This window comes from Lepidochelys olivacea, assembly GCF_965140295.1.
Source record: "Lepidochelys olivacea isolate rLepOli2 genome assembly, chromosome: 12".
In the NCBI taxonomy this organism is placed as follows: Eukaryota; Metazoa; Chordata; order Testudines; family Cheloniidae; genus Lepidochelys; species Lepidochelys olivacea.
Genome location: NC_140422.1, coordinates 11,217,988 through 11,323,023, shown reverse-complemented (window position 1 = coordinate 11,323,023; position 105,036 = coordinate 11,217,988). Strand labels below are relative to the sequence as shown.

Below are 105,036 nucleotides of genomic sequence, written 5' to 3'. Positions count from 1 at the left end.
TTTCAGGGGGTCCACCAAGAAGGTACGGCATCAGACTTGCTGGGGCCCAGCGCAGGAAGCCGAAGCCCAACTGCTTGGGGCTGAAGCCGAAGCCTGAGCAACTTAGCTTTGCAGGGCTGCCTCTGGTGTGGGGCTCCGGGCAGTTTCCCTGCTTGCTACCCCCCTAACACTGGACCTGGCTTTTATACGTGGAAAAACAATTGTCACACAGACGGGCCGTGGAATTTTTATAGCATGTTGGCGGGAGTGGGGGAGCTCAGAAAGAAAAAGTTTGAGAACCCCTGATCTAATAGACTCTGGTATTTGTTGCAATAAAATTAGGGTTGTGATTAAAGAGCATTTGTTGACGCGAACAGCCGAAGAAATGAATGGCTTTGTACCGTGTTTTTGTTTAAGAGGGGATGAATACAAAAAGTCTTTCTTATTATAGTTGCTTTAGACCAATTGTAGTATACCTGTATCCCTGCATTTAAAAAACATATGATGAAAAAGCAATTTCTAGTTATAAGAACCAATCTCCAGGGAATTGATCTCTACCTGTGTAATTTTCTGCTTCTAGGAACACTGATCTATTCATATGAGAATGGTTTGGAAATCAGATGTCTGTCTGTTTACTTCAGGGCAATGGGTGCATGCAGCTTCCCAGATTAGCCTCTCACTTCCTGTGTAGAAGTCAAGTCTATTAATTAGGCTGCTTCCCATTAAAACAAAAACAAAACAGGTTGACCCTGGATCACCATTTGTTACCCTGCAATAGTCTCAAATACAATTTTGAATCTTTGTGACCAGTTAACATGCGCTGATAAAGTCAACATGTTGGATAACTAATACTGTTCAAGGAACAACCTAGCCTAATTTTACATACATTGTTCAGTGTCTGAAGACTCCATATTTTCAAAATAAGCCATATGCACAATGAATCTAAGAAAGATCTTATGGAGCATGGCTAATGTCTTCATGAAACAAAGTGAAAGTAAGGTTATGTTGCAGATGAAGTTAAAGCAGATGGGGAGACAAAGAATATATCAGGGCACATATTCAGAGATACTCAATGACGGGCTGGCATAAATAAATGTTAGTTTGAGCCATCAGAATGAAGCCTATCCTTCTGAAAAACTTCCTAAAACATTCTGAAGAATTAAAATGGAGATACAGACTGAAATTCACATATATATGGCACAGTACAGACTTGGTTACAAGTGCTGGTAGGCAAACCACAAAAGACATGGAGGACTGGTGTGGTTTGGTTCAGATAATCACCCGTGAATAGATCTAGGCATTCAGTTGGATCTAAATTTAGTCCAAACTACACATCTGATTTGTATAACCCAAAGTTAAATAGAGCATTAAAATTGAATTAGTGCAGCAGTTGGATATGGAACACTTAGTTATATTGCAAAACTCTTTGCTAACACACTCTTCGTATGCACAAAGTTGTAAAATGCAATGGTTGAGAGATTTCTGAAACACAACTCAAAAGGAAGTTTATATGCAAATCTCTATCCTTCAGCTTTCAAACTCCGTTGACGTTTTCTGTGCCTGTGTAACTGAAAGGGGCAGGAAGCTGAATAGTGAGCAAATGAGGGAGTTAGATTTTCAAACATTGATGCCTTAACCACCCTGACTTTGGCCAGTCAAATCACATGTCGTGTGACTGCCCATTTTAAATGCTCAGCTACAGAATTTGACCAGCATGTACAGGTGCCCATTTCAATACTGGGTCTACAGTCAAAAATGAAATAAAGTAAAAGGTTCCATGCACCATTGATTCTTTCTTATTGTAACTTTCCAGGATATCAACTTCAGTGACAAGCTGTAACTTGAGGATGCACTGTTATTATTTTCATCCCTATCACCTACTTAACCAGAGTATCTAGGAGAAATCTCCACATACAGAAAAATCTTATGAATTCTGAGGAGGAATTTGGGTCTTCCAGTGGGTTCTCCAAAAGCTAAGCTTTCATTATAATTTTTTTTTAAAAAAGACTTTCTGATTTCAAAGACAATGTTGACTAATTGTGTCTCCTTAATGAGACAGAATAAAACAATTGTAGTATAAGAAATTATTTCTCTCAGATACCACAGTGATGAGCGTGGTATAAACCTCTTTAAAATAGAATATCTCAATTAACCATAAAGTCCAACTGTGGTCACTTAAATACCATCATTGCTAATCACTTCACAACTCCATTGACTTAAATGGAGTTATTCCTGATTTACACCAGTGTAAAAGCTAGATAAGGCCCTGTGGGTTTAAATCCCTCCACAAGCACATTAAGGGCATGTCTTCAGTACATGCTAACTGTGCATCATCTTCACCCAGGTTATTTCTCTCACATTATGATAGCTCAGGTTAGCGCAGCCCTACTATGAAATAACACTTGATCCCCTGTGTCCACACTGGTGTGCTGCACTTACTCGTGTGAGACACTGAGACTTGGGGTTGGGGGCACATCCCATGGTTCTTTGTGCTGCAGTAAGATGAGCTGCTCTATAAATTCTTTCCCAGTGAAGTGTGGGAAAACTTGTCTACCTAAACTTGTCTGCCTTTTCTGGGCTCACGGAAGGCAGTGGAGGACCAATGGCATTCAAGTGGAACTTGCCTGTGTCCACAGTCCGGAATAGTTGAATTAGCAGCCAGCGGGTTGTGCTCACTCGAGCGTTAGCCTGTACCCCCTCTTGGGTCAGGCAACTCAAGTCAAAAGCATCACCACACTTGAGTTAAGAATTTCTGTATGTTGACAGGACTCAAGTGAGGAGCAACACTCAAGTTACAACCTGAGTCAACTCCACAGTAAAGACAAGCCCTAAATCTTTTGTTATGAGCGTGGGACTGGGCTGTCACTCAAAAGCTGAGAAGCTGAGTCTGAACTACCCCTTTTCCACAGTTACTGCCTGTGATGGGGCAGAGTGGCCCCGCACTGGTACTGCAGGGGTTAACCCTTCCTTCTTGACAGGCGAAGCCCCGCCCCGGAAGCCCTGCTGGGCATGCTCCAACTGGAGACTAGGTATAAAAGCCTGCAAAGCTGCTTGGTCTGGGCTGACCATTGGAGGAGGAGGTGGCACACCACCAGCTCCTGAGGAGGGACAGCCAACGCTCCAGGATCCAGGGGCCAGCCAAGCCGGGATACGCCCGGCATCCCAGACAGAGGTCTCGAAAAGAGGGGACAGACCGGAGGACCCCGCCTCCCCTGGAGTGGAGAACATGACGTTGAGGGTAGGAAGTGACCCAGGGGAACTTTAGAGACAAGCAGCGTTAAAGCTGCACTGATGCTTGGCATGTTGTGGGCGGAGCCCCACCGAGCTAAGCACGAGGGGGAACCCCGCCACAAGGTGAGCCCTGGGACGGGACCTGGTGGAGAGGATGGGCCCAGGTCCCCCTACTACTCTGGCCGTTGGGCCACCCTGCCCTGATACTTGGGGCGTGACACATGGACTGTGACCATTAGGGCCTGCTACCCCAACCAAGGTAGCTGCTTTCAACTACCTGAGAGGTGGTTCCAGAGAGGATGGTTCTAGACTATTTTCAATGGTAGAAGAGGACAGGACAAGGAGTAATGGTCTTAAGTTGCAGTGGGGGAGGTTTAGGTTGGATATTAGGAAAAACTTTTTCACTAGGAGGGTGGTGAAACACTGGAATGCTTTGCCTAGGGAGGTGGTGGAATCTCCTTCCTTAGACGTTTTTAAGGTTAGGCTTGACAAAGCCCTGGCTGGGATGATTTAATTGGGGATTGGTCCTGCTTTTGAGCAGCGGGTTGGACTAAATGACCTCCTGAGGTCCCTTCCAACCCTGATATTCTATGATTCTATGTTCTTTACATCAGTAGCAAATCCATCCTCTGGGCCCATTTTGGACAAATGACTTTTCCGCATGGGCTTGCTTTTAACAGTACAAAAAACAACAACAACAAAACAGGAGCCTAAGCTTTCCTCTGTTTTAGGAAGAGATTCACGCTAACAAATGACCATGCACTGGGCTCTGTGGGATCTCTGAGGCAAAATATATACATTTACATATAACTGCCTACATATACAAAGGGGAAATATTCTGTTCATTATTGGCTACACAGAAAGCTCATAAGATATAGCCATGAAAATCTTTTAAGTTTAAAGGTAGGGATATCTGTTGAGAACTAGAGGGGCGGGACCCAGAAACCCACAAGAGAAGGATAATGCAGTCAGAAAGACAGACCTGGAGGTGAGTCCAAAGCTGTCCGCTTAGTTTCCTGCATACCAGAGTCTGTCAAAGAGCTGCATGCTGCTATTTGAAACATTACTACCTTCTGAAATTGCAATCCAAAAAGGAAGGGAAAGTAAAAGAACAGCAAAAATGGCATCCTAGATTAAACTGATAGCTTTGATATTTACAGTTGTACACACAATTACTATGATTTCATGCACAACCAGCCAGGTAACTTGGCCTTTTACACACACAATCAGTGCAGTTAAATGTGCATCTGTGATGGTTACACATAATTTTGCACACAGAGTGTATGCAAATCTAAGCTTTTTTGTGTAAAAATTCTGAAAATGCTTTTATATTTTAATGTATAAGACAGCTTTGCATAACAATATATTCTAAATATAATTGTTCAGAAATTAAACAATTTTTTTTAAAATAGCGTAGGTGTTATTAAGTACACGTACAACATTTTAAAACAGTGATTATGTCGATACATACAAATAGCTCATTGCTAACTAACAAAGTTCAATATCAACTTCAAGACATCTGCTCCAAAACCTCACTCAACACCCGCTGCCTCAAAAACAGATGGGCCACGCTCTGAGCAAGGATAAACAGCATAGTGACAAAAACCTACACTCACGTTTCCCCAGTAGTTGTTAGCAGTAGCGGAGCCATGGTGGGAGAATTTCAGAACCTCAGTGAAGAGGCAGCCTATGGGACTCACTCATGATGCCCACACCCCGAATACAGGCCTCCACATTCTTGCAGTGCCGCGATGATGAAAAGCACTCATCAATAGACACTACCTTGGCAACTTGCTTGGCTAGCTGCCTGCCAAAGGGTGAGCATTCCCCATCTATTGAGGGTGCTGATTTAATCTATGCCCAGTTCTTCTGGTTGCTTTCTCAACTCTTTAAACTTAACCTCCCACTTCAAGTAGGCCACACCCAGACTCAGTCTCTATTAGAGGATGGACAAGCTGCTCACCTGCACTTGCAAGGTCAACAAAGATTGGAAGATAAAGCTGTGTGTCTTCCACATGCAGTACTGAAGACACCACAGCCTGCATTTTCCTGTCGCTCCTAAAGATCCCATGGAAACAGAGGGTGGCAGAACAGAAACCTTTGGAACCTTCAGCTGCCTGTAACTGCCCAGCGCTACCCTTTGGCACTTCCGAAGGAAAGGAACAGAGCCACTCCAAAGCGACTCTAACTCGCTTTCCGATGAAGAGTTTGTCAATCTTGCCAAAATAAACTCAGTATTAAAAGGATAATAGTTTAAATTTGCATTAGCCTGAAGTTTGTCAAACTGATCCCAGGGGTTATCCAGAGGTGGGTTCCTTCTCTATGTGACAGGAATTCAGAATATTATGGTAGTGGGATTGTCTTTAGGTTTTCATCCACTCCTTTGATCTTGGGTTGCTGTGGAGCTTCATAGCCATGTCCTGCCTTCCATATGCCATCACAGCTGTAGTCCTGATGCCAAGAGGGCTGGCATTTTCTGAATCTATAACACAGTTGAACTATTTGCAGTAAGATGCTATACAAAAATGAAAATCCTGCACCCTCCCTCGTACAAGACTTCAAATCTCCACCAGCCTAAGAATTAAGAAACTCAAGGTTAAATCTAAGCTTAGGCCTCCCACCCAGTGTGACGTCAGCCAGCCAATCAAGCCATGGAGACATTATTAAATACTCTGTGGTTGCCCCATGAAAGATCATGCTGACTACTGCCTTTCTCTTCTTTGTCCACCTTTTCAGCTCCTTTATTCCCATTTGTGCTGAACTTTGGTGCACTGGAGTATAATGCCTAAGCAGGGCGAATGACTGTTGTAGTAAGTAAACCAAGTTGAGGCCATTTATTTAAATGCAAGTTTTGCATGTGATAGGAAAAAGCCAGACCATTTTTCTCTCAATAGTCAGTGCACTAGCTGCTGCACTTCAGTCCATCTTCTCTACAGAGTTGGAGAGAAAGTTCATTATATATTCCCCTCCTAGGATTTTGGTCCATTCTTTCCCCACTAATATATGTACCCTTTTCTGAGGCCTCTGCCAACTCTCTTGTTTGGCAGTGCCAGAGATGAAATGGGAGGACATCTTGGTACTTTGTTTCACACACACACACACCCGCCATCTGACTTTCTTTCAGCAGCTTGGGAAGTCCATGTGCCAAATGCAAGGGGTTTGTGTTACTCCTATTCAACAGCCTAAACAATATGCTGAGAAAAGGGGTAGCCAGAGAACCAACGGACAACATGATGAAGTTACCTGTGCCTGTCTCACATCAAGGTGACAACATTAGAAGAAGGCAGCCTTCTGTTTCCTCAACAGCCTCCCACCATAGGGCAGGCAAAAGCTGCAAGTCCTCACCCTCAGCATACTTGTACGGTACTTATTCTGTCCTCCCTTAGCTGTTCTCATTTAAATGTTGTCTCTCCCTTCTGTCCCACTGAAGCATTTGATTGATTGAGAAGCCAGAGGTCATCTTCCCTTCCTTACATACTTCTAGATGGGTAACCATCACCGACCAGATCAAGCTCCCTCTGCTGGACACTCACCAGGCTGATGGGTTCAGATCCAAACACTGGAACCTGTATGCTTCTACCCTCCGGATCCGAGCAGTGTCCAAGCACTTGTTCTGGCCTCTCAGGCTCACAGCTAGGGTGCAGACACCCTGTCTAATATCCATTCTTGCTCGGCCTTCAGGTTTGCTCTCTGTCCCTGTAACAAATGCTTTCTCTAGCTAGTTCAGGTCTGGTAGCTCAGAGTACATATCTTTTTAATGGAAGCTTCTACGGGGGGGTCCCTGGTATACATCTCCCTCTTATTCGTTTTTTAGGATATCCATTGCTCATCAATAGGGGAATGTGTTTGATTTATGTTGGTCCTGATCTGCATATCTGTCGTTTGCATGGATTGGGACCGACATGTATTGGAACACGTTCCCCTGTACTTGCATCTGCCAGCTCTGTTCAAGGCTTATTACCTACAGAAGATGTTCTCCATGCTGATTAAGGAGATGGCAGGTGAAGGAAAGCCCAGTACAAAGGACTTTTGGAAATCCTGCAACATTTTGAATGGCGTGGAAAACAATGATGCATCGTGGGAAGAGGTCACTTCTCAATGTATGAATGGTGTTTGGTGCCGTGCATGGCTGGATGCTGTCCACAGCTTCGTGGGATTTGATGCCATTCCTGTTCTCGAGCAAGAAATTGTCAAGTTGGTGAAAGATGTCAGCTTTGAGGAGGTGGAGGAGGAGATGTACAGGAGTTGTTGGAGTCTCACCCTGACCAACTGACAAATGATGGAACTGATTGAGCTTGACCAACAACGGATATCTGAAGAAAGCAAGGACGATGATGATTATGACATAGGGCAGGAAGCTAGGAGTCTGAAAACAAAGAATCTCTCCTATTTCTTTGGATCGCTGGATGAGATGACGGAAATCATACAGAGTGGTGATCCTTTTTGTGAATGGTCTGCCAAAGTCTCCAGGCCTCTCATAGAATATCAGGATTGGAAGGGACCTCAAGAGGTCATCTAGTCCAACCCCCTGCTCAAAGCAGGACCAATCCCCAATTTTTGCCCCAAATCCCTAAATGGCCCCCTCAAGGATTGAACTCACAACCCTGCGTTTAGCAGGCCAGTGCTCAAACCACTGAGCTATCCCTCTCAATGATGCAGTGGCTTGTTACAGGGAGCTCTCTTATTCAAAGATTCATGCAGGAGCGCAGACATCAATAAAATCCTTTTTAAAGACTTCTGCAACCAAAAAGCCAGCCACGGAAAAGCCAGCCCAAGAAAACCCAGCTGCCACCCCTACCTAAGTGTAGTGTAATTGACACTGCTTTTTACTGTATTACTGTACTGTATTGACTATATTAAAATGTTCTATGTGTTTGAATGATGTTAGGAGGGTTCTACATTATTTTATTCAATCTTTTATGTGTACAATGTGTACTGTATAATCTGTCATTGTAAAAAGATACACTGTTTAGGCAAAAAGAGCATTGTCATAGGCGAGTGTCGTGAAGATGTGAACACATCCGCCCCCTTATTCCATTATTTCTTATGGGGAAAAATTTCCCAGTATTCGTCATTTCGGTATCCATCGCCCTTTACAAGAATGCAACCCTAGTGTGTACAGGGGATCCCCTATAACACCACTTCTTCTAAGCTTATAATACCTCTTATTTGTTCTCCTTTTCTACTGTGGAATTTCCACTGCTCTAACCCCATGATCAGCAGACAGCTTGGGATAACCAGTTTCTTTCAGCTTGGCCAGTCTCTTTAGCGTATTCATTTTTTTTTACCAGGGCAAAGACATTAGATGTTAATGACTTCTTTGATTGTCCTATAAGCTGCTTCTAGACAGTGTGCATAAATGTGAAGTGGCATGCTGTCTGTGTATGCAGGGCATGCATTGCATGACCGACTGGCTGTGCATTGTCTAACTGGCAGCCTGCGGGCCACATCCAGCCCGTGGGATGATTCCATCTTTCCCTCATGGAGGACAGCATTTTGTAGAATGTGGCGTCCTCCGCATTGCATGACCTCATACTCAAGGTATGTGCAACATCACTCTGCCTGGAGGATGCCATTTTAGGCCAAGTGAGTTGTTGCATACCTTACTAAAACTGTCGTGGAACAGCACTCCACTGGATAGGGCACATGCTCCCTGTCAGCAAATGGCTGATTCCATACACCCTAAGGATTAGAGTTATACATGGAGTTCATAAAAATCAATCAGAATTCATAAGTCTGACGTCGACATATATGGGGCTCAATCCTACCCTACCCTAATAGCTGAAGAATGGTGGCTAAAGCACTGACCAGACTCAGGGGCTCTGGGGTCAAGCCCCTGCTCAGCCCCAGACTTTCTGCATGACCTGGGACAAGTCACTTAGTTCCATATCTTGAGTAAAATTCTGTGGTTTGTTACGCAGCAAGTCAGACGAGATGTTCATAATGGTTCCTTCTGGCCTTAAAAATCTATTAATCTATAAGAAAGCACATGTTTCCACTTAGCCTGTGAATTCCATGACGGCACAGTAGCTGATTTTTAGGCATGTAGTAATAGGGCTTGCAATACTGTTTTGTACAGATGAAAGACGATGATGCGGTGGCTCTGTAGTGTTGGGAAGTATACACTGCCATATGGGAACCTATACTGCAAACTCCACCTTACGTAATTGTTTAGGGATCTGATTCTGAGAGGTACTGATCACCCACAAGTTTCTTTGAAGTCAATAGAAGTTGCACGTGCTCAGACTCTTACAGTAAACTTGTGTTTTATACTGTTGATTTGTTCAGTTTAGGCACCAGGTAATTTGAGGTCTACTTACCGATGGAAGCTTCCATCACCAGGACATTACGGTGTGTGGCTACAGAAGCTGAATAATGACGTTGTCCTGGTTCTCTGAGGAAAAAATTATTCACAAAACTGTTTGTATATTAAACATTGCTACACCTTCCAGCCAGTGGCATCATTTGCTATGGGACAAGGGGGGGAAGTTGCCCCCTCAAAATAAACTTTTGATAGGTCTATGTGCTCCATTATGTCTTCCACTTTCTGCCCCACCCAGACGTTGGTCGCAGTCGTTAGGAAAGCAATCATTGTCTAGTTTATCTCCTCCATGATACTGTTCAGGACAGAGAAAGTTCTATATGCTGATACAATTTTCCCACCCCAAATTTCTCTCAAATGATGCCTCTGCTTCCACAATGTACACCTCATTGCATACCATTTTGAGAGTGAAACTGGTCTAATTTCACCCTGGCGTATGTTCAACTCCTTTCAAATGAATGGATTTTTTCTGGCTTATGCTCACAGTAAGTTTGGCTCCTTGACTCTTGTTCAGTTATTTTAACCCTCTGATAGCAAAGGTAGAAGAGAGAATCTGACTGACAGCCATTCTCCTGTCTCTGCCATGCCCTATCTGTAGCTGTGGTTTGCAACTAGGATGAAAGGAAGAGATAGCAGAGACTCCACACGGTCCTAGTGCTGTATTTTTAACATCTGTGCATTATTGGCAGGGAATACGTTGCTGGACTCAGGCTAGGATATGAGTTTGTGCTAAGCAGGATGTTTCCCAAATGTCACTATCTGACTAAATGACATGGAAGGACTGTGTGATGTATAGTGTAATGGGCCATGCTGTTTAGACAAGAAGCAAGGGGATATGGACCCTGGAAATCATTGTTATTGGCTGACTTTGACTTGAGTTGTGACCAAAAAGAAAAACAAATCTATGCTTCCTGGACATGCAATACTTGAAAGTTTCAAAGGCATCTAAAGAAGTTTGGTGCATCGTTTCATTGATATTCAATGAGGTAGGTGCCTAACTCCCTTAGGCTCTTTTGAAAGCATTTGCCTCAGTTTACATCTGAAGTCTTTCTACTAGATGTTTTCACTCAGGCAATTCAGAAGAATCAAACTCATTTAAGGTTATATTTTATATGATTTGAAATTTCATGCCTTATATCATTTGCATTGGTGAGGACCTTTTCTGAGCATAGTTTTGGAAGTAATTTATTCCATCCCTCTGTGAATAACTGTAATAGCAAATTTATGCAAAGAAAAATGGAGGCAATGTTTGTAAGAGTGCTGACTTGGTTATTTACAGTTAGTACCTGTAATATGTAATTACTAGAACTAGTGTGAAAATTACAAATGAAAAATGAGGAGAAAGCTTTTGGAAAATGGTTGTGATTTTGGTGCTAACTAAGCTTCCTACCAGCAAAAGCTCGGGTTCCAAATAAATGCACAAAACGCATGTGCAATTGTCCACACATATACATGCCTAACTTGCATGCACAGCTTCTATGGTTGTAAGCACAAAGTGGGTAACTGTGGGTCTGAGCGAAAGCATTTCCACTGAATTTAATGGAAAGCTTTGGATTAAGCTATTTTCATGAGCAATTCCAAAATAGCCATGCACAGCCAGAGTAACTGTATGCATCTTGGAAGTGCAGCTGTGCACTCACCTCATTTGAAAATCTGTCTACTATCCTGTTTTCAGTGTAACCCAAGTTCTAGATCATTTATGTCCTCTTTAAAAAAAAATTTCACTCTTGCTGTGTACCTTCCTTTCCCACTCTTTGCACTATGAATAATGCCCTTAAATCTGTCTTTAATTTTTAGGTGTTATACATCTTACTCATATGAGGATGATTTGGTGTCTAGGCAAGATCAGTACCAATGAAACAAGTCCTCTGATCTTTATATTTATCATATAATCAATTATATTTAAGCATAATTCTGGCCTGGTTTTTATTTGAATTATTTTGAAACCATCACAGATGGTTCAATTTATTTATTCAATTTATTTGAATTATTGAAAACCATCACAGATCTTTATAACATTAGTCCAGTATCTTTGAAAGTAAGGAAATCCTAAAGCTAAATGAAATCCATTCACACAAGGGGGACCTATATCTAATCTGTCTTAAGTATTAGTTTTTACTTAACTGGTGTCATACATGTCTTTGAATGAATTTATAATATATCAAGTTATACCTGGCATTTGCAGATATCATTTTGGTTTCACTGCACTTAGCCACTGAGGTTTATTCAGATACTTGTACCTCCAGATTTATTTCCTGTCTACTCACAGTTGGACACTGGGAGTAAAAAATTTCCATGAAGAGTGTAGTGAGGGGAGGACTTAACCTTTCACCCCTAAATCATCTGTTCAAATCCCCACGAGAAAATCAAAAGCTCTTTGTCAGCACCAAAGTCAATTTATTTTAAAGTATGGGTAGATTTAATATTTTGTGGGTGAATTTTGTGCTTATGAAAGAAAAAGGCTACTAACATTGGCTAGAGCCAATTTTAATACAGACAAGTGCTGTGCAAGCTTCCCCACATGGCTCTGCTCATGCCATTCTCTCCTGACCGAAAGCCCCTTGCTGTTCCAGTCCCAGTCTCCCATGAGCAGAGACTGCTAATGGTACCAAACAGGCACATATTGTTCTTTTCAGAAGACTCTTTACTTTTAATGAGGTAAATGGTTAGATTGGGAAAGGGCTTGGCCTAACCTTTATACCAGCTTGATAAGCCAAATAAGCACTATTAAGGTAATTATTACTATTTACCATTTGAATTACATTAGTAACCAGGGGCTCCCAACCAAGGTCAGAACCCTATTGCTCTCAGTACCGGCAATATAGCTAGTGAAAGACAGTCCCTACCCTGAATAGTTTACAATCTAAATAGACAAGACAAGACAAACAGAAGGTGAGAGAACTAAAATTCCACACTTTAAAACAGGAGAACTGAGGCCTGGAAAGGCTAAGAAATGTGTCTTAGGTCACATGGAAAGTCTGTGGAAGAGACAGGACTTGAGCAGGACATCGGGATTCAAGGCAATATTTGCAAAGGTATTTGGGCACCTAAAGATGCAGATAGGTGCCTAAAAACCTTTGCAAAGCAGCACTTGCCCCCTAAGTATTTACACTGTTACATGTCATTAGAAATTCAAAAGCAAGGCTACTTTACATCATTTTCTTTTATATTTTTGATCTGTAGGGCATGGTGCTGCAAATCACAGTGAGGATGGACTCTCATTATGCAATCTGTAACATTAACAAACACATGCCATTTTACAGAGAATTTGGTCGCAAACCTACATTTCAGAAAAATGTCCAAGGGTTTAAGAAGCCCCAGTAAAGCTAAAACAAAAATACTAAATCTATAGAGCTTTCCAGTGAAGTTAGAAAGTCTTTGAAGACGTGGTAGGTTCAGAGCCGCACATTCCCTATTTAGGGCCTGATTCTGTAACCATTGCTCACAGCAGCAGTCCCCCTGACTTCTGTGGGTCTACCTGTCGAAGTGTATACTACTCAAGGGCCAGATTCTGCATCCCTTGTACTATGGATTTGAAGAGTTGTGCATGCTCGTCAGTGGACGGTGATGGCACCAGGGGGGCGTTAGCTGCTCTGACCCTTTGTGGCACACAGATTCTAGCAGCATTGCCAGTGTCTGTACCAGTAAATCAGCTCCAACATTAAAGCGGTGCAAGTATTTAATCATAACCCTTTTATTTGGTGACTCCCCATAAGGCACATACCACTGCCCCTATAGACCAAGCTGATGTGAAAGACACTCACCTAAGAAAAGGAGTACTTGTGGCACCTTAGAGACTAACCAATTTATTAGAGCATAAGCTTATGCTCTAATAAATTGGTTAGTCTCTAAGGTGCCACAAGTACTCCTTTTCTTTTTGCGAATACAGACTAACACGGCTGTTACTCTGAAACTCACCTAAGACATTCTTATCAGATTATCTTCAGTACAATAAATGCAATTGATTTTTCCACTGTGTTAGCAATTCCTCACGTTAAATTATTGAAGCCCACACTCACCAACACATCCAGAAAGCTATTAAATATGGATTGCTTTAATACTAGGAGATCTTTTTTCTCATGTAAAATAAGCATTGTGGTGAATTTTAACCTACGGGAAGCCTTACAGCATGCCAAGGTTAATACAGCAAACTTCACCAAAGCACTTCACTAGCTTTTGCTAGAGGTTGATGCAAGCAGCAGACTAGCCACGTAGCCCAAGACGGTGCAGATAGACTCTTGCTCAGAGATCACTGCAGTCTTTTCTGGCCAATTTAACGCATCTCTGGGGGCCTGTCTACGGCAGGACTTTTCCCACCACCGATTCAGTGCCAGTACAGGTCCATTGGTGGTATCACGGCAGAAGTGCTGGTATAGGCAGGGCCGGGCATTTTTACTATCCTGCCGTATTAACTGTGTACAGTATGAAGGTTCAATCATCCTCATCTACATTAGCGCTCCTTCCAAGACAGGATTAGGGTCCTATAGGCCGATGGCCCCAGATCCTGGAATTTGATGATTACACCATAATTGCTGTTTTCATTTTTAGAAAAATTACAGTCTCTGGCCCCAACGGTTGCAAAGAAAACCTTCAGAATGTGGACCAAGCATAACCAGTGCAGCATCTGAGTCTGCAGAGAGCCCGAAACAATAGTTCTTAGAGGTGTAAACTGCGGTATGCATCTCAATGAAGTGATAACTCTAAGACCCACTGCTCTGGGGCCCTGCCAATGCCATCCCAACAGAGGATTCAATGTGGGGCAAGAACAGATGAGTAGAGAGGGCCCAGCCCTCCCACTGTGATGGATACATCCTGGCAGCTGGGGTAAGCACAGGCGGGCTCGCCCAGCTGCTACACCTGCTTCTCTGAAGAGGGTGGGGGACATCGATTGCCACCTCTGCTGCTCTCATGAGGAGCGAACCTTGTCATTCCTAAACTGGAGAGAAGGGGACTCATGCTTTTACCCCTGACTCTCTGCCAGGGCAAAGGAGTGGGCCCCTCTGCCCTCACCACTCCAAGTGGAGGCAGGATCATACTGGGACCTGTGTCATGGTGTGCCTAGGGTCCCAGATTACCTTAGTAAGTTATCTGCACCCACAAAAAGGTTTTATGTACTTGTCTATTTTCAGCAATATATATTGGCATGACATATGATTCTGCAGCCTTAAACCTGGATTCGATTTTTATTTTTTTAAAAAAGCATCACTTAGCTTTTGGTCTGTGGAAGTCTTCAAGATCAGCAAAGTCGTTCCCTTCCCCCAAAATGAGGCTTTTGTGGATTTTGCAGCACTGTAGGGCTTGCGTGGTGTGGAAGTTGAAAGTATTTCTTATTCAACAATTCTGATCTATGGAAAGCATACCTCAGTAGCTTAGCTGTACAAAAACTAACCACCCCAAACTGGATCTTTGCCTCTGAAAAATAAGACTATCATAATAACAAATATTGCTAAAATGCAGTGCGTTGGAAGGGCACCCTATGGCAGCTGGGCCTGCCAAAGCCCTCGTACTAGCCCTTCAGAAAGAGGACTTCAGATTCAAGGGTTGTCATATTCAGGCATCTAAATACTACGTTCATATAAAGAAATGGGTCAGCATAAGTTAGACACGAGGACAAATTCCTTCTGACCATTTTGAACCTTATATGTAAATAGCAAGAATTCACCTCTTTTCAGACTATTGCATTCCTTCTCGTTAGCATCTTTATCTCAGCTGGCAAAGGCTGTGCACTGTGGAATTTGAACTGCTTAAGACCAGCATAAATTACAAACATATTATTACGTGCCTGATTTTGGAGATTAGCCTCAGCCTTTTGGCATGTACAGAATCGAGCTTAGTTTCCTTATCCCTAAAATTGAGGATAATGATACATAACCTACTTCATAGCCATGTTGTCAGGTCTAACTAGATGTTTGTCAAGCACTATTTAACTACAAAGGGGTTTTTGTAACGTCTGTAATAGAGGTGATGAAAGAATCCCGGCTCCCAACTCTATGCTTATTCCTCTGCACTGTGTGACCTCTAGGGCTGCAATGTCACCTCCCCTCTTCGCTCCAAAAGTTTTTATTAGAAAAAGGGGCCTCTAAGTTTTTTCACTCTTCACTGAAACACGTTTTTGGTCTCCCAAAATTTTAGGGATGCAAAATGAAGTGGTGAAAAATGTTCGCAGTGTTGATGTAGCCCTATGAAAAATGTTACTTTAATGAAATTTTCCACCCATCTCTGGAATGACATATTTAAATTACTAGCAAACTATTCTGGACTTCTCTGCATATTTCCCTGTATAATCTTGTGAAAAGGAAATTAATTGGCTGGAACAGGAAAATCAATAACAGCTTTTTTTATCAAAAAAGGAGCCTTTTCTATTAGGTTTTGAAGGGTTTTTTAAGATGATGTTATAATAAAGAAGTATGTCTTAAAGAATTGTGCAATGATACCATAAATACAGCTTCCATAAATAACTTCTGACCATGTTGTGAAAATTACATAGTGACTTGCGTGGGAATTAAAATGGAAATAATAACTGCACCAGGTTAATTAATGTGATTTCAACTGGCCCACGTTCTCCTAGCTTTGCAGACAAGTTGGATCCCCACTGCAAACCCCTGTATTATCCAACATACTCAACTTATTCAGTAGAACTGAGAAAGAAGAACATCTATGAAATGAGAAAGTTAAAATGAAGGAGTTCATGAAGACTAAGGCAAGGAAGACTGTAGCAGTAGGACTGGCTTTGCAATAATTGATATGTTCAGAGAACAGCAAGTGAGAGTTGCTGCAGTTGCCACCGCATTGTTTCGAGTTTGCTTTTATTTTCAGAGTCAACAAACAGGCTGATATTTGGAAAGCATGAAAGATGCTGAAGTAGTCCAGCCTACATATGGTTTTGGGATAAACTATGTGACATAGTCCAGTAACTGGACAAACAGCGCCACTCACAGGCCAAACTGAATCACTGCACCATTGTGTTTCAATGCCATGGAATGTGCTAAATTAAAAAAAGAAAAGGAGTACTTGTGGCACCTTAGAGACTAACCAATTTATTTGAGCATGAGCTTTCGTGAGCTACAGCTCACTTCATCGATGAAGTGTAGCTCATGAAAGCTCATGCTCAAATAAATTGGTTAGTCTCTAAGGTGCCACAAGTACTCCTTTTCTTTTTGCGAATACAGACTAACACGGCTGTTACTCTGAAACCTGCTAAATTAAAACTGATGCTAAGTTAAAACCTAGTTGACTTCATTAAGTCCCAATCCACACCACCCTGCTCGCCTTGTCAATCATGGCATAAGAGAAGCTTCACTTAAGATACTCTCTGAATTATGCTTAACCGTGTCCAATCCAGGATGTGGAAACTGCCAAAAACATGCACTCTACTTTCCCACGAGACAATTACAGATATTTACCCTGGACAGATTTTTCAAAGTACAGGCACACAAATGACTTCTGCTGAAAGCAAGATTAAAGGGTGCAGTATCCCCTCAGTCACTGCTTCCCCTAATGCCTCCTCCGCTCAGTACCTTAACACTAACCAAACAATAATTCCTGCAATTTGAGAGTGACGGAGCTCAACGATATCCAGGTTAAACTGTCTTTTCATGACAGCAGCTTGGGGCATGAATTAAGCCTATATAACCCCCCATTTAATACTTACATCAAGACATACATTTGAGGATTAGATATGAAATTTGTGTTTAGAACTTAGAACATCGTACAAAAATGAAGGTGTGGGCATTAATATGGATAAGGCCTGGCATGAATGTGTGGCACTAAAGTACATTATATAATGTCCTCACACATGCCTATATTAGTCAGATGTCCACTACTAATCCTCCATATCAGATACAGAGGCAGATTCTCAGTTGCATTCAGCTTCCACTGTCTTTGAGTTAGTTACAGTGCTCTGATTTTCAGCCTGGCAGAGGTTAGAGCGGCTGGGGGATGGTGCTCTGTCCACTTCCTGCCCCCACGTGGCCTTCTGCACTAACGGCTTTAGGAAGAGGGGCACAGGAGCCATAGTACACCCTTGGGTATTCCTCCAACATCAGGGCAATGCCAAGCCGGAGACTTGCAAGTGTTTCCCATTCCCTTTGTGCTGACTATTTGGGACTAATATCATGCTATGCAAACAGATGCCATTAATTAAAACAGCAGTTGACATAAAAGGAAGATATATTTGTTGAACATATGTGTGAGAATACATTCCAGGCAAAAACAGTTAAGCAGCAAGAACACTGCCTTATCAGCTCTCATGACTACTTATATATACCCACTTTCCCATTTTCCTCAGGCCCTGCATTTTAGTGATCATTCCTTCAGCCAAGGAACTAACTCCCTCCAGAATCACTGAGCATGTCAGCCAGAAAGGGGTGCTTGAGGCCAATTCAACGCATTTCCTTCTTCTAAGATCTTGAGGTTTCTGTCTTGACTCACAGTCACTCCTGGCAGCCTGCAAAGCAACGATCTTCTCTGTAGGAACAGAACATGCTGCCACTAATTTTAGGGTATGTCTACACTATGGAATTAGGTTGATTTTATAGAAGTCGATTTTTCAGAAGTGATTTTATACAGTCAATTGTGTGTGTCCCCACTAAGTGCATTAAGTCAGCGGAGTGCATCCACAGTACCGTGGCTAGAGTCGACTTTCGGAGCGGTGCACTGTGGGTAGCTATCCCACATTTCCCGCAGTCTCCGCTGCCCATTGGAACTCTGGGTTGAACTCCCAATGCCTGATGGGGCAAAAACATTGCCACGGGTGGTTTTGGGTACATGTCGTCAGTCGCCCCTCCCTCCCTCTGTGAAAGCAATGGCAGACAATCATTGCGGCTTTTTTTCTGGCTTAACCACGCAGACGCCATAGCATTGCTAGCCATCCTCATCAATGGTGTTTTGCTCGCTCCACCACTTCCACTGCAACTCTGCTCTCCTATGAGCTGGAGGCTTCTGCTTCAGGCTGGTCTCCCAGCCGGCCGCACTGCACGGCCACACCTACCCTAGCCTACCCCTTGCTCCCATGGCTCATGAAGCCTGGACAGTAGTAAGGAGCAGTTCAACTATAAACTGAGCAAGTGCAGAATGGTGGTAGAATGTGCCTTTGGACATTTAAAAGCTCACTGGTGCGGTTGGTCAGACCTCAGCGCAACCAACATTCCCACTGTTATTGCTGCTTGCTGTATGCTCCGTAATATCTGTGAGAGTAAGGGGGAGACATTTATGGAGGAGTGGGAGGTTGAGGCAAATCGCCTGGCATCCGATTTTGAGCAGCCAGACACCAGGGCGATTAGAAGAGCACAGCAAGGTGCGCTGCACATCACAGAGACTTTGAAAACCAGTTTCATGACTGGCAAGGCTACGGAGTGACAGTTGTGTGTGTTTCTCCTTAATGCAAACCCGCCCCCTTTGTTGTTTTTAGTTCCCTGTAAGCCAACCACCCTCCCTCCTTCGAAATAAAATAACTATTGTTTTGAAACCATGCATTCTTTCTTTATTAATTAAAAAAAATTGAGATAATGGACAAGGTAGCCACTGGTGGTTTTGGGTACATGTCGTCAGTGACCCCTCCCTCCATAAAAGCAACAGTAGACAATCATTCCTAGCCCTTTTTCCTGGATTGCCCACACATACGCCATAGCACTGCAAGTGGGAGCCCACTCAGATCACCGCTGCAGTTGTGAGCATTGTAAACACCTAGTATTTGCCCTTGGAGATTTTGGCATATATATTGGCATTACGTCTTTTGGAACGGAGTTCTGATAGCACAGATTCGTCTCCCCATACAACGATCAGATCCAGTTCCTCCCATTCAGTCCATGCTGGAGCTCTTTTGCAATTCTGGGACTGCATGGTCACCTGCGCTGATGAGCTCACCATGCTGGCCAAACAGGAAATGAAATTCAAAAGCTCCTGGGGCTTTTCCTGTGTACCTGACTAGAGCATCTGAGTTGAAAGTGCTGTCCAGAGCAGTCACAATGGAGCACTCTGGGATAGCTCTCGGAGGCAAATACCGTCGAATTGTGTCCACACTACCCCAAATTCGACCCAGCGATGTTAATTTTAGCACTAATCCCCTCGTTGGGGAGGAGTACCAAAACTGATTTTAAGAGCCCTGTAAATCAACCTAAATGGCTTTGTTGTGTGCACGGGTGCAGGGTTATATTGACCTAACGCCCCTAAATTCGATCAAAACTCGTAGCGTCGACCAGGGCTAAGCCGCTGGCCCAGCCCGCATTTCAGCCGTGGTTCAGCTATGCATCACAGCTGCTCGCTGCATTTATTTTGGAAATGCACAGTACTGAACACAGGTTTTTAAATTTCCGGAAGGGTCATTCACAGCCTGTCCAAGAAATCTTTACTAAAGACTGTTTAGCCAAAAAGTGGACTTTTGACCTGACTGGCTGCGACGAATTCTTGACAGGAAACCTCATCGTACATTGTATCAGTCCACTGGGTGAAACCAGCAAGAATTTACACAGCTCTCCATGCCCCGAAAGGTCATGCAATAAAAACAGCATGTGAAGGAGGCACTTTCAAAACCAAGCCAGTCTAACCCTTTGCTTTTGCATTCTTGAAGAACACAAGGTCGGCGTCATTCCAAAGTATTTTTAGGAGACCGTGTGTTATTTTCCGTTCTACTTACCCAACCAGCTCATTAAGAACCTCGTCCAAAGCCCACTGTAGTCCACATAAAGAGGTCCAACTGACTTCAAATGGCTTTGGACCAGGCCTTCAACCCATTACGCCGGTGCGGGTAAGTCGTATCTGTCCACATCTTTATGTAATTTTAAGAGAAGTACATAAATATATTAAATCCCAAGCACAGGTTTCATCAGCCGCTTTGCTTCAATTTTCTACCGCAACATGCCCAACCATGGATTTTATTGTACACTTTTATTTCCACAACCACTTATTAGCATGGCAACCTTTCAGCACAGAGCATGGGGAATTAGGCAAGCAATGCCACTAATAATAAAGGGTGTTGCGCAACTAATTACTGTGTACCACGAATGAAAAGTTACTCCGCAGTTTCTTGCAAAAATTTGCTACTTAGCAGAGACAGTGAGAAATCATAATAATTAAGAGCAAGGGTCGTTGTACGCGCTCATTGCCACATGCATCTTTGACGAATGAACAAGAGTCCTCTTACTAGCCTATAAAATGAAATAAGAAGAGCAAATCCAACTTTAGAACACTTGCAATTGGTCTTTATAGTGGCTTAATAATGGAAACATGGGCTTGCAGCCCATGTACCTCATCAGGAATACCTAAAAATTGTGACCAAGTTAGAGGAACTAAAAGAGAAGAGAATGGAAGGGGAGAAGAAGGCAAATGAAGAAGCAGGCCCAGAAATATGGACATTCAAGATAAGCAACCACATGTGCACCTCCATAGTATCTATATACTCTGGGTCAGTTTGTCTCTCATGAAACTGTCACTGTTATTTTCTGTCCCTCAATTTTTAAAATGTCTCCCAGTCATCAATGCAGCCTGACTTCTAATATATTTAACTAGCTTCCAGGAAATTCATGGTGCCCTGGTTTGCTGAAGGGGAGATAACATGGACATTAACCATGGTTCCTTCTCCTCAACAAATGGCATTTGATGCCTGATGTTTTTGGTTCACTCAGGTCGTAATAAGAAAAGGAGTACTTGTGGCACCTTAGAGACTAACAAATTTATTTGAGCATAAGCTTTCGTGAACTACAGCTCACTTCATCGGATGCATTCGATGAAGTGAGCTGTAGCTCACGAAAGCTTATGCTCAGATACATTTGTTAGTCTCTAAGCTGCCACAAGTACTCCTTTTCTTTTTGCGGATACAGACTAACATGGCTACTATTCTGAAACCTCTCAGGTGGTAATATCTCCCAAGCATAATGGAAATTCCAAAATCAACCAGTCATTGACTAGATCAAACAAACTTCTGACAAACCCAAATCTACGACATGAGCTGAATGGTTTGAATTCAGTTTTTTTTTTTTTTTTTTTTGCCACTGAAAAGAAGAACAAAGCAAGGGTTTTGTCTCTGCTGCTGTGTGCCCTAACAAGAGCCCTTTGTCATAAGAATCAGGCATGGTTAAGTAATAAGAGGAATTGTCATAGGTAATGCAATAAATAATTGATTATTCTATACAGTTCTGTTGAATTCCATTCCAGCGGGGGGGGGGGGGAATGTTTCCCATGACTGTGGAGAGTGATCAGGATATAAAATCAGTTCAAAACAGAAGCCATATTACTAGCAGTTTCTTTATAGCAGCAGATGTTTGTCAATAAACAGAAATTTAACTGGGTCTCTCTGATGTTTCATTATCCAAGGCTGAAAAACACCCTCTAAATATTTCAAATTTATACAGATTAATCTATTCTCCATTACCGTCTAATATACAACAAGATCTAATCTTTATTGGCAAGACCTCTCCATTTCCCCAATGGGAAGGGTAAATTCTATTAATATGAACATTAACAGGCTCTGTCTGTATTGCAGTCCTGGTGGCTATTCCCCAGCATACTTTCAACTTACTGAAGTGCAAGATCCTCTTGTTTATTATGGAAAAAACACTGACCTAGAATTAAATACAGCAGCCTTGCATTATGGAGAAAGAAGGGCGGTCCTTACTTTCTTCCTTTCTTTCTTCCATACTGTCTAGTAGGTCAACTCATGGCAATTCCAAGTGATAGAGAATTTATCACATCCATAATAATGTGTTCCAGTGGTTGCTTATCTTCACTGTTATAAATGACTGTTTCAGAACTGTAGTGTCTTCACCCTTTATCCGACTTTAAGGACCTGGTGAAACCACATGGACATAGTTGGGTTCCAAGTACCATGTTTACTACTTACGTACAAACAAGGCCTAGTACATATATGTGGCTCCTCTGATAGATTCTGGTGGCTTGTGCAAAAGAAGACAAGGAGGCCCATGAGAGGATGCACAAACTATTTTAAGGGATACTACCCAATACCTACACACTACAGAAGCAGTCTATACTTATCATGTAACTACATATTTTCCTTGCTCCCTGTTGAGCTTGGATTTTCTCATGACCATCCCATGACATGGGAGGGAATAGAATTCAGATAAGTTCCCCAATTAATTACACACTTGCATTTAAAATCTTTTCACTAACTCAGTTCAATCGATCGAGATCAACCTTTTAGAAATAACTGCAATTTAGGCACTTCAATTTCTCTCACAAAAATTCGGACACAGACTCCCCTCCCACCCCGAGAAAACAGGATTTCCCCTTCCTCAGAGCACAAAAGGAAAACGCATACAGGACATAGTCCAAAAATATATACTTCAAAATTCTGAGCCAAAGCCCACTGAAGTCAATAGAAAGGCTCACATTGAGCTTTGGATCAGACCCCAAGAGAGTAAGAACGTGAGAGCAATTATGTTCTTCATAATTGAGTATAAGAATTTCAGATCGATATAGAATTTGCTTTCAATGGCTTTGTCCATACCGCCCATTCCCCATTCAGGATTATTGATTCTGTGGTTTTCCAAATTCAGCACCACTATAGATGGTTCAGAATCGCCTTGTGATGTAATATTCATTAACTTGTATTTACATTGTGATCTCAGCATAAGTTAAGACTAACTTAGCCTTCCTGGAACCATTGAACTCAGCAGGGTAGGATTAGCCCCTCATCTTTGCAAGAAAAATAAACCAAGCTCCAGACAGATTAGTGGGTGGTGGACTTCAGGTGAGACTTTATAAACTGAGATCCTGCCAGTTCTGTGTCCACATCAAAGAGCCCATTCTTCATAAGAACAGAAGCTTATCTAGTGTCTAAAGTCAAAATGTCCTCTCCTCCCCACTATCATTCTGCTGTACACCAGTTAATTAATGCCCTTCAACACTGGAGGTGGCTGTGGTTTTCAGTGATGCTGCCTACTCAGAGTCTGTAAAGCACTTTGGGATCCTTAGAGATATAAGGTGCTATATACACGTGTGTATACACACACACACACACACACTCACTCATATAGTATACCACATGGATATAGTGTAATAGTTGAAGTTATATTCACTATTACTCACATTAAGTTAGAATAAATTAAAAATATTACCATTGTTTTTGAAAATATTGTGCATGCAAAATATTCACCATCCCACCTTTTTGTGCCAAATTTACTTGAGATTTGGGCTTCTAATGATTTAAGAGCCTGAACTAGAAGAAATGAGGTAGGAGAATCTCATTAAAGGGAGAACTAAGAAGAGACTTTCACTTTCATCATATTGCAATAGCTGTATGTGATGGATTGGCAGTGGGCTGAGCAACTTCAAAGGGGGAGATGCAAGGAAGAGTTTCCCACTAAATCCCAAAGCACATATTAATAATCAGCTACAGTATGTTGGAAGCATTAGAAGCTACTTCCAACTTACTCTCACTTTGTGATGAAGAGCGATCCAATGAACTTCAGTGAACTATGTCAGGCTATGTTGAGTCTACAAAACAATGTAGCTTACACGCAAATTGATTTACACAGCTTTTTTGGAATTCAGTAGCGTTTTCTTACCAAAGAGATTTGGATTTTCTCCAAAGAGAAAGTTGTTTTCATTAACCACACTACAGCTAAGCAACAGAGACAGACAACTAATTTCCTGAAATGCTGAGCACAAATAAAGTCTACAGCGATGTGTTTGGCAGCCTAAGTATTTCCAATCAAAGCAGCTCTGCTTGAAATTAAAAAAATAAATCTAAATATTTTAACATCAGAAGGTAACTATCCAGTAAATCACACGCTCTCAAGAGACAATTGCATTACCATCAGAAAACACCAGGGAAAACTTTCTGCATATGGAATTCTGACAGTGGGATTCAGTTTCTCACCATGCACAATTTTTGCAATTAAAACTTATTAGTCCTGCATCTCTATAGCAAGAAGAACTTTAAGTAATAATAACCATACATTCAGCTTGAAAGCACTTTATAAATATACATTAATTAATCCTCATAGCCCCTTTGTAAGCTGTGGGGTTTATTATCCATAATACAGAGGTGAGGAAGCTGAGGCAGAGAGTTAAGTGATTTGTTGAGGACATAAAAGAAGTTCATGGATTAGATCTCAAGTTCTCTGAAGAGTATATAGGGGCTAAAAAGGAGAAACAATAGTCCTATGCTACTCTCCCCATTGCAGAAGTTTGTGTAGGAAGTGGGACTAGGGGCAGGAGGAGGTGTACCCGTAGTGCTCAAAATTATAGGGATTCTTGTCTGTGGCACAGCTTTAAGCAGCAATGGGAAACACTGCCATAAATTAGACCTGCCTCAGAGCCTAGGGATATTTCTGTCCCAGCAGCACCCAGGAATCCAGCTACCTTTGCATCCCCTCCTCACAGCATCTGTCCAAGAAGAACAGAACACGGTCTTCTGCTAATAAAGATATGGTGGTTAGTGATCCCAGCACTCATAGTTATCACAATAAGCACACACTATTCCGTTATATTACCTGTGTGAATCTTTAGTGGACTTCTTTCTGTCCTCAGATGAAGTGTCACACCAATCAATCCCTGGCAACATGTTTTGAGATATTATAAAATACAACTTATTCCCACTAGCGCAAAGAGAGCCACTCCAACAGACAATATAGTCTGAAATATCACATTCTAATTAGCCATGTATCTGACTCCACTTGGATTCCCTACACTGGTTTCTCCTACATTATACTGAGTGTCCTGCATGATGATGTTTTTACTCCACTGGAGCACAGCATCTGGAGTATGATTCCATGACTGCTACCCCCATGCAAGAATATTACCACATTGATGTATGTAGCTCATAAGACTATCCCAGAGAATATCAATTTAAAGTTACTACAAATATATACGTGCAAGTTAAGATTAATGGTCCTCTTGTCCCAAAACTCCTTAGATGGGGTTATCCTGTAAGATGTCCTTCACCTGAAGGGTGTTTGCACCCAAAAATTTCCACAGTGGAGCCTGAGTTTCTTTATTTCAGAACTTCCAGAATAGCCCAAATTCTACACTCTCAGGTGTTTAAAGCAATGTACATCCTGTTCTGTTCTCTATATATGCATCTGTAATTCACTGGTCGTTGTGGTGCCTAGGTAGCATGTACTTGGTCAATCTTTCTCCAAAATTCAGAGAGCTCACCAAATTCACCACCACACCAGCATTAAACTACTTTCTTAAGTGGGGCTGTTCTTGCTTGTTGGTCTCCAGCTCAACAGGGCTGGGCCCTGGATTCCTAAAAGTGGTTATTTTTCAGGCTCCAGGATAGGACTGTGGTTGACAATTTTCCTTCTCAGGCACAATGGTGATGTTTATCACAAGGGTATAGCTTGTCTGTGCTGGAGACGGACCTTTCTCCGGGGCAGGTCCAAGGCTCTGGAACCAACTTCTCCAGGATCTAAGAACCACCACAAACCTCTCTGCTTTCTATTCCAAGTGTAAGGCACAGTTCAGTAATAAACACACAACAGATATCAAACATATAATAATAAACAATTATACTGAATTGAAAAATCTCACATACTTTTCCCCTTTGGAGAGAAAAAGGGAGAAAGAGAGCACTACACATAACAGCTGTCAGTCACATCACTCACAACGCTACTGGAAGGCCATCAGATACCATGGTGATGAGGGTGGTACAAGAACCTGAACAGAATGCAGAAGAACAGAAGAAACATGGCTAGCCATTCTGCAGCTACCATTAATGAGGTAGAGCTCTAGTGGCACATGCCATTCCCTCTTCTATTCACCCTCTCACTCTCCTCACTAACAAAATTCCATTATTTTGATCCTCAAATTAGTCAGCTGGTTTAAATAAAGGTAATGAAAATGTTTTAAAGAATGTATATATTTGCTTTTCTTGCTTTTCTTTCCGCCCTTTAACATAATTGCAACTAGCCTTTCAAAACTGTGAAAACCATCAACGTTACAAATCTGCCTTCCCAAGAAACTGAATGCAGGAATTTAGAAGATTTGAGTACAGTCACTCAGGGATATTTTAGAGAAGGACAGTGTTGGCCTTGGGTTTATGGCAGGAAGTCCTTTGATATTGAAGATAGCCAGTAGTGAAATGCAACTGGCGTCAAAGCATTAACATCTCCAGTGTTCAACTTCCATGTATTAATGGTTAGGCTATCCCTTGCCAACCTCTGAAAAGTGTCTTGAGTGATATTCCAGGGTAAAGTGAGTGGATAAAAATGCCATCAAGAAAAGATGAGCAGAGAGCATTCTTACGGAAAAACCTGAACACTTTATTCTGAGGCGTGATAAGCACTCAGAAATAAATCTTGTGCAGTTCCCTATCTGCTAAGAGCGAAGCTGTAAAATCTGGACAGAGATATAAAACAAATAAAAAGAAAACCCAGCCTATTAGGCCTCTTTCAAAGGCTCTGCCTTTCTCCCACCTATCTTGCTTTTAAAACTTGAAGGTATTTTAGAGCGTCCTGGAGATCAACTCTCTCATCCATTTTAGCTCCACTGTCAAGAACCACAATCCAACAGCATAGGAATATATGGTGCTTAGAGAGATTTGGTAGGTTTTATTGAATTTCATACGGCCTCAACTGGATTTTGGTCTGTTTGCAGGATTCACAATTCTTTTTAGACAAAAAACAAACGCAACAATTCTTTTTAGAAAAAACAAACGCTGTGATTTACAAAGGAAACACATTCCCACCCAGGCGAAATACATGCTCCAGAGGAAAATGTTTACTGAAATTTAAGTATAAGATGGGGGTTCAGTAGGTTTCCAATATTTATCATGGCATTTTTTTTCTTTGAGAGGTTCTTTGTTTTGCCTTATTGTTCTTGACATTTCATACAGCATGTTATGAGTTTTCTCAGAGGAATGCTTTTTCCAAAGAAGCACAAATTGCTGGGTTTTCTCTCATGCTAAGCATTATTAAAAGACGCTCCTTTCCCAAATAATAGATGAAGGGCAAAGTGCCTTGTGTGCACTTGCAAAATGGAAGCACAAAGCCTCAAAGAGAGATGTGGTCTAATTTCTAATATGAAGAAAATCCTCTGAGCAGGATGGTGTGTGTTAGCATTTTCCATTATGCAGCTCTTCTGTGGTTCTGATGTAATGCTTCACCAAGACTTGAGATAAAAGCCATGTAGGACCATGTATAGGTAGGAAACAACTTTCCAGATTTCTGTTTATATGGTATATACCTAGAGTTCTACTGACTTCAGCCAAAAGACTGGAAAGCCCGTCTCTCCAAGCACAATTCCAGGGAGTCTGAAAGCCTAATCCTACTTCAATTCCCTTTAAAAGCCACAGAAGCAGCCAAAAGATACAAATAAAAATCAGAATTTTAAGCTAGATCCATATTCTCCCTTATAGTAATCCACTGAGATTCAGTCCTATTGGTAGTTACTCTTAAGTAGATTCGAGATGAATAGTGGGTGATTGCAAAAGTGTTTTGTTGCTCTCTTGCTGGGCTGCTTGCTCTTGTATACAAATTGCTTGCACATCTATATAGGCAGAAACTCTTAATAGCAGTTATGCTTCTCAAATGACTCAGTTCAGTTAGACATTTACTAAAGATCATAGACTACAAGGCTAGGAGTAAATACTGTATTAGGCTTCTCCCAAACCTCCCCTCTCTTATGTTAGCTCCAGTAGAAAAAGTACTGAGGGAACTAGTTATTTATAACCTGTGTCAGGAATCACATGATGCCTGGCTTTTAATGGAACACACCCTTTCTAATTACACTCATGTAGTCAATTAACATACTTTAGCTTCTGTCCCTTTTCTGCCAAAATCCTCAGGCTTTTCAAGTGCTTTTCATCCTTACCTCTTTATATATCAGAAATACTGAAATTAGCAGTTTCCATAAAATCACAAATTAATAAATTGCTAATTAATTGAATTTACTGAGCAATACTGCATCTACTCTTTTGTCTTTGCCCTGTCCCAGTAAGGAGCAGAGACTGAGAATAATTAGGCCCATCAGCATAAGTAATCTGGTTTCTGAAGCTCATGCCTTTGTCTAATGCTTCCCTGTGGATAAAAGTCACAACTTTTTGACAGATTAAGGGCCTGGGCCTGTCCCCATTGAAACCAATGAAAGATTTGCTACTGACCTCAATAGGAGCAGGATTCCCACCTCAATAATATAGAGCTTTGATATTTCTGATAATTTCCCAACAAACAGCTGGAGTTAAGGAATTGGTCTCCAAATTAACTTCTGGGCCTGCAGTGATTGATAAAAGATATTTGCACTTTGCACCTTCTTTTTCAATCCACTTTACAAACAACATATTAATCCTTTTCCAAACCCCAGTAAAATAACCACCACATATTACATGTGTTGTGAAACAAGCAGGGAAGTGAGTTGCTCCAGGTTGTATAGTGAATCACTGGTGGAACTTCGGACTTCATTCACTGTTCCTAATACTAGTCCACACTCCCACTGCTGCTGTGGACTCAAATGTCTTTCTTAACTAATCATTTCACTGATGTAGTGCTTTCTTTTTAGCAACAGAGATGCAACACATTTACTTATTTATCATAACATTTGTGATCTGTGATTTGACAAAATCATTTATCATGTTTTATAGGGTCTTATTACAGACTGACCCAGCTCCTCACTAGTGTAACCCCTTCAGGGACAATGTTTCAGGACAGTGAGGAACACGGGCTTAGCAAAAGAATTTCTTAACCATAGACACTTTACTCTAAAAGCAATTGAGCAGTACATGACTTTGAAAATAAAGTCCCGAGACACATCCTCCCTGACTCTGAGCGCAATCCTCCTTGTGAGTCTCAGGTTTGACAATGTTTCAGGCTGGGTTGAGTCTCTTTTGTTCTCTTTCTTCTGCAAGCCCGTCTTAGGTATGGTGAGGGTTAGTCGCTCTGCACAGAGCAGCACCCTGTTTTTAAGTAGGTCTCCATCTCTCTTTGCCATGTGCTCCGCTGGGAAGCCCCAACCCCCTTTCCCAGTCATGCTGTCCCCACCTACCTGTCCCCATGTGGAAAAACTATGGGCAGACCATTAGTTGAGAGTCATTCAAAGTCAATAGCTTCAGATCTAGGTCTTGAGGACATAGTATTAGTCTTTCAGCAAGGTGTCAAACCATTTTTCCTGGGGAGGGAAACTATCTATAATGTAGTACAATAGGTTATCTTTGGCCATGTCCAGGCTTGTGTTCAATACACTACAAACTGGAATTAAAATTTGATACAGAAACCACACTGTCATAGGCCTGCCCCATTTTCTGATCCATGAGAGTTCACTGGCTCTTTGTCCTGAAGACTCTCCTTTGCTATTTTCACATCTTATAAATTGTGCAGAGCCCCACTGAAGTCCATGTGGATGGAGAAGTCCTTCACACAGCTACAGGATTGGGGGCCTTTGAATTTAAGTGTTTTATTGTACTTCCTCCTTCCTTTTTTTTTACTTAAAGATATGACATTTGAGGACCCTAATCCTGCTTTCTTTATACTTCCCAAACTAAGTCAACTCAAACTCAAGGAAGAGCTGGTCTGAAAAAGATTTTGTTTTTATTTTCCATGTGGAAAAGTTAAACAAAAACGGGCAGAAAATCCATTTTCATTTACATTTTCCACAGAAAATTCAAACACCAAAAGATTTTGACCAAAACCAGAAATATTTCAATTCAGAAATGCTGCTGTGGTGTCTCATGTGAATTGACGTTTGGGTGTCTTATGCTCCCATTCTGCTCTAATGGCTGGGTTCTATGGCTGGACTATATCTTCTATGATCCACTGCACTATCCTCTCTTAGAGAGCAGAGGCAGAGCATGATGGGAGTTCCTGGTCCTGGTGCATCTTGGGAACGTAGTCCGGCCAGGAAGCATAGCACACAGAGGAGAATGGGGATGTGAGGCAGGTGAACTACAACTCCCACGAGACATTATGGCAACATATCCAAATTGAAATATTTTTGTTCTCAGGTGTTTGGTTTTTTCAGCAACTAAAAGTTAAAAATTTTCAGGAAATCAAACACTTCAGGAAAAAAGTTGTTTTGTCAAAAGCCCAATTTTCAAATTTTCAACTGCCCAAAAACAGTTTTGAATGAAAATTTTCAGACCGCCTTATCTGGGAGTTCTGGGGGTACAGGGAATGTAGGATTATTATTTTTTTCTTGGCTTTTAATGGATGGCCTGATCCATTGTAAAAAAAAAACAACAACAACCCTGGATCATCTTCTACATAGAAGCTCTGCTGATACTACAGTGTGCTTGCAATTTTAAGTAATAAGACAAAATGTGACTTTTGAGGATCGTTTTACATATGGATGGAGTTTTGGAGGGCACATAGTTGTGGTAAGAAGGGTTTGTTTTCCTTAACTGAATACGCATGAGTTATGGATTAAAGTGAGGTACGTCCCATTTACAGTTGACTTTACCCTATTTAGTGTTGCTCTTGGGTGCATAGCAGAACAGTGGCTGCTTGTGCCAAGGAGGGTATAAGAAGTTAATGGAACACAGAAAACTCTGAGGTTTTCTGGAGTGAAGCTGATGTTAAACCCACATAAGTGATGCCACACATTTTTGTGATACGGTTTTGAACTTAACAAAACCAGTCACAATGCCTGAATCTCCTGGGAGAAATAACTAGGGAGTGTCTGGTGTTAAGACCTGAATTCTTGTCTCAGAAACCATTGGCGATGGCAGGAAAGAGGCTCTGAAGATTTTACTTAAAGATACAGACATTAAAACTTCTCTTGGCATTTGAGCCTGTAAGACACAGCAAAGCTAAATAGACGTACCTTCCGTCCAGCGGTTATGGAAAGGATGGGGCAGATTCTGATCTATCTCAGTTACACCTGTGCAACTAAGATCAGGGTTGGACCAGGAGGTTCAATCCTGTGTTCCTCACAAACGCCACTCAGCAAAGGGTCAAAGGGTGGCTTTACTGCTCCCTCAATGAATAGTGCCAGTGCAGGGCCATCTATATGCTAAGAGTGGGGACAGCCCTGTCAGCTCTGTGTTGCCCCTGCAGAAGCCCTTAGTATAGAGGGAATTGTTTGTTGGGACTGGAGGAGAGCAGGGAGTGGGTGGATTATTGGCTGCAGGAGATGTGGCCAGGTTAATCCTGCAGCCTAGCAAGTTTCTGTTGCTGCAGGCACCAGGAAGCTTTGGCAGTGAAGTCTGCCCTAGCTTATGGTTGGGGCCAGAAGAGCCCTGGAAGCAGAAAGCTGCAAGTTCTTGAAAGAGAAGATGCAAAGGTGGTTTGAGGCACCTCTTGACCCAGCCCTCTGCATTAAACCTAAGCACATGCCTTGTGCTTAGCTGAACGGGGTCCATGGTTCTGCATGCAGATTTTCTATGCATTAGAAAAAAGTATACAGAAGTATATTATATCTAATAATAATATTTTCATTTAGGAGACCCAGTAAAACCATTCTTCAGGGGCCATATCATGCTATAAATTTTATTAAGCATTTACTTTAACGGTGATTGCCATTGACATGTCTTTTATTCATTACTTTTACCATTGCCATGTCTTTCAGCAAGGTGTCAAACTGAAATAGGCCCAGGTTCTTCAGATCCAGCACCTGGAAATGAGCTCATGTAGCATCAACAGAGACACAGAAGTATTTAATTTTCTAAATCAGGGGTTCTTCTTCTTTTCCTCTTTTCCTTTAGGATGCTCCGGCTAGAGCTGGCGAAATACTTCTCAGCAAATAATTCACTGTTCTTAATATAGCAGAAAGCAAATCAGACCTCACAAAGATAGAATGGACAGCAAAGAAAAAGGCAATCACAACAATCATTAAAATAAAAGAAAATAAAAGAATCATAAGCTTCTTAATGCAAGGCGAAAACTGATTATATTGGATTATATTGCTACGCTGAAACCTACATTGGAAGAGAAACCAGAGATGCTAAATCTTCCAAATAGCAGCAGCTTCTGCTTTCCATCATTATTATGTAGATCAAGATAAGGCAGCCGGAGAATAGGGCCCTGGTCTGTAGATGTGATATCATTGCTATTAAAGGAGAGGGTCGACAGAAGGAGCCGTAGTAACTTGAAGCAAAGGGCTGAAATTAAGAAACGGAAAATTCAGACAACCAGGGAAATGTCCCAACTGTAAGATACGCACTTAATGGGTGCTACTTCAAATAAATAAAACACTGTTAGGCTGTGGAATAGCCTCCCAAAGGGAGTCATGTCATCAGAGACATTTAAAACTAGCCTGGACACAGCACCAGTAAATGTAACACTCCTGCACTAGTAGTGGGATGGAGTAGTCCTGTGCCTTAATAATGAGTAGAGGTTTATCGCCCCCTTGTGAAAAGGGAAAAAAATTGCAATGGTCTAGGAAAAGGAACACGAGCGAGTGTCGCTTATAGAGAATACTGAAAATGTGATGATACGGTGTCCATATAGTAATTTCACTAAACGCAAAATTAAGGGAGCCTGAGGCACTGTTCTTATTAACAGACTGTAACAATTTTATGTGAAAGAGATAAATGTGAAGCGTAAAAGAGGAAACTACAAACATGAGGAACTGAGCCAATTGGGAGTTTTTTTAAAAAAAGCAATTTCCCAGTGCTCCAGTCCCAAAGTTGTGTGGCTCAGTACTGCCTACAACATAGACCTATAATGGCACTAGCTGGCCCTAAGCAGGCCCATCTGGAGAAATTTGGGGCCCTGGTACATCATGTTCACTGGCCCCGTTGTGTGCCAGCCCTCCACTACGCAATCATCCTCCCATTTTGCCCCACCCCTGTGCCCAGGTTTCCTCCATGGGCAGCCCCAGGTCTCTCTGGTGCCTATCATTCCTTAGCAGCTTTAGCAGAAGACAGATAGCCCTGAGTATTCTACCCTCTGTACAGACTGTGATGCCATCATGAGACTTTATTGAGCTAGGCACAGTGACTTATTACATGTTCTACCTCCTGCCTTCCCCTGGCTGCATTCCCCACCCCTCTACTGACCTGTCTGACTCAAACTCACTCACCATTCACCTCTTCCTTTTCATCTCCCTTGTTTTCCATTCTCTCACCCCCTTCTTACTTAGCTACTGGGTCCTTCTCCACCATCTTTTTCCCTGGCCCCATACTACTCCCCACCTCATCTTCCTTCTCCATTGCTCCTTCCCTCTACTTTCCCACCACACTTCCCCCTTTTTTCCCCCGCTTGTTTTCCCTGAGCTTCTACCCACCTCACCGTGCACCCTCCTAAAATCAAATGACTACCGTCACTTACCAACCTTCTCTCACTCTCTGCTGTCTTCTCTGTGTTAACTGTAAGCTCTTCAGGGTAGGAACAGTCTCTTAACTATGTATGGGGATCGCCTATCATAAAGTGCCAATGGCAGTTGGGGCTTCTAGGCACAATAGTCTGGACTGTGAAAAGTATTTAGGCATTGCTCTGCTCAGCACTGCAAGGCCTAAGTGACTTAGGAGTCTAGAGTCTTATGCACTTAGGAGCATAAATTCCATTGACATTCAATAAGACTTATGCTCCTAAGTGCCCACTTTTGAAAATGAGATTTAGGTCTTGCAGTTCTGAGCAGAACAATATCTAGATACCTTGGAAGATCCGGTCCTATGTCAATACAAATCAGTACTACTATTTCTACTATTAATAATAATTAATAATTAATAATAATCCTGTCTGCCATAATGCTTCTATAGCTCAACAATTAAATCTCACCTAAACACTACTTTGTGACATTTCCACCAAGTTGTGGTAGCAATACACCCCTAAATATTACTTGACCATAAATAACAGAGGACTTATATTGTGAGGAACAAAAAATATAACAGCCTTCTACAGTAATCCTGTCGCTTCTACTGTGCTGCATTGGGTTATGTTGCCTCCCCTGATTCAGAATACACAAAGCATAAATCCTATCCAAATGCAAGATTTGCTAAGTCCTGCTAGCATAATGTAATACCCACTCATTATCTCAAGCAGTGTATTATTACCACTGAGCTTAGTAAATATTTAAAATTATATTACAGTAAAGAATACAAATTCACCTCCGTGCCTTTACTGTTCTTAGTTGTGAGATTTAATAAACACAGTTTTATAGCTACTATATTTAAATACAATTAGTTCCATACGTTTCCAGCTTAATAAGAAATAATACATATTCATTTCTGCTCATTAACAGTCAGCAAATAACTCTTAGCTAATGAACATTCAATTATGCTCCATGAATACATTGTGGGATAAATTCTCTTTTTGTTGCTCGTATCAGTTCACTTCAATTCAGTTTTTTCTAATTAAAATTATTTTGCCTCATGTAGACAAAACTGGGTTTTTTGAGTCCCTGGAGACTTCTCTAAGACTTCTTTTTTATCTCTATGTACTGTCAGCTCCCTAATTAATGTTTTAAATAGGGTAAACTTTACTGTTCCTCCTGGGTTTAGTTCAAAGGGAAAAAAACAGCAAGATTTTATATTTCATACACATCCAATTCACTGATTCTCTCTTTTTCTTGTAAATCTACTTTTTTTCTTTTGTTTTAAAGTGAACTCAGTGATCGTGGAAGATGACACTACAAGAGCCCTGGGAGTTGGATATGTAATCCTCCATCACCAGTTTGGACTCCCTCTGACCAAGGAAACATACACATATAAGACAGGTTTCAGAGTAACAGCCGTGTTAGTCTGTATTCGCAAAAAGAAAAGGAGTACTTGTGGCACCTTAGAGACTAACCAATTTATTTGAGCATGAGCTTTCGTGAGCTACAGCTCACTTCATCGGATGAAGTGAGCTGTAGCTCACGAAAGCTCATGCTCAAATAAATTGGTTAGTCTCTAAGGTGCCACAAGTACTCCTTTTCTTTTTACACATATAAGAAATTCCCATCAAAGTATCCAGTTCTGCAGCTGCCTCTGGCAGGGCACTCCTTGATGTAAATGAGAGTGTGTGTGAAACAGGCCATAAGTCAATACTAACTTTACCTTCATTTAGAATCAGCAAGCCACATCTAATCGAACATAATTTAGCTAACTATTCAGTGTATCTAGGTAACCATATAGACCCATATCCAGTGAAGGATTTAAGCAAATGCTTCTCTTTAAATCCCATGGACTTGCATGGGACTAATCACATGCAAGCTAAGCACATGTTTAAGTGTTTTGTGGAGACCCTGTGCTGCACTTCTGATACACGACTGCCAAACCTAAAGGACCTGATTCTGGGTGCTTGCTTTTTCCTGCTTTACTCCACTCAAGTGGTGCAAAGAGCAAGGAAAGTCAGATTAAATGGCTATGTGGGAATTCTCTCAGCATAGGGGGAGTCTCTTCCCTGTTGTAGGTTGCATGGCCATAGGAACAGGGCATCACTTCACTGCCATTATATGCCAGCTATTCTTGGATGCCTGAATGACCCATTAAAGCAATGGACAGTCCAACTGTCAGGCTGCTCTAGCTTACGCTATGGACTGGACTGGATCCTGGTGGCCCCAGAATCCAGGAGGCTGTGTATAGTTACTTACACCCCTCTTGTCAATTGCTAGAGCTTTGTTCACAGATTTCAAGTTATGTTGCTAACTCATCCTGGCAGCCAGTGAATGTGATGCCTATTTGCTTCCACCCAGGATATGAGAGCTTTGAAAGTCTCAATAAGGCAGAAGGAACAAGGGATGGAGACAGGAATGGGAATTTGTCTGAAAATACTGTAGGAATAGCCAAGCTATGGAGAAAACTTAGGTTTAGCTTAGTTTTGTTGTTGTTTAACAAGAAAGGAAATCTCCAGGCATTAGATCAGTTTGGACCAGAGCCAAAGTGTGTGTGTGTGTGTGTGTTTGTTTTTCAAGAGCAATGACAGGACTACAAGTTGCGTGCATCCATGTTCTAAGTTACATAACTTTCTGAAACTTTCAGTTTTGGGGCTAAGATTTTGCGGACTTGATTTCTTACTGAGGGGGGATTTTGTTTAAAAGTTGAAAAAAAAAATTCTACTCTGACTTCAGTACCAGACAAACTCGTTGAAACTATAGTAAAGAACAAAATTGTCAGACACATAGATGAACATAATTTGTTGGGGAAGACTCAACATAGTTTATGTAAAGGAAAATCATGCCTCACTAATCTACTAGAATTCTTTGAGGGGAGTCAACAAGTATGTGGACAAGCGGGCTTCAATGGATATAGTGTATTTAGATTTTCAGAAAGCCTTTGACAAGGTCCCTCACCAAAGGCTCTTCAGCCAAGTAAGCAGTCATGGGATAAGAGGGAAGGTGCTCTCATTGGTTGGTAACTGGTTAAAACATAGGAAACAAAGGGTAGGAAAAAATAGTCAGTTTTCAGAATGGAGAGAGGTAAATAGTGGTGTCCCCCAGGGGTCTGTACTGGGACCAGTCCTATTCAACATATTCATAAATGATCTGGAAAAAGGGGTAAACAGTGAGGTGGCAAAATTTGCAGATGATACTAAACTACTCAAGGTAGTTGAGTCCTACGCAGACTGCGAAGAGCTACAAAAGGATCTCTCAAAAGTGGGTGACGGAGCAAAAAAATGGCAGATGAAATTCAATATTAATAAATGCAAAGTAATACACATTGGAAACCATAATCCCAACTATACATATAAAATGATGGGGTCTACATTAGCTGTTATCATTCAAGAAAGAGATCTTGGAGTCATTGTGGATAGTTCTCTGAAAACATCCACTCAATGTACAGCGGCAGTCAAAAAAGCAAACAGAATGTTGGGAATCATTAAGAAAGGGATAGAGAAGAAGACAGAAAATATCATATTGCCTCTATATAAATCCATGGTACGTCCACATCCTGAATACTGCGTGCAGATGTGGTCGCCCCATCTCAAAAAAGATACATTGGAACTGGAAAAGGTTCAGAAAAGGTCAACAAAAATTATTAGGGGTATGAAACGGCTGCCAAATGAGGAGAGATTATTAAGTCTGGGACTTTTCAGCTTGGAAAAGAGGCAACTAAGGGGTGATATGATAGAGGTCTATAAACTCATGACTGGTGTGGAGAACGTAAATAAGGAAGTGTTACTTACCTATTCTCATAACACAAGAACTAGGGGTTACCAAATGAAATGAATAGGCAGCATGTTTAAAACAAACAAAAGTAAGTATTTTTTCACACAATGCACAGTCAACCCGTGGAACTGCTTGACAGAGGATTTTGTGAAGGCCAAGACTATAACAGAATTCAAAAAAGAACTAAATAAGTTCATGGAGGATAGCTCTATCAATGGCTATTAGCCAGGATGGGCAGGGATGGTGTCTCAAGCCTCTGTTTGCCAGAAGCTGGGAATGGGTGACAGGGAATGGATCACTTGATGATTACCTGTTTTGTTCAATCTGTCTGGAGCACCTGGCATTGGCCACTGTCGGAAGAGAGGATACTGGGCTAGATGGACCTTTGGTCTGACCCAGGACTGCCGCTCTTATGTTGTACTTTATTTTATATATATACATACATACATACTGCAAACACACATACATACTTTGTACCAGATCCTCATTCTATTAAAGTCAGTCACTGGAGCTATGTAACACCAGAGTATCTGGCCCTTTGAGCAATACATATAAAATTTGTTTTATGTTTGTTTCATAATTAAATAGATATTACCTCTAGAAACTGATCACTTCTAGTATGTCTTATATCCTTTTAGAATGTGACCCCTTTCTGTTTCTAGATCTGCCATTTATAATGATCCTTATTATTATGGACCATAGCTTGTACTACTGGTTTTCTTTTCTCAGTCTGCATTTTGGCTACCTAACAACTGGTAATTTCTACACATAGAGTGTGATTCTTTTCTCACACCAGTTTTACACCACGTATAACTGAATTGGGTTCAACTGAACTCCTTCTAATTTACACCAGTGCAAGCAAGAAGAGAGTCAGGCCCATCGAATTTAGTAATCTCTTATGGCATTATTTGTGCAGGGTTATTGTAGCCCACCTTGAGAAAGGGCTGTGGGGATCAGTTACTGAACAAAGTGCTGAGTTTTGTTGTGGTAGAGCAGTGTGACCACCAGATGGGGCTCATTTTTCAAAAGCAAGTGGGAATCTGCCTTAAACAAAGTGGGTTTTCAATTTATATGTCAGAAATGCCTTTGTGAGTGTGTTCTATAAAGATAAGACACTGGGGCTAATCAGGATAATTAATCAGTGAATGGCTATAAGGAGCAACATCTGTTAGCTTGTGGTACAGGGGAGAAATGACAGACAGCAGATTTCAAAAATGTGTGAGTGCATGTATTTAGTCTCACACTTTAGAATATGTATTTTCTTCCATTCCATACGTACTGGAAATAAACACTAAAATGAGTTTCTGATGTTTCATTTCCCATCCTTATGGTATGAAGATCTCTAGGAACAAATTCTCGCTAACGCAAAGAAAGGAGAGTTATTTCTTCCTGAAACGAGTACTAAGGGGAAGATGCTAGTGTGGTAGAACTTGTCATAGTGCCACTGACGTCAATGAAGTTATGACAATCTACACCAAAGGAAAATCTACCCCCTACAGGATATATTCTGCAAAACATGGCACAATCTGCCGGCATGTTTCACATGGGTTGTATGTACAGACTGCAGCTGTACTGGACGCAGGGGTTTAACACAGAGGTGAAAGTAAGCTGGTACTCCCCGGTATGGTGTACCGGCAAGAGCCAGTGCACTGTACTGGGGCAGCCTGGCTTCCCCAGGGGACAATTTAAAGGGCCTGGGGCTCCCAGCAGTGGCTGGAGCCCCAGGCCCTTTAAATTGCCTCCAGAGCCCCGCTGCTGGAGCCCTGGGGTAGTGGCTGCGGGGCTTCAGCAGCTATTTAAAGGACCGGGGTGGTAGAAGCAGGGGAGCCGCGGGCCCTTTAAATAGCCGCTGGAGCCCCGCCGCTTCCCCAGGGCTCCGGCGGCTAATTAAAGGACCGGGGCAGTAGAAGCAGGGGAGCCCTGGGCCCTTTAAATAGCCCCTGGAGCCCTGGGCTGCTGCTGCTACCCCGGTGGGGTAGGAGGGAGGAGGAGGAGGAGGAGAAGTGGGGGGCACTTACCTTACAGAGTGGGCTGGGGCTGGCTCTGACCCCCTCAGCCCTGCCCCTTCCGCCCTAGGCCCCGCCCCTCCCAGGGGCCAGAGCTGGGCCCAGCGTACCGGTAAGTCACTCGACTTACTTTCACCCCTGGTTTAACATCAGCAGATTTAACTGCAGGATCAGGATCTTAGATTGTAAGCTCTTCTAGGCAAGAATCTATCTTCCTACATCCCTGCAAAGTACTTAGAATACTCTTATAAGCTAGATCAGTATTTTATAGTAATAAGAATAAACTACCGTTAAATTGTACATATATATAATGCTGTGTGTTTATCTGTGGATTTTGGTGATATATAATAAAAAAGCACTCGGCTTTAAAAGGAGATCAAGGATTGGCAGAGAAGGTCACTTTTGAATTTATGGCACCGTGGCTCTAGGCCTACATGCTTGAATCTTGGCATCATCCCAAATGGGAGGAACATAAGTGAGAGATTTAGTACCTGAGGGTTCTTCATTATAAGTGGGGGTGGGGGGTCACAGAGGGAGAATTAGGCAGAGCGTTAATCTCTGCACAAAGCTCATTTAAGCCCAGTTGGGGTGTTTGCATTCTCTATGGAAGACTGGCTGCCGATGAAAGAGGAATTGGTTGCTGCTCACCTAGCCAAGCAGTCAGATTTTTGAACAAACTGTTATTCATAGAGAAACTACAGCAAGTTACAGAACAGTGCAAAAACAAAGCCAGCACCTCCCTCCAATACCCTCACCACTAAGAGAACCCTTTGGATTTTCAGTCAGTCCTTTCAGGGTGGACTCTCCTCTCCTCCCTCTCAGCCTTCAGATTCTCTCTCTCTCCACCTGTACCAAGGTCTCTCTAGATAGTTCAAGCGTGGCAGTCAAAAGGTTCTCCAACATTCCATGTTAGCAACTTCTTTGATTGTCCTGTAGCTGTTTCCAGACAGGGTGTGTGACAGGTGACAGTGAGAAACCCCAGCATTTGTGGGGATGGGATGGCAATAAGGACAGTGAGGAAAACAGCCTGGCCAGCGTTCCATTGCAGACAGATAGTGCGGTGCCTGCCTACCTGAAGTCAGAATTTGGCAGAATCTTTGTATTATTAATTAGCCATTACACTGTGTTTTGCACTTTCAAAGCACAAATACTATTTAAAATTATTTGACTGCTGTTAATGTATTAATCCTCATGACATCACTGTGAAGTAGGTAAGTACTGTTCTCCCCAATCAGAGGAACTCGATTAGAAAGGTTGAGACTTGTTTATTGTTATTATTTAGTTGTTTGATGGTAGCACTTACAGACCCCAACAGAGCCACTACATGAATGCTTAGACACAAGACAGACAATAGGTGAGATAGGAGACAGTGTCACAGGGACCCACCTAAGGTAACGCAACAGGTCAGTCATTTGAGAGCCAAGACTAGAAGCCAAGTCCCAGCCCAGTGCCCACTCCACTAGACCCTCTGCCTTCGATGGGGCAATGAAAAAGTTATGTTCTTACATCATAATCTGGTTAATAAATTTATATCAACTCTGTTATGAGTGTAGTCTGAGGAACTAAACGTACCCCAAATAAAGTTAGGCTGAAACTTCGCTTAGTTTCAAAAAGTGACCAAGCTTCATTCAGGTTTGAAGACAGAGGCAATTCCAGCAACCCTCAACTCTGACATGGAGATGGAGAATGAATAGCTTTATAAGGCTCGCTACCTAAAATTAACTCCTCTTCACTAATTATGCCACCTGACCACTTAACTTTATCTTTCTGGCAATTAATTGTCCTATCTCCGCCTAGTGGTAGATCATTACAAAATAAAGGTAATGGGCTGTGCATTTTGAGAGATTTTTGGTTTTGTACCAAAGGAAAGGGGGAAAGAAAAGCTCCTTGGAGCATGGACTGTCTTTTGGTCTGTGTTTGTAGAGCGCCCAGCACAATGGAATCCTGGGCCACGACTGGGGCTCCCAGCAGGCACTAACAAGGGATGCAACCTCCAAGCAGAGGCCTTGGTCAAGTCATTTAATTTTTCTATGCCTCAGTTACCCAATTGTGAAATGGGGGCAATAGTAGTTCCCTGCCTCGCAGGGATGTTGTGAGGAGAGATACAGCTAGGGTGAACAGACAGCAAATGTGAAAAATCGGGACGGGGGGGGGGGTAATAGAAGGCTCTATAAGAAAGGTTTCAGAGTAACAGCCATGTTAGTTTGTATCCGCAAAAAGAACAGGAATACTTGTGGCACCTTAGAGACTAACAAATCTATTCAAGCATCATAAGCTTTCGTGGGCTAAAGCCCACTTCATCAGATGCATAGAATGGAACATATAGTAAGAAGATATATATACACATAGAGAAGGTGGAAGTTGCCATACAAACTGTAAGAGGCTAATTAATAAAGATGAGCTATTACCAGGAGGAGAAAAAAACTTTTGTAGTGATAATCAAGATGGCTCATTCCATTCTATGAATCCGATGAAGTGGGCTGTAGCCCACGAAAGCTTATGCTCTGATAAATTTGTTAGTCTCTAAGGTGCCACAAGTCCTCCTGTTCTATATAAGAAAAAGACCCCAAAACCGGGGCTGTCCCTATAAAATCGGGATATCTGGTCACCCTAGATATTGTAAAGATTGTGAGGCATGTAGATACTACAGTGATGGAGGCCAGATAGGTACCACAAATAGAGAGATGTGAGGCTTTGTGTGTGCTGCCTCTGAGAAGGGGGCCTGCTGTTCAAGGTTTGGGGTGCTGACAAGGGTCCACCCCCCACTAGCCCAAGTCCAAGGAGGTGGGAAGTGTGGGGGTCCAGCCTCCTGCTTTGGTCACAGCTCCTGCAGGAGGAACGGGGGGGGGGGTTCCCTTCCCAGCCCCCAAAGCTGGGAGCCACAAGGGCCCTGGGGTTGGCTGTGCTCTGGGGACAGTTCCCTCAGAGACCTGTTTACACTGGGGGCGAGTTGCCATTAAATCCCCCCTCCCGTTCCTAGCCTTCCTGGGGGCTCTGGCTGCAGCCGGGGCAGGGGCTGCCCAGCAGGACCCCCCCAGGGACACGTGAAAGGCCGGGAGCCGAGCCCCCCTCGCCTGCGGCGGTCACGCCAGGAGGGAGGCCGGGAATCCCTCGGGGCGGCCCCCCCCCGGGCGGCTCATGCGCAGGTAGCGGCGGGAGGCGGAGCAGCCCTGCGGCGGGGACTCGGAGCCCGGCGGCCGGCGCGGCTGGGCCATGGCGCCGCGGCTCTTCCCCCTGCCCAGGCAGCAGTCGCTCTACCCGCCCAGCGTCCGCAACCCCTTCGTGCACGAGGGGCGCCTGAGCGCCCGGGACAAAGCGCGGGTAAGGCCGGCGGCGCGGCGCGGGGCGGGGGGAACGGGGCACGTGCAACGGGGAATAAACAGGCGCCCGGGAAGGCTCCGGCTCCGGCTCCCCCAGCCAAGGGCATGAGGCGGTTTATTCCCGTGCAGTCCTTCCGCCCAGGCTGGAGTCGAGCCCGGGCGGCGAGTAGCCGGCCCCCCGGCGTGCCAGGGGCAAAGCGCCTCCCTCCAGCCGCCCCCCCCCCAGGGGGGGCTCTTCAGGGGAGCGGCCCGTCTGCCCCCCGGCGTGGGTGTGCACTAGCTGGGCACGGTGGTTGTCTTCCCCCCGCGTGTCCCCGGGGTCGTTGCAAGGCGCTTGCACGGACACCGTGCAGCGCCGAGCGCTTCGACGGTGGGCTGACGGGAGGAGCCGCTTATACCAACAAACCAACCCCATCGCCCTCCCGCAGCTCGTCGAAACTCACAGCGCTAGTTTCCAAATACTGTGTCTCGGTAAACGTTGATCTCCCCCCCCCCCCGCCCCCTAAAAAGTAGCTCCCATTGCACTGAGATGTTGTTGTTATTATTTTTGAAGAGTTAATCTCTCAGTTTACAGGTTTCAGAGTAACAGCCGTGTTAGTCTGTATTCGCAAAAAGAAAAGGAGGACTTGTGGCACCTTAGAGACTAACCAATTTATTTGAGCATGAGCTTTGGTGAGCTACAGCTCACTTCATCGGATGCATACCGTGGAAACTGCAGCAGACTTTATATATATACAGAGAATATGGGTGGGAGGAGGTATTGTTTCATATTCTCTGTGTATATATATAAAGTCTGCTGCAGTTTCCACGGTATGCATCCGATGAAGTGAGCTGTAGCTCACGAAAGCTTATGCTCAAATAAATTGGTTAGTCTCTAAGGTGCCACAAGTACTCCTTTTCTTTTCTCAGTTTACAGTGGCTGTTGGGTCCAATTAAAGCAGGGGTTCTCAAACTGGGGGTCGGGAACCCTCAGAGGGTTGTGAGGTGATTACATGGGGGGGTCGTGAGCCATCAGCCTCCACCCCAAACCCCACTTTGCCTCCAGCATTTATAATGGTGTTAAATATATTTTAAAAAGTGGTTTTAATTTATGAGGTCGCACTCAGAGGCTTGCTATGTGAAAGGGGTCACCAGTACAAAAGTTTGAGAGCCACTGAATTCAAGGAATAGAACTTCTGAGGTGCAGTTACTTTTGATGTTAGCACTCTGGTACCATAAGATCAAAATAGGCCCATGAGTTGGCTCTAATAGACAATTAGATCCAATTGGAGCACTGGGATTTTAGATTCTGGTGGGGTGGGGGAGCATTTTATAAAATGCTCAACAGCAGTAGAAATTTTTTTCAGGGAAAACAAAGCCAGTGGAAACATTTCCTTCCCAATCATTTCCTCATTTTTCTGGTTCATGTCACCTTGAAAGTGAAATTGAATAGCAATAAGTGACAATGACTAGGCTGTTTATGTTATCAAAGCTTAGGGGAAATGTAAAAGAAATCAGCATGAAGAGTAAGTCACTGTTTAAAATGATCTTACTTTAATAATCTAATGACCCAATCCTGGAAACAAGCAGGTGAAATAATTATGTAAATGAGTAGTCCCACTGACATCAAAATTGTAACTCATGTGAATAAAGTTACACCCTTGCATAAGTATTTGCAGCCTGAGGGCTACGGTTGTTATTTATAAAGTAGGAAAGAACATAGCTTAAAACATTATTTTTGTTATAACTGTGAACTTTTATACACTGTTCCTTGGTTTATTAATCTATACAATGTGAATAATACCTGCCTCGCTTTGAGATGGTAGTATAAAAAGCTGAATTATTATAATATTGATCTTAAAAGGACTCATGTTAAGCACTTTAAAAATTCTTTCCTGTTCTTTTCAAATTAAAATTAAATAATTGAAAACATAATTTTTTTTTTTTTACATGTTGACTGTCTCTTATTTATCGGTTAGCTTGGACAATGCAAAGAGGGTAGGCAGTTTCACATTATCGTTAACAGATTTTGCTGCATTGAAAGGCTCAATTGATCTAGATTCTACGGGGTAGTGGATGCAGATGCTGCAGGGGATTGGATGACAGACTTTTTTTCCTTTCACCCTTTAGAATTAAAATATGTGGAAACAATTATTTTAAAACATTAAAATCCTATAGTATTAAAATCTAAACTTTGAGCCAAATTTGACCTGCTTTAATGGTGGGCTGAAATACTTCTTAAATACAAACACACCAGGATCTGCAGTCATGGACCCCACGCCTCTCAATTGTGCCATTGACTTCAGTGCGATTTCCCCAAAGATGTAGGTTTCCATACTAGTAAACCCGGTTATAGAATACAGAAACTTGTTTTCAGAAGCCTGCAATTTGAAACCATGGTCCATTACTCCAGCTTTCTACAATAATCTCCACTTTGTTCAGCACTCAAAGTATGTTCCTGTAAAGCTACAGGGAGAGTGGGGGGAGACTACACAATGGTACAGTGTCAGGTCCCAGTGCTGCAAGGTGCAGTGTGTGGTGAGCTTGGCACCCATTCACAGCCCCCTCGAGGCCATTGGGGTTTTCCATGAGCTCTGGGTTCTGCCCGTGAGGTGCCCCTTGCAGGTCAAGGCCTGACAGAGAGACAAGGGGCCAATGGGAACTAAAGATCCTGATTTTCACTTACATTTTACTCACTGAATCTTTCTTGTGGACATTGGACAGCATAGAATGTTCATGTTCAAACTTCTGCAAACAAACAAATGCTCTTCTCTAGTTTAGCATTGAGAGGGAAGAAAACGAAGTAAGAAAGGATACAGCCGTGGGTAGAAGAATGGACATAAGGAGGAAGGGTGGTTTAGATATCAGTCTGATAGGTGATACTGGCCGTAGAATGTCTGTGCCTAATCAGGTAAAGAACATGAGCAAAGCCAAATAGCAAAAATTAAGATACACCAATGCGAGGGAGCCTAGGTAACAAAATGGAGGGACTAGAGCAACTGGTGCAGGAAGTGAAAGCAGCTGATATAAGGATAACAGAAACATAGTGGAATAGGAGTCATGACTGGAGTACAGGTATTGAAGGGTATGTGCTATTTAGGAAAGACAGAAATAAAGGCAAAGGTGGTGGAGTAGCATTGTATATCAATGATGAGGTCGACTGTAAAGAAATAAGAAGTGATGGAATAGATAAGACAGAGTCTGTCTGGGCAAAAATTACATTGGGGAAGAAAGCTACCAGAGCCTCCACTGGGATGGTGCTTGGGGTGTGCTATAGACCACCGAGATCTGATTTGGATATGGATAGAGACCTCTTTAATGTTTTTAATGAAGTAAATAATAATGGAAATTGTGTGATTATGGGAGACTTTAACTTCCCAGATATAGGACAAATGCTAGTAATAATAATAGGGCTCAGATTTTCCTGGATGCGATAGCTGATGGATTTAGAAGATAAATAAGGACAAATTTACTTTTGATTGGAGATAGTCCAATTATTTTTGGAATAGTAGGATGTCACGACAAGATTGAAGGAACGCTGAAAGAGATGAGAGAGAGAGAGAGACAGAGACAGACAAAAGGAACATTGTAGCCAATGGAGTATATTGAAGAATAGAATGAATAGTACTTAGAAATGTTTTTAATCTCCAACGTGAATTACAAACATTAGTTAATTTAAAGGGGAGAGGTAAGAATCAAGACAGTGATATAGTTTGGTAATGATCATTCAGCTGTATGAATCAGAAATTGCTTTCCGGAAGTTATTTCCTGATTGGGGCAGCTGTTTGGCCTTGCTTTTAAATAAATTGGTTAGTCTCTAAGGTGCCACAAGTACTCCTTTTCTTTTTGAACAGGAAGTAGTCATTTGTAAAGATCAGATTAGAAGTACTGTCTTTGAGGGAGGAATGCTACTATTTAGTTGCAGGTTTTAAAAAAAAAGGTAAAGCTTGCATGATTGCTAATAAGAGCCAATCACCTGATATGGCACTAAAATACTTAACACAACTTGCTTGTTTTTGGTACGATACACTTCTTGCTGCAATGTACCTGTCCGGTTTTGGAAATTCATTGTTAAATGGCTGTGGATGTAATGATCCTTCAGATATAACTTTCCAAATGGGGGTTTCCCAAAACTAATTCTTCTGTTTCTACTTTCTGTTGTTTGTGACCTGATTGAAAAACATTGCAAAATTATTTCAAGATTCAACTTAAATACAACACATTAAGCTCTTTCATTGTAATTAGTTATGTTGAGAGGCTTCATGACATCCAGTATACCTTTGGATGAATATGATTTGTGCATTTATTCTGTTAAATACAGCAGCAGTATTGTAGAATAAAGCAGGATATGGTTACATCATGATAAAATTTAATACCATGTCAAATATTTGCATTCATATTAGCATGGTTTGTAGTTTTATAACCCTTACTGAATAGCTGGATTAGCCAGTCTGCATTTTCCTGAGTACATGTGTCTATGATGTACCTACCTAGCATGTTTGAGAGAGCTTTACAAACTGAGTCGAAGAGGAACAGTTTGATTGTGGCAAGACTGCTTTGTGTGTATTATACTATGTGTAAATATTGAGTCTGTTCTTGTCATTGACCAAGGAACAGGGAAGCTGTGTCTTTTTCCCTTCAACAGCTCCTCAGAGTGCATTTCAGTTTTAGCCTGTCTAAACAAAGTTTTTTCTAAATTTATGAAAAATAAAGTTGAGGCTCTATCTCAGTGTGTTTTGAGGATTCAAAGAGGCACATTTCAAAGCAGTCAGGAGGTATCAAGTAAAATAGATCGTGTTGTCTTCATCAAGCCTGTATGTTTTTAATACTTTTAAGTGACTTCAGTGTTTGTGAAAAATTCCCAGAGTGACTGTGGACTGAAGACTTTATTGTCCATAGAACTGATATCTCCTGGGCAGCCGTAATGACATGGGATACTCGTACTATGCTAGAACTTAAATAGTAGAGATTGTCTTTGGGGTGAACAGGCAATTTAGGTATGGCTTCACTACATTTATAGCTCAGGGTACAACCTTAGTGTTCCCCCTAATTCAGTTCCCAACCACGCCCATAAATGTCTAGCTGCAGGTAACTGGGGCTTCATGCTCGACATAGCTAGCTCATCAGGGTGTGTGCGCATGTGTGGATGCTTGAGTGCCACTAAAGCTCAAGCTACTTATGCAGGGGGAACTTAGCCTGTTTCCATCTTGGTGTTTCTGCTGAGGCTATACCAACATTAGTGCATGTTACAGTTGGCTTGTTGTGGATGTGTTCCCTAGGACCAGGACTGAGACACATCAAGCAGATGTCAGTTGGTAATGATGTTTGGTTACTAGCTATCTGGACTGGATGTGAATTGATCACCTGGAGGCGACCATTACCATTTCCAGTCCGCCACGCCAGGATGTTAGGGCGGAAACACTCTGGCGAGAGGAATGATTATCTGTTATAATCCCCAACCAGTCCCTTGTCGCCAACCCCACAATTTGCCTGCCTGGTTTTGACCTGTCCCATTGCCAGTGGTCCCTGTTGAACAGTTTCCAGACTGGGCAAGGTCTCTGTGTAGCCAACCAGTATCGCTGTGGCCTTTGTGACAGGCCTTTGTGCAGCTGCGGCATGACACAGACAATGACGGACGTTGTCGAGGAATGCCTGCTGACTAGGTTCAGTGATGGCCTAGAAGAACTGGATCATACCACTGAAGATGCCATCGCTTGGCTAGATGACTATGCACACACTAAATAAATAAATTTTCCAATCCCCTATGCCAGTCATTCTTGTAAGATCCTTGACTTAAAGATTCAGAAATTCCAATTCCAACTATAGAATTTTCCCAAGCACCGTTTGTAAAAGAAAATAACTTCCCCCTCCTTTTACGTAAACATCTGTAGTTGTGTTAGAATCACATAATACTTTTCGTGTTTAATCATGTAGCAGTGACATAAGTACTTTAAAGTCCACATTATGTAACCAGAGCAAATCAGTGGTCAGTGATTTCTGTTGGTGCATTTTCTTCCTTTTTTTCCCCTCCTAGACTGTCCTGTTGGGGATTATCCTGCTTCCATTTCGTGCCATATGCATTGCATTAATTTTGCTGCTAACATGGCCAATTGCAGCAATTGTGACTTTCTGCCACCCTGAGAGAGGGTCTGTGCCGCTCATGGGATGGAAGAGGTAAAAAGCAATTGTCAAACTTTAGGTAACTTTTAGCAATGTATTTTAAAAGCTTCAAACTTTAATTTTTTTTCCTTATTATTAACATGATCAAAGAAATATTGCAAATACATGCTGTAGAGAATGTGTCTGCTTCATATGTTTCAATTCAACAGCATTTTAGTGCATTTTCTCTGAGTGATTGTAAAACAGAAATAAAGTTTCTGCAACCTCATGCAAATATCAGAAAATCTTCTTCTGTGTGGTGGGCTATGTAGTTTGCTCAGCTCATTGCAGCAGAGACCTTGGGAGCTAGTTTAGATGTTAAAGATAGACACTTTGCAAGCCAGGCCTTTCCTTAGAGGTGGTGCTGGAAAGGAATATTTGGGCCACGGAGTGGGGTACTCCTTAACAAAGGAAGTAAAACACCTTTGGAATTCTGCCCAAGGATGATGGGAACAAGAAAATACATCCCCATATATTGCTGATGTTACATAATAGGCAAAGTTTGTATTTGGCCACATTTGTGCCCAGATTGCTCAATAATATTATGCATGACAACAAAAACACTTGTGGCCGCTCACAAGTCTTTTCTGTTAGGTGTGATGTCATTAAAGGGCTGTTTCACAGCTATATCTGTTATAAGCAGGGATTCTGGGTTTTGATCGCTCCGCTTTGGGCCTTTCAATATCTTGGGTGCATTCCAGATTCTTCCCTCTCTGCAGCCATATGATGCCAGGCGCGAATAATAACAGGAAGTGGGTTACAGCAAAACCGGGGAGTAGCTGAGAGTTAAAGTTCCTCTTTAAAGGAACATGATCATTTTCCATCTTAATCAGGGTTTCTTTATTAAAACGGATCATTTAAAAAAAACAGGAATGATGTTATTTGACTGGCTAATTTTGATTCAAAGTGGAATCCCTGTAGTTTTTAACGTAAAAAGGAGGCAGTAGTGTCTGACTTCCCACATAGCTGGTGCATGAGTCCAGTAGTTATAATGCATGATATGGAAACCTTACTTGCATGCTCTTTATTCTAAAGTGGGAAAGAAATGGTGGCCGGAGCACATAATGGAGTTTATTCACTTATGCACGCTATTCGTTTTATTTTCTTTTTAAAGGAAAGTGATCCAATGTGCCTTCCAGTGCTTAGGTCGTGCTTTGTTCTTCTTGATGGGCTTCCAAATTAAAGTGAAGGGGAAAGTAGCAGGTCCCTTGGAAGCCCCAATCTTTGTGGCAGCTCCTCACTCAAGCTTCTTTGATGGAATTATTGGTGTCGTAGCTGGATTTCCATCGAGCGTATCCAGGGTAGAGAACCTGTCGACCCCAGTATTTGGCAGTAAGTATTGATAAAGTTACAGATAAGGGATAAAATTTTCCTAAGTGCCATAGTGACTTAGGAGCCAAAGTCCTATGTTAAAAAGTGACTGAGGGCCAGATTTTCAAAGATATTTAGGCACTTAAAAATGCAGCTAGGCGCCTAGTGGGATTTTCAGATCTCAATGGAAGATAGGCTCCTAACTTGCTTAGGTATTTCTGAAAATCGCACCATGCACCTGTCTGCATCTTTAGGTGCCTAAATGTCTTTGAAATCCTGACCTATATTTCCACTGTGTTTCCCTCCCTAACACTGTCCTGCCATAATTTCTAGCTCTATTGTCTTCCTTTGTGTACATGACTCAAGTGACCCTTGACAATCATACTGTAAGTCATTAGCCAGAAGATTCTCCTGTTGACAGTGTTTGCCTTTGGGCAACTTGGATGGGAGCTTTCCAGAAATTTCAGACTCTTGAGGGGAAGGAAGCAGGAAGACCAAGGGGCTTCAGGAGTAACACAAAGAAACCAAAGGAACACGGTTCACGTGACTTTGGGGGGACTTTTGCCACAGGGAGACCTTCTTGCCATAGAACTGGATGTAGTGAGCCCACGCTTAAGGCTTAGATATGCCCCTGGCCTGTGACAATGAGTAGCTCAGAGGAGGCTTGAAGGAAGCTGTGGAATTGACAATCCCAGTGCAGATCTGCCGGACGTTTCCAAGAATGGGCAAGTTGTGCAAAGGCTTCTTTACTTGACATGGGTGGATGGAATGGACTTATCAAGCCCTCAAAGTGCTGAATTTGCAGATGAACATACAAATTACTTGAGGTCTTGGGGGTGGGGAGTTATGTAAAGAAAATGCAGAACAGACCCAGACCAAGGAAATTCAGAAAATGGCATATTCTTACCACTGCTTTCTACATCTGAACTCTCTGAGCATTTCTCCTCTGTGTGTGTGTGTCTGTCACTGAGCTGTGAAGAAGTAAACCAAAAAGGAAACCATTCCGTAGATTAGAATAGAATATATGCTTGATTTTTCCTATTGTCTGAGCCTTCCGTCTCCTCCCATTGACCCAAGAAAAAAGAAGACCCACACTTATTATTAATGGGGCCATATACATGCTGTAGCACTTTTACTAATCGCGCGTCCTTTATTTTTTATGGTGGCCAGCCTGAAGTTTACAGCATTCTTCATAAGCAATATAACGCAAAGCCAAACTCCCAGTCAGCAACTAGGAAAAGTAACCTAAGAACACTAGACTAGCATGAAAGACTTACTGATATTTGCTATGTTTCAAAGTAGCAGCCGTGTTAGTCTGTATCCGCAAAAAGAACAGGAGTACTTGTGGCACCTTAGAGACTAACAAATTTATTTGAGCATAAGCTTCCGTGAGCTACAGCTCACTTCATCGGATGCATGTAGTGGAAAATACAGTGGGGAGATTTTATATACACAGAGAACATGAAACAATGGGTGTTACCATAATGGATTTTTTAAAATGCAAACAGATGGACATCATACCAAAAGGACTGACAGTAAAAAATCCATTATGGTAACACCCATTGCTTCATGTTCTCTGTGTATATAAAATCTCCCCACTGTCTTTTCCACTACATGCATCCAATGAAGTGAGCTGTAGCTCACGGAAGCTTATGCTCAAATAAATTTGTTAGTCTCTAAGGTGCCACAAATCCTCCTTTTCTTTTTGCTGATATTTGCTATCTAGCGTTGGGAGCACAGCAGCAGGGAAGATGGTCTCGTGGTCAAGGCAGGACTGGGACTTAGGAGATCTGCATTCAGTTCCTGACTCTGCCACAGATTATATGAACGTGGGTGAAAAATCACAAAAATTCTCTGTATTAGGGGCGGTAATATCTTGTTTTTTCCCATTCTTAGCCTGTCTTTTCTATTTAGACTGGAAGCTGATCAAGGCAGGGTCTGTTTCTTTCTATGCGCTTATTCAATGCCTAGGACAGTGGCACTTGATTTCAGTTGGATCTTCTAGATACTAGTGTGCTATGAATAATAATGATAACTTGAATCTCTCTTTCACAGCAATTATCAGATCCTTCCAGCCTATATTGGTATCACGTCTAGACCCAGATTCTCGAAGGAATACAATCAATGAGATAACTAAACGAGCAACATCAGGAGGCCAGTGGCCACAGGTAAAATAGGCTGTAAAGTGTCAGTTTTCCTTTTAAATTGTGAAGCTTAAGGCTTAAAAGTCCCATTCAGTTGGACACTTGCCTGTAGCTGTAACTTTCAAACCAAAAGAGACATCATCAACCCTTCTGGGTTTATAAAAGGCTTTTAAATAAGAAAGGGGGTTCCAGCGTAATTACTCTTGAGTGACTGAGGAATCAATTCAGAACCCAAACGTACTAACAACTTGTAAAAAATATATGTCAAGAACACTCACAGGGATGCTTTTTTCCCCCCTCTCCCTGCCCCGAAGTTTGGGGCCTTGAGCCTGTTGACCAGGTTGCTTGAAACTTAGTAGGCATTTAGCTTCACCTGTATTTTGGAAGCCACTTTACCATCTGTGTTCGAGCTCAGCATGAGAATAATGGATATCAGCACTGCACACCTACTCGCTTATGGTAACTTTTCAGCACCACGCTGTTTCTCTGCTTCTAGGACTACATTATCTTCCCAGCCTGAGTAGCTGGATGCTGGGGACCTCCATGGAGAGAGTAGTGTTTGGAGGAGCAGCTCCACAGATACTGTGCCAGGCCAAGGGCTGGGATGGGCCCTGGAGCCTTCGCACACCCCATTCTTCTTGGAAGAGCAAAGCCTAAAGGATCCCTGACGAAGCTGATTCTCTAGTTCTGACCTCTGCCCACTGCTGCCCTGTCATAAAACCCCCTGACTGACAATGCACAGGGAGCCTCACACAACTGAACTCCCGAGGACAATTTGACCAAATCCTGAGCCTGTCCTATCCCACGCATTGGAATGGCACCTCTTCTATTGTGTGTGGAGATCTTAAAGGCAGAGGAGCATCCAAGGTAGAAATCTGCCCTGATCTCGTGCGTGTGCCTGTGTTTGTTTTTGTTTTCAGTGACTGAGAGAACAAATTCAGTGGTTGAAATATCATGAGATCTATTTTTCTCAGAGCAGGTCACTTCCTGGATGATTGAAACATCATGAGGAAACTAGCTATCAGTTTATTTTTTGTTCCATAACTGGCTTCCTGAAGCAAAAATAAAAAGCTTGTGAAAAGTCAGAGATGCCAATAGCAAGATATTTGTGTTTTTATTGAACCGGAATGCACAGCCCTAATGATAAAGGGGCAGTCGGGACAGCCAGCAGCCATAGATCCCCATTTCCAGGAAACAGAAAACCAAAACACATGTCATTTTCTCCCTGGGATGAGATTACTTAAATGTACCATGCATCATTTTCATTTCACAAGCAGCTTGCTCCAGGTTCTTTAGTTAGGATTTAAGCTTCTTTAATTTGACTCACAGGTGCATGTTCAAATTTTCATTACGCATTCTTACAGCCGTCTTGGTTGTTTTTCTATTTGTCACAGGTATGGAACTCTGCTACGCAGGCATTTTAATCAAACACTCTGGTCATGTCTAGGAAAGCTTTTGAGTAATGCTGTGCTTAGAAATGGAGATGTGATTGAGCCAGTGCAGTTCATTTTCCTGGAGGAAATGCGTGGTTGGATGGAATATAGACCAGGTGCACCAGAGCTCTGCTGAAGACAGGGGGCAGACACAGTGGTGGCTTTAAGACCGTTTTGCACTATCCCAATCCCCAGAGGTATTGGGTTCTGTTTCGGCTTGTGGCATAAATTAGAGTAGACTCGTGGATTCCCAGTTTACCAACAAGGAAGCTGAGGCATAGCTATGTGACCAACCCGAGGTTGTGGAGTGAGTCAGCGGCCAAGCTGGGAATGTAGTCCGTGCTTACTGACTCCCAGTCCTGTGTGTTATCCTTCTCTTTTTTGGAGGAATCTGACTGTAAACATGTTTTCACCACATAGTCTAAAATATCTAGGGCCAAATGCTGCCACTGTTACGTGGGTGCAGTGGAGGAGAAAGCAGGGGCCCCTTCCCTTAGAACAGTACGCATCAACAGAAGAACACCCCTGTTAGCAACAAAGGGGCCCAGCTGTTGTTTCCCCTGTACTCCTTAGCGCAAATTAGGCATGACCTGGTTAGAGTGCTTTGTCTGTTCTCAGCATGTGTGCTGAGGTAAGTGGCATGTGCTAGCCAGGAGCACATGTGGCTGCTCCCAGTTTCTTTTAGGTTCTCAAAGGGTGGTTCTCTTGGTTGCATTTGTCTACTTGATTCTGGAGGTAGGAATATGAAAATTTCTCTCTGGGCACCAGCCTCATGTCCTTTATGTATCAGTTTTCATGCCCAGGTACCTAGGCAACAATTTTTGTTCTGGTTGTACTATGGTTGGTACAGGAATGGTCATGTGTGTACCACCTTTGTGCTTCCTCTATCCTTGGAGCTGCCCCTCTGTCATACATTAGAGCATCCTTGGGGTTGCTCTAACTTACATCTACCTACCTATGGCCCCAAGCAGAGTATCACTGGAGCACAGGGATGCCTTGGGCATGCCTTCTTTTCCCCCAGCCATGCCCTGTGCACTAGGAGGGAGTGAAGTAGGAGCATCTCTTTGTAATTTTTGCTACAATGACACTATTTAGGAGTTGCATGTTCTTGCCCAGAGAGTTCAGAGTTCCAATAGGTGTTGCTAGAGTGCCCTGAAAAGACGAAGCTGCTGGTGTGCTCTATGTTCCTTGAAGGGTTGGCTGTGCTGTGTCATACTGTATCTCCTTCTAGTCCCATTGCTTCCGAAGATGATTCTAAGACCTCCTGGGTATCCAGTGTATCTGATCCTTCCAGGCTCCAAAGCCATTCAGTAGCATGTAATGCTTTCAGAAGTCCTCACATCACAAATGCCCCCACCCTAAGTCTGTGTTTTGCTGTTGCCCCTTGATCCGTGATCATACCCTCACAGTTGGCATCTGAGCTCATGTTGATAGCATCTGCGTCGGTGAGTGCTTGAGTGCCTCCTGTGCACTTGATGTCAACCCAGACTCAACGTTCATTCAGCTTACAGATCTGTAAGGAGCGTCTGGAAGAGAAAGAAACAATCGCTCATTCTTTCCAACACTAGATACTGCAAGGGAAACATTGGAGGCCTTTTGTGCTCTGCTTCAGACTTGACAAAGACCTTCCCAGAAGTTCCCTCTCTTACAAAGCATTTGTTTCCAAATCCAGACGAATAAAATTGCTGTCAGTCACTGGCATCCTTCACTAGTTCTTTCATTTCCTTGCTGACAAAGTGATAAAGTTGTGGTGCAGTATCAGGGCTCATCGGCAGCTCAGAGAGCTTGAATAAGAAGTCACACCTTCAGGCATGTATAAGTTGTTAAGGCAGAAGTATAAAGTATATGTATGTAAATATATATACACTTTTTTCCATCCAAGGTACTGATTTTCCCAGAAGGCACCTGTACAAATCGTTCTTGCCTGATCACCTTTAAACAAGGTGAGAGACATTGTGTTGCATGTATTTTGTTAGAAAATCATGGACAGGCATGATTTACAAAGTCACTTCATCAGTTTGTAAATATATTAATTTGGACCAGTGGGTTTCTTTTTTTTATTTACAGTCTGCAAGGGTACTGTCAAGTCAAGGATGTTTAAAAAGCCACTTTTCTTCACCTGTGCTGCTAGTAACACCTTAGATTATTAAAACTGTTTTTAAAACCTCTACTACTTTATACCATTTGCTGTGAATTTATTTTTTCAATTTCCAGCAGCTTGTAGAATGATAATAGACTAGTTAGTTACACTTTGTTTCTGGGCAGCTTCTAGACAATTTAACTGTGTCTTTTTCATGCTTTAGAGCAATGATTCAATAGTTGTGTAGTTTACAGGAATGTCTATTTAGTTTTATGTAAAGCATCTTCATTAAAATTAAAAATAAACAGTGGAAACCCATTTTCACAAAACCTACTTCTGGGAGATTTGACCTGACAATGTTCCTGTAATTTGAGGTGCATTTGTTTTTTATTTAGTTAACCCCTAACATTTAATATACTTAGTAATGCTTCAAATGCATAAACTACTCGGAATTTTACTGGTTCCTACAGGATAATTAATAATTGCATTTATTTTGGTTTAGTTTCATAATAGTAGTCTTGTAATTTTTTGAAATTTAGAGCTGAGCAACTAACTGAAGTAATCTCAGTGCTTCAGTGTATATTTGTTCAGGTAGTAATGAAAAAAATAAAAAAAATCTTTGTCATGCAGCTGATTTATGAAATCTACTCTGGTTCATATTTAGCAGGATTAGCAGAACAGATTATTGGCTGCACAGAATAGATATTCTATAATGGCACTGTCTAGTAGAAAGTGGTCTTTGCTGCTGCTTGCTTACCAAAGCTATGCTGGTTTCCCACGTTATGTTGTTGAAAAAACAGCTCCTTATTCCAAAGTCACACAATGCTAGTATAGGCACCTATGTGACTAAATAAGGACCATAAGCATTATGTGACCATCTTGACTGTCATTCTCCCCAATGGTCATGTGAACATGTAGCCAATATTATTCCCTTGGTGACTGGAGAGACAAGATGGGTAATATCTTTTACTACCTCACTCACCTTGTCTCTCTAATGTCCTGGGACCAACATGGCTGCAACAACACGGACTATGTCCCTTGGGAACTGACGTTCATTCAGGTGGGAGAAAATTAGTTCAAAATAATCCACAAATCTGAGGGAATCACTTCTCTCTGACCTAAAACTCTGTTCTGGTAGAAGAGAGGATCTCCTTTATCTGGAATCTGACTAGTCATGCTTTTAAAAAATAACTGTGAGGGGATAATTTTTCTTTTCTTTTTTTTGTTTCCCCATTACGTTTTATTTGTCCTCCAGTCCTCCCTTGTCTTAATCACTAAGAATTTTAAGTGATTATGTTTGTATATTAAAAAGTGATTTGTGGTTACAGGAGCCTTTATTCCAGGAGTTCCCGTGCAACCGGTGCTGCTCCGATATCCAAACAAACTGGTGAGTAGAACATTCTCCTTTTTGCAACTTACAAAGCTAGAAATCAAAACATTCTTAAAAGACACACAGGTTCTAGGCAGTCCATTGTCATCAAGTTTAAAGGCATTCCTAGAGGCCCCAGCTGCTTTGCCTTAAAGGGTTGGCTGAGAATTCCCCTGAGACAGGGGAATCCTCCAGTGATGCAAAACTAGCGTAGCTCGCTCTACTGCATCGTTCTTCTTCCTTCTTGGTGTGGCAAGACTGAGGGGCTATCCTAGGACTGTGGGGGCAGAAAGGTTGCTTAGTCTTCTACTCATGGCTGCACCAAGATTGCACTTGGCACATCTGAAGATTGAGGGCCTACCAGTGTAATACAGTAGAAAGTGCTTAAGAAATTAAATACTACTTTAAGAGCACTCTTGCTATATTTTGTTTACTAGGGGTGAAAAGCAAATTTGTAACAGTAATGTACAACATGTTCCCTTTGATTGACTGCAAGCAACATGGAAGCAATTCCCTCAAACTACGTCTTATTGTTTGGGGAGTGCTTAGTCTTTGCTTTTCATACTTCTACATACGTTTTCCAAATACAAATGAGCTTACTACATTCTTCCTAATATTGAAGCAACCAGTGTAGCATGTGCTTTGGAAATGTCCCGTTTAGCGCTTCAGTATTAGTATTTGGTTTTGCAATGTCTTGTAAAAAATTGAAAACAACAACCCAATTGTTTTTAATACACTTTTTCCATATTCTAGCAGATACAAATAAATTTACCATAAGAAACGCTTATGTCCTCCTCCAGTGCAGTTATGTTATGCCGCCGGCCCAATTAAATTATTTAGAATAATAAACTCTGCTTTCCTTTTTGTCATTTCACACTCGTTAAATTAATTGTAATATGTCATAACTTGATTAGCTTTGCGACAGAAACCGTGTTTTATCTGTGTTCTGTAAAGCTGCATGCCAACTTCTGGTTATGTATCTTTCACAGTAATGTGGGGGGGAGACCAATTGTGACCCATTAAGAGAAACAACCTTTGAAATAGTTTCATAAGATAATTACTAGAAGGCCGCAAATAAAGAGAGTGCACTGCCTCTCACTAACCCTTTTTATTAGGCGTGCATGGAATTTTAAGAATTGTCCTCGATTGCACATCTGGTTCCAGCCTGCTGAAATACTTATGTGGCTGATAAACTTGAGGATACTTTTAATCCTCGATTCACGTATGTAATTCCCATACTACTACTTCCTCTGTCTGATATGTGGGGCAAAAATCACTGCCACTCTTCTCACATGTACATAAGAATAATAGTTTGCATTGCATCCAAGAAACTCAAGAAACGTACATATATAAAAATGAACTTCCCTTCACAACACGAGTGAGGAAGGTAGGGTAAATGTTACCCCTAGTTTACAGATGAAGAAACTGAGACAATTTGTCCGAGGTCCCATAGGGGGTGAGTAGCAGAGCTGGGAATAGAATTCTGGTCTCTTCGCTCTTACTTCTATGTTTTAATAAAAAAAACCAAAACACTCTTTCATTTTTTCTCCCTCCTCTGAATTGTCCCATATAAAAGAATGCCACCAGTGCAGTGGCTGCATCAGACCCCAATGACAAGGTGGCAAAAGTCAACAGGAGTGAATACTGAAGGAAGAACAAAGTCCTTTAATATTTACACAGCTAAGTGTTTTACATCAGATTGGAAGTAAGCTGACTAAAGCCATGGCCTCCTGAATATAATTAGATCCTGATCCAAAGCTTACTGAAATCGCTGGAAAGGTTCCCTTTGACTTCAGTGGGCCTATATTGGACTTGGCTAAGATCCTGGCCCTATTAAAATCAATGGAAGTTTTGCCATGGACTTTAGTGGGGCCAGGAGATCACCCTGGTCTTAAATAAACATATAATTAAATACATTTTTCTCATTACCTGTCACAGCTAATTAAGGTAACTTTCATTCCTTACGAGCAGGCAGCTACAAGCATTTAGCATATGGGAATTTGGGGACTTCTGATTCAGTTTTACTTCCACTCTCCACCACCCTATCTTTCCAAGTTTTTGTAGCTGTTAGAGCAATTCTTCTCCCTGAGTAAGCTCAAAAAACCCCCAAGGCAGACATTTAATGCTCTTCATTGTAATTAATTAAGCTGAAATAGATGTGCTTGTATTTGTGGTCCGGGTGATGTGCTCGTCTTCCCTGAGGCTTAATTTATGACTGCTGTAATACACCTAACTTACAGTGGTGTAGGCTAGTACACTCCTGTTTTTCTGCTGCCTGTGTGCCACCCCTCTTTCTCTCCCCACCACCACCAGAAGGATCAAACATTTTTGAGGTGGGGGCCGGGGAGTGGGATCACTTGTGTCCTGTGTCTTTTAGGGCAGGTCTATGCTACTGCTTAAGGCGACCTAACTTACGTTGCTCAGGGGCGTGAAAAAGCACCCCCCACCCCGAGCGATGCAAGTTTTGCCCTATATACGTTCTCCTGCCGACACAGCTTCCGCTTCCCACCGAGGTGGAGTAATTATGCCGACGGGAGAGCACTCACCTGTTGGCGTAGCACATCTCCACCAGGCACGCTACAGCGGTGCAGCTGTGCCAGTGTAGCACTGTGGCCTAGACTTGCCCTTAGATGCCAGTACTCTCCTCTGATGGTGTTTCCCCCCAGTTACCACAGTGGGACCCACACCTGTGTTGGTGAACTTTCGCCCCCCACCTTTTTTTTCTAAGCCTTCTTCCCATGCGGTTAACTCGCGAAGCGTATGATTACGATGCTAGACATGAGTGTAATTTTACTACTGCAACAGGGTGTAGAACGATGTCCTTCAGCTGACTTCCGCAGGGAAGTTGCCAACGTTTCATTACATGCCCATTGCAACATAGTGTGTAGGTTCAAATTAAGTTAGGGGGCAAAGGCCCAGTGCAGTTCACAATAGGTTTTTTATTAAGAATAAGAGGATTGGAAAATCAGTTTTTTGGTAGTTTTGTTTGGAGGAAATGAAGGGTGCACAAGTAAATGTTACAGCAGGAAGGGGCAGAAATTCCAGGTGGGAGACAGAAGTTACTGTACACACGGAAGATTACAGAAATTGTTTTCCCCACTTGAAGGTACCAGACAAGTAGCATGCCACCATTTCTGTTGTGGCGTTTGACAGTAAAAGAAGTCGATTGAATGCTTGTAAGACCTCGCATAAAAGTCTCTTAAAAACTTGCTAACTTTTTCTTGGAGAATGTCAATTCATTATTAGCCGTGTCTTCCATAAGTTCCTGCACTTAATAGAGGGGATACTTAGATGAATTTAGGGAGTGAAATTACACAGTATAAAGTAACTGGCAAGTTTTTGCTTTCACAAGTTAGCAATACGTTATTACTTAGCTTCTAAGCTGCTTGGGGTAGGGTGTTTTTTCCTCTTGTGTTTGTACAACGCCTTGCACAGCTTGCTCCTGGGCTTCGATTAGGGCTCCACAGTACAAACCACAATAATAATTAAACAGTTTAAAATCTGTAGAGTACATCTTTTTGTTTGTTTGTTGAGAATCTGTCTCTGGAAAATAGGTTGATAAAATAGGTGTTGCAAGATATAGTAATGAAGAAAAACTATGGTTGATTATTCATATGAATTTTTTTGTCTTGTCACACATTTAAAAGGCATTTTTATCATTTTTCATGATAAGCAGAAGTAATCTTAAAAATGTGCTTATCCTTTTAATAGTTTTGATAATGCAGCATTATGTGTTCATGCAGCATACGCAATGCATGGTTTTAGTCCTGAATTTAAGGATGTGTAGTTTGCAATAGGCATCAGAATCTTGATCAGTTGTGGTAACATGCAAAGTATCCAAACTTCCTTTGCAGTAGCTTTTGTGTAAACCGTCTATAAATACAGCTCAGTGTGTTGGACCAACACTGAGTGGGTTGATAGCTGGGACATATGAAGCTGTATTTTCTTTACCTATTTAGTGAGGCTTGTCACAGTCCAGGGCAGGCACCTGCATCTGTATTCCCCCTTCATAGTCCAGCAAGAGCACCCATTCGCAGGGTTCCAGCTCCACAACCATCATCTCTTGGGCAGAGACATGCATCTCTCTCCTTCCTGTCCTGGGTATTTCCAGGCTGCACAGATCCCTTCCTACACTGTGAATTCCCCAGCAAGGCAGAGTGCCTCAGCAGGCCTGCTCTGCCTTCCTTCCTCGGGGGCTATAAGCAGCATAATTGCCCACAGTTAAGTTACCACCCAGCTCTTCTTGAGCAAGCACCTTTAAGGTGAAAGTATTACAGAGAAAGTACATTAAAAACAATAAAAGAATCTACACACATGCTAATACGCTTACCAGAGATCACCTCAGCTCCAGCAAGGGCTCTGGCAGGTAAAACAGTCTTTCAGACCCCACCAAAGGGTTTGCTGTGGTCATAAGTTCATAGCTGCTGTTAGCTCAAAACAAGCACCCCATGAATCTGTAAGTCATTGCTGTGTGCAGTTTGGGTCTTTGATCTGGGAATAGGCAATTTGTAGACCATGGGTGTCCTCCTCAGGGCGAAGCTTCAAAAGGCTGAGTTCTTGCATAACTGAAGGGGGCACATTTGCCTGTATACGTCCCCCTAGAGATTTCCTGGAAACTCACTTAACTTTAAAAGTTCAAATAGTTTCAAATAGTCCTTTGAAGCCCCTCACATTTCCCATGCTTTGCATTAATCCTGTCTTCCCCCAGAGACATTAGATACAATCCCACAATAGTACATCAGTGTTTGCATTTTTAATGCAATGAACTACTCTTATTCTTAAACTTGATTCAGTAAGGTTTAACTTCATCCTATAATGTTTCTCCAGGGTATTGCAGGAAATTGCCATATTTGTTCACAAGGCTGTCCAAATATGTTTGTGTTCCTTAATTCCTCCAGTCGTGTTGTTCCATACACAATTGATCAGGTACCCAGTTCATTCCCACAGTTTTCAGAGTGGCAGCTGTGTTAGTCTGTAGCAGCAAAAAGAATGAGGAGTACTTGTGGCACTTTAGAGACTAACAAATTTGTTACTCTAAGGTGCCACAAGTACTTCTCATTCCCACAGTGTTTCAAAGCAGAATCCTCCTTCAGAGACCCAGGAATGGGAATCACTTGTGTAGCATTTGAGAGCTAATGTAAGAAGCCAGGGTCTTTTTAGCATCAAACCTGGGCTGTTGCTACTCGGGCTGTGAAATCCCTGGTAGCTGGTCTCTTTGGTTTTAGATGCAGCTTAAGTAAAACAGTAAGCAAAAGTAGTTTGATTATAGCGGAAGTTGGAAGTTTTCTGCCAAGCCACAGTGTCCGCCTCTTGAATCTCAGATTTCCCCAAAGTACATCAAAAATTCTGCTGGTGTTCTCTTCTGTTAAGATTCCAGTATTTTATCACAGCAAGGTTCGGCAAACGAGGTCAAAAGGGAAAAAACAGGCAAGAAGGCCATAACCCAATTGAACATATGGTCAGACCTTGTTATTTTGAATCAGTTTGTACCTTCTTACAAGCGTATTTTCTATAGTAACTTCTGTGGCATACAGAGGTAGACAAAGTCTTTTTTCAAATGCATGAAATTGATACCATGAGGTGATCACTGCAGCTATCTTAATGGAGAGTGCTTTTAATACATAAGTGGCTTTGATCAAGCGATGTAAAAATGTTGCCTCCATCTATAATATAAATGCTCCCTTTGTCTGTTTACTTGTGTGACAGTTTTGTCAGTCCCTTGCTTAATAATGGAACAGTATAGATACAATGAACTTTGACGACAAACACCTTTCTGTTCCTGCTAGCCCTGCAGAGCCAATACAGCTGTAAGTGATTGAGCAGGGTTCTAGTCTTCCTCATGCAGCACCAGTGGAATTCAGCTGCATTCCTGTTGTAGAATTTTTATTAATTGATGATGTGGAAGAGGCAAAAAGAGGAAGTTACTTTTCACATCCCAGGCTGAGTTTGATCATTCTAAGGGCAATGGGCAGGAGGGGACAGGCAATAAAGGGAGGGGAAGCATGGGCTAGTTGTGTTTGGGGAATGGCCAGCAAGTCAGAGATCTGAGTTCCATTCCTGCCTTTGCCACTGGTATGCTGAATGTATCTACATCTTGCCTTGCCTTAGCCTGCCCACCTGTCGCATGGGGATAGTGATGTTTTGTAAAGCACTTTGACATCTATGGATGGAAGTAGATTAGTACAGAGTTTTAAAACTTAAAAAAAACACCAGATCATTTATAAAGAGGAAATGACCTTAAAGACAACAGTCATTGTACGGAAGTTGGAGGAGGAAGCTAAAAGTATAAAAAGCAGTTTAATGAGGCAGTCAGTAAATTCAGGGTGTTGAGAATAAGGTATAAATTGGCAATCTTGTCCATAAAATATTAATAGGGTAAATCTGTGTCCTTATAAATGAGAAGTTTGAAAATGTATTAAGCAGCTTTACAGAGTTAAAAAGTGAAATACTATAGGTAAATTAGCCTTTCTTGGATTTACAAAGTACATAAGAATGGTCATACTAGGTCAGACCAATGTCCATCTCGCCCAGTATCCTGTCTTCCAACAGTGGCCAATGGCAGGTGCCCCAGAGGGAATGAACAGAACAGGTAATCATCAAGTGATCCATCCCCTGTCACCCATTCCCAGCTTCTGGCAAACAGAGGCTAGGGACACTTTAGAGCATGGTTTTGGTAAATTTTAATCTACAGTATAGTCATCCTCTATTTATGAGAACTAGGGTAAATGTGCACCACATTTTGTTTCTGTTTAGGGCTCCTTTTCTTTCTAACCATGCTCAGTACGGATGTGATGGTGGGAAGATAAGAACAGCCTGCAACAACAATTTAAAAAAATCATTTCAACTAAGCTGTGATTATCCCTGGTCTGATTCTATACAAGATGATTGGGAAAAGAAAAAAATATGGGCTCGTGCCTTTCTTTAGCTTCTTTGTGCTGTATAAAGAAGGCCTGAAATACACTGTTGGTGGTTTTTGTTTTTAAAATTTCTGTATGTTTCTACACTAGAAATTCCGATGCTGTCTAGATTCTAATAATAGAACCCTTAATAGATTCTAAGGCCAGAAGGGACCATACTGAATATCTAGTGTGATCTGTATAACACAGGCCATAGAATTTCCCCAAAATAATTCCTACAGGAGATCTTTTAGAAAAACATCCAATCTTGATTTCAAAAATGTCAGTGATGGAAAGTCCACCACAACCCTTGGTAAATTGTTCTGATGGTTAATTACCCGCCCAATCAAAAATTTACGCCTTATGTCCAGTCTGAATTTGTCTGGCTTCAACTTCCGGTCTAGGCTGGAAGACCCTTTGATGACTGGAGAGCCTTGTGTAAATGATTTGATCACGCGTGCTAAAGGAGTAAAAATAGTATAAAAAATATCCTATAAAAAAATACTACTGTTAAGTGAGAGAAGATAATCTTCGTCAGACTGTTTAAAATAACATCTGTTTGACCTCAGGGATTAATATTTCAGAATAAATGAAACATTTGTTGAAGATTCCACATTTGTGTCCCCTGCTTTAGGGAGATAAGAGCTTAGTGCCTCTCACTGGTCCTCCAGCAAAACCACAGAAGATCAAGGCTTCACATTCCTAACATTTCTATGATGAAAAAACAAGCAGAATTTGTTCTTAATTAAACCAAACAAACTGACCCAGCCTTTCAGGCCCTAAAGTAGCACAAGCCCCTCAACTCCCCCCGCCCCTCCCCTTTTGGTATCCTTTGTAGGTCAACTTTAAAACACTGGAGTGAAGCAGTAATAAAGGATTGGTTTTGCATAAATGGAAGGCATTCCTTTCTAAAGCAGGAATTAGGCAAGACCATGTATACCCTAGAACGATGTTCTGGCACAGCTAGTGCTGTGATCTCAAGCAGAACTACCAAACCACGCTGTAAAGCTGCTGTTCCTGGAAGACAAGGAGTAGATTATAATTAGGGCCTTTTATAGAGCTCATGTCAACTCCCAGTGAAGTCTTTTAATGGGAGCTCAGTAAGAATCTAGGTGATGTAAAACATCAGTCAGTACAAAATTGCGTGGGCAAACTAATGCATGGGTTCAATCTTTTCTCTTGGCACACTTGTTTCCTTTTTCATATGACAAAAATGCAGCTGGTGAAGATATTTATAAGGCTAAGGATTCCGGTCACATTAACGTTCTTTTCTTTTTTAATAAGACAGTAAAACATCCTCTGCTTCACAATTGTATGCTTATAATTTTCTGTTGTATCATGTCTGTTCTCCCCTCTGGCTTGACTTGTCATACATTTCTGTTTTTTTGTTTTTTGTTAGGATACTGTGACCTGGACATGGCAAGGCTATTCATTGTAAGTTTCCTAACTGTATTAAAAACCATATACAGGAACTTCTCCCATTAATAAATACACTGGCAATGAGCAAACCAGCCCTGTTAAGTCCACAGGAACACATTTCTTGGTTTCTTCTTCTAATGGCATGTATTTGGGGGGTCACACTGACATTATGTGAGAGGCTCCAATGTTTAATCTTTTAGTAGATAGAGCACTAAACTGGTGTTCAAGACACCTGGGTCTGTTCCTGACCCTGCCACTGGTTTGCTGGATGACTTTGGGCAAATAACTTACTCTCTCTGTGCCTCAGTCTCCCCATCTATTAAAAAGGGGATAATTTTCTTTGTAAAGAGCTTTGAGATCTACTGATAAAAAGAGCTAGGTATTATTATGGCAGCAAATTTTGTACTTGTTTTATTTTTCTGTCCTATAAGGATCTGTCATTTTCCAGTTATATGACCCTGAGGATCCTCTTGCTTATACTGGTCTCAATCTGGAGTCACTCCAGTGAAGTCAGGAGTTTTAAGCTGGTGTGCAAAGAGTGAAAGTGGAGGAAAACCGAGCCCTATTGTATGTGTAGCTGCAGGTGCATTGCATTCGTAACATTTCTCGAATAATTCTTTCCAGTTATTCTAGCATTAAATTTTATAAATGCAAAGCTTCTGCCCCTGCAGTAGAGTGTCCAGTGAATAGTCTAAGGCTTGACTGCTTACAGACTTTTGCAATGTAGTTAGATCCGAATGGTTCCCACAGATAGTAAAAAAAAAGTTCAATTCTGGATTTTCTGGTTGCTTGTAACACTAGAATAATAACTGTTATAGAAGAGAAAAATGTTGCAGTTAAATAACTGCATATTGTCAAAAGTTGATTTGGTTAGTCTTCTCCTTGCTTTTGTTTTTTTCACGTGTTACAATGAAGCAGACATGGAAGTGAAATTCTTAAAGTTTGTTTCCTTTTTCTTTTGGACTGTCACTACTGAAAAATCACAGGCATCAGCAACTTACTTTATTTTTATCTTCTTTGGTGCCATTTTAACCTCCAGCATACTCATTTCTCTGTCTGACTTGAAGTTTCACCCCAACATACAGTAGATAAAGAGGCCAGGACATAGCAAACATCTCTTCCTCTCCTCCATCAGATACAGAGAGACGTTCTTTCTATATTCAGACCCTTACAGTACTTTTCATCTTGCACAATTAAACAAGAGTGCCTTTAGCTTTAGGAGATTCCAGTGAAGAGAGATCTCTTTGATTTCAGATACTAAAAGTGAAAACTCTTCAAGGGACACCCTCAGAGGCCAACAAAGGTCAATAGCTTAACGAAGGTGGCTTTCTAATAAGAATGATTCTAAATTGAGCTCATGCAATTGAGCGTATTAAAGCTTAAATATTTGATGTCATATATTTTATTTATAAAACCTCAGTAGAAACATTGTGTATAGTTTTGTAAAATTCTTATAATTATATAGTAGTACTGAAATGAAAATGCATTAAAATTCCAATGTAGTATAGAATTTCTTTCCACATTTACATGAAATAACCAAGGAGAACTATACTTAAGTATATTTTAGGAACATTTTAGTCATGGTGCCCTCTGTCATTGGCTGATTCTAGTATTTACATATTTGATGCAGTCTTACCAGTTGAAGATCTAGTTCTTCTCATAGCTAATGAAGGAATTTCCTCTAATGTTTTGTCCAGCCTGGACACTGGTTCCAGAAAATTCCATTCACACAACTTGTACATGATAAAGATTTTCTTTTTTGAAAGTCGAATAGAGAAAGTAGAATTTTCTTAATAGCAGCTAAGATTTAAGGCCAAGATTTTCAAAAACAGGTTCCTATAAACACTCCTAAGCAAGTGTCCTGATTTTTTTTTAAATTTTAATAGTCCCAGGCAACCACTGTCTTCGGTGTGAGTTGGTCCTGTGAAAATCCTTGGTTTTGTTCATATAATCGCATACTGGATTTGCTGTTGGAAGGATGGAATGTAGATTTTTTTTATAGGCTTTGAATGTGTGTGATTTTTACATGAGCCTTATTGCATACAGGTATTTTTTTTTATCTTAGTTTATTACTTAGATGCTAAGGTAATAAAAATAATAAATACAGTGGATGGGTTTGTATTACCTCAAGTGGCTTGAGTCACTCAAGAAACTGCCCTTTCTTCCCCATAAACTTAAGAACTGTATTCAAGAACAATAAAACAGACACTTTACAAGAAGAACAGTCTTCACTTTCATGCAGATTACTTGAGACTCAATTTCTGAACCACTTTGAATGAAAGGAGTGTTACCGCAGTTACATCGATCATCTTTTCCTCTTCCTGGCCCTGGATTTAGGGCTAAGCATTATTTTTCTTGCCTTAAGAAACAAGTTGCATTTGAAGAGTGACACCTTGGATGTCACAGTCGTGGGCACACCAGAATATTAAGATTAATGAAAAGTATGGGTCAGATTTATCAGAGAAATAGGTGAAAAGATTGGGATATTGTAAACAGGCAGTCTGCAAAGGGACTTCAAGAACTGAATCCTCAAAATCTTACTTCCCATTCAGTTTGACTAATGTCAACATCAACAGTGTGCTTTCCCTTTGTTCCAGAGCATCTCTTCTATACAAAATTATTCTAGATCCTTGTAATTAGACCATATCCATCAAGTCATTTCTTAAGCCAATTATTTCACGTGTCCTAGGAAGGGATGATGCTAAAAAAGAATTTTCCAAATACATTTAAAAGAAAATGCTGGAAACAAATGGGTGCTAATGGGATCTGCCAGAATTGTATATCTGGGCACACAATTGCACAATACACATGGAAAAGCCCAGAACTTATTTAACAAAAGCATAAGTAAATGAACTGAATGGAGTTTTAAAAGGAACATGAGGATAAACTAATAGGATATTAAGTATCAGAGGGGTAGCCGTGTTAGCATGCGTCCACAAAAACAACGAGGAATCTGGTGGCACCTTAAAGACTAACAGATTTATTTGGGCATAAGCTTTCGTGGGTTAAAAAAACGCACTTCTTCAGATGCAGGGAGTGAAAATTACAGATGCAGGCATAAATATACTGACACATGAAGAGAAGGGAGTTACCTCACAAATGGAGAACCAGTGTTAACAAGGCCAATTCAGTTGGTGGATATGCTCCACTCCCAATAATTGATGACGAGGTGAGTTCAAAGAGAAACTGCAGAGCTGCAGTTCATTTGCAAATTTAACACCATTAATTTGGGCTTGAACAGGGACTGGGAGTGGCTGGCTCACTACAAAAGCAATTTTCCCTCTCTTGGTATTGACACCTCCTCATCAATTATTGGGAGTGGACAACATCCACCCTGACTGAATTGGCCTTGTTAACACTGGTTCTCCACTTGAAGAGAAGGGAGTTCTCTTACATGTGTCAGTATATTTATGCCTGCATCTGTAATTTTCACTCTATGCATCTGAAGTAGTGGGGTTTTTTAACCCATGAAAGCTTATGCCCAAACAAATCTGTTATTCTTTAAGGTGTCACCGGACTCCTTCTTGTTTTAATAGAATATTACTTTCTTTTTTAAAAGGACAACGTGAAATGGCATAGGTGGGTGTAAACACAGAGGTAAAACTGAAAACCTAGATTTAATACTTGAATAACTGAAAATGTAATCAAACCTTTTAAAGCTGCACTCCTTACTCAAATATGACATTTTTTTAAACTAGAAAGGAAACCTCTTTAGACTGATAATAGCATTAAAAAAAACCTCCCTCCATGGGGGCCAATTAGTAAACCAGAGAGTATGGGAGAATGACTAGCTCTATGTAGCAAGACTCTTTCTTCTGCTTCCCATACTGTGTTCCTCTGTTAGTTGCTCTCACTTCTCTTGCTGGCACAAACCCTTATGATGGCACAAACATTAGGATGTGACCAAAGAACTTAAGATTTGCCAGAGTAGATATGAGCACTGGTGGAAACATGACTGAAGGACTGAAGCAGACTTTGAGAGGAGAGGATGAAGGGAAGACGATTGGGGAAAAGCAGGGGTGGGGGTGAATGGGGAAGAATAGCGGGAAATGAGAGCAGAGGCGAAGGGGTGATTTAGACTCTGTAGGCCCTTGAATGAAATTTCATTATATCCTGAATAATGTCTCCCTTGTTACTCAATCTGGAAATAGTGGAGGAAGGTCTAATAAAAGAGCTAATCGATTGCATCTTACAGCGCTGGCATGCATTTGGTAGAGCACTTCTTGGCCCCTCCTGAAACCTGTCCACCCACATTCTGCTTTCACTCACTCCTTTTCTTTCAGAGGGGTAGCCATGTTAGTCTGTATCAGCAAAACAACAAGGAGTCCTTGTGGCACCTTAGAGACTAACACATTTATTAGGGCATAAGCTTTCGTGGGCTAGAACCCACTTCATCAGATGCATGGAGTGGAAAATACAGGAGCAGGTATAAATACATGAAAAGATGTGAGTTGCCTTATTAAGTGTGAGGTCAGTCTAACGAGACAATTCAATTGACAGCAGGATACCAAGGGAGGAAGAATAACTTTTGAAGTGGTAATGAGAGTGGCCCATTTCAGACAGTTGACAAGAAGGTGTGACTAACAGTAGGGGGAAATTAGTATTGGGGAAATTAGGTTTAGGTTTTGTAATGACCCAGCCACTCCCAGTCTTTATTCAGACCTAATCTGATGGTGTCCAGGTTTCAAATTAATTCCAGTTCTGCAGTTTCACGTTGGAGTCTGTTTTTGAAGTTTTTGTTGTTGAAGAATTGCCACTGTTAGGTCTGTTATTGAGTGACCAGGGAGTGACCTTTTGTGTCACTCTTTTAACTTGTGGGATAGGAGCCTAAAATTGTTTTATAAATTCAAGTCAGCTGTTTAAAATTCATAAGAAAGGTCCAGCTGGCCCTCCCACTCCACCACCTCTTCTCTCTCCCCGTCCTTCTCAGAAAACTCTTCCCAAACAGAATAAAGTTGTCTGTAGAATTTGCCTTTATTTAAGGTTACAAGTAAATGCTTCTCTCTTTCAGCTTGAAAGTGCTAACAGAATGAACATTTTTGCAGTCAAATGTGGAAGTGGTTAACTGTACCTCATTTCCCAACTTCCCCCGTGTTAAAACTTCATACTGCCTTTTAAAGCATTCAAGACCCAAAGTGCACTGGTGGTTTCTTGTTATAATAATGGTTAGCATTTAGATGGTACTGGAAATGTGAAAAATCCACATACCTGTAAAATCTTAACCAGTCCTCCCTCTGCTCCTGGGAGGGAAGTCAATAGGTAGTAGCCTCATTTTTCATATGGGAGAACAAACACACAGAGATGAAGCTCATACAGGGTGTAAGAGCCAGAGCCAAGGCTAAAACTCAGGATTTCCTGTTTGTCAAGCCACTAAACTTCACCGCTTACAAATTCATAGATTAAGTGCAGAAGGAACTGTTAGATCATCTAATCTGCCTTCCTGCATGACACAGACCAGTTACTTCTGTAATGAGCCAAACAGGTTGGGTTTGAATATCATCTTCCAGAAAGTCATCAAGTCATGATTCGCTGTGTCCCCTAATGCATCTTCAGCCACGTTTTTACAAAAAAACAAAATAATTGCTAGCAAGATGTGAACTCTCAACTTTATATAAAGCACGGTGAATGTGTGTGATAACTACATATATAGTGCTGTAAATGCATATGGCACTAGAAAGTGTAACATGTTCTCTGCTCCAAAGAACTTGCAGCATAAATACTAACTTTAATAGGAGCAGGAACCAGCGCTACGAGGAAGAAAACCTAAGGCAGCATCTCAAGAAAGCTCAGCTCAGGGCATATAGAGATTATTGCCAAAAATAGACACTGAAAAATGTTAACAAAAGGTATTTGCAAGTCAGCTGAAAGTAGATTACTTTTTAAAAAAAAATAAATCTTTTTCCCCCCTCCCCAGCAAACAACTTTGTGTGATGACTTTTTGCCAGCTGTTCACCAGGATAGAAATTGAGGTAAGAATTGGAGAAACGTTATTAAGTTTGGATTTTTTTGATAAACCTATTGTTCCTGTATTTTTTTTATCAATATCTACCAGTAAACAAATGTCTTTTGGAAAAAAGTGCAGTTCTTGTCTTAATAGATTAGCTCACCTGACAGGGAAACATGGTAGGTACAGCTCTGAATCTGCTGCCCGTGCTGACAAGTCTTTTAATTTGACAAGAGCCCATATGTGGAAGGGTCGAAAGGGTATTTGTTATAAAATCACAATTAAATACCATTGTTCACAAACATTTGGACTCACTGTTCTTGTAAAGACTGAACAGGTTGAATTACAAAATAACTTGTTCTCCCTCACTGCCACCCTGGAGTGGCAGTAGAATGCTATCTATACCGACTTCGTCACGCGGCAGTTGTCATGTGATCTGTGTAACGTGTTTACGCTAATACTTCCCTATAGCTCAGTGCTAAATACTTTTAAAGAATTCAGTGACTAAACTGAGTGTTTTCATTCTCAAAAAAGAGCGTACCTTGTCTAATGAACCTGTTGTCTTATTGCTTACTCTTAACTTTATTAACGTGTATGGTACAAACAGTTGTATCTGATAAGAGAGAGAAAAATATATGCATGTCTCAGATCTTGATGAACACAAAAATGGATCACTCACTTCCGAGCAGAGACTTACTAACCAAGTGTAATAGTGAGGGGCTATCTCATTACAGCTAAATTACTTTGGCAAAGGATTCTACACAACACTTAATAATATACCAGGAAGTACTAACAAATATTGTAAGCTGAATTATACTTGTTAAATAGAAGAACAAAGTTGATTTGGGTGGAATACAGTCTCTGTCTGTTTATTTTCAAAATTTAAGACTTAGCCATGGGTCTCCCAGGAGTTGATGTGACTTAGCAAGTTCCCTTGTTGGTATTAATATGCATGAATTGCTGTGTAATGCAAAAGAAAATACAGCATACCTATTTTATATGTGTATGCAAATACTGTGGGCCTGATTCTCCTTTCAATTACTGTGGTTTTACACAAGAATAACTCATTTGAATAAATGTCTTTATTAGACATGTAAAGAAAGAAAATAGTTAATGTTCTGTGTATTTTTTTAAAAAGGACTCTTGCTGTCTCAGAATTTAATGCTAGTGCACCTGTAATAAAACAAATCTGCCCTCAAATTTTAAAGTTATAAAAATTAGACATGAAGCATTTTACTGTCTGCATCTCCCCTCAGGAGAGAAAGAAATTGAATTAATAAATGAATTAAAATAAATTAGACATCACCATGAGCTTCCATATATTTCTGTGCAGAGATGCACAGCAATGTACCAGTTGTATTTTAAGAACATATCATGAACATATTCCACTGAATTGTATATTTTGAACGTGAAACAGTTAAGCTTAGAATCTGATAGGCAGACTTATTGCAAAAGATATACATGGTAAATAGCATAGGAGGGAGGGAGAAGGCCAAAAATAGGTCAGGGAGGTATTTTCATTACTTGAGTGAGTTTAAAAGGATTTTATCTTGCAGGGCTGGAATTTCCCTCTGCAGTGCTCAGGAATTTCTGACTAGAAGAGAGTATTTATTCATCATCACCTGGAAAGTAGTTGTGCTAGCCCCAGTCACAGATGGGAGAAATTAAATCAAGTCCTTCTCCTGAGTGTGTGTGGTTATGGGCAAGTCACATGCAGTGAGCCTCAAACATCACCATTGCCTTTGGAGGAGGTAGAGGTGTAGTCGCAGCTGGTGAAGAGTAAGCTTGCTCCTTCATACAAGGACCTGAGACCCAAACGAGCAGGCTTATGTAGATTAATCATGTCTTTGGTTCACATTTTTGGATTGTTCAAATGTGTTCTGACTTCATCCTACTTGAGTGCCTGCATAGTGTGAATAACTGTGACAGCAGAGGATGTCAGTGCTTTGCTTTGTTAGCCCAAGAGAGTTACCCACTGTTTCACTCAGGACACGTTGGGGAGGAGGAGTTAACTTAATAATGGGCAGGGGGGGTATCGGACTGAGAACAAAGTGTATGGTTGTCCTCAAGGATCAGCTCTAGGACCTTCAATGCCAGAAGCGTAGACCTCTGCCTCTTGAACACCTGCCATTTGAGAGCACTCCTTTAGCGGGGAGTCAGTGGTTGGTTGTTACAGCCACTTGAAAAGACGTGCTCGCAGGCAGTAAGCCAGTGCATTACTGCACACAGGCATCAGGAAGGAGACGGCTCACCAAACTGCAAAAGAAAACTCTGACTGTTAGCGCTGTGTTTATACAGAGAGCACAAACAATATATGACAAATGAGTAACAGAAACCGTTATATGGCAAATTACTCAATTAATATACAGGACTATGTGCAAACATCACACTGAATTAAACAGCAGTTATGCATCCCTTTCCCATCACATTGCTTTGAAAATGAACTTTTGCCTGTTTGCGTTATACGGAAGCCAACTATATTTATGCAAGCCAAGCCCATTTTCCTTGTGCTCCTTTGTTGATTTGTTATAAAGAATCACAGATGCTAATAGTGCATTTATTGAAACCCTTAACGGCAAACATTGATGTCTCTTTTAATAACAAGAAAGACATTATGTTCACTCTGATGCAAATTCACTCATTTTTTTTCTTTATTTGATGTCTCAGAATAAAGACTGACTTTTATTGTGGTAGTAGAATTATGCACATTTATGACGATGTGCGAATAGTTCAAAATGGACTTGTAAACTAAGTTACCAAGTCCTGACCTTTTGGAGATGCCCTAGTGATTGAGAAAGTTGAATATAATTGATAATGCTTCTTACTTTTCTAATAAATTACCACAAGTACTCCTTTTCTTTTTACTCCAATACAATAACCCTTCTTATAATTTCATAATAAATCTACTCAATATTTCGGGGACACAAGCTATTTCAGGGATATCTGCACACCACCTGTTTTCCCTAGGACCCAGATTTTCCATTTGGAACTTTGAATTAGTTGTAAGTCTTTAAACACTCAGCTTCAAATTAGTTAAATAAATCCATTAAATTTATGAATATGTATGCCCCCAAAGTGGATAACGACTCAACTGTTTCAAATAGTAGCATACAACTCACTTCACGTTTTTTGCTAGTAATGCCCATTCTGGGGTCCAGAACCCATCTTCTGGACATTTTCTCTCAACCAAATATGTCTAACTTAATTCTCAGTCTATTTACTACCTATTTCTGAGTGCTGTGGATCAGAAGACAAAAAAACCTAAGAAAGAACACAATTTTTATCTAACTCTAGGTTGATCGCCAGTTGTTACAGAAAAAGAGCAGAAGAATGGATAGTCATATAATGACGTTTTGACAAATTTAACTTTTTATTTTATCATTATTGACAAATATTTTAAAAAAGATCTTTGTAAGATTCATTTGTGTTTGCTCAGCCTCTTATCTTATCTGTGTATTAATTTTGTTCATATTCCAAAAATAGCAAGCATATATTATAAAATTGACTTTATCCTGAAATAAGACCATTTATCATTTTATTTTCATTGGAAAGATTTCCAGTCATTTATTTCTCCATGTCACTATTGTTGGGGCATCTGCCCTTTTCCAAAAACAAAATATAGAATACCAGTCCTCAAAGTTCTACAATTTAGCTGCAGCATCAATATGCGTTCAAAAGATTAGCATTAGTATAGACTGAATTTGAGTTGTAATATAGAACTAGGTACCTAGGTATTTAGCACACAGTTTTGAAAGTGTACGTACAGTCCCTGAGGCCCAAATACTGGAGCTCAACTCCTAATTTTATGAAGAACTGTGTTTTTAGGCTATTCACCCCTTTGGTTTTGGATTTCATATTAAAGCAGCTACAACAGATCTCACTAAACCAACATGTAGCAGCCACAAATCTACAAATAATCTGCTGTGTAGTGTTTTGTTTGGGTAAGTAAAAAAACCTGAGCTGTTTCTAAGGCTATGGAGACCTCTAGTGGCTGATTACTTAATTGCTTAACTGATATTTTTTTCTCCTTTATGATGCAAAACGCTATCAGTAATAAATCAGTGGCTGTGCAGATTTACTGAATAAATTATATTTTTCAGTTTCTACCTGTTCATGTTCCTACTGAGGAAGAGAAAAAGGATCCTTCTCTTTTTGCCAACAGAGTCCGTAATATCATGGCAACGTATGTATCCATATAAAAAAAAATTCTCACGTGCTTACCAAGAATTGTTCTTATATAGCCTGGCCATGGTTCAACTATATTTTGAACTGTTTTAGAGTTCTGAAATATTTCAGGGAGTGGTTGACAGTGATTCACCTGAGTCCTAGGTTTTGTATTTGAATCTCTAAATTAATTGTATAAGGTGTAAAAGCCTCTGTAACTAGACAGTGCCAAATTGGCTAATTATTACTGACTAGTAATAAGTTTAATTGTTCTGTGCTCCACTATAATGCATTTAATTGGTGTAAAGCTGGGGTAATCATTTGCATGACAAGACATAAGGGCACAGGATTCAGTTTTCTGTACTGTGATTAATGGGCCTAATTCTGCTCTGTTCCAACAGTGTAAATTCAAACAATTGTCTTGACTCCAGTGTAATGATTGTGGATTTGCACTGGCGTAACTATGAACAGAATTTGACCCGCTTAAGTGGTAAAAGGATAAATTCTCATCTTGTCTATGTATCACCTTTTGAGACCAGCACCGAGGAAGGTTTTGCGGGGGGGAAAAGTAAGATTCAAAAATCTCTTTCAGATGTTTGTCTTTTCTACTGCATTTCAGGGCTTTGAATTTGCCAGTTACAGACCATACTTTTGAAGACTGCAGACTTATGATTTCAGCAGGACAGCTGACCTTGCCCATGGAAGCAGGCCTGGTGGAGTTTACCAAAATCAGCAAGAAACTGAAGTAAGAGTGGTTTTGCTATTCAGAGTTCTTTAATGACTTCAGAGCTGCACAAGACATTGTCGTGTTCTCCAGAAACAGTAATATTTGGTCTGAAGTAAATAGGGTGAAATTCAATAAGGACAAATGCAAAGTACTCCACTTGGGAAGGAACAATCAGTTGCACACATACAAAATGGGAAATGACTGCCTAGGAAGGAGTACTGCAGAAAGGGATCTGGTGGTTATAGTGGACCACAAGGTAAGTATGAGTCAACAGTGTAACACTGTTGCCAAAAAAGAAAACATCATTCTGGGATGTATTAGCAGGAGTGTTGTAAGCAAGACACAAGAAGTAATTCTTCCTCTCTACTCCATGCTGATTAGGCCTCAACTGGAGTATTGTGTCCAGTTCTGGGTGCCACATTTCAGGAAAGATGTGGACAAATTGGAGAAAGTTCAGGGAAGAGCAACAAAAATGATTAAAGGTCTAGAAAACATGACCTATGAGGGAAGATTGAAAAAATTGGGTTAGTTTAGTCTGGAAAAGAGAAGACTGAAAGGGGACATATGTTTTCAAGTACATAAAAGGCTGTTACAAGGAGGAGGGAGAAGAATTGTTCTTTAACCTCTGAGGATAGGACAAGAAGCAATGGGCTTAAATTGTTTAGGTTGGACATTAGGAAAAACTTCCTAACTGTCAGACTGGTTAAGCACTGGAATAAATTGTCTAGGGAGGTTGTGGAATCTCCATCACTGGAGATTTTTAAGAGCAGGTTAGACAAACACCTGTCAGGAATGGTCTAAATAATATTTAGTCCTGCCATGAGTGCAGAGAACCTTCGAGGTCCCTTCCAGTTCTATGATTCTATGAACAGAGGACAAATTGCCTGGTTGATTATTTGATCTTACGTAATGTATTTTAGGATTTGAAAAGTAATATAATCTCTATAGAAATTAGAGAAGGAAAGGGCCCTCTGGGGCTAAATTATGCCTTGGACTATGTGCCTGTGTGAGGAAGTAAGAATCTGCCTACTTTAGTTAAATAGCCCCCTGCTACAGTAGTATCTAAGCACCTCACAATCTTTAATGTACCTGTGAGGTAGGGAAGTACTATTATCCCCATTTCACAGGTGGGATGCTGAGGCACAGAGAGCCCAAGTGACTGCCCCAGAGTCACATAGGAAATTTGTACCAGAGAAGGAAATTGAACCTGCATCTCCCAAGTGCTGCCTACCACCCAAATCATGGGACCACACTTCTTGTGTTGGGGATAGGGTGCTGTCCCTTCTCCTGACTGAATGAGATGTGTTCTGGGGTGCACTAGATGTTACATCATTACTCAGCTAGCAGGTTAGTTGCAGCTAAAAGGTGCCCTCTCCTATTTGGGAGCTAATGCTGTGACATGAAACATTGAGGGCTGGGTGGATTCAAATTTAAGGCCATGAAACGTTGTCTTTAGTTCTGTTGCTGGATGTTGCCTATGCTTCTGAAAACTCTCATCTTCTGTGCAGTGAGTGCTGAGATACCTAAGCACAGAATTAGCTTTAATAAAAAACAGTACTTTTCAGGGGTTTTGTTAAACGCTGATTCAGTATGCAGTATTGCACATTGAAAGCACAACCTTTTCAGTGCACGACATACTCCATGCTATCCAGTTTTCTGCTGTGGAAACTGCAGTCACTCTCTTGCTACTAAAACTCCGTCTCTCTTGAGCCCTGCTGTACAGAAGTTAATTATGTCTCCTTCTGATTCTTATAGTCTAAAATGGGATCCTATCCGAGATCAACTGAATACATTTGCTGCTATTGCAAATGCCTCCAAAGGGGGAAGAATTGGAATGGAGGAGTTTGCCGAGCATTTGAAGCTGCCTGTCTCAGATGCTCTCAAAGAGCTGTTCCTACTCTTCGATAGGGTAAGGATTTATGGCACTGACTGAAATAAGGTGTCTTAGTAACATTCTCTTAAGAATCATTTTCCCTAAAGATATTTGCAAGCGTAAGTCCAGCTCACTAAAGGAGTAAATTGCCAACCAAAATCCTATAGACTAGAGAAACCAGTGGCTGCCTTTCTACATTTTTTTTAGCAATAAAAGTTTTTAGGTTAATCTGTTGCTTGTCAGATGCCATCCCTGCAACATGAAGTCCTCTGGTTAGTCCCTAGAACAGGTACAGCACAACATGCAAATTGTGCCATAGGGCCCAAAACCTGGCCTGGAGGGGATAAGACAACATCTGTGGATAAAGGACTGTCCCAGTTCTCATGCTCATTCTACACCTGACCTTCCTGTTCAGCAAAGGTGCTAGATGTGATGAGTATTTGAATGTATCTGTGAACCTATCAACTGGATTCCGTCTTTTCACATAGGCCACTGAGCATCCATCAGATGGCAACAACTTGGAGTTTGTCAGACATTGATTAATTGATTCACTTTGCCTACCTCAGTGGGTCAAATTCTGTGCTCCATTACAGCCAGGCAATGCCATTATAAATTGACAGGATTGTAAGGCTGCAGGTAACTGGGTGAGCCCAGTACGTGTAATAGAAGTGCACGTCCGTGCTCGTGAAAACATGCTGTAATTTGAAAGGTTGCCATTATGCACTGTGTGCTATGTAGTCAGCATGGTATGCTGCAAGAACTCCAGGATCTGTTGTTCACATTTTATTTTGGGAGTTTCGCAAACTCTGCATGTTTTTCCTGGTCCTGCTTTTAGTAAACTTCCCTATCAAGGAATTGTGCCATATAGCACTGACAAGACTTGTTGTGAGATTCTCCAGGTCTGAATGAATTCATCAGCAGAAAGTGAAGGGTCCAATTTCTTCTTCTTTTTAAAACGCTGACTGTACTGAAAGTGCCTGACCTACAGGCGTATGTGAATATTTCATCGCCATAGACCCTATTTAATCCCAGCTGTTCAGTAATGACCATAGGGTGTCTCTCTCTCTCTCTAGGAAACTATTGGCTAAGGCCCTTCTTTTCCCCAAGCTGGGACTTTCCCGTATGCTGAGTCAGCTGTAGTCATTTGAGGATCACTCTCCATGCTTACAGTGTGGTGCTGATTACCAGATTAATGTACGGCTTCATGAAGCAGGGTCCTAGAGCAGTAGAATAGTTGGTTTTTTTTATTCTTACTGAAAACTCTATCCACTTGCCCCAAATGAAATCGGCTATGCTTAAAATCCCAGCTCTTTGACTTAGGATAGCAAGCTTAATGCTGAGGCTCATGTAAGTCTGGCTCAATCATCTCATCAACACCCTGTTCTTCCTGCCTACCTTTTTTTTTTTTTTTTATTTCAAAATATTCAACTTGCATGCAAGAACACAGCTGTCTGGGGAAAGAAGGGAAATGGGTTTTGAGAACTCTCAGCTCCAGGTCACTGACTTGAGCCTCACCCAAATTTGTAGCCACCAAAAGGCCATCAAAATCTCAGATAGTAAAATGAGTAGACAGGGGCCTGTGATACAGAAACCCCCATCAAACCTGACTCTTGTTCAGTCTAAGCAGAGAGGCTAAAGACAAAAAGTGAGACTAAACTATCCTGACCGTTAGCTTGTGGCCATCACAGTAAGTGGGAGGTTGAGGCCCATTGGCATGGCTGGTTGGGCAATCTTGTATTGCTTCTAGCCATGCTGCACCTATTTGGACAAACAAGTTACTTTAATTTCTAGGATTGTCAGTGCAGCACTGAACTCCAACAAAAGTCAAGACATTGGAGAGGAGAATGCAGGGATGGATACAACCGTGGTAAACTGAGCGGATCTCCTTGGGAAGTTAAGTTAGTTGTCTAACCTTGGCTGTGGTCCTTTCTAATGTTGCATTGCTCAAAGTACCACCAAGGACATTTTGAAAATTTTGCTGTATGGTTTTCAACGCCTCAGTTTTACCCTAAAATGGTTTCACATCAGATAAAACGAATCTGATCTGTAAAATAAAAAACAAGTGTTCGGAGAGAGAAATACTTGTCAAAAGCAGAGGGTGGCTGCAGGGAGTTCAGGCAACCAAAGGCTGCATCAGACATGCCTGGGCATGGTGAATACTAATACTTCAGACAGATAATCTGTATTTTGCTCACACCCAGCTCAGACTCCATCAAAGCTCTGAGGCTGCAGGATTTTCAGCTCTCATCTGGTTAATTCTCTGCAACACATTCACCATGTTCCTCGCTCAAGCCTTGCTTGGTGGAGGGAGCAGTGGTGGAGGGGGCCTTGCGAGAGGCCTTGGGGGTCTTTTAGCAGGAGGTGGACAAGGAGGAGGAAATCTTGGAGGACTCGTTGGAGGACTCGTCAACATTATCAGTGAGGTAGCAGCTCAGTACACCCCAGAGCCACCCCCACCTCCTCGCAGTCACTTCATGAATGTGGAAGCCGGCGAGAGCGAGGAGATGCGTCAGTTCCGCCGACTCTTTGTCCAGCTGGCTGGAGATGACATGGAAGTGTGCGCCTCCGAGTTGATGGACATTCTGAACAAGGTGGTGGCCAGACATAAAAACCTGAAGACAGAGGGCTTCAGCCTGGACACGTGCCGGAGCATGGTGTCAGTCATGGACAGTGACACAACCGGTAAGCTGGGCTTTGAGGAGTTTAAGTACCTGTGGAACAACATCAAGAAGTGGCAGTGCGTGTACAAAGAATACTACTCTGACCAGTCGGGAACTCTTGGGAGTGCTCAGCTGCCAGGTGCCTTCAAGGCTGCAGGGTTCCAGCTGAATGACCAGCTCTACCAGATGATCATTCGCAGATACTCTGATGAAAATGGGAGCATGGATTTCAATAACTTCATCAGCTGCTTGGTGCGACTGGATGGCATGTTCCGTGCCTTCAAATCCCTGGACCAAGATGGAGACGGCCTGGTGAACATGAACATTGAAGAATGGCTGCAGCTAACCATGTACTCCTAAGAGAGCACATTGGAATGAATACACTCCAACTGCGTGCTCTTGTTAATGCCTGTGTTACTAATGGGAGCCTTTCTCCTTGTTGCTCAAGAGCCACTGTTTGTAAAGTCATTACAAGTTGTGTTGCTATGAAAGAGCACGCAATACTTTAATGCTTAAAAACCCCTTAGTTTATTGTGAAATGTTTGTTTTTTCTACTGTGTACGTTTTACAGTTGTTTGGATTGCTGAGGGGCTCGAAAATGGAGCATTTCTTGAGCTGTGCAAGATTCTGTGTATGTGTGTGCGTGTGTGCACATGGGTACCTATAATAGAAAACTAGATTTGGGTTCAAAAAGGAGAGAATGTTGATGGGTCAGAGTAGTTGTTGCTAAGGCTTTCTTCTCATGTAGCTTGTTGGTGACTGGTGGACGTATACACATAAGAAAAAAAAATCAGAAATGTATTCTCTATTAAGATTAGGGTTGTTCTTGATAACTATTTTGATTTTTATGTATTATCCATCAGAGCTTATTTTGCTGGAGACAGAAGCGGTGCTTGCCTGCAGGGAAATTGCTAGTAAATAGAGGTGTACTGATTTCTGATTTGTAAGGAATTATTTGTAATGGGGAAAATAAATTGGAGTTGTAATTATTATAATAATCAATGGATTTTGAGAGACAAATTAAAATCTCTCCTCTTTCCTACTTTTGCTGTCTCGTTGTTTTCGGCTGAAATGTTTCCTGGAGACCTGGTGCTTGGCATATACTCTCTTTATTCCTGCAGCCTTCTAATAAATATTTGTATTGTAAAGTGCAATAATCTGAGTAGTGTTAAAATACAGAATTGCCTGTTGAGAGGGCTGTTGAACTGTTGCGGTCACCTGTTAGACAGACAGATGGACAAATTCAGCCTTGGCTTATCTCCATTGAAGTGGAGTTTCCTCAGGAATGAATTTGACCCACAATTTCCAACTACAGTAATTCCATTCATGTCAGGGCAGAGATGCTTGCAGTGGCGTTAAAAGGCAAGAAGCAGCAGGAACTGTAGGTGTGTGTGCCTGTGGTTCAGAGTGTCCTTGGCTGCTTTAAAGCAAAATTTAATTTACATGGGCCTAGTTGATATTAACGTGTGAGAGAGAGAGAGAGCTGAGTGGAATGAGTCAAGCAGCCATCTCTAGTTACAAATATCCAGAGGCCTATGCCCCTCCTACACTACCTTTGTAAGAAAGTGTCATCAGCAGCTAACTAAACAACAGAGGGGTTGCATTTGATTATTAACAGGTTGATGTATTTTGAAATCATTACAGCTTCCATTTCTACGTTTCTGGAAAATACTGTTCACTGAGTCTGTGTACAAATTGTCATTGAAATCTGATCACCTGTTCGCAATGTACGAACCATCGTTTAAATCGCTTACGGTGCACGATACCAGACTGAATGACAGGAACTTAGTAAAAATAAAATAGTCAAATTGTGACAAAATAGGCTAACTCCTGAACCACAACCACCACTCATTCACAAATTAATCAATCAAAGAAGCATACTTTTATCTACATAAGCATTAAGACTAGGTGGGTAATAATCCCAGTGAAAGAGAGAGAATGACACCTTTTGTGAATGTTGCTATATTAATGTTTGCTCTAGAATCTCTGTCTTTCAGGCTAGTGAGATCTCACCTGTGGGTACAGGTAATTGTTGGGCAGGGAAGGATTAAAATAACAACCTCCTGCAAGATGTTCCCTATTATGAAAATGAGACCTGTAAAAGCATGTCCCTACTGCTGTGTCCAGTAGAAATTCCTCTCTCTCTGTTGCAGACCTATAAACGATTGTGATGATTTTCTCTGACATGCATCAACAGTTCTCCTAGGAAATATGGTTTCTGAATCGAACTAGAAACGATGGTAAAAGTCAACATGAAAACTATCCCTGTTATGACGCCTTTTATAGGCACAGTGAAAGTTGGGCCCCTTGGGCAGTGGCACCTCAGGCTTTTTCCACATCACTTTTGCATCCACCTGGCCTTGGAAGGGGTTTTGCTAGTTGGAAAAAAGGGTAATTCAGGGTCTGTGCCCTATCTTTCTCCCTATGGGGCTCTAAAGAGACCGTTTGTTATGGGGCAGGGAGGAGGTTTTTTTCTTCTGCAATATGCAAGCTTTACTGCTCCTGAGACCACCATAAATGTACTTAACTGAGCACGTCTCTGACTCAAAAACGGAAAATACTTCTTAAATATATAGTACCCCATAGTGTAAATGGCAATGCAATGCTGAAGTCTGTTTTAAACTCAGAACACATAGTAAAATTAAGTTATATTTAACTTTTACTTTTTTTAGCAACATACAGATATTTAAATGATCTACATGTATTTGCTATGCCAAATACCCAATTAATAATAATAATTATAGCTGGAGAGCGGCATTCAGCACACTGCAGGATCCCCATAGTCACACTAGCCAGCTGCTGCTTCATTCATGCTTTCCAGACCCGTACACCCCATGCTCTGTCATAGCCACCCTGAACTCTGCTGGGTATATCGCAGGTAGCTAGCCCATGGAAGCCTGTTAAATGCCGCTATTATCCTAGTGTATGACTTGGGCTATATAATAACCAGAGGCAGCGACTTCTGCATCACCACATGGTATATGCAGGTGGTGAGAGAATTGCGGGGGGACATTTCACCGTACCGTTGCAATGAGTTAATGTGACAGACAGACCTGAAATGAAAACCAAAATTTAAATTGAAAAGGCAGCTGTGCATGGAATGCTCCACCCCTTACCTTTGCTATTTGGGGAATTGACGTTTTGGTTCACAAGTCACCTCTCAGAATAGCTTTGGCTGCAGAGTTTAAATTTCGCATATCGTGCTGCAAAGCACAATCTCCTGTGAAAGCAGAAAAGCTGCTAGGCCAAACTTATCTGCAGTGACATTGCTTGTTACTGTTTAGTGTTTCTCTAGATGCATTTTTAATTCAGTGCCCATCCTTTTCCCTCCTATCCTTTCTCATGCCAGGAGCCACGTAAACATCTCCGTTTCTGCTTCTGCCCCTCTCACCTCTCCTTTCATCGAGTGTCAAACCATTTGGCAAGTAGCCAGCATCCTAGGAGTTTGTATGATTAAGTAACAATATGACCTTGAAGTGCAGTTTTCACACCCAGATATCCAAAATGCTGGAATGAAGTACTTCTAATTGCACTGTGTTTAATTCTTGGTTTTGATACCTAGATGGAAATAATTTGACCATACTAACTTTGTCATGCTCCATTTATTAATAACGAAAGCATTAGACCCCATTATGAACCAACTGGATTTCCAAATTCTGTGTGTTTTTGTTTTAAACCAAGGCCATATTCACTTAACGTAGCTACCTCCCCCAACCTCTCACTCTTGCATTCATATTTTTATGCACCACTGGGACAATCTTAAACCATTTAAAAAAAAAAAAAAAAAACATATTAAGTCCTACCCAAGCTAAAACCTGTACTTTATGCCACGCCACATGTATGAGGGAATTGTAAATTCCTGAAAACAGTTCTAGTGAAATCAGCAAAAAACCTTCATATAATACAAGCATTTCCTGGACCTTTGATGAGAAATTAACAATCCAGGCATTCAGATGGTAAAACTACACAATAAAAAGCAACGATACATTGTATATCTAGCATTTTGGATGTCCACAGTGTTAAAATGTCTGGCATCAGAAACCACTGGATGAAAAAAAAAGAATTGTACTGGGGTACCAGCTGACTATTAATTGCAGAGGTTAAAGTGCAGAGATTGAGTAGAAAATTGCCAACAAACATCGAATATACCATGGTACCTGTCTAACAGCAGGCTGGTAATTTTATTAGCAGTGAAGAATTGTGTAAGGAAACTTGTTAGCAAACCCGCAAGTCTCTAAACAGTCGGTGATATTCAACATTCTAAATGCTTCCACAAAGATTCTTTACCCTATCAATAGAAAACAAAACATGGGTGTCTGTAAACTGGAAGTGTATTGGCTTTAGAGACTGAGTAAACTTGGATCTAGGTAGCAATTGTTTTAAACCTTGCAAAGTGTATTGGTTATTTTTAATTGTTTGAGAGTAAAAATACTTTCTCACCAACCTATCTGAATCCAGGACCATCCAAAGTACAGAAGTATTCATTCAATAAAGGAAATCCACAGTATGCAGATCCCAAGGCCCTCTACAATTTAGTCTTGGCACTGTTCCATTAGGTAGCTTATTAGCCCATTATACAAATGGGGGATCTGAGGAACAGAGACGCTAAGTGTGTTGTGTTGAGCTTGTGCTGTCCTATTGGTAGCAGAGCCAGGAAGTTATGCAGATCTCCCTTCTGCTCTGTGTGTTTACGTACAAGACCATTGTTCCTTCATTTGTCTGTAAAACGTTCCATATTGATCAACTTCGGAGGATCTTGACACTACTATTTTGCCTCCTGGAAGAATATTTTAATTCAGAAATGTACCTCCCACCCCCCATGAATTCTGCACCACCAACATTCAGTTTTTACAAATTTGTTCGCTGTTTAAAAAATTTTCATGACTGTCTCATGGGAATATTTCAGCCCAGGGATCGCCTGTCACCTTAACCTCAAGGTAGTTGCTCTGTGTATGGTCACTTAACTTTCAAATGTTGCTGTTTCTTACCCATGACAGAATGTCTCCCAAGTCCACAAAGAACTTTTAAGATGGTCACATAAATACAATCAACTCAAATACGCACGTGTTTTTCAGCAGGTATTTGCCACTTCCCCTCACTGCAAATAGACTCGCCAATAATTTCACCTCACCTGGAACTGATAGTCTGTCCCATCAAAGGAACTGCAGTTTAGGTCTGAATGAATTTATTGTAGTATCTTCCTACTGAAAAACATCTGGTTTTCCTACTTCCAATACAGGCCATTAGGATTAAAGCGCAATATCTTGTTGTTCGACTCATGAAGTGTCTCAGGTATTTTTACAGCCTTCTGAACGTACCCAGAAGGCGCCTGGTAACTTCTTGACAATGCGCGTGCTATATCCTATCTTGGTGTTCTGTTTCTTATAGCCGAAAGTACTTTTTGAGGTGAGCAAACGCTAATAACTAAAACTCTCTTCTTACGCAGGTAAAGATTTTAATCCTTTTGTGAACTGGTGCTTACAAAACAGCAACCAGAAGTCAATTGTTCATCTATAGAAATGGTTTCTCTGGTCACTTTTAAATGGTATAAATGTACTGATTTTTTTTTCCAGATTTTTTTTTAAAATAGTAAATTAAGCATTAGTACAGATTGCATAGCTTGATTCTATTTCTCATATGATGAACCTTTTAAGTGATCCAAGCTATTAACTCAACTTTTGCCATCTGTCTTTGTGGTTACAGAATGGAGATGGTACCATAGACTTCCGAGAATACGTGATTGGTTTGTCTGTTCTTTGTAACCCTGCCAACACAGAAGAGACTATTCAGATGGCATTTAAGGTAAGTTCAGTTTAGCACAGCTCTGTAAACCTGACAAACCTGGGCTGACTGTAATTCTGTTCTCTTTCAACTCATAATATAAATGTATAGATTCAATCTGTCATGTGAATGTAAGTAATGCTCTTAAACCAATTGACATTTGTAGTGAAGAAAATGCAGATGTCAGCTTCATAGATAAGTTCTTCAAAAGCCATGTGAAGGTACTAAGGAATATGTAACTTGGCAAGATAAGTCCAAAAATGATTCAGCAGCAGTTACACACTTCTGTGAGGGCGTTTTGTGAGTGATATGTAGATCAGAATAGTTTGGTGGGGCTCAAGTGTTCAGTTATTCTTTAAAAAAAAAAATCATCAATGGACATGGTCAAGGCTCATAAAATCAAAAATAAGTTACCAGCTTGTTTTGGATCATGGACACTTAGACTTTGAGATCCCTCCATTCTCTCCACTGCTCTGCTTTTGTGTATTCCTCGTGCAGTGTCTTGAGATATGAGGGACAGTTACTCTGAATAGGACTCTCATAAGAGAGAGCAGTGCTTACTCAAGAAGTTGCCTATATTTTTATGTGAAATTATTGTGTCCTATTGCTGCTGTATATAGCTAAGTGTTCCGGCAATCCAGCCTGTTCAACCACTGCTCCAAAAGTTGTGCTTTCTCAGAGATGTTTTGTGTCTGAAGATCCTCAGAAAGACTGGCCTCCAAACCATAGCAACCATCAATGGTATATTAACTGTTGCATTTGCTTTGAAGCAGATAATTTAGACATCATTACTCTCCTCAGTGGGAAGCGTTCTACTCTGAAATGGAGCTATGACTTTTCTTCCATTATCTGCTATCAAACAAGGTTGCATTTGCAATGGGTTCTGCTTGGTTGCAGGGGTTCACCCCCGGGGAGCTCTTTGCAGAACTGGAGCCATCATCATAGGCGCCAACTCTGTGGGTGCTCCCGCTGCTGGAGCACCCTGGGGAAAAATCAGTGGGTGCTCTGCACCTACCGGCAGCCACGCTCCCCTCCCCCCACCACCCCACCTCCTCCAACGACTCCCCTGAGCACGCCACATTCCCGCTCCTCCACCTACCTCCCAGCGCTTCCCGCTTGGCTGCCACCAAACAGCTGTTTGGCCGCTCCGGGAAGGAGCGGGAGGAGCAGGAATGTGGTGCACTCAGGGGAGGAGGCGGGGAAGAGTCGGGGCCGGGGCGGGGATTTGGGGAAGGAGTCGGAATAGGGGCAGGGAGGGGGTGGAGTTGGGGCAGGGACTTTGGGGGAAGGGGTGGGGGTGGGCCCAGGGGCAACAGGGGATCGAGCACCCACTGGCGGGAGCAGAAGTCGGCACCTATGGCCATTGTTCCCCTTATTTCTGACATTAGTGAGCGGTTAGTGCAGCTGCTCACTGCCACTGCCATTCTAGAAAGGATGGGATGAAATACGTAGTGGGCGACAAATCATGCATGTTATTGCAATATGGATTTTCATCCTAGCCGAAATAGTAGCAAGTTCAGTCAGTGTCATAAAAGTTTAATTTGCAGAAAAAGAAGACAAAAGCCTGATGGTATTATTTTTAGTACTTATACGTGGGACACTTTTTGTAAGTTATCACATCCCTTTTAAAAAAAACAGTTTATAACAAACTATGGGCCGTGTTTTTTGAAAAAGCTAATTTAGTGGTATTTTTCATGACTAGTTTCTGAGCATATTCTCCAGTACAGCTTATTTACAGCATATCATGGAGCCTTTGATCTCAATGTTGTCTTTCTTTTGAAAAGTTCCTTGAAAAATGTCCCATCTCATTCTCTGGGGAAAAATTTTTTTTTTTTTTTAAATTAAATACAAATTAGCTGTTGGGACTCGAGTCTTCAAATCACAGTGACAACTGCTGAGACATCTTGAATGGCAGAGACCATTACTGGGTGCTTTCAAAGGTTAATTTGTATTGAAATTGCTGGTCTACCACATAGGCAGACTCATACTATGGGTGTTCGCATTACAGTTTTGTAATCTTTCTACTTCAGCTCTTTGACATTGATGATGATGGCAGCATAACAGAAGAAGAGTTTGCTTGTATTCTCCGGTCATCTCTTGGAGTGCCTGACCTTGATATTTCTCAACTCTTTAAGGAAATAGACGCAAATAATTCTGGGATGGTCACCTATAGTAAGTATATTCCATAGAACTAATATGCTTATACTAAGAAAGAGCTTTGATATTACTACTCTAAGATCTCAGTCTCCGATTATTACAGATTCAGAACTCCTTTTCCCCACAAAAGAAGTCTAACAGGTGCCTAGACCGCTCATATATTGCTACTGTTGAGACAAAATGTGTGGTCGGGGAACATGAACAAAGACAATGTATTCATTTCTCCTTAATTATGTCTACTCTTGGAGCTGGGGATGTCATTCCCATTCGAGGAGACATACTTGCCACTACCGTGCCAGAGACCCTAGGCACATAATCAAGGCTGCTAGCCAGTGCCGCCACTCTCGCTGCCATGGCTACATTCTATTTTTAGCGCATGAGCTCAGTGGGAACAAGTGCAAGTATTTCTCCTCACGCTGGGAATCACTCCCCCAGCTCTCAGTGTACATGTAACGTAAGAGATCTTACAACATCATTTCTTCTGGTTTTTATATGCCACCTCCATCACCATGAGTGCCTTACAAGAGATTCCCACAAGCAGCCAATGGATTAACTTCTTCCATACTTCTGCTGACACAATCACAACAATTGGTTAGATTTTCTGCCTACCCATCTGCCCCCCCTCTCTCTTCTTCCTTCATTGCGGGTTTTATTATGGCTGACAGAAAGCTATGCTGAAGCCGTGAGCTTTGCACATCCCTTTTAAGGCAATGAGACTTGTGGTCGTTCTAAGCCCCTGTATTAGACAATTCCAAAGTCTGGGATTTATGCTGTGAAATCTGTCTCCCACACTAGTGAATTCCACCATTGAGACCGATAGTTACCTCTTATGCTTCATAGCCGCTATGAACCATTATTTATAATGAAATAGTCCACAATATCCTCACTTGTTACAAGAGTTTTGACAGGTGTAAAATTAACTTTTTTCAGGTCACCATTCAGTTGGCATTTCAGTTTCTGGAAGTTTTAATAAGACTAACTATAAAACCGCTACAATATAAATAGTAATTCCAAAACTTCCCACCCTGGAATCTGTTGCCCCTTCCTCTGAAGCATCTTGTCCTGGTCGCTGTCAGTGAAGGGATACTGGTCTGTGTGGCAGTCACTATAATTTTCTTTGCTGTCATGCTGTTACTGTGCGGTAGAATATTTTGCATCGTTGCTGCTCAACACGGTAAAAAAACACCTGTCTTTAATTTCAGATGAGTTTAAGGACTTTGCATTCAAGCATCCAGAATATGCCAAGTTATTTACCACATACCTGGATCTACAGAGGTGCCAGCTACAGACATCAGACGAAGAAGATGATTATCAGACACCAGGAGACACATTCTCACAGAGTAAGACATCAGTCTCAGAAAAGACCCCAATCGCAAGAAATAAAGTTTGTCCTGACGGCAATGAAGAAGACCTCTCAAGTACTTCAGACAAAAAGGATGACTAAGTATAAACAGCCTGATGATTTTGCATTTACACTGTGCAGATTTCACTGTTTTATATCAAATGTGCTTGTTGAATATTGATAAAAGTTAAGATTAAGAATTTTTTTTTTACTTTTTTCGTATTTCTCTGTGTCTCAAAATGGGGGGAGGGGGAGATAAATAATTTATTGTGTTCTATTAATGTATTCCATTCGGTGTTGAAAGTAAAAATGCCCCCTCTCAGGTAGATTGCACAATACATTCTGAATCTAAGTTAAATGAATACCATAGCCTCTCTTGGTGTTGGTCTCACAGGACTGTGAATATTGATTACTCTCTTCCAAGCAAGGTGTTTACAAGGTAGCAGACATTGTTAGGGTAGCCACTGAGGAAAAGTAATCTCCCGATAGGGGCTGAGGAGAAGATTTGCTGCTCTTTCTCGCTATAGGACATTTAAATGTCAGACTTTGTTTTCTTTAGTCTACGGGCACCCTTCTTCATTTCTGAAATTTCAAAAGTATAGAAAATTTAGAATTCATAGGAGAACAAATGTTAGGAAGTTGGTATTTTAGTGAGTGTGTGGCTGTCTTGAGGCTTTCCTTAATCTGTTGTCAGCCACAGTCAAAATTTCTCAGTAAAGCCATGTTGATTCACTGATGTTAATAGCAACATCTTTGGACAAAGGCCTACTGAAGATGGAATGGGTTGTATTTGTAACAGTAAAAATGAATTGGAGTTCAAAGATAGCAGATCATTATTTGAATAGGAAAACACAGAAAACAGGGCCTCAATGGTTAGAACACTAATTGCGGGGGGGGAGGGGGCTGCATATAAACAAACACAGTTTTTACTAATTTAATGCCAAATGAAAACTAGAGGAAAATTTCGATCTAACAGTCATCAAGTGATCATGACCTTGTTCTGGACAATTACAAGGTAATTGTCAAGCTATAGATCTAATAGTTAAAATCTACTGTAAAATCCGCTTTCAGAAACCATATCTGCACCTATCACACCCTGAGAGCGTGCTCCAAAGGCCACTTGGTGTCAGTGGAAAGATTCCTGTTGATGACAGTATTCTGTGCCTCAGTCCCCTACCGTGCAATTTAGGACCAGAGCTTTGAAATGTTGCTCCATCATCTTTTCCTCCCATTAACCTGTAAGGGATTTATATTCTTAGCTTTCAACAGTCCTAGGAGTTAGTTGCATAAAATACCCTATTCATCAAAGGGAGAAGTGGCAGGTTAGTTTCAATTAGAGAATACCTGCTGAAAGATGGCCAAGAGGCTCAGGAACATTACCTCAAAAGCCTGGAATGTATTGTATAGCATCAGCAAGAGACCTAGTTCTGCTATTTAAGGTCCAGGTGCAATAGTGGCTTCTGACCTTTGATCAATCAATGATTTCACTGTATCCTGGTATATTTACATGTTTTAGCTTTCATGTGTGCTCTTCTGTCATATTGTGGCGTTCTCATGTTCCGGATGCTTTAAATAAATACCTATTTTTAAAGAATGTGTGAGAGTATTGGAGGAAAGACACACTGGCTACATGGGCTGCTGGGTTTTCCAGCAAGTCGTCCCTGGCAATGTCTTCGTATGGTGTAAGGTACAAGGTAAGTTGAAGTTACATTCTTAGCCATGAGAACAATGGTGCTGTCATTTACTGCAAGGCTAGAGAAGTACCATATGGTTGCCACTTTCCTGGAGAGACAATGGCAGAGAATTCTCCCTGCTGACTCGCCTAGTAAAAGGGAACATTGGCACAAAGGAACCGGACACAAAGGAAAAAGAATTTTGCAGTCATCCCTTTTGTGGAGACTCTGAGATGCTTGTCTGTCCACAGACTGTAAATGAGGACACATCATAGGCAAGTAAAAGGAATCGGTGATTCAAACCATAATTCATAAATAGAAATTATGTCTGAGTGTAAGTTGAACTCTAGGAATGTGCGCTCTGACCCCACAATAGCATATACCAGTGGAAGGATCTAACCATCATGATTTCTGAGACACCTTCCTACATGTAGTCAGTTGATCCCTCACTTTCAGAAGCTGTGTTTGAAAGTGTACTTACAGATCCCAGCCTGTGACAGATTTTTGGCTTGCCTGTTCAGCCAACTGACGGGATATTTTTGTTGCCGCCTCCTGCTAAGCAAACAGATATGCCCACAAAGTTAGGAACTACCAGTATTCAAAAATTTGTTATCGATGTGTGTGTGATCCAGCTTAAACTTTGTTATTGGCTGGGGCCACCTCTCTACCACTCTTTGCCATGGCTATACAGTACCCCATTCGCTGAGGGCTGGTATAAACAGACGCTTACTGGGTGTGAACCTACCTTGTACTAGCATGCTGCACTCTGGGTGTCTGTGTGGACCCTGCTGGTGTACTCTAAAAGTTCCCTAGTGCACTTTGAAGTATTGCTGTTTTAAACCAGTGTGCTCTAGGGAGATTTTAACATGCATCCACAGGGGCACTTGCTGCTCAGGAGGTTAGTGCAGGGTAGATTCATCCCTTAGCTTGCAAATGCAGTCAGTGTTCATTTAAACAAGCCCTTAGAGGCAAAATGGATATGAATTTCTTAGCAAAGAGCATTTTGCCTTACACACACATCAGAGGAGACTGGAAGTGTTGTTCGTGGTTTGTGTCAGGACAGAAGGAGGATACTTTTGTTCCAGGTAACTAAAGTAAGAGAGGGAGTGTTAATGGATAGACAAAACAGTTTTTTCTCCAGACCTTTATATGGCAAGAGTTGCTTATACACACACCTTGTATTTAGGGGGGTAGGATGCAATAAGTGAAACACCACACTGTAGTGCATAGAAACAATTGGGTTACACAATGGGAGGCTACCACAGCTCAAAAGGTATATAGCCCAATACATGAAATGGAAAATGCCACAAATGGTTGCAGAATGTAGCAATGGTTCCACCATCCACTGGAGAGAATCAACTGAGCATGAGAGACACTAACTCAATAGATGCACATCTGGTTGGTGTGCAAGAAGAGAATAAATTAATTTCTAGGCATCCTCAGGGCTTCTGGGTGCTTTTAAAAGACCAACTAAAAGCAGTTTGAAGAAACCAGGCACTATGTCTATCTAAGTGGCAGAGGGGAACTGACTCTGAAAGCAAAGTTTTAAAAGGCCATGCTAAAATAAAGGAAACGGTTCTCAATTTAGCATTGAAGGATGGTACATTTTATATTTTACCGTAGGGTAAGTGTAAGAATTCAACAGCAGTGGACCCCTGGTACATAAGACACTCATCTTGTGGTAAAAGGTACATTATTTTGAACCTGATTCACCTTTTTGGGGGTGAAGTGACTCAATAGCCAGGGCCATCACAAGGCAGGCCAGGTCATCCAGTTTACTCTGCTCTACCAGTAATACCTTCTTATGGGGAGTGATTCATCCAGTTGTCAGGCGTCCACTGTGCTCTTGTCAGCTAAGCAACATGATGATGTCAAGCCAGCTTAGATGGAAACAGAGATGAAAGAATGCCAGCATGCCTTAACCAGGCTTCTTCACAGAGATAGTTAACAACAATGGTGGTTAAACTGACCTGCATAGGAGTCCATACAAGAGGGCTTCTAACTGATGAGAAATTCCCCAACACCTCTGATAGAACCCTACCAGAAAGAACTGGACAGGATCAGTGAGGTCAGTAATACATTGATGACTAGCAGAAAAGCAACTGTTAGATCTAATAGTTTCTCTATAGCCAGCTGCCTAGCATCCATCACAGATGTGAAACCAGGTCCTGATTCACTATTGCCTTCTGCCTTGAGCTATTTCCAAGGTTGTGCTTTGTTTTGTTTTCACTGTGGAGTTTTTGCCCTTATAGGAACTAACCCTTTTTCCCCAACACACATTCAATCCACACATACCTCTCCCCTCCCCTCCAAAAACCCCAAACCCACTAGTTCAGCCTTTGACTGTAAAAATGAAAATTCGTAACAGATTCAAAATTAAAATCCTAGGGCTTGGTGGGAATTGGCATTCATAACTGTGCAGGCAAGCATACAAGATGAAGTCACATGTAATCAGAGGATGTATCAGGTTTTAATGACAATTAATTAATTTTAAATCCCAGGAGTTAAGAGTACCCTTTCCAATGAAATAACATTTATTAGATTGATTAACAATGAGGTGAAGTTTGTCAGTAGCTCTTAAGAGAGCAGAGACACAGTTACTATACATAGAGAGGTGGAAGGTAAACATCTTATAGGCTTAGTAGCTATGTTCTTAGCTTGGTTGAAATTTGGCCATTTCATTAGTTCAAGACAGATTCTGACATTTCATAAAGCCAAAATGCTAACAAAAAAATTAATCTGATACAAATACAGTATGCAGATAAAGTTCAAGACGTGGTACATTCAGCGTCACAATGGAGAAAGCATTGAAGGCTCATTTAGGGCCCCAATTCAGCAAAGTGCTTAAGCATGTATTTAATCCCATTGCCATCAACCATGTGTTTTGTTGATTTGGGGCCTTAGTCTGATGATAATGCAGAGCATGAAAAAATTGCACTGGCAAATGATTATTGATAGGACTAATCATAAAGTATCACAAAACAGAGAATCAATACAATGAGTGAATAGCACGGATATTTTGATTTATAATGTCATCCATTTAGCTTTAAATCTTTCATAATCACTGCAACATGATTGATAAGATTTAGGTGATACACGGGATTTTTATGCTTAAAAAAATACTTCATGTGGGCATTAGGGTTTTTTAACAAAGGTTCAAGGTAGATAAACCCCCAAATACCTATTATCTTAATTTTTCAGACTGTTACTTTCAGTTCATTAAGTCTATATTCAAATAACTTGAAAATCTCAACTCATTGTTCCATTAAGGCTGAAATGTTCAGATAGCCAAATCAAATGAATATTAGAGTATCTGTATAATGGTTCTCTCTGCCCCCTATTTGAAATGTAAAATCAGGTTAAAATGAGGGGTTTATCTTTTAAAGGTTTTAGGGTTGTTTTTTTTTTTTATTTTGTTCTAATCTGAACAAACATATGTAGATCATCATGTCACTCTACTGTGTAACCAGAGCTTGAGTATGTTATCCTGTTAAGGCAGCTCTATTCATTCCAGTCCTGGAATTTTATGTACAAGGACTGGGCATTTTAGTATTTACACAAGTTTTGAGCCATCGTTAGCCCTGATCATCATCAGACCCAATCCTGCAACCCTTACAGTACAAGGAAGGCTATTTCTCAGCTTCAGAAGAAAAGACTATGTGACGATTTTATTATTATTTCAGAGGCGTCATGAAGGCTAATGTTCATATAACAAATCCCTGTAATTACCATTTTTATCCATAACAGTTATTATCCATTGCTAGGCAGGTGATATTTGTCCTTTAAGGATGCAAAAATTACAGAACTAAAATGAAAATGAAATTATTTAAATCCCAAATCTTCTGTTAACTGTTCACTTAACGGCCCTGATTCAGGAAAGCTCTTAAACACATACTTAAGCAGCCTTCCTGAATAAGGATGCTTACATAAAGTGGGGTCAATAGGTTTGTCTCACTGGGTTTTGATCATCCCAGCTTCCCATGCACTAACTGGTCATCCAGACAAGCAACTTACTGAGGGTTGCTCAGCCGGTGCGCTATGCGCAAAAGTAAACTGGCTTGTAGGTGTACAACTCCCCGTCCCAGGGCACTTTGGCGGGGAGGGAAGAGAGGAATGGTGGAGAATGGGAAGAGTCTGAGCTGGTGTGGGAATGTTGCTGGGAGAGGAGTATTTCAAAGCCCAAGGATTCAAACAGCATGTATCACGCCACTCAACGTCTTTTCATTTTTAAGCCCATCTCATGACATTAGTTTGGGGTCTTTGTCTTGGTGCCTTTAGTGCCCACAGTTTCTAGATTCTTTGCAATCAAGAGGTTAGAAACTTAATTATTTTTAAAGAGATCTGGGATTTTCACAATCACATGGACACAGGACCTGGAGCTTCAAGAAACACACAGTAGATGTCCAGAAGACTTGCATTAAAGCAGTTGGTAATCCTCGTATAGGCCAGCAGCCTGTTACGACCTGCTCTAGGGTGGGGGGTAGGTGATGAAGGGGGAGTAGGGAAGGATTTGTGTGTCTGTTCCTGGTATGACACAACAATGTCTTACTGTTAGGAATTGCCAGACTGGATCAGATCCAAGGTCCATCTAGTCTAATGTCCTGTCTTGGACAGTGGCTAATACCAGATGCTTCAGAGGAAGGAGTCAGAACCTGTCAGCAGACGAATGTGAAATAATCTGCCCTTCGCTTCGGTCTCAGCTTGGTCTCAGAGCATGTCTCCACTGCAGCTGGGAGGTGTGATTCCCCACGTGGGTAGACAGGCTCACACTAGGTCCACTCAAGCTACTGCACTAAACACAGCAATGTAGAGATTGCAACATGGGCAGCAGCTTGGGCCAGCTACCTGAGCTCAAACACAGGGGGCTGGGTGAGCTTGACTCAAGGGGGGCTCCTCAGCTGCTATTTTTAGCATGGGAACTCAGGCTGAGCTAACACGAGTCTGTCTGCGCTGGGAATCACACCTCCCTGGTGCAGTGGAGACATACCCTAAGGCTGTGTCTGCATTGCACAGTTAATCCACGTTATTCGCACTCCTGTCTGGGTATCTAGCCTAGCCAGGGTGTAAACGAAGCCATACCCCCATTAGTGTGTCCTCACTGTTTCTAGACTCACCGGCGTGAGTTTGGAGGCATATCCCAGGGTTCTTTGTGCTGAACCCTAGCATTCCTTCCCAGTCAATTGTATCAATTGTGTCTGTCCTTTGCAGGGAACTGTGGGAAGGCATTGGGGGACTATCAGCATTCAGGTAATTTGGCCTATATCCTCACTGCAAAGTCACCAGGTTTCAGCCAAAACTCAAGCTCTGATTTAACCTACAGCACTTGGATCAGCTATCCTAGGCTTAAAGCATCTCCAAACCTTGGGTCAGAGGTTTTTGTGAGTGCACTGGAGCGAGGTTAAGCCTAAAACTCGGGTAAAAGCCCAGGGTAACTGTGCAATGTAGACATACCCTTAATTAGATATTGGTTTAAGCCATGGAGATTACTACTGTTAGCTCTGTTCTAGTGGCACAAAAGAGCCCCAAATATTTAATACTAGATCAGTTCAGTTTTGTTTTGTTTTTAAATGTGCTTTCTTTAAAAAACAAAATCCCCACAACTTTCCCTGTTGTGTCTGGACATTACTGCTCCGAATGTTTCCTAAGCATTGGACAATATGCTACAAGCAAAGTGATATAAATTAGAAAGACCTGATTACAGCAAGGGCTTTGAGACTATAATTGTTCAAGAAGAACAATTTCCTTTCCAAAGGTAAACAGCCTTGCAGACAAAGATAAGGCCAAGTGGCGTAAGACTGCGTTTCTGCTCATACTTCCCGATATCAAAGATTTTTAGGAACATTCAGAATGTTTGCTTAAAGTGTAAAAAAGAAAGTGAACAGGAAAAAGTGTAGGAGACTAAAAGGAATCACTCAGCACTGCTGACAGCTTTTAGGGCAGCTGTTTTCTTCAATGCAGGAAGCCTTTTTGAAACTGGAGATAACTAGCCATGAAATAGAGCAGCTATTCAAAGGAGAAATAGCCTAAGTGGTGAGGATATGCACATTTCTCTTTGAACGAAAGCATAGCAGTCTTGAAAGAGTTTCTTGAATTAAATTTCTTTGACAACCTGGTCACTAAATCCTTTGTAACAGAAAATATATGAGAAAGGAAAATGAATATGTTTAATACATATAAATAGCAATGGGTAGAGCGATGCTTAGGACTTACATCCATACAACCTGAACATAGGTTTGGACTAGTTCTAACTCAAACCCAACCCAATCCTAGAATCCCCTTTGAAGTAAGTGTCAGGCTTAGTTTTTTTCCATCTGTGCCTTTTCCACTTTGAAAGTAGGAAAGGGATCCTTAAACTTTCCCACGATGTGGACCATTTCTAAATGGAAAGATTAACTTTTGACCCTAAAAGGACCTTCCAGTCATGAACCTGTGAAGGGAATGATCAGGGCATGGAGCTGAAGTGAAATCAAACTATTAACATGATACAGTTTTAATTAATGCTGTTAATTGTATTACAGCAGGACCTAGAAACCCCACCTGAGACTGAAAAGCCATTGGACTGGCATTGTACAAACACACAGTGAGAAACTCTCCCTGTCCTGAAGAGTTTACAAAGAAGGCAAAGGGAGAGAAGTGAAACAGAGGCACAGAGAGGCAAAGTATTTGCCTGAGGTCACACTCCAGGTTATTGGAAGAGCTGGAATTAAAATCCAGGTCTCCTAACTCCTGGTTCAGTGTCCTACCCGCTAGACCACACTGTCTCTCTGAAACTCGATGAAATAATCAAACTCTGATCCCTCTAAACGTGGGTAAGTTTGGCATGAGATCAAAACCACAATGTGCAAGGAGAGAGCAGATCATATAGATTAGATTGTTTAGCCCAAGAGGGTGCATGGTTTTGCCTTATACACTACTTTGAGTATCGATGTTTCTCTTTTTAAATGCCTGCCCTTCCCACCTGCAACTGTCTCGGCTTTGCTTGCCACTGGTAGGCATTTACAGTTCATCAGAGACTGATCCTGTCCACTGTGAGATATTGCACCCCAAAAGCAACGGATCTTAGAGTCTCTGCACAGTTCATGTAGGCTCTGTACTCTGGCAGGCAAGTGTCTAAGGAACGTATCGCATGCACATAGAGTCCAATCTGATTTTCATTGAAGTCAGTGGTGGACTTTCTAATGGGGAGTCAGAATGAAATCAGTCTTATGTTAGTTCATTTCTCAACCTGGGGTGGGGTTTGAGAACTCAGATAATTTCATGTCAGTCAAACCCTTCTGACTTTCCTCCCCAGGTCTCCTCACTATTTTCCCATACAGAATCCATCAACCTTTCATCAAAGACTCAGCCTCTAAGTCATTGTTTTCTAAGTTTGTTAATAGTGTCCTGCCCATATCACAGAAGAGCCTGCCAAGAGAAACATATCAACCGGAAAACAAACAACAGGCAGAACTTGGCATGCATTAGTCCCAGTTTGGGTGGATAAACAAACAGCAGATCAAATATTGATGAGGGGGGAAAACTGTGTTTATTCCTAGTGGGTTCATTTCTTACGCACACATCTCTCCCACAGCATGGTGACAAGCACGTCTTGTGGAAGTGTATGCCACGGTACCTGGGAAAGGGCTGTTGCTGTAAACTGGACAACACATTCTCTCCTTACAAAGCGTGTCAGCTTCTTGGGAAAAGCTACTGGTTTGTACAGTATTGTTAAAATATATTTAAGAAATTAAGCCAGCCAAAATGCACCCTAACACAGTGTGTGCACAAACATGACTGTATCATATGAGATAAGTGGGCCATCTATTCTTGCATCCTATCTCCAAAACCGGCCAGCAAAAGGTCAGCACACAGACGGAGTCCTACTAGTCTCCATCTTTGCTCCTCTCTTGCATGTATCAGGCCAGTGGCTCTCAAACCTTTCCCGACTACTGTACCCCTTGCAGGAGTCTATTTTGTCTTGCATACTCCCAAGTTTCACTTCACTTAAAAACTACTTGCTTACAAAAAGTGTCACAGCACCCTATTACTGGAAAATTGCTTAATCTCTCATTTTTACCATATAATTATATATGTATATATTGTATATATATGTATTATATATGTATATATTGATGTATAAAATACATCAATTGGAATATCAATATTATACTTACATTTCAGTATATAGTATAAAGTCACAGTCTGTATGAAATTTTAATTTGTACTTACTTTGCTAGTGCTTTTTATGTAGCCTGTTGTATGACTAGGCAAATATCTAGATGAATTGATGTACCCCTAGGGGTAAATGTACCCCTAGTTGAGAACCACTGTATCAGGCCATTGGGATCATTATTTATTATCTTTATTAGTTGTATTGCAGTAGCACCTCAGAGCCCCAGTCATATGCCAGGACCCCATTGTGCAAGACAGTGACCAAACACATAACAGGCAGATAGCCCCTGCCCCACACAGCTTACAATCCAAGTATAAGACAACAGGTAGATGGTGGCTTCAGACAGATGGACAGGGAGCACAAGGAAACAATGCATGAGATAAGGAAGCAATGGGTGAGATGCTTTTACTATGCTACTGACACGTACCTCATTGGATACAGATTGTTGAATGTCATACCCAAAGTACAGGTGAGACCAAGACATGGACAAGAATAGAGGCTAGAGTTAGCTGGCCGAAGCTCCATGCAGATGAGTCTGAGGTGATGCTGGTTGGCTGGCAGTTGTAAATGGAAGACACACTGAGGAGGACATCTGCTCCTGCCATTTGTTGCTAGAGTTCACTATCTGGGGATGGTATGGGATTCCCAGCTGCTGTTGATTGATTATATGGCAGCAGTTTCTAGGAACGCTTCCCCCCGCACAGCTCCATCTCTCCAGGGGAGTGTGGACATTTCTTTCAGAAGCAGACTTTGCTACTATAATCTATGTCTTTGTCTCCTCAAACTAGACTGTACAATGTACTCTACATGGGCCTACAACTTAAATCTACCTGGAAACTGCAGCTGGTACAGAAAGTGGCAACCTAGGGGAGAAAAAATAAAGCCATCCATTCTCTGAAGGGCCCTATAAGTTGACATTTCATGTAAGCCCCAGAGGAGGCCTCAGATCTGCTTGTCTAGGCAGAGGTTGGATAGCAGCTTTAATCTTATTTTATACCTATGTGTAAAGGCGCCCATCCCAAATTCTAGACACACCTTTAACATGACTTTAAAAATCACAAAAATCTTATCCATATCTAACACGAGCCTTTCCTCACTGCCTGGCCCAAATTAAATTTAACAAACTGGGATATTTTAAAAAGCAACAAATACCCTACCAACCTCAAAAATCACTGCCCACATGCTCCTTCTCCATTCCATAAAGGTCTGAGATACACCTCCCATTCCAGAACCAGTTCTGGTTCCGTTCCAGGCAGTGTTCTCCTCCATGTCTCTGAAACTATTTCCTTGAACTGCTCCTCACTAGCTGAGGCATTTTCCTGCCAATGCACTTCTGACCATGGGATGATCAAGATGTACTCACTCCCTCCCCATCCTGTGTCAGAGAAACTGCGAACTCTTTTATCCTCCAGAATCAATTATTGTTATGTGATACCTAAGAGGAGACTTCACACAACATCAAAGGGGAAGCATTTAACTTTACCATGAAGAAGCATGTTATTTGCTGTGGAACTAACTACAGATAAAGATATTGGTTAGAAAATTTAAAACCTAGTGAATGACATTATCAATTTAGAAAAGAAGCATAGCATGTTCCAGGCCATATATGAAACAGAAACTGCCTACAAACATAAGATCATAACAGCAAATCCAGTTTAACAGATGGTAACAGTTCGATCCTCCAAGGTGCTGAACACTATGGCATAGATCAAGTAAAACACTTAAGCGTGTGTTTAATTGTGGTTAAGCATGTGTTTAATTGTAAGCATAGGACTAGGCCCATTGACTTAAATTGAGTCATGTGCTCAAAGATAAGCACATGCTTAAGTGCTTTCCTGAATTGCCCCCAGAAGGCTCAGCTCCTTGTAGTACTGAGCAGCAGGTATTTTTGGTGCCCAAATACCATGTTACAACGATGAACACCTTAGAAATACATACATAATGTAATACTTGAGGCTGTACAAAGAGTGTCTGAATCATCAGACAAGACTAGGACCTAGTAGGTATCCAGAATACAGAAACAGAATAGGGAGTAGTTACTCTTGAGTCTTAAATCATTAGCCGCACCTTTGAAAAATTCTGTACTTCCTCATATAGGTCAAGAACTATAAATAATTCAAGGAAAAAATCTTTTTGCAGCCAATGGCCTTTATATAACTTGACCAGGGAATAATCTGCAAAGCTTGACCACCCTTTCACAAAGGAGGAGATTTTGGATGTGATCATATATTGCAGGTCTGAGAATCACCTGGCCCATGGCCTGCCACTTACTAGTTATATGCCTTTTTCCTGGAAATGTTTAATTTTGCTATGCAGGAGGGGAAAACAGCCCCAATTATTGAAGGACGCTACAATTACTTTATTATGTGTTGCTCATTAGAAATCCAAGTATTCACAATTCCTTTCAAGAAATCCACAGTTCCTTTCAAGTTGCTCTCAAGACTTGCCAAGCCAACAGAGCAGGAAGGCCAGTCAAGTGGTGTTCACACCATTGGTGGAGGAACAAAGCCGATGTCCCAATAACCATGCAGCTGAGCCCACACATCAGCCGCATACCACAGACATCCCCAGCACATTCAGTAGTTTGATGCAGGTTAAGACCCTCTTGCAGGCCTTTCCCTGCCCCCACTCTGATATCAGAGTAGCTAAATGGCTTACCGCTCCAAACACTCTTCTGAATAGCTAGTTTACTAGCTCCATGAGCCAGACACTCCCCTCTCCCCATTTATTTTTCTTCATAAGAGAGCACACCTATATTGGAACCTGCCCTAGTCTATTGCCTTTAGATGTGGGAACCATTCATCCTCCTTACAGTAGGAAAAAGGGGATCGTACCCCTCTCCGAGAGCTCTAATCCCAGGCCCTAATGAAACACATTCCAGGAAAACAAGGCATGCTTGTTTACAAGGACTCTATGAGAGCTCTGCCTGGAACCCAATCATAGCTAGCCCTGTCACAGAGTAGAGTGTGAAGGGGAACACACAGATTTGGTTTGCGGCAGTATTGACATGTTAATTGTTATAAATTACAAGTAATGGAACAGATACATTTCAGAGGAACCCACCTGCAGCTGGTTGGCAGGGAACAATTCAGCTGCTGCTTTTATTGCCCCCCCTAACGGTAAAGGATAAGTTGCATCCTTCAATTCTAATCTCTGTTTTTCTCCTGCATATCTGTCTTGCACTGCAGGAGACAGCTGGTCCCAGTGACAAACTGAGATGGAGACTAGGGCTTGAAAAAGAAATGTGGTCATAAGCTAAACCTTGCCAAAATAAAACATAAAAGACTCAGTGCAGCCTTATTAGCTCCAATGTTACACATACTGTTTATAATTGCTTAGTCTTATTTTAAGAGCATGCGCTTTCATTGCTAGCATACACAAAATTCTCATTAAAGTCAATCTGGAAGCATGCAGGATCAGGTCCCCAAGGGGGGGAGGGATAGCTCAGTGGTTTGAGCATTGGCCTGGGTTGTGAGTTCAATCCTTGAGGGGGCCATTTAGGGATCTGGGGCAAAAATTGGGGATTGGTTCTGCTTTGAGCAGGGGGTTAGACTAGATGACCTCCTGAGGTCCCTTCCAGCCCTGATATTCTATGACTCAGCTCTGACTCAGCAATAGTAATCTGTTATGTACACTGGTGAGTGAATTAGGAGCAGGTGTGTGGAGTTCAGTACAAGATTCGGTGGTGTGTGTCCACCTGAAGACAGTTGGTTCATTCTGCCGTGTCTCATCCTACCCATATGTTATTTTAAGGATTTCTATGTTGGTTGCTTGGTGCCATTTCATTTTGTGTTTACTTTTGGAATGGAGTTGTAGAATTATTACATTAACTCGCAATATATATGAACTGAAGATGTGTCTGACCCAAAATGCTGAAGATGAACTCGCCGCAGCTTTGGAGATCCCGTTTCTGGGCCTCAGGCCATTTCCAAGTCTGAAGATATCTGCTCAGTGCCTCCGTTTGTTTTGCTCAGCTTTTCCTTAATGATCAATTATTAAAACTCAAATAAACACTTGGCACTCGACTCGGTCCAGTCTTTGTTGGAGAAAGAAAACATTAACTTTTCTTCCAGTTATGTAATACGGAACATGTGCCTATGCTAATGTTTCAGACGTGAAGCATTTTTGTTGGTTTCAATGTCTGGAAAGGCTTTAAGTGACGGACATTAGCATGGCACATGCTGGGTGTAGTACCACCCAACTGCAAGGCATAGTTCTTTGACCTGCCTCCTCTAACACATACATAGTAGGATGCACATTAAAAAAAAAAAAAAAGTCTTACCAAAACAAAAACACTACGTTGCACACACAATTCTCCCCTTGGGTAGAATATGAAAGACATAGATGGTAGTCATGTCACTTAATGCACTAGTGGAAGGCACTCAGATATTACAGAGATGGTGTGGAAGCAGGGAAAGAAAGAGAGGGTTTAAGTGCAGCCATTTAAGTGTCAGAGACAGACCAACCGTTGAGCTAAGTCTTAGCCTAATATCGCGAGACCTGTAGAAGCAGGGCTCACGTCAGAAGTGAGTGGGAAACAGCAGAATAGTCAGTGTGACCTAGCCTTGAGATAACGGGAAGAGAAATTGAGAAAATACTGGAATGGATAGTAAATAGCCTAAATAAAATACAGATGTTTTTAATTAATGCACATCACAAAGAGGTATAAATGCTTGGGTGATTTTGCTTGTACTTTGGAGAAACTGAGGCAGAGATGCTCTCTGTCAGCTGTATTCTTCCCTTGCAATTGCTCAAATAAAGCTGTCTCTGATTTTGTTGCTTCCAACCTGAGAGTGGAGTTCGTTTTCTTCCATAATGGGGTAGGATAAGAAACTATATAGAATAGAACAGACTCAATTGCAATGAATACATTCTTTACTGAGACTCTGACACAAACAATCTATAGTTCTTTTTTTTGACCTCCAGTTCCCAAACATACTAAACACCGCCTGTGTTGCCTAGTATCACCACACATAGTCTCCAGAAGACCTATATAG

At 41.5% G+C, this 105,036-nt stretch overlaps 2 protein-coding genes across 4 annotated transcripts; both read left to right on the top strand.

Moving 5' to 3' along the window:
• The first annotated feature begins 42,612 nt into the window (after positions 1-42,612).
• LPCAT2 (lysophosphatidylcholine acyltransferase 2) lies at positions 42,613-91,790 on the top strand. 3 transcript variants are annotated; one of them, XM_084644890.1, is made up of 14 exons: positions 42,613-42,777; positions 48,790-48,929; positions 50,029-50,246; positions 52,281-52,393; positions 55,685-55,745; positions 57,211-57,269; positions 65,547-65,581; positions 71,481-71,535; positions 75,611-75,693; positions 76,294-76,419; positions 78,157-78,310; positions 86,638-86,736; positions 88,746-88,887; positions 90,075-91,790. In XM_084644890.1, exons 1-14 carry the CDS (start codon positions 42,670-42,672, stop codon positions 90,314-90,316), a joined length of 1,635 nt encoding a protein of 544 aa, XP_084501016.1. In that variant the 5' UTR covers positions 42,613-42,669; the 3' UTR covers positions 90,317-91,790. The 3 variants fall into 3 exon arrangements, with proteins under 3 accessions (XP_084501016.1, XP_084501015.1, XP_084501014.1); XM_084644889.1 differs by lacking the exon at positions 48,790-48,929 and having other exon boundaries at positions 42,665-42,777; XM_084644888.1 differs by lacking the exon at positions 42,613-42,777 and having other exon boundaries at positions 48,823-48,954.
• Positions 80,448-82,546, top strand: CAPNS2 (calpain small subunit 2). The gene has a single exon (XM_084645002.1). It carries the CDS (start codon positions 80,551-80,553, stop codon positions 81,292-81,294), a length of 744 nt encoding a protein of 247 aa, XP_084501128.1. The 5' UTR covers positions 80,448-80,550; the 3' UTR covers positions 81,295-82,546.
• Positions 91,791-105,036: the final 13,246 nt, after the last annotated feature.

What these genes read in the sequence shown, in the direction of transcription:
- LPCAT2 (XM_084644890.1), top strand. Translation starts at nt 42,670, where the DNA reads ATGGCGCCGCGGCTCTTCCCCCTGCCCAGGCAGCAGTCGCTCTACCCG. An exon ending in TCACCAGGATAGAAATTGAG is followed by an intron (nt 71,536 to 75,610) that starts GTAAGAATTGGA and finishes TATATTTTTCAG; the next exon opens with TTTCTACCTGTTCATGTTCC. An exon ending in AAAATCAGCAAGAAACTGAA is followed by an intron (nt 76,420 to 78,156) that starts GTAAGAGTGGTT and finishes TGATTCTTATAG; the next exon opens with TCTAAAATGGGATCCTATCC.
- CAPNS2 (XM_084645002.1), top strand. Translation starts at nt 80,551, where the DNA reads ATGTTCCTCGCTCAAGCCTTGCTTGGTGGAGGGAGCAGTGGTGGAGGG.